Source organism: Callithrix jacchus, chromosome X, assembly GCF_049354715.1.
Source record: "Callithrix jacchus isolate 240 chromosome X, calJac240_pri, whole genome shotgun sequence".
NCBI lineage: Eukaryota > Metazoa > Chordata > Mammalia > Primates > Cebidae > Callithrix > Callithrix jacchus.
In genome coordinates this window covers 39,073,392-39,217,570 of record NC_133524.1, presented here as the reverse complement: position 1 = coordinate 39,217,570, position 144,179 = coordinate 39,073,392, and the positions used below count along the sequence as shown (strand labels likewise).

At 39.6% G+C, this 144,179-nt stretch overlaps 2 protein-coding genes across 11 annotated transcripts in view; one reads left to right on the top strand and one right to left on the bottom strand.

Annotated features, from left to right (window-relative positions):
- OTC (ornithine transcarbamylase) overlaps positions 1–37,624 on the bottom strand; it is a 71,191-nt gene extending 33,567 nt beyond the window's left edge. The window contains exons 1-4 of the mRNA XM_002762780.7: positions 37,454–37,624; positions 24,134–24,272; positions 21,623–21,704; positions 8,499–8,586 (exon numbers count right to left, since the gene is read on the bottom strand). Of these exons, the coding sequence (XP_002762826.1) occupies positions 8,499–8,586; positions 21,623–21,704; positions 24,134–24,272; positions 37,454–37,530 (386 nt within the window). The 5' untranslated portion in view covers positions 37,531–37,624. The remainder of the gene's footprint in view (positions 1–8,498; positions 8,587–21,622; positions 21,705–24,133; positions 24,273–37,453) is intronic.
- Positions 37,625–59,874: 22,250 nt separating this feature from the next.
- RPGR (retinitis pigmentosa GTPase regulator) lies at positions 59,875–132,740 on the top strand. Of its 10 annotated transcripts, none has more exons than XM_078362745.1 (19): positions 59,875–60,018; positions 63,706–63,831; positions 65,290–65,382; positions 67,164–67,226; positions 69,249–69,407; positions 70,750–70,899; positions 74,934–75,089; positions 81,439–81,594; positions 85,434–85,558; positions 87,610–87,789; positions 89,297–89,465; positions 95,404–95,495; positions 96,154–96,219; positions 99,884–100,007; positions 100,989–101,140; positions 111,908–112,090; positions 126,821–126,878; positions 128,480–128,568; positions 132,107–132,740. In XM_078362745.1, exons 1-19 carry the CDS (start codon positions 59,991–59,993, stop codon positions 132,287–132,289), a joined length of 2,352 nt encoding a protein of 783 aa, XP_078218871.1. In that variant the 5' UTR covers positions 59,875–59,990; the 3' UTR covers positions 132,290–132,740. The 10 variants fall into 10 exon arrangements, with proteins under 10 accessions (XP_078218871.1, XP_078218869.1, XP_078218873.1 ...); XM_078362743.1 differs by having other exon boundaries at positions 74,931–75,089; XM_078362747.1 differs by lacking the exon at positions 63,706–63,831.
- Positions 132,741–144,179: the final 11,439 nt, after the last annotated feature.

Genomic DNA, 144,179 nt, shown 5'->3' with positions numbered 1-144,179 from the left:
TGTCCCAAAAGCCAAAGGCAAACAGAGGTTGTAGGCAAACAGAGGTTGTATTCTCATAGGGTCCTGCCATTCATTTTCCCTTTTGTCTCCATCCTGCCTTGTTCAAATCAGACTGCATGCCCTCTAAACTCCAGTTTGTTTCACTGACAACTATTACCAGCTGACTGGGAGATAGAGGAAGGACGTTTTGGTTTTGCATAATTACAACTTTGAGAACCCTGTAATCACTTAAAAATCGATGTTTCCGATTTTATTTTTTTCCAAATTAGGCCAAGGCCCAAGAGGAGACTTAAGCAGACTTAATCTCTATCCCCAATGTAAGTTGGTTATGAGCGAAACTCTCTGAATCTCCCTCTAGGAAACAGAATATGCTAGCCCTCTGGCATCTCTACCCAGATAATGATTTTACTTATATCAGCATAAGAACGATGAGGAAATAAGGTAGATAATACCCTCAGAAAAACCTAGATGGGGTCTTGTCAAATGGGCTGGTGTTGGTAGAAGCCAGAGATGTTGAATAAAAACGCCATATTCAATTTATTAATGAAGGGTCTACAATGGCCAGGTTGTTCTGATTTAAATGTTAGATCCCAAGTTTGGAGACCTTAGAGAAAAATGAATGGGATATAATGGCATTTAGAATAACTTTTTCAAAAAGTTCAGGAGGTCAGTGTAAGCTGTTTAGGAAAACCACAGAGATAGCCAAAATTGAGTCAGTGCTTGTCCTGAGATTGGATTAGATCGTAACTTGATTCAACCAACATGATTTGGATTTCTTCTGTGTGCCTGTCCTTTACAAGCATCATCTCATTTACCCTCGCATAGTGCATTAAGATAAGTATTAGTATCTCCATTTTGCAACTGAGCAACCTAGACTCAGAAGCATGTGGCCCAAACCATAAGGGTTAGTGTGTGGTGGAGCTGTGAATTTAACCAAAGCTGACTCTGCTTTGAAACCCCTGTCTTTGAGGCTACGGCACACTGCCTCTAAGAGAATATATCATTGTTCATGCTTGAGAGACTGGCTTTTGTCACCATTTTCCCAAGAATATAAAATTTTCATACCTTCTGGGTTCTTGGTGTTCTCTGTAACGATTCATGGAAGTATCATATTTCCCATTAGGTACCAATTTATTACTACCTCATGAGGTATATATTTCCCATTAGGTACCAATATTTTAAAATATTTTACCAAAAAAATCATAAAACATTTTTTGGTCTGGACATAATTAGTATAAATACCTAAATAACAGTATTCCAGCTTTTTTTTTTAAACATTCCTTTTAATATGACAATGGTGCACTCATCTTGAGGATTGGGCCTCATCCACAAAGCCCTTTATAACTTTCATTATTTGAAAATAGCAATGATTGGAATGTTGCCATAGGGTCATGCGGATATGTGGTTGTAGTGGGTTGAATGATGTTTACCCAAAATTCATGTCTACATAGAAACTCAGAATGTGACCTTGTTTGGAAGTAGGATATTTGCAGATGTTAGGATGAAGTCATACTGGAGTAGGGCAGGTCCTAAATTCAATGACAGATATTCTTACAAGAAAAGGAGAGGATACAAAGAGATACACAGAGAAGCCCAGAGGAAGGTGGAGGCAGAGTTTGGGGTGATGCCAAGGAATGTCAAGAAGTACTGAGAGCCACCAGAAAGGGAGTTGTGGTCCTGTTGAAACACTGATTTTGGACTTCCAGCCTCCAGAACTGTGGGAAAATACATTTCTATTGTTCTAAGCCACCAAGCTTGTGGTAATTTGTTGCGGCAGCCCTAGGAAACTAATACAGTGGTCTACACTCATTTTCTTTTCTTCTGGTTTTACATTAGCTGAACGCACTTTAGCAATCACTACCATAAGTAAATTACATCGAGGGAAGGAAATTAGAGTAGAGCAATGTTACATTATTTGCTTTTATATGAAGCCTTTCATGCACGTGGTTCCCGAAGCTGTATTACTAAGTACTATATTAGAAGGAAAATGACGGTGAAGCTATTATGCACTTTTCAGTAGTACACTCAGAACATGAGGCATGAAAAGCTGTCATTATGGGAGAGATAGAAAGCCTTGAAACTAAAGTGATAATGCTCCACTTGCTCTTGCTAAATTCCATATCATTTTAAACTTCTAAAGAATCAGTGATCTGAGTCATGCAAAGGTGTCACTTCTGGTGTCACATCTAAAGGGAGAAGCCCAGAGCAAGAAAAAAAACAAGAACATCCAGTTCATAACCCCAGTAGAGTACCAGGTAACTGACAAAATCTGAAAATACCCTCACATCTGAAGTAAACTTAACGAGTATCTATGTGTATGTTTTGTGTTTTCTGATATGTGTTAGGGGGTGAGAAAGAGTCCCTAAGAGAGACTCTTGAATAAAGGGAAGTGAGCAATAGGACTGATTCTATCCAGGGGAAACCTAGACCTCCAGGGCTCCATACTGAAGCAAGAAATCAACTCAAATCTTAAGGCTGTCTTCCCAAGGATATAAGATACACTCCCTTACCAGTTACAGTACATCTAGGTGAAAGAAATTGAGCAAAATTCAGAAGAGAGATGAGAGCCCGGTTGCGTAGAAAAGAGCTAACATAGCAGCCTTGAGGTGGCTGTACTTCAGAGGGCTGTTCAAGGCTGACCCGTGGCTAGCATCTGGGAACTTGGACTTTAGGAGTGTTCCCACCATTCCCAGAACTAATAAGTGTGGGTCCCTGTACCCAAACCTGCTTTCCTTCTGGGAGTCTGAAATTTGGGATCATGCTAGGCAGTGGGCATTTTTGTAACCAGTCCCCAGTAAAAGCCTTGGGAACTGGCTTGCTGGGGAAATTAAGCACATCCTGTGTGACACCACTGGAAGGGGACTTTTGAAAGCTTTTGCCTAGTCTCCCCTAGACTTCACTTCATGCACCTTTTTTCTTGGCTGATTTTGCTTTGTTTCCTTTTGTTGTGATAAATCTTAGCCGTGACTATCACTGTGTGCTGATCCCTGTGAGTCCTTCTAATCAATTGTCAAACCTGGGTGTGGTGTTAGAGACTCCAGCACATCAGCTCCTCCAAAATATCAGTGGACAGCTCCACCTCAGTGCCACCCTTCACTCACCTTCAGATTATACAAACTGCAACTGAGACTGAGCTAAGGAGATTTCAGCCACAATATTCTGTATAGTGAATAGGTTTTATTATCATAACAAGGAAGAAAAGAACAATACATTTTTTTCTCTTCTTAATTGTCAAATCTTCTTTGGGATACTTGTTTATTATGATCTTATTTTTAAAATCTTAACTCTAAATGTAAGACTTGAATTGTGGCAAGAATACTTCAAATAAGATCTAAAAAACTTCTTCACAGCGAAAGAAACAATCAACAGAGTGAAAAGGCAACCTATGGAATTGGAGAAAATATTTGCAAACTTGTATCTCATAAGGGGTTAATGTCCAAAATATAAGGAACTCCTATGATTTAACAGCAAAAAAAATCAAAATTTTAAAAAATGGGCAAAGGACTTGAATAGATATTTCTGCAAAACAGACATACAAGTGGCTAAGAGGTATATGAAAATGTGCTCAATATTACTAATAATTAGGGAAATGCAAATTAAAACCACAGTACAATATCACTTCACACCTGTTAAGATGAATGTCATCAAAATGACAAAAGATAACAAGTGTTGACAAGGATGTGGAAAATTGGAACCCTTGTGCGCCATTGGTGGTGATGTAAAATGGTGCCGCCACTATGAAAAACAGTGTGGAATTTCCTTTTAAAATTAAACATAGAATTATCGTATGATTCAGCCCACTTCTGGGTATTTAGCCAAAGTAATTGAAATCAGAAACTGCAAGAGATATTTGTATTATTGTGTTCCTTGCAGCACTATTCACAATAGCCAATATGTGGAAACAACCTAAATATTCATCAACAGATGAATGGATAAAGAAAATGTGGCATATGTTTACAATGAAATATCATTCAGCCTTACAAAGAAGTAAATCCCGGCATATGCAATATCATAAATGAATGCGGAGAACATTATGCTAAGTGAGATAAGCCAGTCACAGAAGGACAAATACTGCTCGATTCTACCTACATAAGACATTAAAATAGTCAAATACATAAAAGGAGAGAGTAGAATGGTGGTTTCCAGGGGTTAGGGGTCGGGGGCAATAAGCATAGCTGTTCAACAGGTATTTAAGTTATAGAAGATGAATTAATAAGTTCTCTTTTTTTTTTTGACAGAGTCTTGCGCTGTTGCCCAGGCTGGAGTGTAGTGGCACAATCTCAGCTCACTGCAACCTCCACCTCCTGGGCTCAAGTGACTCTCCTGCCTCAGCCTCCTGAGTAGCTGGGATTACAGGCCTGCGGAATTTTGGTTTTTTGTATTTTTAGTAGAAATGGGTTTTTATCATGTTGGCTAGGCTGGTCTCGAACTGCTGACCTCAGGTGATCCGTCTGCCTCGGTCTCTCAAAGTGATGGGATTACAGGCATGAGCCACCATACCTGGCCGTGAATAAGTTCTAAAGATCTGCTGTACAATACATTTTATTTTGAACATGTATTTAGGATTTTTATTCCTTGTTCTGATTTTATCTTTCCTTTCTTTGGTGGGTGAGACTGAGGACCAATCTGTAAGGTGCTTATTTAAAAAAATCAGGTTTAAAATACGTTTCTTTGACGATGTTACAACACTACTGGCTTTCCTTCTGTTCCTGAACACATCCAGCTTGCTGCTGCCTTAGGCTTCTGCATCAGCAGTTCTTTCTGTGACGCTCTTCCCACAGCACTGCATACCTGGCTCTGTCATTTTATTGAGCTCTTAACTGTCACCTCCTCAGAGAGGCCTTCCCTGACTATCCAGTGTAAGGCAGTCCCCACCCCACCAACAAATAAACCTGCTTTAGCTTCAGCATAGCACTTATTTCAACCTGCTCTTCTATTTATGCTTTATTTATTTGTTTAGCAAAAGCCTCCTCGCTCCAGAATGTAATTTCCACTCCAACAAGATTCTTGTTTGACTTGATCAGCATTTTGTTTTATTTGTTTATTTGTTTACTTATTTATTTGAGACGGAGTCCTGCTCTGTCGCCCAGGCTGGAGTGCAGTGGTGCAATCTCGGCTCACTGCAAACTCCGCTTCCCAGGTTCAAGTGATTCTCCTGCCTCAACCTTGCAAATAGCTAAGATTACAGGCATCTGCCACCATGCCCAGATAATTTTTGTATTTTTAGTAGAGACAGGGTTTCGTCATGTTGGCCAGGCTGGTCTCAAACTCCTGACCTCGGGTGAGCCACCCCCATTGGCCTCCCAAAGTGCTGGGATTACAGGCGTGAGCTACCACGCCCAGCCTTGATCAGCATTTTATTCTCAGTGCTAAAACAATGTCTGGAAGCAAAACGAGGCATTCAATAACTATTTCTGAATAAATTAATAATTAAATCATTTGAACAAATAAGTGACACTTTGGAAATTGCATTTAACAGCTTTCAAGAGACTGCCTGATTTTCTTTTTTTTTTTTTCATTTCTTTTGCTGCATTCACTATATTATCCCTCAGGCTCTTCTTTCACCAATGTGCAGGCAGTTTTTATTCTACCAGGCCCCCCAAAGCAGCTGGATGGGCAGATGGAGAAGCAACACCGTCAATCAGTGTCAGGTATGCACCACTCTTGATTTGAAAGGGCCAGCAATGTCATTTAAACATCCTCCAATCCCTTTGCACCTTAAAATGTTAAACTTCTACAAAAAGCAAAGCAGGCGATTGCTAAAGGTTATAAGGTGCATATCAGCAAGGTAGATGTCATTAAGATTCGCTTCCTTGCGTCTCCTATTCAATTGTTTCTGTGGAAGGCAGTGGATTTCTCTTGTCTTCTTCAATTTAGCTTTATTGAATTTCTGACTCCCAGCATATCTTGTTTGTCAGATACTTAGGCAGATTAAGCAGTAATGAGGTACACGGAAGAGAGTCAGATTTCTACAATAGCTACTCTACTCCTTTTTCTGACATCCCCCATCTCCCACCCCAACCTCTTCTGATACTGTACTATCCTTGTTCACTTTGTACCCTGAGGATCTCCTCCTCCCCCACCCTAATTGCACCTGTTCTCATGGCACAGTTTTCTAGAATTCTCCCACATTGAGACCGTGGAGCTAATTTTTACCACTGAGCTTATATTTCTCCAGCTCTCAACTTCACTCAAGGTCTTTATCTCCAATGGCTTGTGAACATTTGCACTTAGAGGTTCAACCTTTAATGTTCAGTACCTAATCTGTCATCTTTTCCGCAAAGCAGAAACTCCTTTAATTTTCCTGCTTCTGACTTTTCTTTTTGTTGATTGTGCTTGGTATACTTTTCAATGTAATAAATCATAACTATGAGTATGACTATATGCTGAGTCCTGTGAGTCCTAGTGAATCATCAAACCTCTGGGTTGTCATGGGGACCTCCTGATATGCAAGTCAATGTTTTCTATAACTTGTTTCACTGCCCCTCTCCTGGGTTGAATAGAAGCAGCATTATGGGGAAGCCAAAACAACATGGCCTTAAAAAATGACAGCTTGATTTAAATCCTGACTTAGTCAGCTTCTGAGCTCCATTAACTTCTCTGAGCCATGCTTTCCTCATCTATAAAACCAGGCCAATAATACTTACTTTGCAAGATTTTTAAAAAGATTTAGAGATAATGCCACAAGATGTCCATCGCAGACACTCTTTAAGGAGTAGCTATTATTTTCAGTGTTTTGGATAAGATAAAATGGTCAAAATAAATTGAATGAACTCCATTTTATGGATCCATGTATTCATGTAGCAATGGAACTATAATAATTATATGGACCCAAAATATCCCAATCGTTTTGGAACTTGTAACAACAACAACAAAAAAAAAAACTGTAAGCAGACTGTTTTGCTCAGGATCTGTGTAGAGCTCCTCTAACTAAGGACTTGCAGTGAGCATTGTGTGGACAGCAAGCATAGAAAAGAGCACGTTTATAACCATCCTCAATTTTCAGCCCATGCTTGGCTATTTGTCTCTTGCTCTTGGGATCCTTCCCACTGCACTGATTTCTGGACCCTGACCTCTTTCTGACTGCCAACCTGCACTGGCCAACTTTTTTGGATGCTCAGCTGTTCCTCCCACTGAACCCTCTTCCAAACAGTACTTTACATATGACCCATTCACCATATTTCACCTGGTCCTATATGGAGGCTTTCCACTGAATTTTTGCTTGGATATGTCTCTGGCTTCATCCCTTGATCAGCTTGTAATATTTGCTTTTGAATAAAGTATATTTCAGTTTTGTGGAAGCAGAAGTATTAGACAAATATAATCCTAGCCAGTGGCAGCTTATTTGGAAGAAAAAAATTACGTTCATTTATTCCTTTTGTTCCTAGAATCCGAAGGCTAGTCACACTTCTTTAATACTTTCATGGTCCCATCTGAAATAACATAACTAAAAGGTTTAAAGATGAGTTATTTGAAATCTCTTCAGCAAGTCAAATGAGGTAAATTCTTTAGTATATGCTAGGGTGGTTGCCATAAAAAGCAGACTGTATCTGCAAGAAATAACTCTATGGCGTATCATTTTCAGGAAAATAATCATTAGTCTTCTCTTTTGCGGGCAAAACTTTTAACAAAGATATTTGCTCTGGATTTTTTAGCCAGACATGATGTAGTGGTAAGAGCACTGCATGAGGAGTCAGGAAGCCTATGCTTCAGTCTCTCATTATAATATAGTGGGTAAGAGCCTTTCCCCATCTCTCCCTTCATCTAGATTGGAGTGAGCTACTAGTACTTCCTAATGAAATATAAGTGGAAGTGTTTGCATTGCATCTCTGCTAAGGTGGCTTTGAAACAAGCACGCCTTCTCCGTGCTCTGTTCTCTTTGAAGATGACAGACTCATTCTCAGCCAGTGTCCCTGAATAACCCACACAAATTAATAACCTGTTCTTCCCTCTTATCAATCAGGAACATCTGCACTATGTTACATATTGACATTTGAGATTTTGTGTTACAGCAGCTAGTCTGTGCCTAATTGTTTCACTTCTTTATGACAATCTGTTTGGGTTGTTATAAGAATTAAACAAGTTAGAAAAATGCCTGGCACATAATAAATGCTCAATAAATGTTATTAATAGTTATTAATATTATTAACTAATCTGATAGTAACTAGTTAGGAGTCACTGAACATCAGTTTCCCTGGACCTTCATTTCCTTTTCAACTTTTAAATCTAAAAGTCATACTTGATGATCTCAAAATTTCCATAAGTTTAAATTTTATAATCAGAAGCTGCTTCAAAAAATTGCCAAGAAAAATAATTTCAACCCATGGTAAGTGGCCATAGGATGAGGGAGAGGCATTTAGAATATCAGGGAAAGAGGGAAAATGGAGAACAGAACAATTAGAGGGAAAACTGTTGTTTAAAGAGAAGCATGTTTTCTTTTTGAAATTTATCCATCAGATTCTGAAATCAGCTTTGGAGAGAAGAAAATATTTACAAACCGAGCCGTGTCTGTGAGACTTTCGTTCACACCCAAATGAATATCTTGTGTGGTAAGAAAACAAGGGTGTCCTCCCAGAAGTGCAAAGCCTACAATAAAAGGAAAAAATCATTTTGAAAAAAGAACTAAAGTAGAAAACAAAATGACAAAGAATTGGCATCATCTCAACTGAAAAGTCAAAATCTTTAAACCTCTCCAACTTCTCTGACAGAGAATTCCCATGCAAAGCAAAATGAGGAATTTAGAGAAGCAGATACAATTTGTGCACAAGTGCATAACTCTCCTACACAAGTGTGCCCATTTCTCTACCCTCTTCTTCAAGACCTGTCAGTAACGAGGCATCATTCCCTCTTTGGGGCTATGCTTGATTTTGATTCTCTAAAATATAGAAGGCTGGCAGCGTGCAGTGGCTCATACTTATAGTCTCAGAATTTTGGGAGGCTGAGGCCAGTGGATCACCTGAGGTCAGAAGTTCGAAACCGCCGGGCGCAGTGGCTCACGCGTGTAATCCCAGCACTTTGGGAGGACGAAGCGGGTGGATCATGAGGTCAATAGATCGAGACCATCCTGGTCAACATGGTGAAACCTCGTCTCTACTAAAAATACAAAAAATTAGCTGGGCATGGTGGCACGTGCCTGTAATCCCAGCTACTCAGGAGGCTGAGGCAGGAGAATTGCCTGAACCCAGGAGGCGGAGGTTGCGGTGAGCTGAGATCGCGCCATTGCACTCCAGCCTGGGTAACAAGAGCAAAACTCCGACTCAAAAAAAAAAAAAAAAAAAAAGAAGTTCGAAACCAGCCACGCCAACAAGGTGAAACCCCGTCTCTACTAAAAATACAAAAATTAGCTGGGTGTGGTGACATGCGCCTGTAATCCCAGCTACTCTGGAGGCTGAGGCACAAGAATTGCTTGAACCTGGGAGGCGGAGGTTGCAGTAAACTACTGCACTCCAACCTGATAGAGCAAGACTCTGTCTCAAAAAAATTAAAAAAATAAAATATATAAAGCTGTCTGGTTGGAAGATAAAGAAAAAACTAGAGTGATCCTTTGACTTTGTTGACTCAGTGACTCGAAACCACTATCTCAAGGCTTACTTTCTTTTATTTTCAAGCCTTTCGTTTTTATTTATTTATTTATTTATTTATTTATTATTTATTTGCTGAGACAGAGTTTTCCTCTGTAGCCCAGGCTGGAGCCCTTTCATCACACATTCTGAGGGAAATTATGGGAGATGGTGACATCCAGTCAGAACTTTACTATCTCATTTGAGACTGATTTAATGCTCAGAATTTCTCCAATACATAATCAAAGGCAAATACACATAATTGCAAGATAGAGATTTGTCCAAGGAATTTTGCAAACATTACTTTTCTCCTCCTTATTACAATGTGCCTGATTTATCTTTTGGGAAATAAGCAACAGTCACAATTTGTTAATCCCATCTGTTTCCCATAAAGAGGGAAGAAATCATTAATTGCACAGTGAATTGGGGAATGAGGAGTTTCAGATCCACAATGAGAAGTTTACTCAACATCTCATGAAACATTCCACTGAAGCCTTGACAAAGTTTAAATATGGACTGATATTAAATGATATTAAGGAATCATTATTTTTGCTCAGTGTGATCATGACAACATGACCATATAGGGCAATATTCTTATTTTTCTAAGATATAAACTGATGTATTTGGGGATAAAATATCATTGTAGCTTTAATTTACTTTAAAATAATTCAAAAACAAAATTAAATAGACTAATTAAAGAAGGCAGCATATTAACAGTTGTTAAACTGATGTAAGTGGTGTTGGTATGCTCATTATGCTAGTCTTTCTACTTTTCTGTTTATTTGAAACTTTTATTATAAAAAGTAGAAATCAAACCCACACAAAGCAATGGTCCTCATTTCTGTTACTGTATATAAAATGACATAATTATAGTCCATCTATTTTATACTCAAAAGTGTTCTCTGAAATACTCCTAGACCAGGCTGAGCGCAGTGGCTTACGCCTGTAATCCCAGCACTTTGGGAGGCCAAGGCGGGTAGATCACAAGGTCAGGAGTACAAGACCAGCTTAGCCAAGATGGTAAAACCCTCTCTCTACTAAAAATACAAAAATTAGCCAGGCATGGTGGCAGGCACCTGTAATCCCAGCTACTCGGGAGGCTGAGGCAGAGGCAGAGAACTGCTTGAACCTGGAAGGCAAAGTTTACAGTGAGCTGAGATTGCGCCACTGCACTCCAGCCTGGGCGACAAAGTGAGACTCCATCACACACAAAGAAGTGCCCAGAACAAGTGATCTTTAACTAGAGACCACCATGTTCTGACCCTAGCAATGACTTCACAGAATATGATCATGTGACAGCACATTTCTTTTTTTTTTTTTTTTTTCGAGACAGAGTTTCGCTGTTGTTACCCAGACTGGAGTGCAATGGCACGATCTGGGCTCACCGCAACCTCCGCCTTCTGGGTTCAAGCAATTCTCCTGCCTCAGCCTCCCGAGTAGCTGGGACTACAGGCGCGCACCACCATGTCCAGCTAATTTTTGTATTTTTAGTAGAGACGGGGTTTCACCTTGTTGACCAGGATGGTCTCGATCTCTTGACCTCGTGATCCACCCACCTCGGCCTCCCAAAGTGCTGGGATTATAGGCGTGAGCCACCGCGCACGGCCGACAGCACATTATTAACATTCTTCCATTGAATCCCTTACTTTGACAAAGTGCATGGCAGATATTATAAGAATTTTATAGAAAAGGGTTCTGAAAGTCAGAGTCTAAAAAATTGTATAAGACTGTTTTTAAGTCCCTACAGCCCTATGTCTTGCCATAGGGAAGCTAGCTATCAAGTCAGCTCAAATTGTGATCTACAGAGACGGAATGACATAGTGGGACTGGGCTTAGTCTTCTTTCTAAGTTGTAGGGATCTTACAACTCAAGGCAAACTGAACTGCCTTCTGCTGGAAAATAAGACAGTTTGCCTAGATTTATAAGATCCCTTGAGGATCTCATGTGCTAGGTGCTAGATAGGATCAAAGAGTATGAAATGCCCAAACAGTCCTACTTGCTATGGGACCTGTAATGAACATTCTGACCCCATTTCTGATGTCTGACTGTCACCTCTCCCTGCCTGCCCCTTCTGCCCTACATCTGGGCAAGCTGATAAGAAAGTTCAGGTGCTCCCTCCTTTGGCCCTAGCAGGAGTTTCAAACTGCACAAGCCCTACCTGGTGCATGGGAATCCTCATCCCAGCCCCATCCCCAAACCACACTAGAACTCCATATCATTCCCCTGCTCTCTGAGGCTACTTTTGGACCTGCTTGGGAGCCAAACCTACTATCCCCAGAAAGCCACATGATGTGAGTAATAAACTTTCACATCTTCCTGGTGCATGTGAGGTATTCTCACTGTCAGTAAACAAACCAAATTTTCGGTGGATGGCACATCTCAGTCTGTGGAGTGACTATACACCACAAGTCCTGGCCTTCACTGTATGATTCTGAAATTTATTCATTCATTCTGAAAATATGTGCCTGGTGCTGTTCTAGGCACTGAAGAAAGCATTGTAAACAAGATGCAAGTCTTTGATTACATGGAACTTACTTTCAAATGGGGAGAGACAGAGTATAAACTGAATGAGTAAATTAAATATATTGTATGATAAGATACTGATAAGTGCTATAAGAAATATAGAGCAGGGAAGGAGAATAGGAAATTTACAGGACAGGAGTTGCAATTTTAAGTAGTATGGTCAAGGAAGCCACACTGATTGTGGGACATTTGAGTAAAGACCTGAGGAAAATGGATGGGTGAGCCATAGAAAACATATGAGACAGTGGGAAGAGCATGTGTAAAGTTCCTGTGTAAAGGTCATGATTGGTAGGTTCAAGAGACAACCAGAGGCCAGGTGCAATGGTTTATGCCTGTAATCCCAGCACTTTGGGAGGCCAAGGTGGGTGGATCACCTGAGGTCAGCAGTTCATGACCAGTCTGGCCAACATGGAGAAACCCCATCTCCACTAAAAATGCAAAAATTAGCCGGGTGTGGTGGCTCACACCTGTAATCTCAGCTACTCAGGAGGATGAGGTACGAGGATCACTTGAACCCGGGAGACAGAAGTTGCAGTGAGCTGAGATTGTGCCACTGCACTCCAGCCTGGGTGACAGAGTGAGACTTCTTCTCAAAAAAAAAAAAAAAAGAGAGAGAGAGACAAGAAGAAGGTAAAGAAGGTAGTGTGGACAGTGTGGAAGTGAGGCTGCAGAAGGAAGGTGGGGAGAAGGCAACAACATTGACTTTCGTCTGGATAAAATGTGGAGCCTTTGAAGGCTTGGAGCAGAGAAGGGAACTGATTTGACTTAGATTTCAATTGGACATCCATAGCAGGGCGAAAGCAGGGAGACAAGTCACGAGACTGTTGCGAAAATCTGGGTGAGAGCTGATAGGCTGAAACAGGGTGGTAGCAACTAACATGGTGAGGAAGTGTTTGGCCTCTTCATATATTTTGAAAGTGTTTCTTTTCAAAAAACCAACTATTCATTTCATTGATCTTTCGTATTTTTTTTTTTAGTCTCTGTTTCATATATTTCTACTCTGACCTTTATTATTTCTTTTCTTCTACAAATTTTGGGTTTGGTTTGCCCTTGCTTTTCCAGTTCCTTAGAATGCATTATTAGGTTGTTTATTTGAAGTGTTTCTATTTTTTTGATGTAAGCATTTATTGTTGTACACGTCCTTCTTAGTACTGCTTTTCTTGTATCTCACAAGTTTTAATATGCTGGGCTTCCATTTTCATTTGCTTCAATAAATGTTTAAATTTTCTTCTTAATTTTGTCATTGACTCAATGGTCATTCAGGAGCATATTTTTTTAATTTCCATGTGTTTATATTTTTTTCAAAATTCTTCTTGTTATTGATTTCTAGTTTTAGTCCATTATGGTCAGAAAATATATTTAATATAATTTCAATATTTTTAAATTTGGGGTACATGTTTTGTAGCCTAACATATGGTTTATCCTTGATAATGCTCCATGTGCTAAGGAAAAGAATGTGTACTCCACCTGTTGGGTGAAATGTTCTGTAAATATCTATTATGTCCACTTGGTCTATAGTGCAGATTAAGTCTAATGTTTCTTTATTGATTTTCAGTCTTGATGATCTGTCCAATGCTGAAGGTAGAGTGTTGATGTCCTCATCTATTATTGTATTGGATTCTATCTCTCTTTTTAGCTCTGATAATACTTGCTTTATATATCTGGGTGCTCTAGCATTGGGTTCATATATATTTATGGTTGTTACATGCTCTTGCTGAATTGGCTCCTTTATCATTGCATATGGCCTTGTCTTTTTTTACAATTTGTGTCTTGAAATTTATTTTACCTGATATAAGTATCTTGCTCTTTTGTAGTTTCCATTTGCATGGAATATCTTTTTCCAACCCTTCATTATCAGTGTATGTGTGTCTTTACAGGTGAAAGCTTCTCAGCATTTCACCTTGCTTCCTACCTCACTGAAAAAAATTACAGCAATAAAAGGAGAACTTCCAGACTCCACTCCATTTCCCCACTAGTCAGCATCTGTTCTCATATACTCTGCTTTCCTTTCTATTAAGCATAGATGAATTTTCCATGCCCCAAAGTAATGCCTTCACTCATGCACTAGAAGCCACTTCCCTTGCCTACTCAAAGACATTGCTCTAGCAATTCCTCATTTTCTCCCTTATGTCACCAACATCTTGAATGTGCTGTTCTCATTTTTTCACTCATTGTTAAAAAACAAATACAGATTTGCTCTTGGTCCTAATTTCCCTGACAAGTATTCCTTTCATTGTTTGCTCTCCTTTGCAGCAAAGCTCCTTGTTCTTTCTCTTTCTAGTGCCTCTCTTCTCATTTCCATCAAATCTATAAGGCTGGCCAGGCGTGGTGGCTTATGCCTGTAATCCTAGCACTTTGAGAGGCCAAAGTGGGTGGATCACCTGAGGTCAGGAGTTCAAGACCAGCCTGGCCATAATGGTGAAACCCCATCTTTAAAAAAAAAAAATCTGTAAGGTTTTGTCCCCTGCCACTGCTGCACCAAAACTCCTCTCACCAAACTTATCAGTGACCTTCATGTTGCTACATCCAGTGGCCACTTCTGAGTCCTCTTTCTTCTTGACTTAGCAGTACTTAACCGAGTTGATCTTCATTTTCTACTTGATTAACTTTCTTCACACAGTGTCCAGGACATCACACCTGTTTGGCTTTGCATCTACCGTGGTAGTTGCTCCTTCTCAGTCACCATTGTTGGTTCCTTCTATTTTTCTTGACTTCTTAATGTTTGTGTGCTCCAGGACCAGCCCTTGGTTCTCTTCTCTCTTCCTTCAATCTATACTTACTCTCTTTATAATTGTATCCAGTCCGGTGGCTTTAAATATCATCTACATGCTGGTAACACGCAAATATCTCTAGTCAAGATTTCACTCCCAAATTCCAGACTCATGTCCAACTGCTTTTTTAACATCTTTGTTTATATGTCTGATAGGCACTTCAAACTCAATATATCTAAGACTGAATTCCCAACCTTCCCCTTTCCATTTGTTCCATCAGCAGCCTTCACATTTGCTCAGGCAGAAATCTTAAAGTCATCCTTGACATCTCTGTCTTACCCAATACATCAGTAATCTTGTCTCTCCCTTCAAAACGTATCTACAATCCGTTCCTATTACCCTCTCCACTGCTGCCACCATGGCCTGAGCTTCTATAAATAATAGCTATCTATTGACAGGTTTCATTACTTCTACCTTGTTTTCACCCTGGGCCCCCCCACAATCTATTCCACAGTCTATGCTCAGTCAGAGGGATCCTTTAAAATGCAATTAGATCATATCCCTCCTTTGTTCAAGATCATCCAATGATTTCCCATTTCACTCAGAATAAAAGCCAATGTCCCAATCAATAATGGTGCACTTGTTTTTCCCTCCATTCCAAGCACATTCTTCTCCTTGCTAAGAGTACTTATCATCTTCAAACATACTGTATTATCCACTTATTTATTATGTCTGTTGTTTATTGTGTGTGTACCCACTGGAATGTAAGCCCCATGAAGGCATGCATTTTCCTCTGTTTTGTCTACTGAGGTACCACCCCCAAGAATCTAGAATAAAACCTAGTAAATAGTAAGTGCTTAATGAATACTCATTGAATGAATAAAGGAGGAATTTTGACTCTGAAGAAAGGACCAATTCTTCTCACTTGTGAATAGCCCCTCATTTTGTTAACAGAAAGAATAGAAATTTCTATTATCTATGAAGCAACATAATGAAGTTTAATAGTGATTATAATCACTAATCACTCTTGAGTACTTAATTTCTTTATAAACAGGCAACATCACCTAGACAAATATAAATACTGCACATTCATCAAAAAATTATTTACTGTGCACCTACTAAGTGCCTAGTACAGGTCTGAGTACCATTGAGGGTTGAGGACTATCGAGGAAGATTTCAAACAAAGTTTCAGACCTCCTGGTAGGTCTGTTCCAAGTCACACTCTTTCTTTGATGAGAAGTCATTTTGCTATAGCAACTCAAGATTAGTCTGTTACCCTTCCACTTCCCTGTTTGTGCTATCCAGAAGATCCTGCCTGGCGTGGTGGCTCACGCCTGTGATCCCAGTACTATGGGAGGCCAAGGTGGGGGGATCATTTGAGATCAGAATTTTGAGACTAGCCTGGCCAACATGGTCAAACCCCACCTATACTAAAAATACAAAACTTAGCTGGGTGTGATGGTGTGCACCTATAATCCCAGCTACTTGGGAGGCTGAGGCAGGAGAATCACTTGAACCCAGGAGATGGAGGCTGCAGTGAGCTGAGATTGCACCATTGCACTCCAGCCTGAATGACAAGAGCGAAACACCGTCTCAAAAAAAAAAAGAAGATCCATACGGTGCCTGGACTTATGAGACAGGGATAGGAAGAAGTGTAACAGAAAGTGTGTAGAGGAGCCAAAGACTTCAGTAGGTTCATGGAAGAAATTAAATGGGGAGGAAATACTGCCTCTGAGAAGAAATTGCCTTTGCAATTCTTGTCACAGAGCAAAAAGAAGCCTGAGATCTCAGCCCAAAAGCACAAGCCAAGAATTTGCCAGTTTACCAGGTCTGTATGGAAATACGTGCTTAAGGGCATCAGAGGTTTTGAGAAGCCACTAGAAGCTGCCATTGCCAAGAAGAGGGCAGAGAGAGGATTTCCACTGTTTATCCAGAGAAGCCTTATCTGTTTCATTTGTTTATGCTTTCATATGAGCTATTTTTGAACAAAAAGTTTCTTCTGTTAATTTCTGTTTGGGAAAATAAATCTTATTTTGCTCTTTCACTTCCCCATATATTCCTGCCTGCTTTGGAAAAGAGAATGTAAATAGAATTCATTCATTGGAAATATGCGGGATCCGAGGACCCTTACTGGTAGAACTAAGGCAATTATTTACCTCTCTGTGTTTGGCTTTTATAACTGCAGAATAGTATCAAAATGTTTATATGGGCATCTTTGTACAGATGACAATTTTGAAACAGCTGTTAAAAGACCAGCTTCTACTTCACCTTGAAAGTGAACTACCAATGTTAAATAATGAAAAGAACCATCTCTTAGAATACCTTTTGCATTTTTATCAGCTACTGCATTTACAGAGATTAATAAATGTATCTGTCTATCGACTCAATTAATTTTCTATAAAAGAATATAATCATTGTTAGACACATAGGAGAATTGTCTTGTTTTCCAGGCAGGCACACACAAAGAGTGGATGAGGCATGAATGATCTACAACTACACACAGCTACACTGATACATCTCACAACATTGAGCAAATGAAGTCAGACACAAAAGAGCATGTGCTGAATGATCCCATTTATATCAAGTTCGAAAACAGGCAAAACGAATCTGTGATGTTAGAAGCCAAGATAATAGTTACCCTTGGGTGGAGGAGGAGTAGTGACTGGAAGGAAATACAAGGTGGTGGGGAGCTTCTGGGTGCTACTACCACTCTTTTTCTCTGTCTGGGTGTTAGTTACAATGGTTTGTTCACTGTAAGAATTCATTGAACACTTAATAATTTGTGCACTTTGTGTGTTATGCTTTAATAAACGTGTTACATAAACAATTACTATGGTAAGAGTTGGATGGAGAATTTGATTCTGTCTCCTGAGATAAGTAGAAATATGAATGTAGCCCTGAAACTCAGGCTTGGAACAGAATCGCCAAGGACTGTCCTATGAGGATCATCTCTGGGGCTGGCATAGATTTGGGGCAGTAACAGTTATAACTGCACCTATTTTAATTCTAAGCACCAAAGTAACAGGTGGTACTTGTTGAAAAAATTGTACCAAAGGAAAATTGTTAAGATGCACAGACACACAATAGGGATGTTTGTCATGATTTTGATTGGGGTTTACTGTTTCTGTAAACAGTTAAGGCGGCTGCTCACTCTGAGTGATTCTCCTATTTTTGAGATTGACAGGATGCCATATGCAATTACTGAGTATAATGACAAATGTTCCATGAGCTATAGGTTTTAATAGTCTTACGTTCCTTGCTTCATGTATTTGTTGTTATTATTTCTGATTTGGGGCAGGTTTCTGAGGAATTCTTTATAGAAAAACCATCATTTAAGAAAATGCTTAATGCCACCTGTAGAAACAATTTTACTAGAATAAAACGTGAAATTACATGCCATATAATTAAATCAATAGATTTAGTTTATTAAATTCGATATTTAAAAATATATATTTAAGGCCAGGCTTGGTGGCTCATGCTTGGAATCCCAGCGCTTTAGGAGGCTGAGGTCAGGAGTTTGAAATCAGCTTGTCCAATATGATGAAACTCTGTTTCTACTAAAAAATACAAAAATTAGCCAGACGTGGTGGTGCACACCTGTAGTCCCAGCTGCTTTGGAGGCTTAGGCAGGAGAATTGCTTGAACCTGGGAAGCGGAAGTTGCAGTGAGCTGAGATTATGCTACTGCACTCCAGCCTGGGTGACAGAGAGACTCCATCTCAAATATATATAGATAGTATAATAGCTTCCAGCTATTATATATGTATAAAATAGATGGAGTCTCAATTATATATATATATATATATAGATATTATATATATATATAATAGCTTCCAGCTGGGCGTGGTAGCTCACACCTGTAATCCCAGCAGTTTGGGAGGCCGAGGTGGTGGGTGGATCACAAAGGAGGTCAGGAGTTTGAGACCAGCCTGGCCAAGATGGTGAAACGCTGTCTCTACTAAAAATACAAAAATTAGCCAGTCATGGTGGCACACCCCTGTAATCCAAGCTACTCAGGAGGCTGAGACAGAGAGTGCAGTGAGCTGAGATCGCACCACTGCACTCTAGCCTGATTAACAGAGCAAGAATCCATCTCAGTGATAATAATAATAGTTTCTAACTCTGGGTCTGCCATTTATTAGCTATGCACCTTTGAGCCATTTGCTGGCCCCATTTCAGCCTGTTTTCCTCAACGGTCTTCTCTCACGGAAGTGTCATGAGGATTAAGTGAGATAACACACATAATTAATGTAGAACACCTGGCACAGGGTCTACATCCAAAACCTTATTAAATTGTCACTCTCGCTTTTATTAATAGATTAACTACCATATTATTGTAAATAGTGAAACCGACCATTTATTCAGAAATATTCTGGTTTCAAACATAACATTTGAACAGGGAAGTCATAGAAATGCCATGCAAACCACCATGGCTTGTGTGTACCTTTGCAACAATCCTGCAAGATCTGCACAGGTACCCCAGAACTTAAAGTACAATAAAAAATAAAAAGAAATGCCACGAACTCAGCAAAAGTCCTTTTTAAAAAACCTAAAATTGAGAAATCTCTATGTGTTAATCAATTATTTTGGTGAGTTCAAAAAAGACCACTTCCCTTAAGTACTAATGGTAAAAACAAGCAAACAAAAAAGATACAAGATAAAATAAAATAATATCTATCCAACTCATGGAAGACTAGTGATAAAAGGGAGCAGAATTTGAGAACTACTGATTGCTTTATTCATTTTGTTCCCTACCATCTGTCAGATACCAACATGATCTCTATAGCAGCCAGCTTTAAAGAGCAAAATGTTCTTATCTGTTTTCTTCCTAGGGCTTTAAAGATTAACACCTTATATATTTTCCCTGTTCCTCCTTCCTTCTCCCTAGGGGGAAGGAGTATGCATTAGTAAGAATAGTGAACTTGAAATGTGAATCTTGGTGCTGTTTGTATTAATTGAGTGAATTTGGCAAGTCGCTTAATACCCCGTAACTTTCTTTTTGATATCTATTTGGTAAGCTTCATTATTGATCATTCCAAGGTAAAAATTACATGTAATAGTTGTTTGCTTCTAAGCCCTAGAAAACTCAGATACTTACAAGGTAGAATAATATATTTGAAGTATCAACCAATGTGTTTTTGTTTGTGGTGTTCCTCCTTGACCCTGTCTGATTACTCATTTGGGCAGACATATTATTGATTCAAGTGAGGTCTGGTAGAGCAGAAATGCAGAGAAAGAAAAGAAGCAATTTGTGGCCTATGAGTTTCAAAGTGTCTGTTTTGAAGTTGCAGAGATGATAGCTTGAGAAAAAAAAATTGATCCTTAGCAGCCTAGAATTCTAGGCACAAAAATGTAGATTTGGTAGAGTCCATGAATAGTCAGAGCCAGTTTTTCCTCCTGCTTTACTTCCTGGCCTCCAGTACTGATAACTGAAAGGGGAAGAAAAGAAAAGAGAGGAGAAGCAACAGAAATTAAAAATGATGGACCTTTGACACTGTACCCTGCTGTGTGTTCCCCAGGCCAACTTCTGAAGGATAGGGAGCATGCTGGAAATCTCCGATGAGTTTGGAGAATCCCAGAACTGAGGACATCCTGATCCTGTCTTGCTTTTATGACAGACCGCTAGGGCGGAGGTTGCGGTGAGCCGAGATTGCGCCATTGCACTCCAGCCTGGGTAATAAGAGCGAAACTCCGTCTCAAAAAAAAAAAAAAGACAGACCTCTGGAAGGCAGTAAATGTTATAGAGCTCCCTGGCATTCAGCATAAGGAAGGAACAATAGAGTATAGGCAGCCTTGTAGTACCTCTGTGCTTAATGTGTCTTGGAGAGCTGCTAAGAGGTTGAGAGAATGAAACCAAGAGATATATTGTTGTAATGGGGTCCTTGCCACACAACCATGAAATACTAGTCTCACAGACACCTTGAAAGGTGAGAAGAGCAGGGTTTATCGGGTGAAAAGAAATAAAAGGGAAACAGGAACTCTCAGCAGAGCAAGAGTCCTGTTAGTAGTCATCCCGGCTCTCAGATTGAATCCCAGGTTCCACCTCAGAACAGGTGAGGCTGGCTCTTTCCTGCTGCAAATGGTGTGAACTTCCCGAGGCTTCACCCCAATGTGCACTCCTCCCAGTGTGCAGGCCAGTTGGAGATGATCCAGTGACCGCTTTATACTTGGTTGTCTCAATATCAAGCCTTTTAATCAGAGTGAAGCAAACCTTGCCGTAAATCGGAGACAGCCAAGATCCAGTGGGAATATAGAAGTCCCAACAGACCCCAGCATGGACATTTGATGATGATGTCCTAATGACCAAGGACCAGATCCCCAAAGCCCTACATGTCTTCACATTCAGATACTCTCCATGATTTAACCATGGCTGTGGGGAAAGGGAGAGGAGACCCAAATGGACAAAATAAACCCTGAAACAACTGAGGATTGCCTAATATTGCAAACATTTAATTACCACCATCTAGCAGAATTGAGCCACACAAGGAAATGCTCTTTACATGCTAGAAAAATAGACATATTTCTTACCCATGTGAGTTCAAGACCTGAAAATGTGTGCCCACCTACATTTCTTTTCTGAACATGAAGAGTTATATGGGACTTCTACTCAGTTCCTTATGGAATTCTTACTGATGAAACTAATATTTCTGCTTATAGCTTTTATGAGAACTGGAAAGCTCATTCACAGGCTTGCACTGCTGCTCCCAGTAAAAATGTTTTCTCTTTATGGTTGCTAGAGGCAGACAAATCCCTGCACTGGGTTACCCCTCCAAGTCTTCACCCTCGATCCCCCTCTTCAACACAAGTGTGAATTTGGCAGAGGACTTACCTGTTTCTGTAGACAATCTTGTTCGAGTACTTCTTTTCTCAAAAATCATGCCTAAGGACTTCCCTTGCAATAAAGGCAAATACTATAAATCAAAGACAAGAAGAGAATTAAAATATATCTTATATATAAATTATGTTTTAAAACCTATTCTTTACATTATTAGAAAATAAGTAATAACTACCCCCAAATAAGTGTTTAAAATATTGTTTAAAAATTGAATTTAGGCTAGGTGCAGTGGCGCATGCCTGTAATCCCAGCATTTTGGGAGCCCAAGGCAGGCAGATCACCTGAGGTCAGGTGTTTGAGACCAGTCTGGCCAACATGGCAAAAACCCGTCTTTACTAAAAATAAAAAATAAAAAATAAATTAGCCAGGCATGGTGGCATGCACCGGTAATCTCAGTTACTAGGGAGGTGGACGCAAGAGAATCGCTTGAACCTCAGAGATTGAGGTTGCAGTTAGCTGAGATTGCGCCACTGCACTCCAGCCTGCGCAACAGAGCAAGATTCCGTCTCAAAGAAACAAAAAAGTGAATTTAAATTTTTTTTTTTTTTTTGAGACAGAGTCTCACTCCTCCATAGCCAGGCACCAGGCTGGAGTGCAGTGGTGCAATCTCGGCTCACTGCAACCTCCACCTCCCAGGTTCAAGCAATTCTGCCTCAGCCTCCCGAGTAGCTGGGACTACAGGCGTGCACCACCATGTCCAGCCAATTTTTGTATTTTTAGTAGAGACGGGGTTTCACCATGTTGGCCAGGATGGTCTCGATCTCTTGACCTCGTGATCCACCTGCCTCGGCCTCCCAAAGTGCTGGGATTACAAGTGGGAGCCACCGAGCCCAACCTAAAATGTTTTTTTATATGCCATTCAAATGGGGGAAGAGAACAGTAATTCCCACAGCTTATTGACATGTAATTAGAAAGTAGTATTAATTGCTCTGAGTTAAACATGTGAATTTTTTCCAAAGTATATTAATATTTTATACTGGAACCATCTTCTTACTTAACTCCGTTGAAATCCCCATTCAATGGCAGATTAGTGCCCTAAAAAGAAAGAAAGGAAAAAAAAGAGAAATCCCCATTCAGTTTTCAATGATCTTGAAGGTGTTTGGTTTGGAGGTGTTTTCTCAGCTAGGAAAATGCTATTCTGTTAAAATATGGGGCACTAAGGCTTCCACCTTGGTCGATGATGAAGCCCTAGTGTTTTAGCTACACATTCATCATGCATCCTCATGGGGATACAAAGACTTGGCTTCTGGAAGTCATTTGAAAACAATCTGGAAAATTTGAATGTGGGGCGGGGCGCTTCCTCCTTCCTCTTCTGTAGATGGGCTTCCCGATAGAATGAGTTCTGGAACAGATTTTTGCCAGCTAACCTCCCTCATCCACAAAGTGTCAAGATCATAGGCCTGGGCCTGGGGAGAACTTTTCTCCTTATTTCAGGTGTTTTATAGGAACATCAGCCCATAGCAGTTGTGGTCACTCCTGTCCTCAGTTTGTTCTTAGGAGCTGAAGAGTTAGCCAACGAGATAAAATCAAGGCCATGTCAAACTTTCTCAACCTGAAACCAACTCTTAAAAAGGCTTTTGAACAAGCTTGGAATACAAAATGCTTTCACAATGAAGCAGTCTAAATGAAGCTACTGTATTAATTGAGAGTGTTTCAAACATAAATTGCTCAAAATGCAGAATAATACTTATAGCTAAGACCCATATCCCATCTATTCTCCTACCTGGATATCATTAATTGTTTCTTTGCTAATCTAAATGCTTTTTAAGACACTGTCGCATCATTATGAATTTTTCAACGTTATCCTAATGATCTTATATTTGATATGCATCCAAAATTAAAATTTTTTGCTAGGAAAAAAAATCATCTTCAATTTTGACTTGATAGAAAATACACAGAGAAAAGAAAAGGGATCTAAAAATAAAATCTTGGCTGGGAGTGGTGGCTCATGCCTGTAATCCCAGCACTTTGGGATTACTCCTATGGTCAGGAGTTCAAGACCAACCTGGCCAACATAGTGAAACCCCATATCCACTAAAAATACAAAAAACAGCCAGGCGTAGTGGTGGGCGCCTGTAATCCCAACTACTCAGGAGGCTGAGGCAAGAGAATCACTTGAACCTGGGAGGCAGAGGTTGCAGTGAGCCGAGATTGCACCCCTGTACTCTAGCCTGGGTAACAGAGCAAGACTCCGTCTCAAAAAATAATAAATAAATAAATAAAAATAAAATCGTGTCAAACAAATGATTTCTTAGGTTTGATCCAGTTAATAGTGAATTTCAGCATTCCACATGAAAAAAATGCAATGACTTGTCATTGAATAACCGATTTTATGCTTTTTTGTATGCCTGTATGCTCCATGATAATCAATTACCTTTACTGTGAGGTTTTTTTTTCTACTGTTTAAGAATTTTAACGTATTTTCTTTTTCCTCTTTCTTTGGGAAGGTTGCCTTTAAAAAGGCTGACTGGTAGTAATGGAATGTGGAAAGAAAATGTTACATACCTCTCCTTTCTGTTTTATCCTAAATTTCAGATCTGCTGATAGCCATAGCATATATTTAATTTCTTCTCCAGTAAAGTTTTTCAGAGTGAGAAGGTCACGGCCCTTCAGCTGTACTTTATTTTGTAGTGGTTGTCCACACCTATAAAAAAGATTAGAAAAGAGAAATATGTATTTCAGAAAAAACCCATGTACTATGGAGACTCATTGTTTTATTGTTGATAAAGCATTCTCTCTCTCTCTCTCTCTTTCTTTCTTTCTTTCTTTTTTTTTTTTTTTTGAGACAGGGTGTCACTCTGTGGCCCAGGCTGGAGTACAGTGGCACAATCTCAGCTCACTGTAGCCTCCGCCTCCCAGGTTAGAGCGATTTTCCTGCCTCAACCACCCAAGTAGCTGAAAACTACAGGCACATGCCACCACGCACAGCTAATTTTTGTATTTTTAGTAGAGATAGAGTTTCTCCATGGTGCCCGGGCTCGTCTTGAACTTCTGAGCTCAAGTGATCCCCTGCCTTGATAAAACATAGCTAATGCTTTATCTTTTTATTCTTGATAAAGCTCAGCGAATCACATGTAACCTCATGTGTCTCTGCAAAGTGTTAATGCATTGAAATTTGATATGGCCATGGTTTATATTTTATACGTCCAGTATTTTGGATGTTCCAGAGGAAAAAAGAATTTGTGAAAACAGATTGAATTCTTATTTCCTTGAAATAGCCACATGAGTGGCTTTGTCACTTACTAGTCATACAACCTAGGGCAATTTACTTACAAATTCTCCGGATCTAAATTTCTCACCCAGAAAATTACTATGGGGCCAGGTGCGGTGGCTCACGCCTATAATCCCAGCACTTTGGGAGGCCAAGGCGGGTGGATCACGAGGTCAAGAGATAGAGACCGTCCTGGTCAACGAGGTGAAACCCCGTCTCTACTAAAAATACAAAAATTAGCTGGGCATGGTGGCGCGTGCCTGTAGTCCCAGCTACTCTGGAGGCTGAGGCAGGAGAATTGCCTGAACCCAGAAGGCAGAGGTTGCGGTGAGCCGAGATCGTGCCATTGCACTCCAGTCTGGTTAACAGCAGCGAAACTCCGTCTCAAAAAAAAAAAAAAAAGAAAGAAAGAAAATTACTAATATCTTATCGAGTTATTGTGAAGATAAAATGATTTAATACATGTAAAGCAGACATTGTCTGGCATATAAGTATTCAATAACAGCTATTATTATTATTAAAATCTTTAGACTGTACAAGCAGCATTTGTAAGGCACAATATAAAATAATTTCATTTTTTCCCCCTACTGTTGTTCAAGTCTGTGGAGACTTGTTCTTTTTATCCCTGGATGAAAATCAATGGACCCCGGCCGGGCGCGGTGGCTCACGCCTATAATCCCAGCACTTTGGGAGGCCGAGGCGGGTGGATCACGAGGTCAAGAGATCGAGACCATCCTGGTCAACAAGGTGAAACCCCGTCTCTACTAAAAATACAAAAATAATTAGCTGGGCATGGTGGTGCACGCCTGTAGTCCCAGCTACTTAGGAGGCTGAGGTAGGACAATTGCTTGAACCCAGAAGGCGGAGGTTGTGGTGATCCGAGATCGTGCCATTGCACCCCAGTCTGGGTAACAACAGCGAAACTCCATCTCAAAAAAAAAAAAAAAATCAGTGGACCCTGTAGCTTTTCTACATGTTTCTTTAAACATGGATCCATAATGTATGTTTTCTTTATTTATATGTGCTATTATACTAATAGATTATGTATATAGCAAAACACAAACAAAAATAAAAATGTTAAAAGTTTAGACTAAGAAGAGCAAAATATTTGACTTTATTATTTATTTATTTATTTATTTTTGAGACGCAGTCTGGCTCTGTCGCCCAGGCTGGAGTGCAGTGGCGTGATCTAGGCTCACTATAACCTCCACTTTCCACATTCAGGACGTTCTCCTGCCTCAGCCTCCTGAGTAGCTGGGATTACAGGCATGTGCCACCACGCCCAGCTATTGTTAGTATTTTTTGTTGAGATGGGGTTTCGCCATGTTGGCCAGGCTGGTCTCAAACTCCTGACCTCAGGTGATCCACCGTTCTAGGTCTCCCAAAGTGCTGGGATTACAGGCGTGAGCCACCATGCCTGGCCAAGAACCAAATATTTTAAAAATAAGTTTGTATATGTACAAAGACATTTTGCTAGCTAAAGAAGTTTCTAGACAGCCCTTCATTTTCTTCCTTATACTGAAACCCTAGTAAAATGCTTATACAACTGTGCCCAAGATCTCCATCGTAGTCAGCAATTTGATAACTTTGGAAGTAAGGCATTTAGGCAGAAAACTTGTATTTACATACAAATTTTGGTTATGTGTTTGCTTCTGATAATATTAATTAGTGATAATATTAAGCAACACTTGGAATACCAAGTACTGATAATGTTAAGAAGTAAACACTAATTGATGTTCATCAAGTTTTCAGGGTCAACTGGAATCTCCTGGGGATTATAAGACAGATTTGCATATGTGGCCTGAAATGAAGACACGGCAGCTTAATCTTTCTCACTTCACAGTTAGGGCATATTTGAAAATATTTTTCTTCTGGAATAAGATCCAAGCAACATAAAATTACAGAAGATAAATCTTCTTGACTCCATGTCTTACAATAACACGTTAATATTCCTTGGCTTAAGACTTCCTCTAATATTATTTTAAAAGGGGAAGAATACTTTGCTGGAAAACCCCACTCCCTCTGTTTCAAGGACTTTGGGAAACAACACTATAGCTGTTGAACTCACATCCATCAGCCACAGGAAAAACCACTCATGAGCTAATTGTGAGGCCTTAATTTTTGCCTTGAGTTCAAGCTCAGACTCCTGGTTATTTTGGAGTGCACAAAAGCTGAGTCTCCAAACTGCTATACTTAAAGGATTCAATATTGTCCCCTATTCTCAGCCTTTGCGGGATTTTGTTGCATCCTCTCACTTCTGAATGCTCACAAGACTACAGGCTTTCTTTAAGAGAATGCCACAGATCTTAAAATTGTGTTGTTCTTGTTGGATCTCCGAGAAATAGAAGTGGAAATGAAAATTTTGCAAGGAACTAAACTTTTTCTCCCCAATTTTCATAAAAGGAAACAGGAAAGAGGAGGACCAACAATACCTTTTGCTATTCCAGAAGCTCCAAATTCCAATTCTTATTACCCCCAGTAGAAGACAGACTGGAGGAAATAACAAGCTTCTGAGGCTTCCTCAGATTTTGTCTTACACACTTAGAAGTTTCTAAGTTGGAAGTGGAATTAAGCTTCTGGTTAGGGTTAGGGTCAACGTTCCGCTCTGGGGGTTGCATTGTGAGATGCTGCTTTTTCTATTTCTCCATTGACAAAAAATTTGAATATGAAGGTAGAAAAAACACATGAACATCCTGCTTGAAACTTTCCTTTTTGTCAAGGCCTTTGATTTTCAAATATATATAGAACAGAAACTGTATTTCACTATTTTTCCCTTGGACTACAAGTGATCATAAAAATCTCTCTTTCCGATTCTAGGCTTTCCACGGCAGCAGCTGATAATGTTGCCCTCACTCTCACTGCCCTTGGATCACATCTCCAATAAATGTTAGCAGATAAGCTTCCCCCACCCCAAAGTTTCCTTGTGCCCCTTTGTGTTTTTGTTTGCTAGTTGGTTTTTCAGTAAGGACCCTTAACATGAGATCTAGTCTCCTAACAAATTTTGAACTGCACAATACCATATTGGTAACTATAGGCGCTATGTTGCACAGCAGATCTCTAGGACTTATTCATCTAGAATAATCAAAAGTTTATATCCATAGAAAACCTCTCCATTTCCCGCACTCCCAGCCTCTGATAACCACTATTGTCTAATGTTTTAAATTAGAATATATGAGTTTGGATATTTTTAATCCTTATATAAGTGAAATCATATAGTATTTGTCCTTCATGGCTTATTTCACTTAGCATAATGTCCTCCAAAACTTTTTTTTTGTTAACACAGGCAGTTTTTAGTTTGCATGGTAGTGTGGGGGACTGTAAATAGCTATTAAATCTGCAACCATGCAAAGTAAGCTTAATATATAGTGGGAAAATCATAATTGTCCTCTGACTTTTAAAAACATCATCAACACATTTAAAAACTTTTATTGTCAGTTATAAATATACAGGAAAGTGAAAAATAGTAAAACCAATGTATTTTTTAGTGCATTGTAATTTTTTTTTTTTTTTTTTGAGACAGAGTTTCGCTGTAATTACCCAGGCTGGAGTGCAATGGCACGATCTCGGCTCACTGCAACCTCTGCCTTCTGGGTTCAAGCAATTTTCCTGCCTCAGCCTCCCAAGTAGCTGGGACTACAGGTGCGCACCACCATGCCCAGCTTATTTTTGTATTTTTAGTAGAGACGGGGTTTCACCTTGTTGACCAGGATGGTCTTGGTGCATTGTAATTTAAAACATTAAGAACACTGAGAATTAGGCCGGGTGTGGTGACTCACGCCTGTAATCCCAGCACTTTGGGAGGCTGAGGCGGGTGGATCACGAGGGCAAGAGATCAAGACCATCCTGGTCAACAAGGTGAAACTCCATCTCTACTATAAATACAAAAATTAGCTGGGCATGGTGGCGCATGCCTGTAGTCCCAGCTACTCGGGAGGCTGAGGCAGGAAAATTGCTTGAACTCAGAAGGTGGAGGTTGCGGTGAGCCGAGATCGTGCCATTGCACTCCAGCCTGGGTAACAAGAGCGAAACTCCGTCTCAAAAAAAAAAACATTGAGAATTATAGTGCTTTATTTCCTTGTAAAAACTCTATCGAAAGTGATTTGTACAGTGCTTACCTTCTCATCAGAGAACTTATAATATAGAGCAAGCATCTTTTCTGTTTTGGTAAAGTGTCATAATTTTTTCGAAGTTTGGATAAACTTTTAACATTTTCCTTTACACTTTCAATGAGGTGTAATATCTCTGAGAGTTCCTTTAATGTGAAGTGTTTTGCTGGTGTTACTTCCCCTGGGACATCTTTATCCTTTTTGTCACAACCACTTTCTGCAGTTATGTCAATGACTTTGTCTTCACTAAGTTCCTCTGGCTGTATATCTATAGCCTTTCAAACAGCAGCAGGGTTACAATTCTATAGTCAGCTGTTTCTTTCAGAACTCAGTTTACATTCAATTCAAATTTAACTTCCACTGCTATCGCATTTTCTTTTTTTTGAAATGGAGTCTCCCTCTGTCGCCCAAGCTGGAGCGCAGTGGCACAATCTTGGCTCACTGCCACCTCTGTCTTCGGGTTCGAACGATTCTCCTGCCTAAGCCTCCAGAGTAGCTTGGGATTACAGGTGTCTGCCACCACACTGGTCTAATTTTTGTAGTTTTTAGTAGAGACAATGTTTTGCCATGTTGACCAGAATGGTCTCGAACTCCTGACCTCAGGTGATCCACCTGCCTCAGCCTCCCAAAGTGCTGGGATTACAGGTGTGAGCCACTGCACCTGGCCATCTCTGCTGTACTTTCATGTGCTGCACTGTCATTATCCATTTTTGTAAAATGTCCATGGGTATATCACTGTGAGAAAAGGAGGCTGCACAGCTATACTCTTTGCTATCTGTATGCTAACTCAATAACGGATGTACCATGACCAATCACCAACAGACTTTGAAAGAAGTGATATATTAGTCACTGATCATGATGTGCTGTGCATGTATTATTTACACGTGGACTGAAGAGTTAGCAATGAAAGTTTCTGCTTTATGAATTACTCACAATTAATACACTATGTTGAATGAAATTTGAACTGCATTCGTAATGGCCTAGTGGTATTAACTAAACTGTGGTAATTGAAATTCGTGTACATTGGGATCTTGTAAAGGAAGGGCCGGCTGAACTCTAAAAGCTTTCCCATCACAGGACTCCTTGATATACCATTCCCTCTGTCCAGAACACTCTCTCCTCAGCTTTCAAAGCTGGCTCCTTCTCATTCTCAGGCTGTAAGCTTAAATATCACCTCCTATGAGATTCCTTCCCTGACTGTACTGTCTAAGTAGTCTTCACTTTACCTTCATTTTGTTCGTAATACTTATAAAAATTTTAATATACATGTATGTGTCTACTTAATGCTTACTTTTACTCTTCTCACTGGATTATATATGATCAGGGGCTTTTCTGTTTTATTCACTAATATATACCCAGTGCTTAGTACAGTGCTTGGAATATAGTAGGCATTCAATAAATATTACATATTACTTTATTTTTTTGAGACAGCATCTTGTTCTGTCACCCAGGCTGGAGTGCAGTGGTGAGATCTCGGCTCACTGCAGTCACCTCCCAGTTTCAAGTGATTCTCCTGGCTCAGCCTCCCGAGTAGCTGGGACCACAGGCACGTGCCACCATGCCAGGCTAATTTTTGTATTTTTTTTTTTTGAGACAGAGTTTCACTGTTGTTACCCAGACGAGTGCAATGGCACAATCTCGGCTCACCGCAACCTCCGCCTCCTGGGTTCAAGCAATTCTCCTGCCTCAGCCTCCCAAGTAGCTGGGACTACAGGCGTGCACCACCATGCCCAGTTAATTTTTGTATTTTTTAGTAGAGACGGGGTTTCACCTAGTTGACTGGGATGGTCTCGATCTCTTGACCTCGTGATCCACCCGTCTTGGCCTCCCAAAGTGCTGGGATTATAGGCATGAGCCACCGCGCCTGGCCTAATTTTTGTATTTTTAGTAGAGACAGGGTTTCACCATGTTGGTCAGGCTGGTCTCGAACTCCTGACCTCAAGTGATCTGCCTGCCTCAGCCTCCCAAATTACTAGGATTACAGGCGTGAGCCACCACACCTGACCTCAATAAATATTTCTTAAGTAAATGAATAAATGATAGTAGGTCTTTAGGGCAGAAGTAAACCAATTTGTGTAAGAAAAAATTCAGGCTGGGTGTGGTGGTTCACACCTATAATCCCAGCACTTTGGGAGGCCAAAGGGAGTGAATCACTTGAGGTTAGGAGTTCTAGACCAACTTGGCCAATGTGGTAAAACCCCATCTCTACTAAAAATACAAAAATTAGCCGGTCATGGTGGTAGATGCCTGTAATCCCACTACTTGGGAGGCTGAGGGAGGAGAACCACTTGAATTTGGGAGGCGGAGGTTGCGGTAAACTGAGATTGTGCCATTGCACTCCAGCCTGGGCCACAGAGGGAGACTCCATCTCAGAAAAGAAATTGCACCACAGCTAATGAGGGGTGTCATGCTGTTTATACCACTGAAAAATCATTAGAGTAGTCACCACCTTTCTCAATTCTATTCAGGAGGTGGGGCAGGAAATGTTAGCTTGGGATAAAGAGTTGTTTTTCATAGATAATCAAGAACTGACCAGGAAAATTTATCACTGAAAGGAAAGCAAACACAATGGTCCCAGTTTAAATTCCTATCCTGTTTACTGTTTCCTCATAGACCTCCCCTTGGCTCCAAATGGAGCTGCCACACCTCTTTCCTAATCTACATAAAAATTAGAAGAGTTCCACAATTTCACCACATTAAAACAGTTCTGACACAGGCCTCTCTTTTTTGTTTCTGGTCTGTATCAAGCATTTTCTTGCTTTTGGGTGATAAAGCCTCGCTTGAATTAGCCAGGTAAGACTGCTGCCCATCAATGGCTATTAAGTTCCCCTAGAGACCTCATTCCTCAACAAGAGACAGCCTGCTCTGGTTCACAAGCACCAGAACCAGGGCCAAATGCATTATCTGAGTCTCCTGTAAAATGCTTGCTTTTCTTGTACCAAAGTGCACAAAAAGTAAATCAGAGTAAATAAGAAATCTCCTTGGTACACCAGACATAAACCACATCATTATTCTTCAGCCTGCACATAAGAGGGAGGATGTAATGTTGTGGGAAACAATGGGAAGCACGTACCAATATTCCATCATAACTGTCACTGGTCTTGTCGGAGCCAGAGCCTTTGAAAAAGGCAAGACTAGTTCTTTACATTCATTTTATTCCTTGAAAAAATAATTACAGAGATTTCTTAACCCCAAATCATTGAATGCTAAGAAGCTAAGCCAAGGTAATAAGAGATCCTTGTATTAACTTTACCCAAATATCTTCCTAGCTAGAAAATGGAAGAGTATTCGCTACTGACAGAATGAAGCCTTTCATTGCTAGTGTCTGCATTTTCCAATTCTGGTGAACTGGGGGATGGGAGAGACTTGGATGTATTCCTGGTATAATTGTATTTTATTGGAAGAGAAAGTGCTTGATTTGAGTAAAATGTGGTCAGTCAGAAACTGATTTTGCCAGAGTAGGAAAAAATTCAGTGTTAAATGATACTCTGATCCCCATGGACAATTTGAGATAAAGACTTTAACTTCTGGAGATGTAAGAGGGGGCCAATGGGCCTATGACTGAGATTTTTATGTTTCTTTAACCTTGCATTAATGCAAGAGCTAAGGCATATTTTCTTGTGTGTGTGTGTGTGTGTGTGTGTGTGTGTGTGCGCGCCTGTCTTTACTGAGATATTCTGGCTGTACCTAAAAAAAAATTATTAAGCAAAGGTAGATTGGCCAACTTGATCAATGCAAAGGAATCAAAGTAATACAAGCAATGAAATGAAAATACCAGTGTCTTTAAATATTTGAATTGTAGTCCTAGTTCAGTTCAGATTTAGGAATAAACAATGGCTTGGGAAAGTTATTTGCCATCTCAAGCCTCAATTCTTCGTCTGAAAATTTAAGAAACTGAACGAAATCAACGGTTCTCTGTGTCTATGTCTTCCCCCACACTCATGAAGTTTGTAAACTGGGGCCACGCGAATTTTCAGTGGCCTAACTTTAATTCTGTCCCCTTCTTTCCTTCTCAAAAAGGCATATTAGAATGCATGCAAGAGAAAGGAGCTTTATTTTCACCAAAAAATAAAAACCTTGCACTGATTCCACTGATGTCAAAAAAACTCACAAATTATTTCCAAATTTACTTACTTTCCTATTAATAATAACAATAATAATGTATTAATAAAAATTTACTTGAAACCCTCCTTACTGTTGCCACATACCCATATGTGATATGAATTACTGATAGAGTCAGGAGACAGCCAGGGTCCCCCCAGTCCCCAGCGAAACCCCATGGTCAAGCCTAAAACAGCCTGTAGGCTGAAAAACAGGATTGCTTGTCCTGGATGAGGCCTGCCCTTTCCCCCAACTCCCCTGACTGATTTTTTCTGAATAATGCTCCTGGGAGGACAGGGTGGGGCTTCTGGGAGGTTCGCAGGTGGGGAGGAGCTGGGCCTCTCCTATTCCTGGCATTCAGTCTGTGAGATGGCGGCCTGTTAACAGGAACCCCTCTGGCTTTGCTGAGTTTTTTACCTTTTTGCCCAATAAATTCCACTCCCCTTCACCCTTCAAAGTGTCTTCGAGCCTAACCTTTCCTGGTCTTGTGACAAGAACATTATTATTGATCACTGAGTGACTAGTGGTTTCTAAGATACCTTAGATCATTAATATTCTAAAATTGTGAAACTTCCCATCTGAAAACTGAAGAATTCAGATGAAGGCTAGATTTCTGCAGACCTACTATTAAAGGTCTGGAAACCTGAAACTGTCAAAAATCAGGTGGCTCACACCTGTAATCCCAGCACTTTTGGAGGCTGAGGCGGGTGGATCACGAGGTCAAGAGATCGAGACCATCCTGGTCAACATGGTGAAACCCCATCTCTACTAAAAATGCAAAAAATTAGCTGGGCATAGTGGTGCGTGCCTGTAATCCCAGCTACTCGGGAGACTGAGGCAGGAGAATTGCCTGAACCCAGAAGGCAGAGGTTGCGGTGAGCCGAGATCGCACTATTGCACTCCAGCCTGGGTAACAAGAGCGAAGCTCTGTCTCAAAAAAAAAAAAAAAAAAAAAAATCAGTGGCTTCTTTTATCTAAGTTAAATTACTAAATATAAACCAGGAAACAAATTCCACTGTTGGCGAAGGAAAACATCATGACCCCATTCAATTTTTGGTGCCATCTCTTTTATGGTTTTCTGAAGTGAAGTGAATTTTTTTTTTTTTGAGACAGATTTTCCCTCTGTCACCCAGGCTGTAGTGCATTGGCGTGATCTCGGCTCACTGCAACATCCGCCTCCCAAGTTCAAGTGATTCTTCTGCCTCAGCCTCCTGAGTAGCTGGGATTACAGATGTGTGCCACCAGGCTCGGCTAATTTTTATTTTTATTTTTATTTTTAGTAGAGATGCGATTTTACCATGTTGGCCAGACCGGTCTTGAACTCCTGACTTCAGGTGATCCATCCACCTCAGCCTCCCAAAGTGCTGGGATTACAAGCGTAAGCCACCGCACTTGGCTGAGGTGATGTTTTTTAAAGGCATTCATATTAAGTTTTGACGTTGTGAATAATCAAAGTGCACTGTTTTCTCTCCTCTATGCGAGAACATGAATGTCTTACAACACGTTGCCTGTATGTCCATGTGTGTATGGATGGGCATGTGTGACAGATGGGGGGGGATCATAATGAGTTATGTGAACCCTTATAGAGGTCTGGAATGAAATACCTGAAAACCAGTCACCTGTGGCTCCAATCCATAACCTCCACAGAATTGGGTGGCTTAGCTCAATATTCTCTGAATAAATTTCTATTTGTGAGATGAAATTGAACTGCGCTTGCAAATTGGTCTTTTCTGATAAAGAAAGAGATTTTTTTTTAGTCTTTTCTTAAAAAGCTCTAAGTGTTTTCCCTAAAAGACAACAAATCATAGGACATTCTCTATTACCCAAACACAGCAAGCCTTTAGAGCTTTGTTAATGACATGGAAAGCCTGTGAATTGGGTGTTTTCAGCAGTCTTGGTTTCTGATTCTATTGATTTTGTTTAAAAAAATTAACTGACTAAAAGTGATTGATCCATGGGCTGTGTGGATGGCTTCAGCCTCACTTAACCTATTATTTTATCATGTCCATGGCAATATGGCTGCTCACTTCAAAACTGTGATTCCTATTTTGTGGCACTATCAAACTCTAACCATATATTTCCTATTACTCTGGAGTAGTAAACTCACACAGTACGTTACTTAACAAGGGCTCTCCACCTTTCCCAAGAAATACGGGAGAAAAAAATAATGTGAATCCCTGTGAAACACTGAAAATCAGAGTAAAAACATAGAACAGGCAGAGTTGACAGGGAGTTTTTCTCTGTTATTGAGGGCTTTGTCAAAGGTTACAGGTCTTATTGGAGATCAGAAATTCTGAATTTATCTAGCCTACAGGTAGTGCAACTAACTAATACAGTAGGAAAGTAAAATACCTATGCCACATGAGAATGCATGTCGAAACCATTTCGACATTATCTCACTTTTCAATAGAGATTCACGCTATTGAGTTTCGAACAACATGGGTGACTTGAGGCTTTCACATTTTCAAATAACACGTTTGGATTTGGGCTGATTTAGGCATACTTTTGCGCCAGCTCCCATTCACTGTAAGAAATAGCTCACCAGGATTTTCAGAAACGTAGTCTGGCTCCTGGATATAGACAGTAGTGTATTAGTAAATACACAAACACACACACACACACACACACACACACGCCCAACTCCTTGGAAGAGGTTTTACTTGCAATATTTAACTTGTAATAAGTATTTTAAAAATCAATTATCACTGTAATTTTCAAAGAACAGTATAAGTTTAAGTTCCAGACTTTGGTTATTCATTCAGTTGGATCTTTTCAACTCAGTGATGATGTCTTGTTAAAAACTATGGAATAAAATTTCATCATATTTTTATCTGATGTAACTCAGTGTAGTGGAATACTAAAATAAATAATGAATATTGGTCTGTCACTTTTAAGGTTTCATATACATGATCTCATTGATTGTCACCAAACTATGACTTCATGTAGCTGGAGTAAAGTATATTTTTATTTTATTTACTAGTGTATCTCCAACTCCTTGATAGAACATGGCACAAGGTAGAAGTTCAATTATTTGTTGAATGAATGATTGAAACACCCTGTAATATAGGCAGAACAAGTATTAACTTTTTTTCCATTTTATAGATGAAACAACATTGCAGAAAAGTTTAGTGACTTGTTCAAGGTCATATAGCCAGCAAGGGTGGTGGTAGGCCTTGAACCTAGTTCTTTCGACTTTTCTCCACGTTGTTATCTAGTCCAACTGGCATGGATTGGTAAACCCCGTAATCATAAGAGAAGTGAAACAATTTCAACTGAATATTTGAGCTATTTAAGAAATAAAAATTACATTTCCTCCCAAAATAAAATAAGAGAAGGCATTATTCCATGGCTCTGAGGTCTCATCTATAGACCTCAGAGCCAGAATGACACCTTAAATGATATTATAAATTAAGCCTATAATACTTAGGTATTAGGCTCTCTTCTTTCAGTTGGATCTTTTCAACTCAGTGACGATGTCTTGTTAAAAAGCCTTATATTCACTAAAGAAGTAGTGCCAATGGTGGAGTCCAGAGAACCTAGAACTGTCATATGGTCCAGAGAAGGGATACCCATGGCCACTGTCACAGGTCCACTTTCTAACAATAGAAGGAAACTTCAGACTAAAAGCTTCTTCCTTAAGAAAGTCGGGGAGGTTGTTTAAGGTTATAAAGAAGCTCTGTGGAAATTCTATCTGATTATTCACAAGAAACTGTTCTAAAAGCCTTCTGATAGTGATGTCTCCACCTGATGGCCTTGCTTACCCAGCTAACTCATATCCCCTGTTCCCTTCCCCTTCTCTTTCCCCTTCCCCGCTGACACACTACATGCCATCTTCAACAACATGTGCAATGGTTGTAAACAGGATGCAAACTTTTATAATGAATTCTTTGGAGACAGCCTGCTTTGCACATGCCAGCAAAAATTTCAGGAATGGTTTTTCAAACTCGTATTTTGTTTACAAATATCATTATCCCCATCGCATATAAGGCTTCTTTGCAGCGGCTTTGTCAGTATTTATTAGCTGCTATTTGGAGTCTGTTTTTTCAAAGGAACCGATTAGTCTCAACACCCTAGAGTGAAATATCATTTTCTAGCAAGCCCAAATACAAGCTGAAGGCCTTGTGTAAGTTACTTCCCCAAATTTCCTTCAGCTACTTGCTTGTTTAGAATGTACACAAAAGGAAGATGTCAAGAACATTTAGTCTGTTATACCTGCCATGGGTGGCTTCCCCTACAGCACACAATGAAATGTGATTACAGAACAACTGAGAAATGAAAGCTCCGCTGAAAGTAGAGGCAACTGTCTCAAATAAGAGTTAAGCAGAGTGTGGCACCACACTCTGCAGAGAGGCCTTACTGCATCACCACAGTTCCTAAATCAAACACAAATCTCTGACCATCACTTACCGAAAATTTCGAACCATGACGTTGTGACCATTTCTAAAAGCTGCGTTGTTTAACAGGATCCTCAGATTAAACAGCATCTTCTTTTAACAGTAAAAAGGATGATTCTATGCTCTTGAAAACTCCACAGCAAGTTAGCCAGCGGAGGCCACCTAAAAACTAAGAAATGTGTTCAGTTGCAGTGAGGGAGCAAAGGTAATATCACCCTTCAGCTTCCTTATCAAAGTCCCCTAGCTAGAGATACCACAGGGCAGAGTACAGGAGCATTTGAATTTTATGCCAAGCTCCACTACTGTGTATTTTTGTAGAAGAAATCCTACTCTTTTAGTGCCCAGCCTCCTCATTTTTCATAATATATTTATACTGTCACATGCATGTACAAAATAAATTTACAAGTACTCATTGAGCATATAATATATGCAAGGCACTGCAGTTCTGGCTGCTGTGAAGGTACATAGAAGTAACTCATTTAGAAAATGCAAATTAGCACTGCATAAACAGCATTAAGTAGTACTATTCTCATTTATTTCATTTTTCTACTTCTAATTGCCAGTCTTTCCACAAAAACAAATAGAAAGTAGTCCTCTGGAAACTATTTGGGGGTGCAAGAAGATAGAGAAGGTATAGTAAAATATCTCAGTCCTAGAGCTCCCCTTGTGCCTTGCACATAAGTCTTCAATAAAGAAAGAGTTGCTGGCTGGGGCTGTGGCTGACACCTATAATCGCAGCACTTTGGGAGGCCGAGGCAGGTGGATCACTTGAGCTAGGAGTTGGAGACAAGCCTGACCAATGTGGCGAAACCCTGTCTCTACCAAAAATACAAAAATTAGCCTAGCCTGGTGGTGTATACCTGTAATCCCAGCTACTCCGGAGGCTGAGGCATGAGAATCGCTTGAACCCAGGAGACGGAAGTTGCAGTGAACCAAGATTGCACCATTGTACTGCAGCCTGGGAGATAGAGACTCAGGAAAGGAAAAAGGAAAGGAAAGGAAAGCAAAAGAAGGGAAGGGAAGGGGAGTAGAGGGGAGGGAAGGGGAAGGGAGGGGAAGGGAGGGGAGGGGAGGGGAGGGGAGGGGAGGGGAAGGAAAGGAGGAAGGAAGTGTTGTATCAGACCTAGCACAGAAAGTCAACACCAGGACAAAAGTATGCCAAATTGCAGGGTTTATTGCCGGCGACCATGGAGGACTCACGTCTCTCCAACCCGTGGCAGAGAAAGAAGAGTGACAAGACCTTTTTATACCTGCAAAACCACTTTGGGAGTGGGAGTGAGGAGCAGAGATGGGATGAAAGGCTGTAAATCACCTCCTAGGCTGAGACGAGGGTGGGGGGCTCCAGACATTCCGAGGGCTAGGGAGAGATTTGCAGAAGTCAAGATAACCATTTGCTTACACATCATCTGGGTAGGAGTTACTTGGCGCCAGAATGGAATTATTCGGGGGTGCTTACTCTGGCCATTACTGGTGATCAAAGGCCAGCAATTTTGGCAGTTACAGATAAGAGAAAGTATGCAGCTTTACCTCTCTTTGCATTTTTCAAGTTAAACTGAGTAGTTTACAGAAGCCATGGCTAGCAGTCATTGTGAGGAGAATGGAAACAGTTTTGTCTTTTTATAAAATGGCATTGTACAGGTTCTAACTCTAGCTGTGATATAGCTATATCACAGAAGGAAGAGAGAAAGAAGAGGGGAGGGGAGGGGAGGGGAGGGGAGGGGAGGGGAGGGGAGGGGAGGGGAGGGGAGGGGAGGGGAGGGGAGGGGAGGGGAGGGGAGGGGAGGGGAGGGGAGGGGAGGGGAGGGGAGGGGAGGGGAGGGGAGGAATAGTTGCCTATTGATTCTAGCAGGAGCCCACAGTAGAAGTGGGAAGTGAGGATACCATATGCTCCTCCTCTTGCAGCTTATTCAGATCACTAAAGGGCTGTCTGCAACCTCACATTTATTCACTTATCCTCAGTTATAAATCATATGATTCAATCTATTCTGTTTCAGAAACCAGGCTACACTGAAGTTTCAGAAAGAGAAGATGACATCACATTTGCAGAGTTCACAGTTCAGTAAAGGTGGTATGATTTGTAAACAAATATCCATAATACAAGCCTATAGGAGAGGTCCAGACTAAATTGTCCACCTTCAGAGAAGAGGGAGAGCTCTAAGGTAGGAAGGGTAGGAGGAAGGAGAGGTGGGGCAGGGGCAGGGCTGCCTCTTCTGGTCAATCTATATGACTTTAGCAAACCCAGGTAAATATTTGCTAGAAATTTGTAGAATACCAAAAAGTGTTATTTAATAACCAACTATGGCTACTTCAGGAGCCGAGATGTTTGTGATGTCATAATACTAGTAGATAAATAAATATTGACACCATTTCCTTCTACTTACAGAGAATGATGTGAGATGAAGTGAGGGGAAAGACTGACATTTCCAAATGTCTGTCAGATCTTCCGTTCTGGAAAGAATATTTGAGGCAGAAGCAACTGCTTGCAAAGTCACAGAGATGAGAAGGGAGAGAGTGAATTTGAAAACATGATAAAGCATCTTTGAAGAGGCAAACAAGGCCACTTGTTGAATAGGTTTCAGAGAGCAAAAGAATTCCATGTAATACAGGAGGGAAGTTGAATGTTTGCATGGAGCTTGAGGGAGAAGAACCCAAACCACATGCTAATATAAAGTCCATAGCTTTACCCCATATCTTCACTGAACTGTGCTAGCCATACACACAACTCATAATGGTAATGATTGGAGAGAAATCAAGAAGTGTCGGCAGTTCCATGCTAGAGAGTACAGTCAGCATTTTCAAGATGCCAAAGCAACTCACAAACCCTCCCAACACTGCAGAGGCAGAAACTCAAAGCCAGAGGGAACTAAGAAAAAGTTAAGATACCAGTAACTGCCAGAGAAATGGGAAAAGGGAGCTGCAACGCAGTGGGATGAAGTTGAAGGCAATTTCACTGAATCTCAAAAGGCAGGACATCTCAATGGACTTGTAATCCTAGCTACTTGGGAGGCTGAGGCATGAGAATCACTTGAACCCAGGAGACAGAGGTTGCAGTGAGTCAAGATTGCACCACTGTTGAGGGGTAGATTTCAACTACCCAGCTTCTGCTGATTGTGTCATATGTGGAGTCTGTTTTACTTTACAGGCTCTGATGTTCATCCTCAGAATTTATCCAAGGGCTCTTATTAACCCCATGATCCCTCTAATTCAATTTTAACTTCCTTGTTTGGGTACTAATCTAGTTATCTTTGTTCACCTAGCCTTCTATCCATCCATTTTTCTCTGCCACCATCAACAATTGTGCAGCCATCATAAGCCAATTCTCTGAGCTGTGTGGGTTCTGAGAGATAGAGTGATAAACAGGAGTGATGAGTTCCTTCCCATATAGAATTCACCATTTGGAATGACTCCAGAGTATGATTTCTGTCTCTGTTCTCCCACCCCAAACATCTTAACCAGGGGAGGGGCTGGTTACCTGCTCCCTTGCTTCGAGCCACAGGAGACCTCCAGCTTGACTTGACCCTCATCCAACTTCTATCATCAGGGGGTGGGGATTAGAAGGGGTTCCTGAAAAGGTGGCACTGATTTTTGATGAATTGCAAGAATCAGAAAATAGTCAAAACTGGAGGGAGCTACAAAGGATATTGTAGCAAAAAAGGGAATCTGTGAGTAGACCCAAAGAAAGGAACTAATAGAGTGTGTAGGATAACAACAAATGATATATAACTGGAAAAATACACTCCATCATTGGCCATTGAAATGAAGCCCCACCACCACCAACCATACAATGAAGACAAAAAACTATGATTGTCTGTGTCCCGTTTATATCCCCTTGGCATTCTGTCTTCCCCTAAGTACCTGCCACTCTTAATGCAAACACCCACTGCTATCTTCTTGAGGATAAACTTCTCATATTCCTCACTCTTCATGCGGGTGGCTTAGTCCATTTTGTGTTGCTGTAACAGAATACCACAGACTGGGATAGTTTGATTTGGCTCACAGTTCTGGAGGCTGGGAAGTCCAAGAGCATGGTTCTGGCATCTGCAGAGGGCCTTTGTGCATTGTCATCCCATGGCAGAAGGTAGAAGGGCAAGAGAGGGTGAGAGGGAGAGACAGAGATGGTTGAAATTGCTTTTGTAACAACCTATTCTCTCGATAACAAAACCCACTCCTGTGATAACCACATTAATCTATTTTTTTTTTTTTGAGACGGAGTTTCGCTGTTGTTACCCAGACTGGAGTGCAATGGCACGATCTCGGCTCACTGCAACCTCCACCTTCTGGGTTCAAGCAATTCTCCTGCCTCAGCCTCCCGAGTAGCTGGAACTACAGGCGTGCACCACCATGCCCAGCTAATTTTTGTATTTTTGTTTTTTTAGTAGAGATGGGGTTTCACCGTGTTGACCAGGATGGTCTCGATCTCTTGACCTCGTGATCCACCCGCCTCGGCCTCCCAAAGTGCTGGGATTATAGGCGTGAGCCACTGCGCCTGGCGATAACCACATTAATCTATTAATGAGGACAGGTTCTAAACATCTCTTCATGTTATAAACATCTCTTAACAGTCCCACCTCTTACTACCATCACAATGCCACTTATATTTCAACACAAGCTTTTCAGGTGATATACAAATTATAGCAGTGGCAGCTATGAGGCATATTTTACATGCTCCCCAAAAGGTTCCCAGTGGAGTTGAACCTCAATTGCCCACAGTAATAACCTGCTCATCAATCTGACCCTGTATTAGCTGCCTTCCCTTCCCTGTCTCATTTCCCTCACTACCCTACCAGTGCTTCCTGGGACCACCTCCTAAATCAACTATTTAGACCCAAATTCCTTCCTTAGTGTCTGTTTCTCTGGAAACTCAACTTTTGCCCAGGTCTGCCTTCTCAACAGTTTTGCAACACAGCTTCTTGTTCTTTCCCCACCCCCGACCTTCTATCTTTGAGTTGGTACCTGGCTTTCTGTGTCAACAACTTGGTCCCCAATACCATATTGCAGCCTCACTCTCAAGTTTAGTCCCAGTTAGCCTGTAAATAGTGGTATGCTGGTAAATGTCTAATAACTAGCTCCTCAAACAAAGAAAATAAGCTCTGAATTGTAGCAGTCTGATTTGTAAGGTATAAGTATTCCCACCACTGTCAATTTCAAGCTACTAATGTGACATCACTGAACACAGAGATGAACAGAGAGGCATAAAAATAGCTCTTGCAGGCTACTGTGAGCTGGCTCCGGAATAGCAGTGTCTACTACTCCCATCCGGAAAGGAGGACTGTCTCAAGGTTTGGAAAGAAATATTAAAGCCAGATTGCTGTGGGCCTTGAAAGCCAGATTATCAAGTTAAGAATTTAAACTGTAGTCAAAGGAAGATTATTAAAGTTTCGGAGCTGGGGCAGACAAGAAGACACATGTCATTATTTGCATTGGGTTTTGAAACTATTAACCTTGGGCCATTGTATGAGAAGTGCAATGTGAATAAAACAGAGACAAAGAGGTTATTGTGTGATAACACACATTAGGGCTGTGGAAATAGAAAACAGGAGCTGGATGCAAGAGAGATTTAGGAATTAGAATTCACCTATCAGGAAAATTTATCAGATGTTGAGGGAAGGGAGATGGAGAAGTTAATGAGATGCTAGGATTTCACGTTTATCCTATTACTGAGAATAAAATTCCAAATAGCCAAATCTTGCTATTGGGGATATAAAGAATGTTAGTTCTCTGACATTTTGAGCCTTTAAGTATCTGTATAAACTTGAAATATTTCTTTGAAATTGCCACTGTGCTTCCCTAGTAAAATCCAAGCACTGAAGAGGGAATCAATGTGATATAAAGGAAAGAATGACGAGAATGATGTTTGAAGATCAAATGTGACCTCTGGCTCAGTCACTATCTTATGGTGAAATTGGCTAAGTCGTTTGGTACCCTCAGAGTTCTCACCTGTCCAACTAAATAAAATGAGTTATTATAGCACTTTGGAAATTTTAACATGCTAACCAAATGTGAGGTATAGTGTCTAAGAGCCTGGGCATAGACAGCTATTACCAAAAAAATACTGCAAATCTGAGATCCATACAGACAAGACATATGGCTATTACTGCAGTGAGAAGCTCTGATTTGTTTCAGAGTGTTGCTAGTTACATAAATAATTTTTATAGCTGGTTGCCTAGAATCTTTAAGATCCTAAGAAGCCACAGCATTTACATGCAGTGCACACTAGGTAAGTCTTCCGAGTTCTGTGGGATTGTTGCTCATGAGCTATTTTCCACTGGATATGGACAAAGAAGCTTGTATCCTTGTCTGAGACCAGTAGCCACTCTGTGACAATGAGGGGAAGTAGCCTTAGAAGGAAGCTGTGGTTGGCTAAGTGGAAGAAGTAAGGAATCTTAGTCATTTAGGACAGCACTGAGCTGCAAAATCAACCAGCCTCATCTCATGAGCCTCCCTACCACTTGGCACTTCATTATGTGAAATAGCAAATGTCCTTATAGATGGACAATTCCTCTGATTTGGGGTTTTCGTACTCGAAATCAAATGTATGCTAACTAATGCATAATTTAGCTTAGGTTTTTGAAGGTTTGTTTCTCATATAACAACATGAAAAAAAAGTTCTAGATGTGGGTTCTACTTCAGAATCTATTTTTTGGTTGAATAACCTTGGGGAAGTCAGTTACCTTAACTGCAAATGGAAATCAATAATCTCTTACAAATTTTCTTATGTTAAATGAATGTACTTGATGTGTTTTGTTATTTAAAAAATGCCACATTAGCATATCATAAACTTAACATTTTTTTAGCCTAAGTGCTTTGAGTTGTAAAACATGTATAGATTTGGGCCGGGCCTGGTGGCTCACGCCTGTAATCTAAGCACTTTGGAGGCCAAGGCGGGTGGATCACCTGAGGTTGGGAGTTCATGACCAGCCTGACCAACATGTTGAAACCCAGTCTTTAAAAAGAAAAAAAAAATTTAAAAACAAAAAAACAAAAAACATGTATAGATTTGTAAAATTAACAACCACCGCAGTCAGAATGCAGAATGGTTCCATCACTCCAGAAAACTCTCTTTGAAATCCCTTTGTAATCACATCCTTTTCTCTTTTAATCCCTGGTATACTGATCTTCTCTTCTCTCCCCTATAGTTTTGCCTTTTCCAGAGTGTGACATAATTGGAACCGTACACTATGTGGTATTTTTGGACTGGCTCCTTAGCATAATGTCTTTGAGATTTACCCATGTTGTTGTGTGTATCACTACTATGTTCCTTTTTATTGTTGAGTAGTATTCCATTGTATCACTATATCATAGTTTATTTATTTATTTATTTATTTATTTATTTTTGAGTCGGAGTTTCGCTCTTGTTACCCAGGCTGGAGTGCAATGGCGCGATCTCGGCTCACCGCAACCTCCACCTCCTGCGTTCAGGCAATTCTCCTGCCTCAGCCTCCTGAGTAGCTGGGATTACAGGCACGCGCCACCATGCCCAGATAATTTTTTGTATTTTTGGTAGAGACGGGGTTTCACCGTATTGACCAGGATGGTCTCGATCTCTTGACCTCGTGATCCACCCGCCTCAGCCTCCCAAAGTGCTGGGATTACCGTGCCCGGCCTATCATAGTTTATTTATCCATTTCCCCATCAAAGGGCAATTGAGTTGTTTCCTGCTTGGGGAGTTTGTAAATAGAGCTACTACAAACATTCGTATATAGGTTTTTGTGTGAAGATGAGTTTTATTTATCTACGGTAACTAGGACTAGAATAGCTGTACATATGGTAGTTATATGTTATGTTTAACTTTTGAAGAAACTGTCATATGGTTTTACAGAGTTAGTATACTATTTTGCAATCTCAACAGTAATGCATGAGAGGTCCATTTGTTCCACAACCTTTCCAGTACTTGGTATTGTAAATATTTTTCATTGTCACCCTAACAGTTACGTAGTACAAATTGTGGTTTTAATTTGCATTTCCCTAAAGTCTAATGATGTTGAGCATCTTTTCATGTCCTTATTTGCTATCCATTTATCTTTCTTGGCAAAATATCTGTTAAATATTTTGCCTACCTTTTTTTTTCTCTTAAAGATTAGAGTCTCACTATGTCACCCATACTAGAATGCAATTGAAACCAACTTTGCAAAATTATGATTGGAACAGTGAAAGCCATCTAACTTAACCGAGTCCATTCTTGCTTCTAACCTTCAAGCTGTCTTTGTTCATTCCTGGGCGTAGGCTGAACTAACGTTGGGAGAAACTTAATTTATAGTTTATGGTTTAAACAAAGTTGGTAACAATCCTTTCCCAAAGCAGACCTTCTTGCCTGGGGACTAGATTGCTTTTGTAGGATTAACATTAGCCACAAGATTAGAAATTATGGTTTAGGATTGGGCATGGTGGCTCACCCCTGTAATCCCAACACTTTAGGAGGCCAAAGTGAGCAGATCACTTAAGGTCAGGAGTTCGAGACCAGCCTGGCCAACATGGTGAAACCTTGTCTCTACTAAAAATACAAAAATTACTCAGGTGTTGTGGCACACACCTGTAATCCTAGCTACTCAAAAGGCTGAGGCAGGAAAATCGCTTGGACCCAGGAGGCGGAGGTTGCAGTGAGCTGAGATTGCACCACTGCATTTCAGCCTGAGTAACAGAGCAAGAGTCCACCTCAAAAAAAAAAAAAAAAAAAAAGAGGAAACGAAAAAAAATTATGGTTTAGGAGTCATGGAGCTGGAGGCTACATATGGATGCCCATTTTCTCTTTTCTTAAGAGTCCTCTATGTCCCAGGTCATATCTAATGTGCTAAAGGACCCCAAAATCTTCATGTGCTAATATTCTAATATTCCCAGAATGCTTGATAAGCTGTAAAGCTCTGCTCTATTGTGGGACTGTATTGTTTTGTGGCTTGGACCTATGTGGAAACTGGCAATAAGAAATAAATTAGAATTATTATAGCAAAGGAAATCACCCTTCAGCTGGCTCCTTTTTTTCTCTCCACATGTATATATGTCACCAAAGGGGCTCCAGATTTACAGAGAATCTGAGAATTACTTTCTTTTTTTATTTTTTTGAGACAGAGTCTCGCTCTGTCACTCAGGCTGGAGTGCAGTGGCACAACCCTGGCTCACTGCAACCTCCACCTCCTGGGTTCAAGTGATCTGAGAGTTACTCTCCAATTAACAAATGGTAATGGTAATGGGAGTTTGTCTAAACATTTTGATTCAGGGGTGTTTTCTTCCTACATCACCACTAGGTATTTGTTTAAACAGGCGGGCCCTAGGGGAAATTGTGAAATCAGTGAAGATTATCTCTGACTCCCTTTCCATCCCTTTTCTTGCCATACCCTTTCAATTGAGGCATTTGGAGAAGGTAGACAGGGTCCCTCATAAGAATAAAATTCTGAACAGAATGTGAAATGCCAATCATCAAATTCAGGTATAATCTCTGTTCTCTCTTGTCATATAGACCACATTTCCCTTGAAATCATTCTTCTGTTAATCATTTACCCTGGAAGTTATTGATTTTAAGCAGAATCCAGAATTTTTTGAGTTTAGATATGGACAAGAATCTCCAGTTTCCATACCTGGTTCTTTTTATTTTGTAATCTGATAAGTTTCTGCATAGAAGACAAGATTAGGAAATGTATAACACATTTTATCAGGTAAGAAAGGGGTAAGTAAACATGGTTAATGACCCAGCCTTGTGTCAGAGGCAGATGAGATGCAAAGGGTGAGGTTCTCTTTCAAGGATGTCCTTTTATCTCTTCAAGTTCCCACCCAGAATCCTAGAGCTATCTCTTCTCCCATAGGCTGATTCCAATTCCTCCCCCTTGGAAGTTCAGAGGTCAAACTGTGTGCATAAAGGAGATTTGTTAGCAGACCGAAAGCTATCAGGCACTGAGCACACAGGGAAATCACAAAGGTTCAAAGATCACCAGTGTCTCAACAGTCATCCCTAATGCTCACTGTGACTAATAGACACTCCCAGGGCCTGAGTGATGGGGACCCCATGGGATCATTTTCATTGCTTTCTACTGATCAGGGCTTGGTCTAGGAGCACTACCCAGTAATAATTTTCATGGCAATATTCTCCCCTTGAGCCCAGGAGACATGTCTTGGATGGCTTCAGAAGTCACTGCTTGGTGAATGCCTTCTCTGCCCATTTCTAGTTCTTGATGAAACCTGAAACCATCTTTGTAGTTAGTGCCTCTCTCCAGACCCTACTTGGGAAGTGCTTTTGACCTGCTCTTGATTGCTTTATTGGGCTACATTTGCTAAGCAGGGGCTCTGCCCTCACCTTAAGCTAATTATTAAACATAGCTGCCTTCTCTCAAGACTGCTCTAGTGGTAACAGCTCTGTGGCCTGTAAAGATGGGGCCTATTTAGGGTCTGGAAAATTGACCATGGGAATCTTGTCTTCAAGATTTAAGAGAAACAAGCCCTTTCCATGGGGTTTTGTTGAATATTTGGAGCCTGGGTCATGGGTGCTACATATTCACAGTTATTGATTTATTCCTTCAGAAGCTTTCAACTGGAGTTCACCATTTCTTCCAGGGAACCAAGAAGTTTGTGGATTTCCGGGTCCCTTTCATTCTTATGCAGTGTATTGCCATTAAGAAGTAAGTGAATCACCTGGCAAGTAGTACTAGCAGCTCCTACTCATGGCTTTGTTGTGAGGATGAAATGTAATAATGGATATAGAGTACTGTAGCACAGTACCCAGCTCAGCGTTCAATGAATGTTAGCTTTTGTTAACTACTACCATCAGCAAATGTGGTGAGAGGCCCCATCCCTGGCTTAGTTCTTGGCTTATTCTAATAACTTTCTTAGAAATAAAAGTGTTTATGTGTCCTTCTTTCTTTCATCCCCTCCCTGGAGCTGTATTAAAAATGAAATTTTGCCAGGCGCGGTGGCTCACGCCTGTAATCCCTGCACTTTGGGAGGCCAAGGCGGGTGGATCACGAGGTCAAGAGATCGAGACCATCCTGGTCAACACAGTGAAACCCCATCTCTACTAAAAATACAAAAAATTAGCTGGGCATGGTGGTGTGTGCCTGTAATCCCAGCTACTCAGGAGGCTGAGGCAGGAGAATTGCCTGAACCCAGGAGGCGGAGGTTGCGGTGAGCTGAGATCGCGCCATTGCACTCCAGCCTGGGTAACAAGAGCATAACTCTATCTCAAAAAAAAAAAAAAAGAAATTTAAGAAAAAAATTAATTTAAATAAAATAAATAATAACAAAGACCAAAAGAACAAAACAAATAAAAAAAATCAGACTCTTGTCTTCTAAACTAATGGGAAATAAAAAAGAAACAAATAGTGTTTCTCAGTGAAGACCTATGATATGTTTTCTTCTTCCTTCTTTTCCCTTCTTGTCTAAATGATGTGAAAACCGGGAACTCTGTTTTCTCTCAGTACTTCAACTGTCTAACATTACAAATTTCTCATCTTTTATTGTCCTTCTGCGACTCTGTTATGCTAACCAACCTATCCCATTTAAGATGGAAATAATATAAATTAATGATTGTTAAATACTTCAAAAATATAAAAGACTATAAATGCCAAGAGTGATTATTGCCTTCCACTGTAATGAAGATGTATAATAAAAATTTATCGGCCGGGCGCGGTGGCTTACGCCTGGAATCCCAGCACTTTGGAAGGCTGAGGCGGGTGGATCCCGAGGTCAAGAGATCAAGACCATCCTGGCCAACATGGTGAAACCCCGTCTCTACTAAAAATACAAAAAATTAGCTGGGCATGGTGGCACATGCCTGTAATACCAGCTACTCAGGAGGCTGAGGCAGGAGAATTGCCTGAACCCAGGAGACGGAGGTTGCGGTGAGCCGAGATCGCGCCATTGCACTCCAGCCTGGGTAACGAGTGAAACTCCGTCTCAAAAATAAATAAATAAAATAAAAATTTATCATAAAATCCCTTCACTACCATGGCCACTACTCTTTTGCCAGTTAAAATTTACAATTACAGTCTGTTTATTCAAAGATACAGAGACAGGGAAGCAACTCAGTCATTTTTTAAAGTAGGTTCCCCCAATCAGTTGAACACAGAATGACTCTGGAGACATCAGTGATACATTTTTCAAAATCCATATGAAAATAACACATCAAGATCACTCCCCACTCCCATACTCTTTTTCCTCCAATGCATATGTTGTTCACATATCCTCTTCTGTATGTATTGGTTAATTTATGTCACTACCAGGAATTTTTTCTTATGTGCCATACATCATGGCAATAGAACACTAGACAGAGAGATTAAATAAATCCAGATAATTTGGGATTAGGAAGGGAGCAAAACAATATGAACAATTTCACAGATAACATAGAGTGAAAAACTACATATAAAAAATACAGTGTGTTTTTCATTTATAGAAAATTCAGAAACTGGCCAGGTGTGGTGGCTCACACCTGTAGTCCTAGCACTTTGGGAGGCCAAGGCGGGCAGATCACTTGAGGTCAGGAGTTCAAAACCAACCTGGCCAACATGGTAAAAACCCGTCTCTACTAAAAATACAAAAAATTAGCGGGGCATGGTGGCAGGCACCTGTAATCCCATACTCAGGAGGCTGAGGCAGGAAAATCACTTGAACCTGGGAGGAAGAGGTTGCAGTGAGCCGAGATCGTACCACTGCACTCCAGCCTGGGTGAAAGAGTGAGACTCCATCTCAAGAAAAAGAAAAAAGGAAAAGACAAAAAAGAAAATTCAGAAACTGACAAAACCAATCTATGGTGATAAGAGAATACAAGAGTGGTTAGATTTATGATGTAATGTTCATTAAGAGGACACAAAGGAAGACTTACTTTTACTTTAAAGAACCATATTATCTGCATATTATACATATTAGAACTTCGATTCTTCTTGTTTGTTTCATAATGTTTTACATATGTTATTATTCTACCACAAAATTAAATACTCTGGGGAGAAATAGGCATTTTTGCCTTCTGCCTTTTTAAAAGGTTTATAATTTCTCTTATTTAAAAAGAAACATGCTTGATCTTGTTTGAAAAAAAAGGAAGAGAGCAAAGTGTGAATGTATTATTTGGTTTAGAAGAAACTATTTGATCAACTTAGAGTGACAGTTATTTGCTAATATTCTCATTACAATTTCAGGTGGAAAAGCATTTTAAATCTGTCAGATGTAACTGCCATACCTGGAAGTCCACTTATTTCTTTGGATCTCGGGAAGTTTGGGGACCTTAGTAGCATTCTAGAAATAATTAAGATATGAGGAGGGATGCAGAAAATTGGGTTTTCATTGGAGGGTCCGAACATATTCTTGACCTAGGATTCAGAATTATTTTCTTTTCTTTTCTTTTCTTTTTTTTTTTGAGACGGAGTTTCGTTCTTGTTACTCAGGCTGGAGTGCAATGGCGCGATTTCGGCTCACCTCAACCTCCGTCTCCTGGGTTCAGGCAATTCTCCTGCCTCAGCCTCCTGAGTAGCTGGGATTACAGGCACGCGCCACCATGCCCAGATAATTTTTTGTGTTTTTAGTAGAGACGGGGTTTCACTGTGTTGACCAGGATGGTCTAGATCTCTTGACCTCGTGATCCACCCGCCTTGGCCTCCCAAAGTGCTGGGATTACAGGCTTGAGCCACTGCGCCCGGCCTCAGGATTATTTTCAACCAAATTCATATAAAAGTGTTTTATAATCTTGAAATTAACACAATTTTCAAGATACTCTGTGCCATCTTCCTCTTTTTCATCCCAACAGTGCCCTTTGATTTGACAAAGTGATGTTGGCACCTGACACTATTCCTTGACTTTATTAAGTGAGTATAATTAAAAGTTATTTGCGTTCAATTATTTGCTTATCTGCTTCTTTGATTGTGCTTTCTCTTTTCATCAATACCAATTTTAGTTTCATTTAATCAAACTGGTGAAATAATTAGATAGATAAGAAATTTAAAGTAAAACTGATGCATCAACCTTGATAAGACCCTAAGGTTTCCTGGAATATCAACTTCCTTTATCACTATTCTCCCTAAGGTTCACCTTGATTTTTATATGCATTTTAACTTTTGTGGGCTGGGATAGAGTGGTTACTGTGGGATCCATTAAAATAAACACAAAATGTTAAATGGTGAGTAAGGTAAAATGCTTTAATATAAAATATTATGGGGGGAATTCCATAAATATGTAGAATCTGACGTATGTAGAAGTTTCATATTCAATAAGAAATTGGATCAAAATGATCATTTAAAACTACCCATTAGTAGGACAAGGGAGAGGAGCAAAAACAAACAAACAAACAAACAAACAAACAAACTGTTGGGTACTAGGCTTAGTACCTAGGTGATGAAATATTCTGTACAACAAACCCCCGTGACATGAGTTTACCTATATAACAAACCTGACTATGTACCTCCAAACCTAAAGTAAACTTTAAAAAAAAGCTACCACTTCGATAAAGGGAACAATCTTGGACTATATACGCATTTGTTAAACTCCTCATGTAAGCCTAGCACCTTCCTTACTAGATTTGTGAGAGGTTTCAGATGATACAACATTAGACATATAGATGGACCAGACTTAGATGGAACCTGAATATCTTAGTTTAACTCTCTCCTTCAGAAGACCAGAAAGGTACAGTGATTTCCTCAAGATTAGGTAAAGGAGGGAGAAAGAGAAAGAAAGAAGTCTTAGAGTGATAAATAGAAAACAACTTCTGGACTTCTGATGAAAGTTCTTTCTACTACTGATTGAGAGAAAAATAAGTTTTCATTGCCTGGCATCTGAACCCACCCCACAACTAGTTCCCATTGTGTGAGTCTTAGTGTAAAGTATTCCTCCCTCTCTAAACCTGCTGCTAAGCCAGGTCATGGGCACATGATCCAGTCTGGAATGATCCCCACCTGGGGCTTTGGATATTGAAGGACTAAAGTAAAAGAGGCAGTGAGATGAGATTTGCCAACCAATAATGCTGGCAGTGTCCCGTGGCTAACAAGGTCTTGCCATGGTGTTTAGGTCCCGTAGTGGTTGTGGACTACAGCAAAGTCAGCAGCAACATCCTAACCCAATTTCCTGCTGCCTCTCCTCCCCAGTTTCTCATCTTTGTCCAAGCATTTCTTTCTAGAGTTTCTGTAAACTTAATGTGTTCTCTAATGGCTTCCTATTGAATCCTTTTTTTTTTTTTTTTTTTTGCACACGGAAAATAACTCTGATAAAGAAACCAGTGTCACAAAATAAACCATAGGCAACCGACTCTCAGGGAAAATTAAAAATCAGGACTGGTTGACTGCCAGTAAACCAAACCTTAGAAACACAGCTGCAAAACAACTTAAACAGTTGCCTATGGTCACCTGGAATGCCTATTGAGAGTATGATTCAAGAATAGTATAAAGGGCATGAGGAGTTCGATGACAGCTGATGAGGTGACTGCTTCTTATAACGAATAGCTTAATGGCGAAAAAGTCATTTGCCTCAGCAGATCTGAGGTGGTCAAAGACAAATTCAGACTTTGGTTTGATCCTGTGTGCTGATGAATTACAATGTCAGTAGTACTCACAGCCCTGACAGTTTCTTCGGTGCATATTGTGGCATTATCTGGGTTAGATTGAAAGCTGGAAAATTGACATGGAAATATATGAGAGGATTTAGAAGACTCCATGAATGCTGAACCCTTAATTCTCATTAAATCTCTTTTGCCAGCTTCAGAAATCTCTCTTGCTTTGTCTGATGAAAAGTTCTTCTTTTGATTGAAGATGCTTTTTGCTTGAGGGAGTTACTTGCAAGAGAAAGCCAGTTCTCTTCAACCTCCTGTCTTTTCTGTCATTTCTCAAGATTGTCAGATTTCAGCATGGCCCTGGGAGGGCAGCAGCAATAACAAAGTCAAAAGCCAGACAAGGCCAAAGAGCTTCCAGATTTTTAGCTTACACTGGAAAAATTCGGGGAATTGTGTATGGGAATAGAGTGTAAGGTCGAGAAATGTGGTTATAGATTGGTCTGGATCGTTGTAGGTTGAGCATCTATACTGAATCCAAACAGCGAATACGATAAATGCTTCCAGGGAGCAAACCTTCAAGCAGTGCCTCTCACTGCATTTTACCTGGAGGGAGAGAAGACCTGAGGCATGGATCTATACCAAATTATGATCAGGGGTTAATGGTCTGGCCAGATATTTAGGGACAGGGAAGGAACAAGGTTAGAGAATGGAGGCAAGGAAATTTGGAGGAAAATATGGATGGATTTCTCAGAGATTGAGAATATTTGATGTCCCTTGTGAATGCACACCAGAAGACAGTGCAGAGGAGTCTCTTATGTGTCTCATCTTTTACTGTTAAAAAGTATTACATTGCATGGCCGTGTGCGGTGGCTCACGCCTATAATCCCAGCACTTTGGGAGGCTGAGGCGGGTGGATCACAAGGTCAAGAGATCGAGACCATCCTGGTCAACAGGGCAAAACCCCGTCTCTACTAAAAATACAAAAATTAGCTGGTCACGGTGGCATGCCTGTAGTCCCAGCTACTCGGGAGGCTGAGGCAGGAGAATTGCTTGAACCCAGGAGGCGGAGGTTGCAGTTAGCGGAGATCGTGCCATTGCACTCCAGCCTGGGTAACAAGAGTGAAACTCTGTCTAAAAAAAAAAAAAAAAAAAAAAAAAATATATATATATATATATATATATATATATATTACATTGCATTTTAAGGATATAATTATAAATGTTTCCTATATAAAGAGCAACTGAGAAAAAACACAACATTGTATTGAGAGACATGCATCTTCAATGAAGTTTACGTATTAACAAACCAAGAGGTTTCTATCAGGAAAACATTGATCAAGGCCTGCTGTTTGGTGGTCCTGTATGTGTGTTTTTGACGGCCCAGCAATTGAACTCACAGCTAGATTTGGTGATCTTAATGCTGCTCTCTTGTACAAAGATTTAACGAAATAAAGGGACTTTCCAAAGATCAGGAAATGGAGGAAGGAAGGAAATGAGGGAGAAAAGATAGAGAACTGGAAATAAAATAAAAACAGATCTCCGTACTCTTGTCTGCTAGTTTCCTGTTGCAGATTAATAAAGATTTAGGAGGTCATTTGTTAGTGGAGACGTATCTTTTTTTTAGAGGAGAGAGAACTACCTTGTTTCTGAGCTGTTTCTTAATATCTAGAAATCTCTAATTATGTGAGTCTTGAAAAAAAGCAGAGGCCCAGTTCCTACCAGGGAGGTCAAAGGCAAGCAATGTTCCTTCTCCCCACCCCTTGGCAAAGAGGGTGCAGCAGGTGAACTAGCGTCAGCCAATTGAATGCTCCCACCCAGGACTTTGCTCTGGAAACTGTGACTGAAAAATAAAGACTCAATATAATTAAAACTATAGTGGAAGCGGTAGCTGGATCCAGCAGTGGCATCCTGGCCAGATAGATTTCTCCTGCTAGGTAGCCTTTCTTGATCTCTCTTTTTTTTTTTTTTTTGAGCTTCATTTCCCACTGATTCTCTGCACCAGCTGACAGCCTCAAGTACTAGATATCTACGTGTGAAAGCTGACTTGAAAGCTCATTTGCAAGGCTGCATCATTGAGCTCTCATATCTAGCTTCTGGTTGGGTTTGGCCAATAAAATCCCAGCAGAAGAATGGAGGGAAGGAGTAGAGTAGTCAGAATATTTATTCTCCCGTTTCTATAAGGACATCTTGGATTGGCTTGCTCCATAATAGAAATTCACTGTTTCTCTAAAGGTGTACGGCTCTACACAATTCTTTTTCCTTCCAGGTTCTCCTAAATTTTTCATTCCTTTCTCTCTTTGGGCCAAGAAATAGTAACAACTCCAATGCTGTTATCCCTGAATCTTTGTGCTATGCCTCGTGGTTTCCCCAACCCCCTTCCACCCTTCAAAATTAGTTCCTTTAAAAATAAATCCTTCTCAAATTATCCTAACAAGAGGGTGTCATCTGTTAGTTGGAAACCTGACTGATATGCCTTCAAGGACATTCCTTTTCTGGTTGACTTTGTGCCAAACAAACCCAACAGACTTAGCACTCTAAAAGGGGGTTAAAGAAGGAAAAAACGCTCTGACTTGGGATCAAAGGTGAAATTTTTAGTGAATGGTGGTAAATGAGACTAAATGTTTTCAAGGGACTCTGTTAGGAAGAAGTCGCCCACAGAAAGGCACAGATAAAAATGGTTCAAAATACACTCAGAGAATTTTCAAGCCTGATTCCCAAACACAAAGGGCAGTGACTAACAGCTGATGTAAAAGGGAGCTTCTGTTCACAGATATACAATTGCTGAACAGTTGGGCCATTCATTTTTAAGTGTCTGACAGTCAGTGAGTCCTCCCTTTCTCCCTCCCTCCCAATTCCTATAGTGCTTTGCACAAAGTAAAATGCACATAGGTTCTTCCAGATGTCTCATCCTCAATTTTCATTTCTGTCAGAGACACAGCTGCGCCATAGTTGCAGTAATGCAGCATGAAAAAGCTATTAATCTGGCTCCATCTAGATGCACTATGTCTAACTGCAGGGCTGCCTGCAGCTTAATTATAGGAGTCAGTAGAAAGTAATGAAACTTTGAAAACAAAGACCATGAAACACAAATAATAGTAATTAAAACTCTGCGAGAAAGTAAGTAATAAATAAAGAGCTTGCCGAAAACCAGGCACTACAGGTTTTGTACACATCATATCATTTAAACCACACAACAATCCCGCAAATTAGGAGGTATCATCCTGATTTACCAGACGAAGAATCAGAGAGGGAGAGTAAGCAGCTTGCCCAGATTACTAAAGTAGTAAGTGATAAAGCCTAAAGTCAAAACCATGCTATCCCAAGCCTGTTTTATAAATTGGGGTGCCTGTTCCCTAGGGCAGCGGTCCCCAACCTTTTTGGCACCAGGGACCAGTTTTGTGGAAGACAATTTTTCCATGCACCAGAGGATGGGGGACATTGGAGGATGGGGAAGGTGTTGTGATGAAGCTGTTCCACCTCAGATCATCAAGCTTTAGAGTCTCATAAGGAATGGGCAACCTAGATCCCTCATTTGCGCAGTCCCCTATACCGTTTGTGCTCCTATGAGTGCCCACTTACCTGCCTTTCCTGGCTTTCAGAGGCTGCCTGCATCCCTCGGCTCATGGCCCTTACCTTTATCTTCACAGCCGCACTGTTGTATCTCTCTAACCACTCCTGCATCTTCACATCTTTCTCTGACCACAGCCAGGAAAGGCTCTTCACTTTTAAGATTTCATAGGATTTAATTGGGCCTACCTGGTTAATCTAGAATAACTTCTCCATCTCAAGGTTCTCACCCCGGCATCTCACAACTACAAAGTCCGTTTTGCCATGTAAATAGATTCACAGATGCTGGAGATGACAGCATGGGCATTTTTAAGGAGCCATTATTCTGCTACCATACATTACATTAGTTAGTACGATGCCTGGATTATAGTATGTGCTTAATATTTTCTGGTTGTTATGGTATTACCAACGTTATTATTCCATCTGATTCAAGTGTATGAGAAGGAAACGCCACATCTTCTGGTGCCAATACTACTTTACCTTATCCATTATCCCTCACTCTCCTGGATCTGCATTCTCTCCCTGTCTATTGTGGAGCCCTTCAGCATTCTCAAGTCTATCCAAGCCTGACAAAGTCCACCATCCGCCTCACCTCTCCAGCCAAATACTGTCTCCCTGCCCCTTGTATTCTGTGTCTACCCCCATCTCTAAAAGTTTTGCCCTCACATCTATCCCTCAGCTTCTCCCACTCTCTAACCACTCCAGTATCATTTCTTCTATCACTCCATCAAACATCTCTTTTCGACACCGATAATGATGGCTGCATTGCTAAATTCAGTAGGCATTTAGTTTTCACCTTATTGAATTTCTCCACATTCTGTGATCCAATTATACCCTCCTTGTTGAAGCACTGTTCCTCCTTGTTTTCAGCTTCTTTTGCTGGGCCATTAAATTCTGGCATTCTTCACCACCCATCCTGGCCTCTTTTGTCTTCTCATGCTGTTACTGGTGGAGGGTGTCCAGGTTCTTGGTGTTTTAAACAAATAATTGGACAAAACACACAAAGCAAGAAAAGAATGAAGCAACAAAAGCAGAGCTTTATTGAAAATGAAAGCACAGGGTGGGAGTGGGCCTGAGCACAAGGACTCAGGAGCCCTTTTATAGAATTGTCTGGGGTTTTATTACCCTCTAGAGGTTTCCTATTGGTTACTTGGTGCCATTCCAAGTAACCATTGGTACATTTCCCATTGGTTACTATGTAAATGAAGTAGTGTCCTGCAATTAGTCTGATTGCTTGCAAAAAGCAACCATTCAGAGGCTGAAGTGACAACGGTTACACCCTATTCAAGCATCTGATTGGTTGTGGAAAGCAACTAATCAGAGGCTGAAGTGAAGTCACAAAGTTACACTCCTATGCAAATGTCTGATTGGTTGCAGAAAGCAACCAATCAGAGATACTTTCAACTTTCCATCTGCCATGCAGAAAAAGTGGGTGGGGTTTGCAAAGGGAGTAGCCTCTGGTTCTTTTGTCACTTAGGTGTGGAAAGTTGGGGTTTTCCTTTTGATTTAGTTCTAGGAAGTCAGCATGAATTGGCCTTAGGTTCCTGTCTCCAGACCCTATTCTCCTGCCTCAATTCTACAGTCAGTTTCCACAGTCACTTTCCAGTGTTGTGAGTATCTCAAGCCCACTTTCCCTATATAGACCCAAGCATTCCTCAAATATGTGCCTTCTTCTGGGGTGTCTGGTCACCAACTGCCTGCTCAGCTCGGTACCTCCCATTTGATGTCTCTGCATGCTCAAGGATGAACTCATTATGCTCTCTTTGCCCCATTTACCTAACTCCAATGTCTCCTGCTCCTTCCTCAGTGTTCTCCATCTCAGTAAATGGTGAACCCCTCCTGCTATTTGCTTATGTTGGAAACCTTGGAGTAGGGCTGCATCAATATCTTTTGGGATGCTTAGCACCAAAATGTGCCTTACTGTATTTTGAAATTTAAAAAAGACTGCATATCATAAATAAAGTAAATCTTTAAAAATTCTCATTTTCCCATAGTAATAATTATGATGCTCTAAAAATGAATATCAAATTCTTTTCAAAATAATTTAGGGCCCCATCTTAGTTGCTCTAAGAGCTATTTGGTAGTCCAGCACTATCTAGAAGTCAACAGTCAGAAACCATTTCCTGTTGATTCTACCATGTAAAATATTTTAAAATCTGCCTGCTCCTCTCTGGCACCAATGAACTGTACTCTGAGCCAGCCTGACCCCATGTCTGAAGTTCTGCAATAGCCTCTGAACCCTTCTCACTGCTCCAGTTTATTCTCTACAAAGCATCCAGACAAGGCAGAATGATTTCAGGGGACAGACGTACGTGATCCTGTCCTGTTGTGTTACTGCTTAAAACTTCTCAGTGGTTTCACATTGTCTTTATGAGAAAATCTCAGATCCATAATAGGCCCAAGACCTTGCCACCTTGCCAGGAACCAGCCTCGCCTCTAGGTGTTCCTGGAAAGAGTCAAGCTCTTATGAACCTTTACACACAATTTACTCTCTGTCCAGCTCTCTCCCCCTCCTGGCTTCTCTTTCTCCAGTTCTTAGATTTAATGTTCTTTCTTCAGATAAACCTTTCTCACCCCCCCACACCAGGTCAATGCTCCTTGTTAAACACTTCCTTAATGCAGCTGTGTCTGATTCTAGAGCCCATGTCCACAACTACCAAATGCACATAAATCTGCTCATCCTGGAAGACGGCTTTTAGCTTCTTTATTTCATGATAGCCAAAAGTTGATGCACGGGAAATCTTGCATCATATAACATCACTGAGCAAATTCTAGAACAATGACGTTGGGCTATTGGTGAACCCCTTTGTGCATGTTCTGTGAGTAGTGGACCATATATATACAGCTCAGCTTTTACTTTCTGTGGACTACAGGCTGGACTAGCTGCACTAGACTCCAGCTCTCTTATTGTATAATCTCCACATCCTTAAACAGGGGTAACATTAATCACCTTGCAGGGTTGTAATTGTACTCATTTATTCAATAAATATGTAATGAGCGTTCAGTATAGGCCAGACCTTGGTTTAGATGCTGGGAATTTGTTTAACAGAGTGCCTAGCTGCTTTAATGTTCCAGCTGGTCATTATTACAAGTAGTATCATAACTGTGCGTCGATGTTTGCTTATGTCACAGAGTATGAAATTTGTGACGTTTGCCGCTCATGGGCAGGGTCCCTTCGGCGCCTGGACCTCCAACGGCCCAAAGGCGCGGACTCCAGGGCATCACTGAGCGGTGTGGCCGCCTCTCTGCTCCAGACCGCCAGAGGGCGCGTGGTCTCTACCGCCCCGCCCGGTGTTCCTGAGCCTGCCCCTTACTAGCCGCCCGGCTTCCGTTCCCCTCCCCCGCGGCGCCTGCCCGGACTTGCATTCCAAAGCCCCGCCCCCGTTGCCCCTAGCGGCTGTTTGTTGACTTCCGGGAACGCGGAAGTCCGGAGTTTCGCCATGAGCAACGGGGCCGTTTCTGCGGCCCGCGTCGGGGCATAGTGGCGGCCTTAACCCGGACCAAGCAGTCCTCGACTGCCTGTACCACTTTTGGCATGAGGGAGCCTGGGGAGCTGATGCCCAGTGAGTCGCCCCCGCGCCGGTGGCGGAAGGCCGGGAGGGAGGTTCCGTGGGCAGGCCGGCGGCCAGGCCCCGCCTCTGGACCAGCCCGGTCGGGACAGGCCTGAGGCTGGGTGGCCCGACTGGGGCGGGATCTCTGATTGCGCTCCCACGAATGACTGAGGTCAGAGGAGTGGCCGGATGGGGGACAACAGGAAAGGGGGTGCCTGTCTGTCTTCTGCTTTTGAAGGCCGGGACACTTTTTACCACCCTGTAAACTCCCCAAAGTGCAGACTCCAGACGTGTGCACTTTGGAGATCCTGAGCACCCAGTTATGTATTGAATGTGGTAAAGAGTGATTGATCAGCGTTGTGGGGTAAAAGGGGATGCTGGAAATGAACTGGACAAAGAGGGAGAATAGGGACCTTTTAGCGAGTGTTTCTTAGACTTTTTTTCCCCCGAGCTCCATAGTTAGAAATACTTTTGTCATTGTGACCCCATAACGCATACATACTTGTAGCAGAAATAGATGTCTCGTGAAGCAGGCCTTGTTTTAAGCACTTAGATTCCACACACAGCTTTTCGATAATGCATTTCTTTAAAAATGCTGATCGTGAACCTCTGAATTGATTTTTCTTACCCACCAATAGGTCATGACCAACATTTTGAAAAACCACTGGGTTTGAGCAGAATCATACCTTTACTGAAATATGTATATTTTCTTCCACGCTCCTGGAAGTTCTCAATTCTCCTGCAGTTCACAATTTAGTGCGACATACAGGAAAGTAAACAAAATGACCATGCAAATTGACAGTAGATGTCACAGGGCCAGAGCAGAGCCACCAAAACTTGACTTGGGGTGAGGGTATCAGGGAAGCAAGGACAAAACAGTTAAAATGTTAAAATAATTTATTCTGGGGAAACCCAGATTCTCTTCTAGATCCTGGTCTCCCAACTCAATTATTAGTTGGAACTGAGGTGCCTCACAGTGGTTCTCAAATGTTGTCCACAGTGGCTAGTCTCTTGCATATTAATATTTATTGTTAACACTTACTTATATTTGCTATGTTTTCTTTTCTGGTACGAATTAGTTTATATGTGATCGTCCTCGTTGGGATTTTCGCAGAAGCTGGATCTGACTTGCTATTTGGTTTATGTGTGTGTTTAAATGGTTATTGGGAACTGGTAGGGTTTTTTAGTCTCTCTTGAAAATGATGCTGTACCACAACAGTTTGTGAATACTACTCAGATCAGGTAATGACTTGAGGTAAGACTGTTAAATCTCAACATCCAGGGGTACTCCTCTTCAGTCTCCTAGGGCCATGGCATTTTGTGATATTGTTTGGCAGATCAAGATAAACCGTCCTTTCTTATGTACTGTTTCTGGAAAGAGAAAAAGACATCTCTATAACTAACTTTAGTGCATGAGTAAGATGAGAATTAGAAACTTCCTGAGTAGCTGTATTGAGAGGATCTTTTAATTTTTTTTTTTTTTTTTTTTTTTTTGAGACGGAGTTTCGCTCTTGTTACCCAGGCTTGAGTGCAATGGCACGATCTCGGCTCACCGCAACCTCCGCCTCCTGGGTTCAGGCAATTCTCCTGCCTCAGCCTCCTGAGTAGCTGGGATGACAGGCACGCGCCACCGTGCCCAGCTAATTTTTTTTTTTTTTTTTTGTATTTTTAGTAGAGACGGGGTTTCACCTTGTTGACCAGGATGGTCTCGATCTCTTGACCTCGTGATCCACCTGCCTCGGCCTCCCAAAGTGCTGGGATTCCAGGCGTGAGCCACCGCACCCAGCCGAATCTTTTAATTTTATTCTGGATCCCTAAACATTCTGAATTCTCCACAGAAATCAGGAAAAGCTGAAGTGCTCCTTTGTTGATGACTTGGGTAACCTGTCTTTTATATTAACTGTGTTGAGAGTTATATTCGACTACCTACCTACTCACCATTATGATGAATCAGTAAATGTAACATTCAACAGTTAATGAATATACATGTGTGTAAGGGGGACCTTTTCTGTGTGAAAAGTAGAACACAGAAGGACTACTTTGGGCTAGGCATATGGGGTAACATTGTTACCCCAATTGATTAGAGAGATGGTAATGGTAACAGCATTGTTACCCCAAATGGTGAACTCTTTCTGTGTTTCAATACAGAAAAGCAGTGAGGTTTTTTTTTTTTTTTTTTTTTTTTTTTGAGACAAAGTCTCACTCTGTTGCCCAGGCTGGAGTGCAACACCCGATCTTGGTTCACTGCAACCTCCACCTCCTGGGATCATGCGATTCTCCTGCCTCAGCCTCCTGAGTAGCTGGGATTACAGGCGCTCACCACCACGGTCGGCTGATTTTTGTATTTTTAGTAGAAATGGGGTTTCACCATGTTGGCCAGGCTGGTCTCAAGCTCCTGACCTCAAATGATCCACCCACCTGGTAAAGTATAGCTTTTTATTGCTTTGTGATGACTTCATCTTACATATTATGCTACCTAGCAGTCTCTCTAATCAAACTGTTACACAGATGTGCTGCTGTGTTTAAATTCTGCAGATCATAGTTCAGAGAAGCCAGTGATCATTTCCAACTCTTATGGTAGAGGAAGAATTTACAGAGGCAGCTGTGAGCTTACACTTTGAGGATGCTAGGCTCTGGGCTAAGTTCTTTGTACATGTCATCTTATTTAATCCTTACAACAACTTTTGAATACCTAATTGCCTTTAAAGCCTATTTTTTTTTCTAGTTGCTTTCCCTTAGTTCAAATGAAAGAGGTAGTGGTGGAGTAATTTATTTCTCTCTGTGCTGTCTCTGATTTTATGGGTATTCATTGGGATTACCAATAGAGAAATTAGGAGTTCACCATTTTGGCCAGGTGTCATGGCTTACGACTGTAATCCTAGCACTTTGGGAGACTGAGGCAGGTATACTGCTTGAGCCCAGGAGTTTGAGACCAGCCTGGGCAACATGGTAAAACCCCGCCTGTGCAAAAAATACAAAATTTAGCTGGACATGGTGGCACATACCTATAAGTCCCAGCTACTCAGGAGGCTGAGGTGGGAGGATTGCTTGGGGCCAGTAGGTGGGGACTGCAGTTAGCCACTGCGCTTCAACCTGGGTGAGAGAGTGAGACCCTGTCTCAACAAAAATAGAAAGAGTTCACCATTTGGGCTAACATTGTTTCCCTTGCATGAGAACACTGGAGGTTTCTTAGAAAAACTGGATCAAAGAAAATCCAAATTGACTGATAGAGACCCTCCCCATGGATATCCTGATGATGCTAATGAGGAAACTCAATACTGTCCTATTTCTGTGTTTGGAGAAAAGCTCTCAGTTTGAGGCCAGACCATGAGATGTTAACCAGAACAAGAACGGCACAAATTATACCATTTCATTCCAGGGAACAGGCATCTACTTGGTGACAGCAGAACTATTATTAGTAATAGAAGACTGCCTTCCTGTGATAGTGTATTTCTTTCTTTATGCATGCATGTGAGTAATACGTGTTCAATTTAGCAGATTTTATAGGTCAAACTAGAATGGAGTCTGAGGAATAAGAGAGACTGAATTAAGGTGGAAGAAGGAAGGCTTAAATCTTGCCAGCATTGGGGCAAAGCTGTCATGAAACAAGGGGTTTGTGTGGATAAATTGCTGAACAGGTATTTTAATAATAGGCAACATACTAAAAGTTATAAAATACAGACCATCTTATATTTGCAGATTCGGGTGCTGTGTTTATATTTGGGAAAAGTAAAATTGCTGAAAATATTCCTGGTAAATTCTGGTTTAAAAATGATGTTGCTGTACATCTTTCATGTGGAGATGAACATAGTGCTGTTGTTACAGGTTAGTATAACTATCCTGAATGAGTACAGTAATACTTAGAAAATTCTAAATATTAGCCGGGCGCAGTGGCTCACGCCTGTAATCCCAGCACTTTGGGAGGCCAAGGCGGGTGGATCACGAGGTCAAGAGATCGAGACCATCCTGGTCAACAAGGTGAAACCCCATCTCTACTAAAAATACAAAAATTAGCTGGGAATGGTGGTGCGCGCCTGTAGTCCCAGCTACTCGGGAGGCTGAGGCAGGAGAATTGCTTGAACCCAGAAGGTGGAGGTTGCGGTGAGCCGAGATCGTGCCATTGCACTCCAGTCTGGGTAACAACAGCGAAACTCCGTCTCAAAAAAAAAAAAAAAATTAAATATTATGTTACAGCTGTGCTGCTGTGTTTTAAACATATTGAAAATGTATCAAGGGTGTTGTTTTTAACTTTGCCAGAGAATTCTTCACAAAATAAGTCATCAAGAGGTATTTTAAATTTTAAGTTTCCTTATTATATTTAACTATGATTTTCTGTATACGCACTTTTCTTGGAATTAATCTATTTAAATACAATTTTCTTAAAAAACTGGCCTGTAATCCCAGCACTCTGGGAGGCCGAGGTAGGCGGATCACAAGGTCAGGAGTTTGAGACCAGCCTGACCAATATGGTGAAACCTGGTCTCTGCTAAAAAAAAAAGTACAAAAATTATGGCTGCATAGTATTCTGTGGAGTTCGTGTCCTTTGTAGGGACATGGATGAACCTGGAAACCATCATTCTCAGCAAACTGACACAGGAACCAGAGAATCAAGCACTGCATGTTCTCCCTCATAGACGAGTGTTGATTAATGAGAACACAGGGACACAGGGAGGGGAGCATCACACACTGAGGTCTGTGGTGGGGGACTAGGGGAGGGACAGTAGCGGGTAGGGAGTTGGGGAAGGATAACATGGGGAGAAATGCCAGATATAGGCGATGGGGATGAAGGCAGCAAATCACATTGCCATGTGTGTACCTATGCAACAATTCTGCATGTTCTTCACATGTACCCCAGAACCTAAAATGCAATTAAAAAATATATACACACACACACACACACACACACACACACAAATTAGCTGGATGTGGTGGCATGTGGCTATAGTCGCAGATACTTGGGAGGCTGAGGCAGGAGAATTGCTGGAACCCGGGAGGTGGTGGTTGCAGTGAGCCAAGATCGTGCCACTGCATTCCAGTCTGGGCAACAGAGTGAGACTCTCTCTCAAAAAAACAAAACAAAACAAAGAAACGGTTATTACATAATTTTAGAAACTCTATTCCACCTAATAGAATCTGGTTATACATAGATGAACAAGGTAACTTGTTTCAACACAGAAAAGCAGTGACATTTTTAAAGTATAGCTTTTTATTGCTTTGTGATGACCTCATCTTACATTATGTGAAAAATGCCTCAATCGATTATTTCTTTTTCCCTCCCACCAGGAAATAATAAACTTTATGTGTTTGGCAGTAACAACTGGGGTCAGTTAGGATTAGGATCAAAGTCAGCCGTCAGCAAGCCAACATGCGTCAAAGGTTTGGGATCTTTTCATCTTTTCACTTTAAATACTTAACAAACTCTGTAAAGTATTTTTATGTTGACCGTGTAGTTTATTGTCATGCATAATAAAGCCTTTAGTTCTTTATTTTCTGACATTTGCTTGAATGTTATTAGCATTTAACTTATCTTTTATATGATATTTGGAACTGCTTTCATATGTTAGGGTCTAAAAATCTGATTGATTTTACCCAGAGCCCACAAAGGAAGTAATAATTTTACAGTATTGCATTTGAACATTCCCCCGGCCCCCCTTTTTTCCTTGTTTGTAAAACTACTTAAATATTCCTATTATTGTGTGTACAGAGAACAAACAGCATCATATGTTAGAATTTTGAGATTGTCTCATTTAGTAGAGTTGTGGACATTATGTTTCTATTTAGTTGCTATTTCTATTAAACATACTTATCCTGCTTTATATAGTGACTAGATGAAGTAAACAGAACATTGAGACTAGGGATTGATTAGTACTAGAGTAAAAGAACAACAGGACAAAATATTTGAAATCAGCAGCGTTCCAGAAATTATTAGATATATAATACCCTTACAAAGCTTTCAGGAGCTTATATGCAAAACCTCTGTTTGGGTATAACCTGTGAATATCAGCTAAACTTGAAAGGGTGATGGAGATTCCTTGAGATGTAGTAAGAGCAGTATTTTTTTTATCTTCTGGCTAAATTTTGATGTCAGCTGAAAATTTCAGTGTAGCTTATATTGATGCTGTTTTTGGGAATTTTTATGGAACTTTTAAAGTATTCCATGTGTTCAAAAAGTATTTATTGAGCACAGTCTAAGCACTTGGGGATATTCACAGAGACCATGACCCTTATTCTCAAGTATCTTATCTAATACACAAGGTAACAGGATTGTCTAGACTATGGGATTCTTGAGACCAGGGATTCTATCTTAGTCATCTTTTTGCAGCCCGTATGTGAAGCACTTAGGAGATGTTCTTTAAATGTTTTTTGAAGATGTAGACGAATGAATGAACAACTTTCATTCATAGGTGTATGCTTGTGAATATTGGTCTTACAGTTTTTCATTGACTGTGATATGTGGTAGAAGGTGAGCTTGATAATGGTGATGGCAGGTTAGGTCATGGATCAGGTTGGTGAGTAGGCAACATAGTACAATACAGTGGGTCTCAGCACATATTAATTACCTGTAGAGTTTTTTTTTTTTTTTTTTTAATTTTTTGAGACAGGGTCTCGCTCTGTCACCCAGGCTGGAATGCAGTGGCGTGATCTCTGCTTACTGCAGCCTCGACCTCCTAAGTTCCTCAGCAACCCCTCCCTGAATAGCTGAAACTACAGGCACGCACCACCACTCTCAGGTAATTTTTGTATTTTTTGTAGAGACAGGGTTTCACCATGTTGCCCAGGCTGGTCTAGAACTCCTGAGCTCAAGCACCCATTTCGGACTCCCAAAGTGCTGGGATTACAGGTGTGAGCCACCACACCCCACCTACATGTGAAGTTTAAAATACATGTATATAGATGTCAGCCCCTACTTTAGACCCATTGACTCAGATTCTCTAGGGATGGGGCTAAGATATCTGTATTGTATTCAGAGCTCCACTGGTTATGATGACACATAACCAGTTCTGAAAACCTCTGGTTTACTAGTTAGGAACATTGACTTTGGAATCAGACAAGCCTGCAGTTAAATCTCAGTTCCATCACTTGGTTACCATTTGTCCTGGAATATTGTTCATTTTCATTGCTACAAAATAATTGTCCCATTTTAAAAATTTTTTTAGCTCTAAAACCTGAAAAAGTGAAGTTAGCTGCCTGTGGAAGGAACCACACCCTGGTGTCAACAGGTATAGTGCTCAACCTCTATGATTTCCTGCCTGACTTTGAGAACTGAGGTCTCATTCCAGTAATGTGGCTTTGTAAAATTGATAGAGATTGTACTTTGGCAATAGTAAAATTAGAGATTTTTAAAAATGTCAGTGGCTAGTACACATTGGCCTTTGCAAATATACATGTAAATGTCAAGTGGCTGAAGAAAAAGCTTCTTGTCTTGGATTATATCATGGGACAGCGTGACCTAACCTGTGTGTCCACCTTAAGGACTGGTTGTTCCTGTTCTTGCTCTTCTCTCTTCCTTACTAAGGGTGAGTAGAAGGCACCCACAAGGCTGTTGATGTGAATGAGCACAATTCCCATCAAAATCCATACCAGCTTTTGTGTATGTATGTGTGTTTGTAGAAATTAACAAAGTGCTTCTAAAATTTATACGGAAAAGCAAATGACATAGAAGAGCCAAAACAATTTTGAAAAATAACACAATTAGGGGACTGGCATTACCTGATTTCAAGACCCACAGTAAAGCTACTGTAATCAAGACAGTGTGGTATTGGCAGAAAGATAGACAAAGATTAATGGAACACAATAGAGTCTACAAGTAGACCCATATGTATATGCCCATTTGATTTTTGGCAGAGATGCCAAGGAAATTAAATAGAGAAAGGGTAGTATCTTCAGCAAATGCTGTTGGAACAATTAGACCTCCAGGACCTGACCACTGAGCAGTACTTCCTACCTCCTTCCCCCTGCCCCCCAGCTTATTCTGTCTTCAGGATGTTCTCACTGCCTCAGCTCCTCTTCACCACTCCATACTTTATTCTTTCTGAAGTGTCTTTTCTCTTTCTCTTAGCCTTTTCAGATTATTTTTTGAGATCCTGTTAACTTACTTCTTCCATGGAACATTTTGTGGCTGTTCAACTTTGTGTTCATTTATTTGTTCGAATTACTTCAGCTTCTCACCAACTCTGGTTTGCTCCATATGTGTTAAATTGTGCACTCCAATTTCATGTGACCTTGTAGTATTTTCCATTTGAAAGCTAGTCTTGTTTCCCCAATTAGGTTTCCTCTTTTCCTAAAACAATGAAATAAAATATAACAATAACTTTAAAATTTTTACTGATTCACGCTGATTTTGCCCCATAATTTAGCAATGCTTTAACTTCATGTATATATTTAAGACATAGATAACTAATTTAATATGTGTGTTAAAAATCTTCATTAATTTACAGCTTACTGGTAATATTTATAATGTAGGCATGATGTACTTTTTATTTAATTAAGAGAGTAACTAACAAACATTTTTACATACTTTAAATGAGCCAAATGCTGTTCTAGGAATTTTATAAATGTCAACTAATTCAATCTTCATAACAACTCTATGAAGTAGGTACTATTATTATCACCATTTTAAGAATGAGGAAAATGAGGCACACAGAGATTATGGCTTACCCACTGTCCCACAGTTTTGGTAAGTGGCAGACCAGAATTTGCAGTCAAGCAGTCTGGCTCTGGAGTCTTGCCTCCTAAACAGAGTGCTATAGTGCCCTCTTATTTAGCTAGAAAGTTAAAATAAATACAACATAGAGTTATCATGTTTCTAATTAGATTCTTGGATTTCCCTCATTTTACTTATTTATACTATTATATCTTAGCTTTACTGGGTACAGAAGTTAAAATTAATGGACATATCTCTTTTAAAATAGTTAGATTTGCATTTTAAACTAGTTTGGAAGTTACTTTCTTTGTTTTTACTCTGAATTAATGAAGTGCTATATTAGCAAGAAATACGTTTCATGCATTCTATTCATTTCAATTGTTAGTTACATTCTAGATTGATTTCTAAAATCTCACAAAAATATGTGGCCTTGCTTGTTGTGTTTTATTTTGACAATGAAATGAAGTTGTCTACCAAATAATAGGATAATGATAGTTTTCAACTTTACTGTTAATAGAGGAAATCACTGCTCTACACTGACCTGTCTTGTAAAAAGAGGGACTCTATAGTCTATTGATGTCTTCTTTTTCATGTGCAGAAGGAGGCAATGTATATGCAACTGGGGGAAATGATGAAGGACAATTGGGGCTTGGTGACACTGAAGAAAGAACCACTTTTCATCGAGTTAGCTTTTTTACATCCCAGCATAAGATTAAACAGCTCTCTGCTGGATCTAATACTTCAGCTGCCCTAACTGGTGAGACTTACTTCCTTTTCAATCTGGGACACATTCCTTTCCTATAGATCAAGATACGCCAGCTCAGTAAACTGAAGACAGCATTGCTCTTTGGTTTTCTTTAATTGACTATCTACGTCCTTTCAGAAAACATTTAAAATATAACTTTAAATCTTGACATATTGCAATTTTTGCTTATTTTGAGTTAGAAGGTACATATACATTTAAAAAGTAATTGGCAAATAAGTCCTAAGCTATGCTGTGTCTCTACTCCTTTAGGTATTCTTAAATATTATTTTCATTGTGTGCTCTGAAAGTTATACTCACAGTTTTAACTGAAGTTGCTATCAGAAACATCCGCAGAAATCTGTTGCAGCGTATGTTAAGATTTGGTTTGTGATGGTCATTGTACCTCTCTGCTCTCTCTACCAAAAGCCCATATGAGACATTTCTTTAAAATTTGGAACCAAGATCAGCTTGATCTCACTGAAGCTGCTGGTTCACTGCTTTGTTTCAAGCAGGAGACTGTGTAACATCCAGTGTTACTCTATCAGGAAAGTCAGCGTTGTATCTGAACCTCAGTTCTTTAGATTTTGTCAAACATTAAGTTAGCAATTTGACATCCTTCTTTCAGTTCTTATTTTCAGTTACTTGTTTTGCAATATTAAACCACTTAAAACACTAAAAAATTAAATTAATTAAAATATATAAATAAATAAGTCTTGATAATTCCTTTCTAAAATATTTTTCCTAGGTTAGCTTTTTCTGACATCAAAATCCTTATTAGAAATTATATGTTACCTATTTTTGAGATGCTGTTTATGCTATTATATCCTCATTCTCTGAGACTAGATTCTGTGTTTTCAGGTTTAAATTATAAGGAAAAAAATATAGTGAAATACATTTATTTTGTTCTTTTTTAAAATATCATTTCCACAGTGCTTTCAAGAGCAAGGTCTTCCAGGCTTTTTTGACCTGCAAATGTCTAATGTGACCTGTGCTGTCTTTCAGTTCAGTTGCAGGTAGACTGCTTAGAAGGAGGAGAACATTTCTGTTTAGACATTAGAATGGGAAAGGGTGATTGTAGGAAAGGGCATTCTGTCTTTGCTAACAAAATAAAAATATGTCCGTGACTAAAGTGATTTACAATCAGCCTATTTAGTGTTCTTTATCATTATAGAAGCATTTCACAATACAAATTGGACTGTTAAGTAGCTAGCTGGTATAAATGTCTTAGTAGTACTTTATTATCAGGATACATAATTTTTATGAATTAAAAATAAATGGTCTTTTGGAAGTATAATAGCTTGAGAGCCTGCCTATCTTTTAAAGCTCTTTTTCCCGCTTGTATTTTTCTTTATAGAGGATGGAAGACTTTTTATGTGGGGTGACAATTCCGAAGGACAAATTGGCTTACCAAATATACTTAATGCCTGTGTCCCTCATCAAGTGACCATTGGGAAACCTGTCTCCTGGATCTCTTGTGGATATTACCATTCAGCTTTTGTAACAAGTAAGACACATTTTGAATTCATCATGTTATGTCCCACTTCTCTGTTATTACTAAATTAATAATGAAATGATGTAACATATTCTCTGGTTCTTTAGAGATAATGCCATGGTTGTCCATATAATGAAATGATTTTGGCCTTTTTTAGGTCACAGTATTTCTCCAGTTGTATAATTAGAGTTCATAATTTCAAACTCTCTCTGACCTGATCACTTTTTAGGTGAATATAGAGAGCTCAGCATGACATATGGTTTCCTTTGGTGGGACTTTCTCAGCATTCCCAACTTGTCCCTTTCCTAGAACCACTGGCAACCTTTTCTATCTTAGTTAAAATATTTGAAATGTTGGACTCTAGCTGTTATAGTCTGTATCTACACTAGTAATGATAGAGGAAGTATGATTATGGCTTTCTATCTAATTATGGGATTTTTTTAACAGTAAAAACACGTAGGAGAAATAGTTTTATGGGCCCTCTTAGATAAATCTTTAAGTATTCATTTTATACATTTACTGTTTATTCCATGTACCACAGATTCAGGGTTAGAAAGTGGTAACTGACCCATTTCAGTGCCCCCCAAAGTTACCAATGAATTGATAGCAGCATGATGTTTTTATACAGGCATGTGATGGCTAATATTCACCTCATGGAAAATGGGGTATCTGTCCTCTCAAACATTTATCCTTTGTTTTACAAACAATCCAATGATACTCTTTTAGGTATTTAAAAATCTACAATTAAATTATTTTGACTGTAACCATCCTGCTGTACTAATACTAGGTATTATTCTTTCTAATTTTTGGACCCATTAACCACCCTGTTTGATTTCATGTAACATAATGACCTCTAGTTCCTTCCATGTCATTGCAAATGACTGAATCTCATTCTTTTTAATGGCTGAATAGTACGCCATTGTGCATTAAGTACTACATTTTTTTTTTTTTTTGAGACAGTCTTGCTCTATTGCCCAGGCTGGAGTGCAGTGGCATGATCTTGGCTCACTGCAACCTGGGCATCCCAGGTTCAAGCGATTCTCCTGTCTCAGCCTCCTGAGCAGCTGGTATTACAGGTGCCCGCCATCTGCCCAGGTGATTTTTTTTATACTTTTAGTAGAGATGGGGTTTCACCAGGTTGGTCAGGTTGGACTTGTACTCCTGACCTCTGGTAATCCACCCACCTTGGCCTTCCAAAGTGCTGGGATTACAGGTGTGAGCTACCATGTCCGGCCCCACATTTTCTTTATCCATTCATCATTTGATGAACACTTAGATTGCTTTCAGTTCTTGGCTTTTGAGAACAGTGCTGCAACAAACATGGGAGTACAGATATATCTTTGATATACTGGTTTCCCTTCTTTTGGATATATGCCCAACAGTGGGATTGCTGGATCATGTGGTAGCTCTGTTTTTAGTTTTTTGAGGAACCTTCAAACAGAACTGTTTATTTCCTAATAAAAATACAGAACTTATTACTAAGATAGTCATGTTTAAGACTTCCTACAGATTTTTAACCTACTAGTATGTTTAAATGCTCACATTCATGTTTTAAATTCATGTTCTCATTTCAAGTTCATATTATAAATTATATGAAATACTCAGTTTTCATATATTATAGGTAAAATCTATGGAGTTTTCAGGTATATCCCTGATTTCTGTGTCTTTTCATTTGATATGTTAATAGTTGGGTCTGAGCATTTGAACCAATGATTCACTGAATTAGGTGTAGTATAGTAGAGGATATAAGCAAATGAGTTGGGGTCATAGTACCTGGGGACAGGGATTGTGGAACAGTCTTCAGAGCCTGGAGAATAGAGACTTGCCAGTGTGCTTAAGATCAGAATTCTAGGGAAGGTAGCTCTCAGACCCGGGTAGATAGTTTAAGGAATCCAGATTTTATAAAAATTAATAGACCTAAGTGAAATAGATAGAAATATGACTGGTTAGGATTCTGGGGACCTAATATGGAAGGTTTCTTGTAACAATCTGAAGAGTTTATACTTGATACATGTGTGTGTTTTTGTTTTAATTTGGAAGTGTCATACTTAGAGCCTTGTTTTTGGAAGATATATCTGATCTTGTGTGGGTATGTTAGACTAGAGGTAGGAAAGACATTTGGAAAACTTGATCCAGGTGAAAATTCATGTTAAGGTATAAGGAGAATCAGGAATCTATAGACAGAAATGGAGAGAGACTCATTAGGACTTAGTAACCAGTTTCCTATGGGAGGCAACAGGCATGGGAAAATGGGGAAGGGTGCTAACTTATTAGGCACCAGTTTTGTGCCAGTGTTTGCTAAATATTTCATAGAAAACTGGTCCATATAACTTCATTTGCTGTGCAGATCAATTCAGAAAATCAATATAGTTGTGTTTACAGTATTTGACCATATTTTAAGAGGTACATACCTTGTTTATTGGCTGCCCCACACCTTCCCTAAGTTCTGTGATTTTCTAGAAGGACTCATAATCTTCAATAGCAAGTTATACTTATGGATAAGATTTATTACAACAAAGGATACAAAGCAAAAATAAAAAGTGGGAAAAAGATAAGCATCTGCAATTGAGTGCAGAAAAGTCAAACATGGGCTTTCTAGTACTTTCTTTTAGGAAACCACAGAGGGCATGTTTTCTTCTTAGCAGTGAACTACAGGGACATGTGTGGAATGTCTCTGCCCAGGGAAGCCCATTCTGGTGCTTCCAGTGGATTTAGAGGGGCTGGTCATGCAGGCACTTCCTGCTAGCAGCTCGCTACAGCAGCGGAAACTCAGGACCCTTGGTAATGAAGCCAGGTGCATGTCATCAATGTTGATATTTGTGCAAGCAGCCTTAGAAACCTTAGCCTAAGAAACCTAGTCTGGCATAATTCATTGCTCTGGTGTAGATAACAAAATCATTAATCACTCACATAAAGAACACTCCAGGGGCCGCCTTCCCAGGGGTTGGGCAAGGATCAATCATGGTTCTCTCAGAGACTTGCAAAGAATAAGCAAGCAGATCTGCTCTGTTGTGTCTTTCCTCATACCAGTGGTGACATGTTGTATGTCATTCTCCATATTGAATCATATACTTACACAAGGGTTTAAAATTCTACTTTATAGAACTCAGTTAATTACATAGAAATGAATAAGAAAGTTCTTGCTTTCAAGAAGTTCACAGTCATAATACAGTGTGATAAATGTAATTAAGCAAATTAATAGTGTTAGTATGGACAGGGCAGTGATTATGTGGCATGAATTCCTTGATAAGAGTCTTTTTGGAGGAAGTGCCATCTGAATGGTGAAATCTGCTATCTTAAGTTTTACTTGGCCGGGAGCGGTGGCTCACACCTATAATCCCAGCACTTTGGAAGGCCTAGGCGGGTGGATCATGAGGTCAAGAGATCGAGACCGTCCTGGTCAACATGGTGAAACCCCGTCTCTACTAAAAATACAAAAATTAGCCGGGCATGGTGGTGCGCGCCTGTAGTCCCAGCTACTTGGGAGGCTGAGGCAGGAGATTTGCTTGAACCTAGGAGGCGGAGGTTGCGGTGAGCCGAGATTGTGCCATTGCACTCCAGTCTGGGTAACAACAGCGAAACTCCGTCTCAAAAAAAAGGATTTACTAAACATATTTACTGCACACTTAAGTGAGTTTTCTAAAACCAGTTTCATATAAAGCAATTATTCATTTATTTATTCTACAAATGTTAAGCTCTTGTTCTAGACACTGCTAGATTTTGGGGATAAAATAGTGAACAAGACAAAATTCATGTTTTTTATGGGAGCTTTAAGTAAGTAAACAACACAAGGTATTCTTCACTGTTTTGTGAAAGCACTAAAATGATTTATTAGTAGTGGTAGTCATGAATTTTTCATGAAAATTATTGGGTTAAAATAATCAAGGGGAAAATCTAGCTTTATTTCCTTATCATACAGTAAAAATATCTCAAGAAAGGTCAAACGTATTAAGTTATCATTGTCAAAACTTTTTATTGAAGGTACGACCAGCTTTTTGTTCATATGTATGTCATTATTAATCACTGTACTTTTCCTTCAATAGCAGATGGTGAGCTGTATATATTTGGGGAATCTGAAAATGGAAAGTTAGGTCTTCCCAATGAGCTCCTGAGCAATCACAGAATACCCCAGCTGGTGCCTGAAATTCCTGAGAAGGTGATCCAAGTAGCTTGTGGTGGAGAGCATAGTGTGGTTCTCACAGGTATGTGCGGAGTCCACTGTTCTGTTTCCTGCTTTCTGTGGTGGCTAATGAAATTTTTTTAATGTTCATTTTTTTATTGTGGTAGGAATACTTACCACGAGAACTACCTTCATGATAGATTTTTAAGTGTATAATACAGTATTTTTTTATATATAGGTACAACCATTGTACAGCAGATCTCTGAAACTTATCTTGAGTAACTGAAACTTCATGCCCACTGGATGGCAACTCCTCTTTCCCGCCTCCCCTGAGCTCCTGGCAACCAGTGTTCTATTCCTAGCCTCTATGAGTTTGACTCTTAGATACCTTGTGTCAGGTAGCCTTGCATCTCTTTCCATTAAGAATCTCACTTTTTGGGCCTGGTACAATGGCTGACACCTGTAATCCTAGCATTTTGGGAGGCCACGGTGGGCAGATCTCTTGAGCCCAGGAGTTCAAGACCAGCCTAAGCAACAGGATGAAACTGCATCTTTACTAAAATTAGCCAAGTGTGGTTTTAGCTATTCAGGAGGCTGAGGTAGAAGTATCACCTGAGCCTGTGGAGGTTGAGGTTGAGGTTGAGGTGAGCAGTGATTGTGCCACTGCGCGGAAGCCTGGGCAATAGAACCAGATCTTGTCTCAAAAAAAAAAAAAAAAAACCCAAAAAGATTCTCACCCTTTATTCCTATACTTAATATACATTTCTGGTTTATGGAATAATTTTTTTAAGTAGAAAAAAAATGAATCTTGCTGAATTTTTTCTGCTAACGTAATATACACTTTCATGACCTTAACTTTTTTTTTTTTTTTTTTTTTTTGGAGACAGAGTTTTGCTCTTGTCATCCAGGCTGAAGTGCAATACCGGATCTTGGCTCACTGCAACCTCTGCCTCCCAAGTTCAAGTGAGTCTCCTGCCTCAGCCTCCTGAGTAGCTGGGATTACAGGCATCCACCCCCACTCCCAGCTGATTTTTGTATTTTTAGTAGAGACAGGTTTTGCCATGTTGTCAAGGCTGGTTCCAAACTCCTGACCTCAGGTGACCCACCTGAATTGGCCTCTGAAAGTACTGAGATTACAGGCATGAGCCACCACTCCTGGCCTGACCTTAACATTTTTAATGACAGCATATGACATTATTTTTAGATCATTTTCAAGGACAATTTTTCTCATGTATATGTATTCCATATTTATCTAAAATTGACATTTTTCCTGAAATGCCTTCTTTTGGAGAAGCTTTTTGTTCATGCTGTTTTCTACATGTCATTGATAATTTTCTTTGTGATATTTACAATGTATAACTTGGAGATTTCTTTAAAGTTGTATGTTCTGTTACAGTAATTCATTAAAAAGTGGTAAAGTTTTAAATTACAGATAGTAAAAGAAAGTTAGGACCTCAATAGTAATGTTACTTTTGGGATCTGAATTTCATATTTGTTTCGACATGTCATTTCTCAGGATTCTAATCACTATATTGAAATATACTCACTATTTGCTAATATGTTTATTAAATTGATGCTTCCAAATTTTTTCAGTATTAGGTGCATTTTAGATGAGTAATGTACATAATACAATTAAATAGTTTATTATTATGATGATATTTTTTGCACAAAAAGAAATTAACAAGTTGTGAAGTCACCTCTTATTAGTAGCCCAAGGTTAGAAATGTTGTAGATAAATTTTGAATAATACCCAATTCTAAGATGATATTCCTGATGTTGCCAGGTAAGTGAATAATATTTTATCTTTATATATTTTTCTCTGGTGTTACTTTTCCTCAATTTCCTGTTCTAGCCCCAGTCCTGCTTAGCTTTAGTTTCTAGAAGGAATCTTTTCTAAGTTAGAAATAATCATCTTTCAAAACTTCTAAATTTGGAAATAATTCTGAGGTTTAAGATTTTTTTTGAATTCCTGCTGAAAAAGTTAATTTCTATATAATTTCAAAAATATTCTAAAAATTAAACTTTGAAATTAATTTTTACATGTCTGAAAATTCATTCTATAGGCAGAAATGCAATGTATTCTTTGTGTGTTACGTATTTTCTCTAGTTTATACAAAGATTATAGAAAGAATTAATTTAGTAGGTCATTCACTGTTATTTTGAAGGATACAAATGTTGATTATATTATAATGTCTTCATTCATTATAAAATATTTTCATATAAAGTGAGCAACAAGATAATCTATGATACTTTTAATGAAAGCTTAATTCTTGGCCAGGCGCGATGGCTCACGCCTATAATCCCAGCACTTTGGAAGGCCGAGGTGGGTGGATCTTGAGGTCAGGAGATCGAGACCATCCTGGTCAACATGGTGAAACCCCATCTCTACTAAATAATACAAAAAATTAGCTGGGCATGGTGGTGCATGCCTGTAATCCCAGCTAGTCAGGAGGCTGAGGCAGGAGAATTGCCTGCACCCAGGAGGCGGAGGTTGTGGTGAGCCAAGATTGTGCCATTGCACTCCAGCCTGGGTACCGAGCGAAACTCCGTCTCAAAAAAAACAAAAAAGAAAACAGATACAAGAAAAAAATGTGTCCTTGTATTTCCTGTCTGATTGTGGCAGCCAACATTGAATGGGGGAATACAGGAGAAAAACTTTGTAATAGAGGGAAAAAATCATGAAGAGATAATTTTTACAGTTCACAAATGACTTTGTAAACAGTGAAGAGCTTGTGTTACAACCCAGAGAATAATCTAAAATTTTGAGTTTAAAAAGTTATGAGAACCAGTAGATGGTTGCCACCTTCTGATTTGCATTTGCCTAAATACGGGCATTGAAAAAAAATGACAGTTTGCACTATCATATCATAAAATAAGGAAAATTTTCAAAATAAAAAGCTCTTAATTGTATAATAAAGGACACCTCCTTAAATTGTATAAATGTATCTGTATGGAAATTTCACTACTTTACCTGTTTTTCACATTTCTCCATGGACCTGTGAGAGCTTTATTATTGAGCCAGCCCTGGTGAGGAACCTGGTTCTGGAACACAGTATAGGCAGAATTTAAAAAATATTTAGTCCTAGCTGATGAAGAAATGGACCTGAAGAGTATATTGATCATCAGTATGATTAAATACTAAACTGGATTGCTAAGAGAGTTATGAAATATTTTGTAAGACCTTAAGGAAAGAATACCTAATCACCTGTTCCAATTTATTTCATTAAAGGAAAGGACATGGAATAGATGATTCTGTGAAGGACCTCCCCAGCTTTGTTTTTCTATATGTCTATAACCCTTTTTTTTTTAAATTTTACTTTAGGTACATACCATATCTGGCATTTCTCCCCATGTTATCCCTCCCCACCCCCTACTGTCTCTCCCCTACCCCCGCAACTGCCCCAGTGTGTGATGTTCCTCTCCCTGAGTCCACATGTTCTTGTTGTTCAACATCCACCTATGAGCGAGAACATGTGGTATTTGGTTTTCTGTTCTTGTGTCACTTTGCTGAGAATGATGATTTCCAGATTCATCCAAGTCCCTACAAAGGACACAAACTCATCGTTTTTTATGGCTGTGTAGTATTCCATGGTGTATACGTAGCACATTTTCTTTGTCCAGTCTGTCATTGATGGGCATTTGGGTTGGTTCCAGGTCTTTGCTATTGTACACAGGGCTACAGTGAACATACATGTGCATGTGTCTTTATAGTAGAACACTTTATATTTCTTTGGGTATATACCTCTTACCTTAAAATCTATTTGAGGATCGTTCATTAAACTACTTTAAAAGAAATTTAGTTCATTTCTGATTAGTTTATTTAAAATACAATATTTGCACATGACCATGAAATACAATGTATTGTATTTAGAAAATACAACTGGTTGTGGTGATGAGGTGATTATAGTTTCTCCTTGAGATCAGGGAAACCATGGACAACTGTGGAAAAAAGTCTGAGGCTGGAACTTGGGACACACTAAGTAAGGCAGAGTGATATTTGTAATTTTGTATGTCATCCACAGCAGTTACCAACAGACAAGAAAGGCCAGTTGTAAAATGGGGTCCACAATGATATCTTGGTCCTGAGGCAAATGAGAATTTATCTTAACTTCTCAGATTATGTTTGGATAAACTTAAGTTTTCTACAGTTTAACAAATTATTAGTTCTGAAATCAAGTATATTCTGTGAAATTATAGTAATGTTGATGTGAAGCTCACTGATCAAATCTTTTCCTAATGTAGTATTATTAACATTAAATTATGTTAGATTTCACAAAGGTGATAGGGCCAACAATTCTATTGGCTATTAAATATAATGTCCTTAAATAAGAGCATCTTAGATCATTTTTATAAAATAGGAACTGCTGTCATCACTAATATCCAAGCACCTGAATGGGAACCTACCAGATTACTGAACAAAATGTTTGTAACATGATTCAGGCTGCCTAAATGGCCTCATTTCACAGGCTAATTAAAATATGACAGTCTAAGAATTGGAGAGTAATTATTGGTCAGCTAGAGATAGATAAATGTTTTAATTTACCCAACATTCTACTGTTAAGCTGAACATTTAGAACTGGAAATAATGCCATGTGATTATTAATGAAACTAAGATGGTTTTTAATATTAAAATAAGGATCATTTTGCCATTGCCTCAATATGGCTTCATATCCTTGATATACAGCATCTTTTCTTTAAGGGGTAATATCTATATGCCTTATTTATGAAGCAGACATTTTTGTTAGAAAAAGATGTAAAACTATATGACAATAGACAGTTATGTTTTCATTTGTAACCTCCATTGTTAGAATAAGATGAGTTGATTAGATATTTTTTAGAGAAGTGTTTTTACAACGGAACGTCCTATTATGTTTTCAAATCTGCCTGAATGTTTTCTCTTTTAATCCTGTCAGCAACTCTATTAGATAGGGATTATGACATCAGAAAATGTATGTAACTCACCTGCTTGCCACAGCTGGAAATAATGAAGGTTTGGGTCTGACCTGAATGCCAAGCTCTTGCCCTTCCTTCTACAGTAGGAGAAACTCACTGTACTAAACTCAATGTACTAAGGAGATAGTGACTAATGGAATCAACAATGCACTTCCTAATGCAGCAGCCAGGAACATGATGCATCTAGAGGACCCTTTCGTCAGGGTCATGTATCCTGTTTTTGTACTTTTCCATTTCTAGAAAACATATGGCCTAATATTTACTGAGTTGTTGGAAGTCCTTTGGAATCACTTCAAAATATCAATATAAAGAAAAGCTTTTCCCTCTTCTCTTATTATAGTTGCATTTCCTAGTAAAGAAGCTTTACTTGTGAATAAATCTGTTTATTCACAGTGTATGTACCATCTGTTTCAATTCTGAAGACAATTCTCTGAAATTAGGTTTTATAAAATAGATTATTAGACTTCTTTATTTTATTTTTAAGATGAAGTCTTGCTCTGTTGCCCAGGCTGGAGTGCAGTGGCTTGATCTCGGCTCACTGCAACCTCCGTGTCCTGGGTTCAAGTGATTCTCCTACCTCAGTCTCCCTAGCAGCTGGGATCATAGGTGTGCGCCACCACGCCCAGCTAATTTTTATATTTTTAGGGGAGACAGGGTTTCACCATGTTGGCCAGGCTCTTCTCCAACTCCTGACCTTAGGCTCTTTTCCAACTCCTGACGTTAGGTGATCCAAAACTACTTTTAAAAGGAAGTTTTTTTGTAGAAGATACTATTCACTGTTTTATCTGAGGTCGTGAATTAGCTTAATGACAGTTGATACTTTCTTTTTTATTCTTTGAGACGGAGTGTCGCTCTGTTACCCAGGTTGGAGTGCAGTTGTGCGATCTTGGCTTACTGCAACTTTTGCCTCCTGGGTTCAAGTTATTCTTGTGCCTCAGCCTCCTGAGTAGCTTGGATTACAGATGCGTGCCACCATGCCCAGCTAATTTTTGTAATTTTAGTAGAGATGGGATTTCACCATGTTGGTGAGGCCGGTCTCGAACTCATGGCCTCAAGCAATCCTCCTGCCTTGGCCTCCCAAAGTGCTGGGATTACAGGTGTGAGCAACTGCAACTGACTGACAGTTGGTACTTTCTGAGCTAACGTTGTAATTATGGGGATGTTTCAGGTAGTTCCCTGACTTACGTGCCTTGTATTATACCTGTTATACCTGTTACTTACTTAACTTTTATGGTTGTATATAAAAGATAAAATTATACCCATGTCATAATTTTTATAATTATGTACCTTTTCATTTTTCTCTTCCTTCTTCATTGAAAGATTTATACTTCAGTGTTAAGTATTCTTATATGTGTTTTTTTTTCCCAGAGGTACTTAACCTTTACTATAAAAGGTTGAATGTCAGAGTTTTTCCAGATGTGATGGTAACAGTGTCTGCTTCCATAATCCTTCTCTTTTATTTGCCCCTTTCCTTTCAGAGGATGCTGTGTATACCTTTGGGCTGGGACAATTTGGTCAGCTGGGCCTTGGCACTCTTCTTTTTGAAACTTCAGAACCCAAAGTTGTTGAGAATATTGGGAATAAAACAATAAGTTATATTTCTTGTGGAGAAAATCACGCAGCTTTGTTAACAGGTATGGATTAGAATTTCTGTTACATATTTATAGAACTGGGCATATTTTATTACAAAATAAATTATATCTGAAATAAATGTATCTAACTTAGTAAAGGAGTTAATGGCTGAGGAAAATGGAAATCCATGTTTAATATTCCAATGTATAAAGTTGTGAGCTCCTTTTTATTATTTTAATTCAATTTCGAATGGAAATGATCCCAAGATTTAGAACCTCACAATAGGCTGATGATGTCAGAAGTAAGACCATAGTGTTATTCTTTGGCAGAAAACAGGAAACTTTTTGAAATTGTTTTGAATCAGTTTGAAGGCTCTTTTTATTTTGGAGACGGAGTCTCACTCTGTCACCCAGGTTGGAGTGCAATGGCACGATCTCGGCTCACCGCAACCTCCTCCGTCCGGGTTCAAGAGATTTTCTTGCCTCAGCCTCCTGAGTAGCTGGGATTACAGGCGCGCACCACCATGCCCAGCTAATTTTCATATTTTTAGTAGAGTCGGGGTTTCAACATCTTGGCCTGGCTGGTCTTGAACTCCTGACCTCATGATTCACCCACCTCGGCCTCCCAAAGTGCTGGGATTACAGGCGTGAGCCACCATGCCCGGCCAGTTTGAAGGCTCTTAACTCTGCTCAGGCCAAAAGGAAAAATCCCACAAGCAAAAACTTATTTTAAAACATTCTTCCTGGTTAGTCAGACAGAGCTGTACTCAGGCCGAGTCAATTCTTAATGTTTTTGTCACCTGGAGGCGTTTTCAGGAAGGACTTCTTTCCTTCTCTTTCCCAAGTGTTAGAAGGGCACCTCAGAGATCAGTAAGTGGATACCTTTTTCCACTCTGTCGTATCTCCTTCATGCAGGAAATGTTCCTTTCAGCCCACTTCTCAACCTCAAAACCGTGTGCTGCTAATGTAGGACTCAGTAAAGATTCTCCCCTAAATGATTCAGTTGCACATATGTAGGTAATTGATAAGTCCACAATTTTAAATGCTTTGTAACAAAAGTGTATATGATTTCACTATTTTTGTCTAAAAATGAAGTGAAGCATTGGAAAGTCAGAAATCATCTAGTATATCTACATAATCCATCTACTAGTATTTCTATTTTTTTTCCTTCTTTCTGAAAAAGCTACTGCTCATCTAATGGTATCTGGTTAGGGAAATTAGGAATCAGCAAATGCAAGATATGCTGTTCCTTCTTCCTCAGAGAACCTTTCAGAGAGGATGACGTGCCCATATCAAGCATCAATGTTCTTGATAATATATCATGAAATAGCATTATATAAAATGTAAAAAGTATTCATTCATCATCCACTAAGAGTTGTTGATATGTATCTCGTAACTATAGGGTCCTAATCTCACTTTCTCTGTCCTTACTGTCATTTTTCATTAACTCTAAGTTCCCACTGATAGTGAATACATACCGTTTTTAATCTGTCATCCAATATGCAATTTGATTATTTAGTTAAATTTTCATAGTACCTTTACTCCTGATCAAAAGAGTTATAGCACAAATAATTGAACATTAACTTTGTTTGCCTTTTTGTTCATCAATTGTCCCTAGAGGACAAGTGGTGTGGATTTTTTTTTCCATCAGGACTAATGAGAAGTATGTAGTGGGTTATCTGTAAGATCTTGCTAGTTCCCATTATAGCCAGTGGCTCAAATTTTTAAAAGCTCTCTGAGATTGGAAGTGCAATCAGGCAGCTTGGATTGGGGGTTTCTTTGTTTCTGTTTTTTTTTTGAGACAGAGTCTCACTCTGTCGCCTGGCTGGAGTGCAGTGGCACAGCCTCGGCTCACTGCAACCTCCATTTCCCGTGTTCAAGCGATTCTTCTGCCTCAGCCTCCCAAGTACATGGGATTACAGGTGCCCGCCACTACTCCCAGCTAATTTTTTTATTTTTAGTAGAGACAGGATTTTGCCATGTTGGTCAGGCTAGTCTCAAACTCTTGACCCCGAGTGATCTACCTGCCTTGACCTCCCAAAGTGCTGAGATTACAGGCGTGAGCCACTGTGCCCGGCTTGGTGTTTATTTTTTTCAGACAAAGGACAATCAAATTAAAAAGGCAAACCTTAAATATTTTGGGTAAAGAAATCAGGTTGAAAAGAAAGGGGAAGGGATAAAGTTGATAAGGAGTATATATAAAGGAAGGACATAAATACTTAATAATAAGAATTATAAGAGTCTCTAGCCTGGTCAACATGGTGAAACCTAATCTCTACTAAAAAAAAAAAAATACAAAAATTAGCTGGGGGTGACAGTGTGTGCCTGTAATCCCAGCTACTTAGGAGGCTGAGACAGGAGAATCACTTGAACCCGGGAGGCAGAGGTTGTAGTGGTTGCAGTGAGCCGAGATCGTGCCATTGCACTCCAGCCTGGGTGACAGAGTAAGACTGTCTCAAAAAAAAAAAAAAAAAGAGTCTAAAAAGTCAAACACTGAATATCACTTACTTATATATTTACAGGGAATCTACCTATTTTTGTAAATTAATTTTTATACTTGCCACCTTGATGAATTATTATTTCTAATGATTTTTCAGTCAATTCTCTTGGATTTACTTAGTATGCAGTAACTGCCATCTTAAACCAGAAGTCCCCAAAGATGATCCAATTGTTTCCCAGCTTAAAACCATTCATTTTCCTTCTTAATGTCCTTAGGATAAAGTTCAAGAATTCTTCATCTCAACTGATAGGACACAATGTGTAGTCCTTTTTTACTTCTTCAGACTCATCTCCCACCACTCTCCTCTTGGTGCTCCAGGTTTATTAGTTGTCTTTCAGCTTCTTGCCCAAGGCACATTTGCTCTTGATTCAGAGTCTTTCTATGTACTGCTGACTGCCTGGAAGATTCTTTGCTCCTTTCTTCCTGCAGCTAAGCCCTACTAATTCTTTAAGTTTCCCTTTGAAAGCCTTCCCTAATCCCCAGACTAGAGGAGAATTCCCCTCCTCTGCACCATATTAACACCCTTTATTTCTGCTGAGCTGACCCTTACCCCATTTGAGATGGAGGGTATGAAGGAGCGGCTTGAAGAAAGGAAGGTTCATAATAGCTGCTATGGCAGTGAGCAAAAGGACTAACTGACGAGAAGTGACAAGATTACTCATCATCATTGTGGGCCTAGCTTCAGAGGGGACCCAGGTATTGGTATAGAAATTGGTTAGCATGGTTGGCTTATGGCATTTACTTCAAAGGTATTCCACAGCCCAGGAGCCAGATTAGTTAAACTAAGCCAGTAGTAGAGATTTTGTGCACCCCCCACCTCCCAAGTTACATGACAACATTTTGAGACATTTTTTAATTGTCATGACTGCAGAGCGGCGTTGTCTTACTGGCCATTTAGTGGGTAGAGGCCAGGGATGCTGCTGAACATACTATTGTGCACAGGAGAGACCCATACAACCATGAATTATCTGGCCCCAAATGTCAGTAGTGCCAAGGCTGAGAAAATCTGATCTATCAGTGACCTCAGGAAAAAGGAAAGTAGTCCGTGTTGGGATGTAGGGGTCAGAATACAAATATCTCCTTCTCCCCTTGGAATATATGATGTGTATCTCAAGCTCTCATGCTTTATTGCTGTCACTTCACACACTGCCTTGTGTTATTGGTCATCATCTTCACAAACCACCAAGGTTAATTGATTTATTCTCAGAATATTTATTGCCTGATGTTACATGCAGGACCACAGAGACCATAGAGAGTATGGAAAGATCAGTAGATCAGAGTAAATTCAATGTAGAATTTGAAGGGGAAAATTATAATTGCAGTATAAGTTAATATATTTATCTGTTTACAAATAGATCCATACAAGTAAAACTTTTATAATTCTCATTTTTTTGCATTTTAGATAATGGCCTTATGTATACTTTTGGAGATGGTCGCCATGGAAAATTAGGACTCGGACTGGAGAATTTTACCAATCAGTTCACTCCCACTTTGTGCTGTAATTTTTTGAAGTTTGTAGTTAAATTGGTAAGGGCATCACATTTCCCTGTTTATATTTTCATATTCCTACATTTGAGTCTTTCAGTATTTCATAGGATATAAATACTTTTATGTTTGTATGAAAGAGTGTCATGGATATATCTAATAAACATAATATTAGTTTCCTAAAAGCCACATCTCAGACATTATGCCACTCAGAAAATGTCTCTCTCCTAATTTTCCTCCTTTATCATCTTCCGCTTTGCTGAAATCTTGACTCTTCTTCGTTCTCATATGTCTGTTGAAAGCTGGGACTGTGCCATGCCTGCAAGCTTTGTATATTGTGTAGCACCTAGCAGAGTACCTTGCTCACAGTGGTCTTTAGTAAATATTTGCTGAATTAAATGTTAGAGACTCTCAAATCCTGCATAACAGGAAGTCTGATAATAGAGTTTTGGCGGGGTGCAGTGCAGTGGCTTACTCCTGTAATCCCAGCACTTTGGGAGGCCAAGGCAGGTGGATCACTTGAGATCAGGAGTTTAAGACCAGTCTAGCCAACATGGTGAAACCCTGTCTCTACTAAAAATACAAAAATTAGCTGGATGTGGTGGCACACAACTGTAATCCCAGCTACTTGGGAGGCTGAGGCATGAGAATTGCTTGAACCTGGGAGGTGGAGGTTGCAGTGAGCTGTGGTCATGCCACTGCACTCCAGCCTGGGCAACAGAGTAACACTCTGTCTCAAAAAAAAAAATAAATAAATAAAGAGTTTTGGAGATGTGGTATTTTGGTTAAATTTTTTTAGGTTGAGGATATATTATTTCAGTGTCACATCACTATCACGCATCATACCTGTATTGTTTCTTAATACAGTTTAGTCTTTTGAAAATTCTGTTTACTTGATGATAGTACTAGAATTTGTCCTCCAAAGACTCAGTGTCTCATAATATGGAACACTTTCATTTATTGATTTGACAATTATTTAATGAAAGCCTACTATGTGTAAGATAGTGTGCTAAATATAAAAAATACGAAGTACTAGCTGGGCAGGGTGGCTCAAGCCTGTAATTCCAGCACTTTGGGAGGCCGAGGTAGGCAGATCACCTGAGTTGATGAGTTCAAGATCAGGCTGGCTAACATGGCGAAACCCCATCTCTACTAAAAATACAAAAATTAGCTGGGCATTGTGGTGGGTGCTTGTAATCCCAGCTACTCAGGAGGCTGAGGCAGGAGAAATGCTTCAATCCAAGATGCGGAGGTTGCAGTGAGCCGAGATTGCGCCATTGCACTCTAGCCTGAGTGTCAAGAGTGAAACTCCATCTCAAAAAAAAAAAAAAAAAAAAGAAATACAAAGTACTGTATATAGTGATGAATGAAATAACCAAGTCCTCATTCATTGAGGACTTATTACAGTTTAATGATAATTTTTAAAAGGATATATATTTATATATATTTAAATTTTAAAGTATTATGAAGGAAAAGTAGAACATTATAAAGTATCTAGAACCTGTGTACAGAAAATATTGCACTATGGGGTTTTTTAAAAGCATTTTCTTGCAAATCATTTCTCAAAATTCTTTGAAAGCTGATTTCATTTTTCATTGTTCCGTCATCATGCATACTTTCATTTATTTTCCTCTAAGAACTTTTAAGCATTAAATTCAGAAAATGTCCATATAAAGAAGGCTTAGAGACATAATTAGCCCCAGAGACTGATTTGTACTTTTTTAAAATAAATTCTTCCAGTAAGTTTTTCACATTTTTAATGTTCCTCCCAGATTAAAATACAACATTTTCTAACTGTAAGGAGAAATGTAATTTACCAATTATTTTTTCTCTGTATTATTTTAAATGTAAAGTAAAATGGTAGATTAAACTTGTTCTCATTTTCAATCACAGTGCTTAATGAATATGTATGGTAATTGTGTACATATTGTGTACACATTCTCATTGTGCACACACGTATGTATAGACAGATTCACCAAGTCAGTCCATCAAGGAAGCCTACCACTAAGTAAATGTCTTACAGATGATAACTTAAAAACCCATTTGTGTTTGAAGCCAGTGTTGATTAGTTTTTCTGTGGATTTATACTGCAGGTTGCTTGTGGTGGATGTCACATGGTAGTTTTTGCTGCTCCTCGACCTGGTGTGGCAGAAGAAATTGAATTCGATGAAATAAATGATACTTGCTTATCTTTTCTGCCCTTTGGCAATTTAACCTCAGGAAATAATGTACTGCAGAGAACTCTATCAGCGCGGATGCGGCGAAGAGAGAGGGTACAATTGTGGCCTATTCTGTATAATAGTATTATCTAACACTGCAAAGAAAACTAAAAGAAAAATATGTTTTCTTTTTAAATCAAAAGGTCTTTTCAGATAAATTTGCTTAGTAAAATTATTAGAGTTGAGTGCTTACAGACTTTTAGAGTTAATTCAGAAAACTTCAGAAAAGCTTAATGCTTTTAAAGACACAAATTAGAAAATTTAAATTATGAAAATCCTTTGCATATAGACAATGGTGCTATAAAATCATCCTTTTATAGTCTATTTCTCACCTCACATTGAATGCTGAATTGTTTTTTCAACTGCATGTGGTTTGACTTGTTATATGCTTTTTTATTGTAATAAAAACACAACAAATACACCCACTTAACAGAGTTTTTAAGTGTGCAATACAGTATTGTTAACTATAGGCATAATGTTACGTTGTTCAGAAATCTGTGGAACTTAATTATCTTATATAATTCTACATTCTTTTATCTTTTAGTTAAACCTCATGAGCAGTGGAAGGTTATACACTATAAACAATGAAATGGGAAAACAAAGGAATAAGGACTTCAGTTAGAGAGAGGAAATATTTTCTCTTAATTAAATTTAGAGATTCTCCCTGTGTTTTAAAATTATTGTTCCAATGACGTATATGTGTGTGTGTGTGTGTGTGTGTGTGTGTGTGTGTGTGTGTGTGTTTGAGACAGACTCTATCGCCCAGGCTGGGGTGCAATGGTGTGATCTTGGCTCACTGCAACCTCCACCTCCAGAGTTCAAGCAATTCTCCTGCCTCAGCCTCCTGAGTAGCTGGGACTATAGGCACACACAGTCACACCTGGCTAATTTTTTTGTATTTTTAGTAGAGATGGGGTTTCACTATGTTGGCCAGGCTGGTCTTGAACTCCCAACCTCTCCTGGTCCACCAGCCTCAGCTTCCCAATGTGTTGGGATTACAAGTGTGAGCCACCAAGCCTGGCCCCAATGACACATATGTCTTTTAAAGTAAATGGTAAATAATTTTTGAAGGTGACATTCCTTTTTTGAAAATTACTAAGGTTTAAAACACATTTTTTCAAGTTTCATAGCAGTTTTATTTATAATAGCCAACATATTTCTTTTGAAGTAAAAAGGTTAAATCTGATGTTTTCTTATAAAAAAGCATATATGGAAAAGTTAAGAAAGAAATACTCCATTAGTGTTTTGTAGTTGTTTATTTACATCTCCTAAGTAATGTTTTATTTCTTAGGGCGGTTAGAGAAAGTGCACACACATTTTTCCCCCCATTATGTGGAAAAAAAAAGGTTACAAATTGACAATTTAGAGCAAGTAAGATACAGAGACAACAGGACAAAATGTTTTTGAGCCTTTGGGGATTATTAAGAAGTAAAATGTTGCGCAGTGTTAGCATACTTTGAAGTCTTTCTCTTAAATATTTTTAGCGACTTTGAGGAAAGTTTATATCAATATTAAATATATAACGTCATTTAATAGTTTGTTTAACCTGCTTATTTTGAAGGAGAGATCTCCAGATTCTATTCCATTGATAAGAACACTACCTCCAGTAGAAGGAACTCTTGACCTTTCTGCTTCTTTTTCCCACAATTCACTCTTTCCATGTTGTTCTGAGAATGACCGTCTAGAGAGAATCTTACCTGAAGAGGACCTCATGCAGCCAGAGGAACCAGGTAACTTTTGCTACTCTGTCTGCTCTCAGGATGAATGTGCCTTTTATTCCTGTTGTTTTTATGTTTATCTTAAGATGTTTTCTCCAGTTATTTAAATTGTTCTTTCCCTGGTTAGAGCCTAAATCTTTCATTTGAACTCAAATCCAGAAGTATCCTTACAAATAGAAAGCACCATCATTGCCCCTAAGAGTGCCATGTAAGCACAGCAGCTTATCGTTATAGAGCAGTGGATAACAGTCATAGTACCTTCCTTAGCTTGATCCTCTTTAAACCCTGAAACCACTCGATGAACTTGGGAGGGAATTATAGTCCTCATTTTACAGATGAGAAAAGCAAGGCTTGAAGAGATCATGTGACTTGGTCAAGGTCACTCAGCTTAAAAACCAAGGGGTCAGAATTTGAATGCAGGTCTTCTGGATCTATTTGAAATTCTATATTTGGGCTGTATAACAGTGGTTTAGAGCATGGGATATGGAGTTAAACTCATCTGGGGTCAAATGCCAGTTTTGACATTTACTAGCTGTGTGACTGACTTTGGGAAAGTTACTTAACATCTCTAAGCCTCAGTTTCCTTGTCTTTGAAATTGATTTAATAATACTGACTTCAGAGAGTGATTGTGAGGATTCAGTGAGATCAGGCATATAAAATATTTAGCACTGAGCCCAACACCTCTAGAAACACCTCAGTAAAGGTTGTTATGATTAATTTAATATCTTTACCTCACTACCTATTAGATACAGATTTCATGTTTTAAATTATAATCCCAGCTCTTTCACTATTCTTTACCTCTTCTAACTAATTTATTTACAAATATTTGTGTTTCTTACTCCAGGACATCTAGAGAGGAAATAATTCTTTCTTAATTAAATTTAGGGATTCTCCTGTGTTTTAAAATTATTGTTCCAATGATGCATATTTTTTAAAGTAAATGGCAAATAATTTTTTTAATTTTTTTTTTGGAGACAGAGTTTCACTCTTGTTACGCAGGCTGGAGTGCAATGGCGTGATCTCAGCTCACTGCAACCTCTGCCTCCTGGGTTCAGGCAATTCTCCTGCCTCAGCCTCCCGAGTAGCTGAGATTACAGGCATGTGCTACCATGCCCAGCTAATTTTTTGTATTTTTAGTAGAGACAGAGTTTCACCATGTTGACCAGGATGGTCTCGATCTCTTGACCTCGTGATCCACCTGCCTCGGCCTCCCAAAGTGCTGGGATTACAGGCGTGAGCCACCGCGCCTGGCAGCAAATAATTTTTGAAGGAGACATTCCTTTTCTGAAAGTTACTGTAAGCTTCAAAACATATATTTGTTTTGAAGGTTCATAGCAGTTTTATTTGTAATAGCCAACATACTTCTCTTTTTGGTAGGGGTAGGACAAGAAGCCAGCACCAGGGGATCAGAGAGTAAGCAGTAGATTTGAAATTAAGAAGATAAACCGGGCATCAGGATTATCTTCTTAAGATAAACCTAACTAAGAATGAGGGACTAGGAACAGATAATTTGTATATCTTTGAGATCAGGAACATAGGCAAAGGGTTGAGGTAATAAAGGATTGGGAACTTAGGTAAGAATGGTGGGCCATGGAAATGGGATATTATATATAACTAGGATCTTGGTAATGAGCTGATTTCTTATACCTGACCCACAACTTTTGTATGTTTTGTTTTGAAATAAGAATCAGTGTTTAATGGAACTCTTCAGACCTGGACATGGAAAAGATAGTAGATTCTGACAAGTAGTTTGTATTGTGTACAAGGGAAAAAAGACATTTATGTTTAGGGAAAATTGTTTCTCAGTCCCAGAGATTTGAATGTGAAAATATGCATAATTTTGTAGCTAGATCAAAAGAAAATGCCATCTCTTATCTTTTTGTGACTGCTAACACTCTCTTTTTTTTTTTAATTTTTAAATTTTAAAATTTTTTATTTTTTTTATTGCATTTTATGTTTTGGGGTACATGTGCAGAACATGCAAGATAGTTGCATAGGTACACACGTGGCAGAGTGATTTGCTGCCTTCCTCCCCTTCACCCACATCTGGCATTTCTCCCCATGCTATCTCTCCCCAGCTCCCCCCCTTCTGCTGTCCCTTCCCTATTCCCCCCAATAGACCCCGGTGTGTAGTGCTACCCTCCCTGTGTCCATGTGTTCTCATTGTTCATCACCCGCCTATGAGTGAGAACATGCAGAAATGTATTTTGAAAGTTGTAACTAACACATACTGTGACTTTTTCTAAATCTTTCACGGATGTCAGTCTTAATAATGGAGGAAAGTAAATCAGGATACGTCTTACTAAGGAGGTGTCATTTAAGCTCAAGGATAAGAAAGAGATGACTACACAAGGAGAATATATGTATTTCAGGCAAAGAAACTAGTATAGGCAAAGGTTTGGAGGCAGTTAAGAAGAAAAACCAACCAGTGGGGCTAGAAAGTGAGGAAAAGAATAAGACAGAATAGTATGGGAGAAAGAGACAGTGAAAAATTATTTATGGTTTTACAGGCCATGAGAGACCTACTTGAGTGTTTTTCTTAAGCGCAATAGAAAGCCATTAAAAGATTTTAAGTAGTAGGCTGATGTGTTTCAATCCTATTTCCACTTTAAGATGATTATGATCACTTCTACCTCCATATAGATTTATACAGAGGCCAGACTAGAAATAGGAAGAATACTTGTGAGCCCTTTGCAAGAGATGATAGTGTATGGACCAAGGTGTTTGTTTGCAGTGGAAATGGAGAAAAGAGAAGAGGGAACATGTGAAATGCATTATAGACATAAAAACCAACCAGACTTGCTAAACTTACTAATGTACTACAAATAGGTGTGAAGTAAAGTGAGGAATCCAAGATGATTCCTAAGCAAGAGGAATGTTGATACGTTTTGAGGAAGAAATTTAAGAACTAATCCTGTGATATCTGTGAGATATCCAAGCAGAAATACCAAGCCGATTGTTGAAAAACAAGCCTAAAGTTTAGAAGAGAGCCCTGGACTAGAAATATAAATTTGGAAGCCATCAACATAGAGATGGGATTTAAAATTGGCTGGGCCTAGTAACTTATGCTTATAGTCCCAGCAGTTTGAGAGCCTGAGGTAGGAGGATTGCTTGAAGCCAGGAGTTTGAGACCAGCCTGGGCAACACAGCAAGACCCACTCTCTATTTAAAATAATATAATAATAAAATCCCTGGAAGTTGGTGAAATCACCTATTAGATAATAGAGTCAGAAGAGAAGAGGGCCCAGAATGTAGCCCTAAGAACAGCTAACATTTGAGGGGTAGAGAAAGAAGAGCCAGCAAAGAAGCCTTCCTCAGCTTTGTCAGCCAGTAAGGCAGGAGGTGGGAAATTAGGATAGCGTAGTGTTGTGAATGCAAAATACTGCTCAAAGGTCAAGGGAAAGTAATTCAAAGAAGTATCCAATGGATTTGGTATAATGGAGTTTACTGGTGACCTCGACAAGAGCAGTTCTAGGGGAAGATCAGGGAAGAAGCCAGAGTGTTAAGAGTTGAGTTATGAATAGGGAATGAGGGAGTGAAGAGGAGATAAGATGAACAGATAATTCCTTTGTATATTTGCTGATGAAGTGGAACAGAGAAATGGACTGGCAGCTAGAGGGGGATGTAGGCTCGGTAGGAAATATTGGTGCACACTTGTATGTTAATGAATGAGCCAGTAGTCCTGGAGAGATAGATAGCACAGAAGAGAGAAAGTATAACCAAAGTTGCAAAGCTCTTGGAAAAGAGGAGGGGCTGACACAGAGAGTGGTCTTTGGTAACAGGAAAAATACATCCTACATTTTAACAGGCAAGTGAGAACTTGGGTACAAATAGAGGTAGTTGTGTGTATTTGTTGGTGAGAAGATCAAGTGGATCAGATATGATGATTCTGTTTTCTCAGTCAAGTCTGACGCAAGGTCATCAGCTTATAAATCTGCTATGTATTTTCCAAACCTATATTCTCTTCCCTCTCCAATCTATCCTGCATAACACTTTCACATTGATCTTCCTCAGATGCAATTCAGTTTCCATTTGCTCCAGTGTATTCGGTGAATTTCTGATATTTATGAAAATAAGTGTTAATTTTCCCATATAATTCCCAACTGTTTTTCTAGGTTTATCTCTCAATAGCTTTTTCCTTACAATCTTTATTTAGATCAGTAGTCTACAGACAATGGCTCATGGGCCAAATCTAGCTGGGTACCTGTTTTTATAAATAAAGTTTTATTGGAACCCAGCCATACCCATTCATTTATGTATTGTCTGTGACTACTTTCTGCTACAATGTCATAGGTTAGTTAGGACAGAGACCGTATGGCCTGGGAAGCCTGAAATGTTTACTGTATGGCCTTTTAGAGAAAAAGTTTGCTGACCCTTAATGTTGATCAGACTGATCTAGTCAGTTTAACTTAGTGGAAAGAACAAGGGCTGTGGAGTCAGACAGACCTGAGATTGACACTGGACACCAACAAGTCACTGATACTTAATTTCTTCATTTATAAAATGAGGATATAATACTTAACCTTCCTTGTTGTCATAGGGTCAGTGTAACATATATAAAAGCTTGTGTTTTGGGCACTTGGTAAGCCTTCAAGACAAGCTTCTTTCCTCTGCTCATGAGACTACCGTTCTGCTGCTTTATTAGGAATGGGCTTCATTGTCTTCCCCTTACACCTCCATCTCTGCCTCTTAGAGTTCTCGTCATCCTTCTGTGTACCTCCTTAGTGAAACTTTTCCTGATTCCCAACATACCGATGTAATTTCTCGTCCCCTATATCCTATGTTTTATATTCCCTTATAGACTATAACTTCATTAAGAAATAGCAATTATAGACAATTAAAAAAAAGAATTTGCAATTACTTAGGTTGCTATTCTGCATATTACCACACATGGAATAAATACCAAATGATTATTTGCTCATTCAATTCAGTGGATTTAAAGGGGAGGGATCAGTGTGGACTGTCATATTTTAGTGAAGACTTCATTAAGGAGCTACTTCCAAATGTATTTATTGGTGATCACTGAGGGCAAAGTGAGAATTCAGAAAAATGCAAAGTACAGCTTATGACATTTAATTATCTACTTTATGATGTAATAACCTTGCAATTTTCTGTGAAAAGTTCTAGGTTATACTAGTTATCTGTTGCTGCATTTTAAAAATGATCCTAAGACTTAGCAGATTAAGACAACAAGCATTTATTATTTCACACAGTTTTTGAGAGTCAGGACTTCAGCAGCCACTTAGCTGGGTGGTTCTGACCCAGGTCCTTTCATAAGGTTGCAGTCACACCATCAGATGGAGCTGCAGTTATCGGAAGGCTTGACTGAGGCTGGAAGATACACTTCCAAGCTCATTCATGTGGCCATTGGCAGGAGGCCTCACTTCCTTGAGATGCTTACAACATGGACTCCTATAGAGCAAGTGATTAGAGAGAAAGAGAGAGAGAGTACACATGTGTGTAGCCAAGGTGGGAAGAAAGTAAGAGCAAGTACAAGTATGCACATCTGTATAACCAAAACAGAAGCTATAATGCTATCACAATTATGTCTGCTTTATTTTACTGGCTGCACATATGGACCAACCTGGTATAATGTGCAAGGGAACTACATAAGAGTGTGAACTCTAGGAGGATGTAGGTCATTGGGGCCCTTCTTAGGACTAACTGTTACAGTGCTTGATACCTGGGTAGTTATTTATCCCAAAGGAATAGTGTTTGCCTGTTCATATGAATGAAACAATTTTAATCTAATTGGTATCAACTTTCACAAAGAAATTTTAAAACCTGTGTTACTGTGAATGAATTCTTTAATTTCCCTGACATGAGGTTAAAGGACTTTTAGTAAAATTGTACCTTCACTTTATATTATAAAATAATTTCTGTTTCTGTCCAGTTGTCTTTCACTTTTCTGTTGAAATCTGGATTTCCTTTTTCTCTTTTACCATTCAGATAATTTTCAAGATGAAATGACCAAAGAAGCAGAGATAGATAATTTTTCAACTATAGGAAGCCTTGGAGAATCTACTGATATCTTAAACATGGTAATGATTTCCTATCTATCTATATAAATGAGTTTGAATTTCAGTTCATCATGTTTGTGAATGTGTGTACGCTTCCTATACTTTTATATGCATGAATGCTACTTTGTTGTTTTTACTTTATTTTGTTATTTTATACTGAGGTATAATTGACATACAGTAAAATTTGTTTTCTTTTTTTGAGATGGAGTTTTGCTCTTATCTCCCAGGCTGGAGTGCAATGGCATGGTCTTGGCTCACCGCAGCCTCTGCCTCCTGGGTTCAAGCAATTCTCCTGCCTTACCTCCCAAGCAGCTAGAATTATAGGCATGTGCCACCACCCTGGGCTAAATTTTTATTTTTATGAGAGGCAGGGTTTCCCCATGTTGGTCAGGCTGGTCTCAAACTCCCAACCTCAGGTGATCCACCCGCCTCAGCCTCCCAAAGTGCTGGGATTATAGGCGTGAGCCACCACACCTGGCCAGTAAAATTTGTTTTGATCCTTACATTAATAGTATGGCAATTGACAGTGGATTCTATTACTATCTGAACTGTTTTCCCTTCATTATATATATATATATATACACACATACACACACACACACACACACACACACAATGTACAAATATATAGTATATATACTGTATTATTTTTATAATATATATTTTTTATTTATTTCAGACACACATGATGAGCCAGAATTCTGATGAAAAGTCATTAAAATTGTCACCAGTTCCAAAACAAAAGGTATAATATGGAGATTTATTTTCATTATTGTTGGTAAGAGCAGTTTAAGTTATTTTTTTTGGATGGTTTTTGGAAAAAAAGAAACGTAAGCATTTACTTACTTTAGAATTTAAAAGACAGAGGAATGCAATGTAGATAACCTCTGTTTTGGCTTGTTCTGATGGTATTTTCTGTAAAGAAACAAGTGAGAAAGCAATTTTATTGCTGAAATTTGCTCTTTGGGATCCCTAACTTAAGTTATAATAGCCATACTTTTCCTTCTGTCAAGCCATAGATTATGATTGCAGTTCTTATGTATAGGAAAAGACTATCATTTATTGACAGAGTGGCTCTCTGACTTTGGTTGAGTATGACTTTGAATGAATTATTATGCTGACTTTATGGAATGGTTTTAATAACTTCTTTAGCTTTAAAATTTTGTGATTTTAGTGAAAATCTTTGATAACCTTTTCCAATATTTGGTTGGGCTTTAATTTATCGGGGAATTGATAGCATAATAAATAATAAGATTAAACATTTGGAAATCAGGCTGTTCATGGGTGGGAAAGAGAGACCTTTAATGAATAACAAATAGCAAAAGAAGGGAATAGGCTGTGGTTTTCACACTGCTAGAGAGATTAAGACCTGTCCTGAAATCTTTTGCTTTACCTGGCTTTAAGGACTGGTGGGATGAATGAATGAGGGATTTGCGGATCAGGAAAATAAATTGGAGAAATGTAATTGAGGGAAGAAGACTATAGAAAATATTTAATTTCTGTTTCTAGTGTCTTTGACATGTTTTCAAGTTTAAAACTCTTAAAATTGAAGTCTCTGAAATGCAAGAGAATCATGCTAAATTGTAAAAATTTAGAGCAAGTCCTCATTTGTTCTATCTATAATACTAAAAGGCATGGTGAATAACAGCATTGCTTTGGATATGGGAGAGCTGTTCGAACACAGTTGTAGAAGCTCAATAAATATTGACTGATTTTTGACCGACTGTGCTTCCAAGCAGACATCTCTCTTGTGCCTTTCATTCCACTTCGCTTAGACTCCAGGCTCTCCCTCTTCAGGGCTGCTTTCTTGTGCTAGGGGAAGAAAGGTATGTGCCTTTAGAAATCAGTTCCAGCAACTGGGCCTAGCTCTCTTAGGGCTCTTAAAAGAATCAGGATTTTTTTTTTTTTTTTTTTTTTTTTGAGATGAAGTTTTGCTCTTGTTACCAGGGCTAGAGTGCAATGGTGCGATCTTGGCTCACCACAACCTCCGCCTCCTGGGTTTAGGCAATTCTCCTGCCTCAGCCTCCTGAGTAGCTGGGATTACAGGCACATACCACCATGCCCAGCTAATTTTTCGTATTTTTTAAAGAGCAAGACCTAGAATAAACAGAAGTGGAAAGCAATTCCTTTTAACCTGATATATATTTTATACTTCCCCCTTTTTTTTTTGAGATGGAGTCTTGCACTGTTGCCCTGGCTGGAGTACAATGGTATGATCTCAGCTCACTGCAGCCTCCACCTCTTATGTTCAAGTGTTCAAGTGATTCTCCTGCCTCAGCCTCCGGAGTAGCTGGGATAATAGCCGCCTGCTACTACACCCAGCAAATTGTATTTTAGCAGAGACAGGGTTTCACTATGTTGGCCAGGCTGGTCTCGAACTCCTGACCTCGTGATCTGCCCACCTCGGCATCCCAAAGTGCTGGGATTACAGGCATGTTTTATACTTTCTATAGTTAAGTTTAGGCCCTACCAGGCCTATTTTAATAAATGAGAAAAGATTTATTATACTGTTTCTTTTTTTTTTTTTGGAGACGGAGTTTTGCTGTTGTTACCCAGACTGGAGTGCAATGGCACAATCTCAGCTTACCGCAACCTCCGCCTCCTGGGTTCAGGCAATTCTCCTGCCTCAGCCTCCCAAGTAGCTGGGACTACAGGCGCGTACCACCATGCCCAGCTAATTTTTGTATTTTTAGTAGAGACGGGGTTTCACCTTGTTGACCAGGATGGTCTCGATCTCTTGACCTCGTGATCCACCCACCTCAGCCTCCCAAAGTGCTGGGGTTATAGGTGTGAGCCATGGCGCCTGGCTTATTATACTGTCTCTATGTATTAGCTTCTTAATTTTTAACTTGTCCTGTTTTAATAATTTCTTTGGCACAGTAGAAACCTCTTCCTAGGCCTAACTCATCACAATTTATAAAATTTGAATTAGTATAAAATTTGAATCCAGAGACCCAAAATCATCAGATATTTGCATCTATTAGCTTATTTGTAGAATTTAGATCAACAATTTGGTTTTGCCTTATTTTTTCCAGCAGGAAATAATTTTATATTGTTAATGCATTTTATTCAAATGTCAGTGTTTGATTTCATAGTTTTTATACAAATCTTACATTTTACACTTAATATTCTTTCCTCTTAGTGTTCTTTCATGTATATAAATTATTATAATTAATATAATGGATACAAGGAAGGTAAAATATTTGAAAACTCATATGAAAATTTTGTTTAGAAAAGAAAAATATATTCATTATTTAGTTTATAGATAAACACATTTCATGTACAGTTTTTTTAGTTTTAGGAGTGGAGTATTCATTTTTTTCAAATTTTACATTTTTATTTATTTTGTGGACTCAAAAGACAAATCAAAATTTTAAAATTAGGCCAGGTGCACTGGCTCACGCTTGTAATCCCAGCACTTTGGTTGGCCAAGATGGGCGGATCACTTGAGATCAGGAGTTTAAGACCAGCCTGGCCGTCATGGTAAAGTCTCATCTCTACTCTATAAAAATTAGTTGGGTGTGATGACACGCACCCATAGTCCCAGCTACTCAGGAGGCTGAGGTGAGAGAATTGCTGGAACCTGGGAGGCAGAGGCTGCAGTGAACTGAGATCATGTCACTGCACTCCCAACTAGGTAACAGAATGAAAGTCTGTTCAAGAAAAAAAAAATTGAAAGGGAAGGTGGGAAAAATATACTAAACTACACTGTGTACAATAAAAGTGTACATTTTTTTCTTTGAGATGGAGTTTTGCTCTTGTTGCCCAGGCTAGAGTGCAGTGACACAATCTCGGCTCACTGCAACCTCTGCCTCCTGGGTTCAAGTAATTCTCCTGCCTCAGCCTCCCAAGTAGCTGGGATTACAGGCATTCGCCACGACACCCAGCTAATTTTTGTATTTTTAGTAGAGACAGGTTTTCACCATGTTGGCCAGGATGATCTTGAACTCCCGACATCAGGTGATCCACTTGCCTTGGCCTCTTAAAGTATTGGAATCATAGACGTGAGCCACTGTGCCAGGCCAAGAAGTATGCGTTTTTAAATAGCATCTTGTAAAATCAATCTGGAAGTGGGTTTTATGTAAGGATTGATTCAGAATGAGGAAAGAGGCAGAGAATAAATATTGATGGTATTGTGAATAATGGCAAAATTAAGACAGGTAGTAAGAGTTGAAAATTAAACACAGATACATGTTACTAAATCAAAATTAGATGTATCATAGACTAGTGAGTGGCACAAATGATCCTTAAGGAAAACAAAACTTCAGAAAAATACCTGGTAAAACTTGCTACTTTTATTCTCCTAAACTTATAAAAATGTAAAATCTTGGCAGTATATAAGGTAGATAAGTTGTCTTTGTCAGCTAGTAGCAGTATAACGTATGATGATTACTTCAAAAAATTTACAGAAACAGCAAACAATTGGGAATCTGATGCAGTGTACGGCTCTTACTGAAAACGATAATAGTGATGAATGTGAAGAGATGTCAGAAATGAAAGAAGGGAAAGCGTGTAAACAACATGTGTCACAAGGTATTTTCATGATGCAACCACCTATGATTAAGGAAGCATTTTCAGATGAGGAAGCAGGTGACGACTCAGGCCAGGTGGGACCTCAGACTGACACTGATGGAGAGGGTTTACAAAAAGAGGTATTTATTTACTTATTTTTTGAGGCGGAGTTTCGCTCTTGTTACCCAGGCTAGAGTGCAGTGGCGCGATCTTGGCTCACTGCAACCTCCGCCTCCTGGGTTCAGGCAATTCTCCTGCCTCAGCCTCCTGAGCAGCTGGAATTACAGGCACGTGCCACCACGCCCAGCTAATTTTTCGTATTTTTAGTAGAGACGGGGTTTCACCATGTTGACCAGGATGGTCTTGATCTCTTGACCTCGTGATCCACCCGCCTCGGCCTCCCAAAGTGCTGGATTTACAGGCGTGAGCCACTGCGCCCAGCCCAAAAGAGGAATTTAGACATGAAAATAAAAGTAGTGTTGATCAGTTTGATGCTAAGGAAATAGAAAAGGAAACTGATGGAGGACACAGTCAGAAGGATTTAGAAGCAGAAGAAATAGTCTCTGAGAAGGAACTAAACTGGCAGAAATAGCAGATATGAAGGATTTAAGAAAAAGGCAAAAGAGCACAAAAAATATCAGTACTTTCTTTGGCAACTTAGCAGATAGAGGTATGAATACTGAGAATGAAGAAAATAAAGATTTTGTTAAGAAAAGGGAAAGTAGCAAGCAAGATGTGATCTGTGACAGTGAAAGAGAATCAGTAGAAAAGCCAGACAGTTACATGCAAGGTGAAGTGAGAGTCAGCAGAGTATAGCTGATAGATTCCAGCAGCCTGAGGCAGTAGAATTTAGTCGTGGAGAGAAAGATGATGATGAAGTGGAAACTGACCAAAACATATGGTATAGTGGGAAATTGATTGACCAAGGAAACGAAAAAGAGACTAAACCCATAATATCCAAATCCATGGCAAAGTATGATTTTAAGTGTGATCACTTGTCAGATATCCCAGAGGAGAAGGAAGGAGCAGAGGATTCAAGAGGCAATGGAATAGAGGAGCAAGAGGTAAAAGCAAATGAGGAAAATGTCAAGGTGCGTGGCAGAAGAAAGGAGGTAACAGAGATCCTCTCAGATGATCTTACAGACAAAGCAGAGGTGAGTGAAGGCAAAGCAAAGTCAGGGGGAGAGGCAGAGGATGGGCCTGAAGGTAGAGGGGATGGAACCTCTGAGGAGGAAAGTTCAGCAACAGAGCACTGGCAAGGTGAGGAGAAGACAGAGAAGGGGGAGAAAGACAAGGGTAGGGGAGAAATAGAGAAGCCAGGAGAGGGAGAGAAGGACCTAACAGACAAGGAGGAATGGGAAAAGAGGGATGGGGAGGAGCAGGAGCAAAAGGAAAGGGAGCAAGGCCATCAGGAGGAAAGAAACCAAGAGATGGAAGAGGGAGAAGGGGAGGAGGAGCATGAAGAAGGAGAAGAAGAAGAGGGAGACAGAGAAGAGGAAGAAGAAGAAGAGGAGGAGGCAGCAGAAGGAAAAGAGGAAGGAGAAGGGGAAGAAGTAGAGGGAGAAGGTGAAAAGGAAGAAGGAGAGGAGGAGGAAGGAGAAAGGGGAAAGGAGGAAAGAGGGGGGAAGGAGGAGAAAGGAAAGGAGGAAGGAGACCAAGGAGAGGGGGAAGAGGAGGAAACAGAGGGGGGAAGGGAGGAAAAAGAGGAGGGAGGGAAAGTAGAGGAGGGGGAAGGAGAGGGGGAACAGGAAGAAGGGGGAGAGGAGGAAGGGGAGGGGGAAGAGGAGGAAGGAGAAGGGGAGGAGGAAGAGGAGGAAAGAGAAGGGGAAGGGGAGGATGAAGGGAAGGAAGGAGAGGAGGAAGGGGAGGAAGGAGAAGGGGAAGGTGAGGAGGAAGGGGAGGAAGAAGGGAAAGGGGAGAATGAAGGGGAGGAAGGAGAAGGGGAAGGTGAGGAGGAAGGGGAGAATGAAGGGGAGGAAGGAGAAGGGGAAAATGAGGAAGGGGAGGAAGGAGAAGGGGAAGGTGAGGAAGGGGAGGAAGGAGAAGGGGAAGGTGAGGAAGGGGAGGAAGGAGAAGGGGAGGAGGAATGGAAGGAAGGAGAAGGGGAGGAGGAAGGGGAGGAAGGAGAAGGGGAGGAAGGAGAAGGGGAGGAGGAAGGGGAGGAAGGAGAAGGAGAAGGTGAGGAAGAAGAAGGGGAAGCAGAGGGGGAAGAGGAGGAAGGGGAGGAAGGAGAAGGGGAAGTGGAGGGGGAGGAGGAGGAAAGAGAAGGAGGGGAAGAAGGAGAAGGGGAAGAAGAGGAAGGAGAGGGGGAGGAAGAAGGAGAGGAGGAAGAAGGGGAGGAAGGAGAGGGGGAAGGAGAGGAAGAGGAAGGAGAAGAGGAAGGGGAAGAAAGGGAAAAGGAGGGGGAACAAGAAGAAAACAGGAGGAACAGAGAAGAGGAGGAGGAAGAGGAGGGGAACTACCAGGAGACAGGTGAAGAAGAGAATGAAAGGCAGGTTGAAGGAGAAGGGTACAAAAAAGTGAGCAAAATAAAAGCATCTGTGAAATATGGCAAACATAAAACATATCAAAAAAAGTCGATAACTAACACACAGGGAAAGGGGAAAGAGCCAAGGTCCAAAACGCCAGTGGAGTCAAAACAACTTTTAGAAAACGGGCCACCAGGTTCCAAAAAGTTCTGGAATAATGTATTACCACATTATTTGGAATTGAAATAACAGATCTTAAATTTGACTGATTATGGCCAGCCAAACAATTTAAATGCCTTGCATATAACAGACACTCATTACATGTTACTAAATTGATTTTATGTCATAATTTGATGTGTAGTAAAAAAAGCAACTGATGTGGTTGTGTTAAGGAGTGAAAGACAATAGGAGGCACTGGTGAATTTTGGCCTCTCAAACTAATATTTTGGTGTATTCCCCCCAAATTATAAAACTATAACTAGAAAATATTAAAAGGTCATATCAGAGTATTAAGATTATATATGTATTAAAGGCAGCTTTAGGAATAGGAACATACTGTAAGAGTGTTTTGTTTGTGTGCACAAATCATTCCATTTTTAAATGGCGCAGATCCTTAAGGGCTATAAAAACTTCTAATTTCTTATAAATATGTTAGCACTTTTTTTAAAGTTTGTGATTACAGTTTACCTACTGGATAGAATAATTTTCTAATAATGGATAGTATTGTAAAACTCAGTTGAGGCATTCGTATTTTAAAGAAGTAGTGTTGTCTTTTACCTTTTTTGTGTTCTTTTTGCAAAAATCTACAAAGTGACAGCTGTGTTCAGAGCTTAGATCCCAATAATGTGATCTCCTTTAGTTACTATCTGGGCGGATGGTAATATATCTAATGGTGATTAATTTAAATGTGTAATCTGGAAATATGTAAAACTTGAAGTACTTTTGGTCCAGGCAGAGCTACTAATTAGGCCTCAGTTTCCTCATCTGTAAAATGGATGAGATGATGTGATAACTGCAGGCCCTTCTAAGTCTTTCATTGTTTTCATTTTGACAGATTTACTCTATCATTATTGTTATTCGTGTAAGAAACTTTTTAGGGAAGAAAAATTACACTTTATAATTAATTTAGTTTTCTACACATTTGTTTTCTTTACTCTTGAAAAGTTATGACAGCTTTAATGTCTCTTGTCTTCTGCAATTTTTACCTTCTAAACTCCTATCATTTCTAAGCTTTAACTGTACTTTATCAGAGCCTTCATTTCTGGTATGTGTTATATGCCCTCAATGTATTCATTGACTGTTCTGTAATTTCAGTTTGTCTGTTGCTTGTCAGAATGTTTCAAGTAAAATAAAAAATTAAATGTATATAGTCAGAAATTCTTTGTGAAACGATAAACTGTCTAGTATTAGCTATTGAATTTTAGAGAGGCTAGATTTCCACTTGAGTAATTTCAATTGTCCCTTAAAATTTTCCATGTACATAATGCAGCTAATTTGTTTGTTGTTTGTTTGTGGCTCTTTTTCTACTGATTTCCTTTCATAATCCCTTTTATATCATGGACATGAGAGATTTCTTATTTTATTAAGAAGGATTTTGATGATAAACTTCCTGTGAGTTTTGTGTAGTTGAATTATTTGCACGTTTGATTCTCTGAGTGAGAAAGAATATAAAGAAAAAGACTAGACTCATATGAAGTGAAGGATTTCCTAGGAGCAATTATAAATTTTACCTTAGCTGCAAGGATCTCTGGCAGCTTCCACTAACCAAATGTACTGATTTGGCATTGCAGTGCTTTACCAAATTCAACTGCGTTCATTAAGGGTTAGTAGAAAAGAATTAATACTATGATAAAAATATATGCGCCAAACATGATTATTTTAAAAGTAGACTTAAAATGATTAAATAAGATGGATGACAGACACAGAGTTCATAAAGAAAGAGACCTCCAGGGAAATGAGAAACTCTTAAACTCAAGTTATTAATATAATAGCTATGGGTATTCATCTTCTACTGAAGAATTAAGCAGTCAGTAATACCGAAACAGTGTTCTAAAATATGCTCATCTCAGTGTTTCTTCACATTTCCATGGCCAAAAACTTTGTATGCTCTTTAGAAGCAGTAGTTTCATGCAAGCATTGTTTTCTAGTGGAGAGCATTGGCCTGCCTAGTCACTTTCCAAGGCTCTTGTTCTGGCCTTATACTTTTGAGCTGTGTGAACTTGGGCTAGTTTCTTAGCTTTGCAGGCCTCAATTTCTTCATCTGGAAAATTATAGAATGAGAATGAATGACCTAAGTGATTCTTTAGGAACAGCAGGTGTTCATTACCAACTAGAGCACTGCCAGACCCAGATTTTCCGCAATTCCTTTTCCTCAATAAAAAATCTTGAGTCCTGTCACCAAAGTGAGCCCACTTTCCAACTAACTAGCAGATATACTAAAGTAAGAAGTTATCCTAAACTACTAAGCACACACTAACTTTCTGTGCCCACTCTTGGACAAACATTTATTTTATCACATGTGGCAGGTCTAGTACCCTCAAAAAGTTTATGGAGAGAGAGGAGTGTATTGCTGGTTACAGATGAGGTGGGGGACAAAAGACCCAGGTCTAGCCAGGCTTTCATCGACAGAAGTGATTTACATGTTTGTAAATTTTATATATTTTAGGAGGGAAAAAAAAGCTTTAGAATGAGACCACTTTGTCCCTCATGTATTAACACTTGGTTACATAGATTAAAATAACTGGTTCCTTCTGTATTGTTCCCATCTGCTGGTTGTTCAGGCTTTTATAGTAGTTTTGTCACTGATCATTATTGAGGGAAGTGTGAGTAGTGTATGTAGAATCCATTGAATTACATTTCCTAACGAGGACTCTGGCTGAAAAAGACTTTTAAGGTAAGCTGCGAAGGAGCACCTACCACAGAAACTGCTGCTGCTGCTGCTGCTGAGCAGCAACACTCCAGGTGAGTGCCACTGAAATGTCTTCTGTGATTTCACTATAGAGAAACTTGCTATACACATTCATAGCAAAATAAATTGTGACTATGGAAGAAGAAAAGGCCAAGCTTTTCTTGTTTCCAGCCTGCAGAACTGAGTAGAAAGAACGCTATTCAGCAAGATTGAGAATAGGGGAGTAGAAGCAGGTTTGGGAGACAGTTTTGTACTGTTGATTTTAGATTGTCTTCAGGAGATGTTCAGGAGGCAGATACATGTATGGATCTGGAGCTCAGGGGAGATTGCTGAGTATCGCCAGTTTATAAATGTAGTTAAAACTAGATTTGACTGAAAGCAAGTGTTCCTAGTGTGAATGGAGGAGAACGGAAGACAATTCAGAGAAACATCAGTAGGTAAGGGAGAGATTGAGAAAGTAAAGTCTGAGAAGGGGGTGTGGGAGCACACTCACTAGGAAAGAGAGATACCACCCAAGCCAAAGGGGTTTCAGGGAGAAAGGAATGGTAGTAGCTGCAGAGAGAACCTCTAGGGGGCAGCCTAGTAGAGGGCCAGGGGCAGAACCCACATTGGCAGGAAAGAATGAGCTGCAGGAAATCTGCTTTGCAGAGGAATAAAATCAGAAGTAAACTGAAAATTAAATATCAGATATAGATTTTTTAAAAATATTTAATTTTTAAGCGTATTTCTCAATTTAAGAAGGGAGATATATATTCCAGAGACTTTGGTACTCTGTGGAAAAGATGACAAATTTTTGTTTGTGATTAATATATACATAAGAATAGGATCCTATTGATGTGAGCTTATGAACCAAAAGAAAAATCTGCAGTGCTTTAAACATCAGTGAGGCACAGAAAAAAAAAAAAATCTGTGAGAACAGCCATTATTATCTTCAAATTATATGGGCAGGTTTGGAAACAAACATTGGCTCCAAAGTCCCATAGAACTGAGTTAAAATCCCAGCCCTTCACTGAATAGCTGTGTGAATCACAGAAAAGTGGTGGTGGTGGTCATTTGACCTTTCTGAGTCTTATTTCCCTCATTTGATAAAGGAAGGGACTTCTGATAATTAAATTAACACATGAAACATGTTATACTCATTCAGCAAACAGTAACCTGTATCACTCTAATTATACTCTGTGATCACACCAAGGTAGGTGCAAAGCTGCACTCACGAATCTTCAGGTTACTGACTGATGTGCATGAGTTTAGTCCTGTGAACCTGACTTTTATTTAAATGTAACATAATAGCAAAATATGAATTGGCTTATAGAAATAGATCTGTGGGAATAAAATAGATTGCAATAATGATAATGCTAAAATATAAGGTGGAATGAAAGTGTTACACACCATAGTTAGTCAGTAAATGCCCCTGAATATTTTAAAATGTATTGAAAAGCTGATCACACTCATGGTTAGCCTAAAATTCAGGTATGTGTTCTGTCACTGAACAACATTTCCCTCTGTGTCCTAACCTTCTTATCAAAATAAATAAAAATAATTAGCACATAAGGTATAGTTGTGGATCATGCATTTGTTTATGGACAGCAAGAAAATAAATTTTCTAAGGAAAAAGAGGGGAAATAGTAAAGAATAAATCTGAAAATGAGAATAAAATTGCCTACCGGCAAGATATTCTATACTCTGAATACAAACTGGAATGTAGTCAGTGGTGAAAATACAGGTTTAGGAATGACATAAGGGAGTGGTGCCTAGAAAGAAGGAAGACTTTAAGAGATTATAAAGTACTATCATCATCGGCCAAGAATTCGGAGATCAAAGCTGGCAGTCCATGGGTGCAGTCTGACCTGCAGACTTACTTTGTTTGGTGCAGTGATTTTTTTAAAAAATCATATTGGTTGCCAGCATTGAAATGTCAGGAGATTTTACATTTATAAAATATTTCTAAGCCAGGCATGGTGGCTCACACCTGTAATCCCAGAACTTTGGGAGGCTGAGGCTGGAGGATTGCTTGAGGCCAAGTGTTCAAGACCAGCCTGGGCAACATGATAAAAACTTGTCTCTACAAAAAATTAAAAGATTAGTTAGGCATAGTGGCTTGTGTCCTGTAGTCAAAACTACTCAAGAGGCTGAGGTGGGAGGGTCACTTGAGCCCTGAAGGTCAAGGCTGTAGTGAGCTGTGATTGTGCCACTGCACTCCAGCTTGGGTGACAGAGCCAGACCCTGTCTCAAAAAATAATAATAGCATTTCCCAGATTTTTGGAAAGCCTGAGTCTGGGAGCATTGTACTCTGGGAACACTGACCTGAAGCTGAGCTGAGGCTGGGCTCCCTTCTCCACAGTTCCCATGGCTCCTTCTTCCCTCACTGGCCTAGATGCTGAGCTTCTGGTTCACAATAACAAATAAGTGGATGTTTTGATTGAATTATTTTCTAGTGATGAGATCTGGGACATTATGGGAAAATAGTCCAAACTTTTTGTTTTTCCAGCAGTCCTCAATGCACACTAGGAATTCTATCTTACTTTTTTTTTTTTTTTTTTTTTGAGACAGAGTTTCGCTCTTGTTACCCAGGCTGGAGTGCAATGGCGCAATCTCGGCTCACTGCAACCTCTGCCTCCTGGGTTCAGGCGATTCTCCTGCCTCAGCCTCCTGAGTACCTGGGATTACAGGCACGCACCACCATGCCCAGCTAATTTTTTGTATTTTTAGTAGAGACGGGGTTTCACCATGTTGACCAGGATGGTCTCGATCTCTTGACCTCGTGATCCACCCACCTCGGCCTCCCAAAGTGCTGGGATTACAGGCATGGGCCACCGCGCCTGGCCTCTATCTTACTTTTTATGGAAGGGCCTTTACAAAATCATTTATACTTATATACAAATATGTAATATTTGTTCATATGTGATTTTTCTCTGTAAATAATCTTTTTAATCTTTGCACAAACCCTCTGAGATAGGTATTACTAATGTTATTTTTCCATTTTACAGGTAGACTATAAAATACATTCATTCACTGGGCGCCATGCTTAGGCCATGTGTGATTAGATTAAGGCTTGGAAAGCAGCACTTAGATTTTAGTATTTAATGCCCTTCCCACCCCCTACTACTGTTTCCATGATTTCCATCGTAGTTAAAACATGAACTTACATGTTAACATCTCCTGTCCTAAAAAAAAAAAAAAGCTTGAAGTTTGATTTTTCCAACTGATATAACTTAAAGTTTTATGCTATATTAACCTATTTGGAAAACATTTTCTACCCTATATGACATCGAGGCATGTCAGAAATTCAGAATTATAGCACAAAATTTTATGCTTTATACTTTTGGTTTGTTTTATTACTTTAAAAAAAGCTATAATACCCACAGACAAAAGTGCCTATCTCATACATGTGTAGCTCAATGTATTTTTCACAAAGTGAACACACCCATCACAAACTGATCAGCATCCAAATCAAGGAAAAACAGTACCAACTCCCCCAGAAGCTCCACTTTAACCCCCTTCAGTCATTTCCCACCCCCTGCCCCACCACTCAACCCCCACCCCAGCAATCTGTCCTCCTTAAAGTGTGCAATGTAATTGTGTCCTTAAGTAAATGGAAACCTCAGTAGGAACCTTTGCTCTCTTAATCTTTTCCTTAAGAAATATGAAAAGCGTTGCCTTGAGCCAGACTAAAGTCTGCACCTGACTGTGCCATGCCTGACCGATGAAACAAAGGGTCCTTTTGTGAGAGGTCAGGCCCATTCACTTCTTTACCGTGGTCCTAACAGTAACAGACACATTGACCATCTCAGACTACCTGTTTACATGATCTTGTATGGTTCTAATGCCAAAAACGTACTCAAACATTACCCTTTTTTTTTTATAAAATGACAGTATTCTGCCAGTCTCTCCCAAATTGTTTCAATTTAAAGGTAAGTGCTTTCTGTGATTTAAAGTAGTTGTCCACATGTGTGTAGAATAATTTTAAATGTGCTTAGTGTGAGTGTTGTGATGTGACTTCTAGTGAAAATTTCATTTTCTAATGGCTTTCTCAAATTTAGAAAATGATGTAGTTCCAACAGTTCTTTATTGTTATAGATTTCTTAATGAGTAAAATCATAGTTTGTTATGAGTGTTTTATTTATTTCTAAAATAAGGTAAAACTCCCAAGTGTCTTTTTATAATAGCATGATATTATCCTGTGGTTACATGAATACCTCCGTTAACAAGCCCAGTTGGAGTTGACCCAGGTGCTAGATTAGCTAAGCTTTCCACATAATTGAGGATTATGCTGGGAACACAGTTCAGTGATCCCTCCGTCTGTGAAAAGAGGGGCATAGTCTGAAATTCTTTGTCTCAGGAGCACTGTTCTTGTTAGTTAACCTTTCATTTACATATATTTACGAATACAGCTATCAGTCCATAAAATCTTTCTTCCCATTCCCTTTCAAAGTGAAGTTCTTTCTGATAATTTTAGCTACCCAATAATGTATATTTGGCTAGGCACGATATACAATATAAGTCACTCAAAGGGGGAAATCAGGCAAGGCACGGTGGCTCACACCTATAATTTCAGCACTTTGGGAGTCCGAGGCGGGTGGATCACCTAAAGTCAGGAGTTTGAGACAAGCCTGGCCAAAAGGAGAAACCCCATCTCTACTAAAAATACAAAAATTAGCTGGGCATGGTGGCAGGCACCTGTAATCCCAGCTACTTGGGAGGCTGAGGCAGGAAAATCACTTGAACCCAGAAGGTGGAGGTTGTAGTGAGCCAAGATTGTGCCACTGCACTCCAGCCTGGGTGACAGAGTGACACCTTGTCTTAAAAATAATTAAGGGGAGGGGGTGGTGGTGGGAATCATGCAGAAAAAAAGAAAGCTTAATAGTAAATGGTAACTACCTGATGGTTAACCCTACCCAGTGTAATCAGTCATCATTTGAAATAGCTGTCTGCCCTGGTACCGTGTTCCCTTCTCCCACATTCCTCTCTTGCACACATTGCGTCATGATCTTGGATTAACCTAAATGTAGTTCTTCCTGAGTAACTTCTGAAACTCTTTTTAAAATCTCAAAGCTTTATTTACTTAGGGCTTCCTGTCCTCAGTGGGAATGCTATTAGGCCACACCTTTGCCATTGGCCAGAGGATGACACTAATATTTATTACTAAGGCATACTGTATAAACATGTCCTCTTCCTAGCCTGGACTCTCGCATTTTGTATTTTTACAGAAGAAAGGTGAGTTAATTTGTAGAGGCATTGTTTTCCAACCACCTACTAAAGCTTCTGTTGAATAACAGGCTTTATCCTTAGTCAAACAGCCACTAGAAAGCTGACCACCAAAAGCGAATTACAGTGTTGAAGGGGATATGGCCTGAGCCAAATATTGCCGAGGTGAACTTTGTACAAATGGTATTTGAGGGAGTACATGGCACTGATTACTGCTTCACATATTGTAGAAGCTATTATAATAAACTTAATTGTAATAAACTATAAATAAAGTTATAACTTTAGTGAAGTGTGTAAATGAAATGTATCGGGTGGGGGAATCTAATGAGAAATCTGATATCTTAATGACAATCAGACTATTTCACCCAAAATAAGAAAGTTTAAAAAAAAAAAAGAGGCCGGGTACAGTGGTTCATGCCTTAATCCCAGCACTTTGGGAGGCTGAGGCAGGCAGATCACAAGGTCAGGAGAACGTCTTGGCCAACATGGTGAAACCGTGTCTCTACTAAAAGCAGCTGGGAGTGGTGGTGCATGCCTCTAGTCCTAGCTACTCTGGAGGCTGAGACAGGAGAATTATTTGAACCCAGAAGGTGCGGAGGCTGCAGTAAGCCAAGATCACGCCACTGCATTCCAGCCTGGGCAACAAGAATGAAAAAGAAATCTCAGTGTAGAATAAAGGCCAAAACTAATATTTTCTGCCTGTACTTAAGCATTCCATGATTTACTATCAATCAATCAAATCCATAGACAGGCTCATTTATAATTTGGATTAGCTGGCCAGTAGCCAGATAGACCAAATTCTGTCTCTGTTTGGTTTTCCTTCTGCTTTTAATAACCATGAGCAAACCATTTACTATGTTCTTTTATCTTTTTTCCTGGAATGTAAATAATTATACTTACCTTCTTCATGACTATCACTGAATTGTACTTCTGAAGTAATTCTAAATCCCTATATTTTGGAAAATGAACATAATATGTAGATATGATTATGTTATAATGCTACGGTAGACAAAGCTTTTTAAGCTTTTCTCAAGGTTAAGCGCACTCTCAGACAATCAAGAAAGCATATTCACCTTTTTTCCATTGTAACCTTGCCATAGGTGCTAGTAAGAATTTTGGAATACTAATCATTGAAATAGGGTGGCATGCATAAAATCCTTGTTAATGTAGTAACTTGGTATTCGGCATGGGCTATGAAGTATTTTATTTCTTCAGCTTCAATATTTGAATTAATATTTCATGTTTTTGTTAGATGACATAAATCATTTACAACAACAGTATCAAATCTTTAGTTTTTTAAAAAGACGATCTTACTTTTTGATGGTCAATTTTTGTCACAGCATCATGAATTTCCTGAAACTATAGAAGCAAAACTAGAAGATGTGGATGAGGAAATTAATGTTGAAAATCTGGAAAGCCAGAAGAAAACTGTGGGAGATGATGAAAGTGTTTCTGCAGGTGACCACAGTAAAGCAGAAGGAGGAGAAAGAGCCAATGATAGCTCAGCTGAAACCATTAAAAAGGTATAATGAAAAAAAAAGGTATGATGATAGGTGCTTAAATCCTGAGATCCTGAGAGAAAACATATGGGTTCCCTGGTTTCTGCAGAGGACAAATACCAGCTGCCTTTGGGATCAGAAATACTTCCATGAATAATCTTCATTCATGTGCCATAGGAGAAAGGCCTTGGCTAATTTGTCAGTCAGGCAAACTTTGTCTCTAGAACACTTTCTTTTTTTTTTTTTCCTTACTGTACTTTAGGTTCTGGGGTACATGTGCAAATCATGCAGGATTGTTGCATAGGTACACACACGGCAAGGTGGTTTGCTGCCTCCATCCCCCTGTCACCTACATCTGGCATTTCTCCCCATGTTACCCTCCCCGACCTCCCCTTCCCCCCACTGTCCCTCCCTTGGCCCCCCTCCAACAGACCCCAGTATGTGATGCTCCCCTCCCCGTGTCCATCTGTTCTCATTGTTCAACACCTGCCTATGAGTGAGAATATGCAGTGTTTGATTTTCTGTTCTTGTGTCAGTTTGCTGAGAACGATGGTTTCCAGATTCATCCTTGTCCCTACAAAGGACACGAACTCATCATTTTTTAAGACTGCATAGTATTCCATGGTGTATATGTGCCACATTTTCCTTGTCCAGTCTATGGTCGATGGGCCTTTGGGTTAGTTCCAGGACTTTGCTATTGTAAACAGTGCCACTATGAACATACATGTGCATGTGTCTTTAATAGAATGATTTATAATCCTTTGGATATAAACCTAGTAATGGGATTGGTGGGTCAAATGGAATTTCTATTTCTAGATCCTTGAGCAAGCTCCACACTGTCTTCCACAATGGTTGAACTAGTTTACACTCCTACCAACAGAGTAAAAGTCTTCCTATTTCTCCACATCCTCTCCAGCATCTGTTGTCTCCAGATTTTTAATGATCGCCATTCTAATTGGTGTGAGGTGGTATCTCAGTATAGTTTTGATTTGCATTTCTCTAATGACCAGTGATGATGAGCATTTTTTTCATATGTTTGTGTTGGCTTCATATATGTCTTCTTTTGAAAAGTGTCTGTTCATATCCTTCTCCCACTTTTGGATGGGTTTTTTTTTTCTTGTAAATCTGTTTTAATTCTTTGTAGATTCTGGATATTATTAGCTCTTTGTCAGATGGGTAGATTGCAAAAACTTTTTCTCATTCTGTTGTTTGCAGGTTCACTCTAATGATTGTTTCTTTTGTTGTACAGAGGCTCTGGACTTCAATTAGGACCCATTTGTCTATTTTGGCTTTTGTCGCCAGTGCTTTTGGTGTTTTAGTCATGAAGTCCTTGCCTATGCCTATATCCTGAATGGTTTCGCCTAGGTTTTCTTCTAGGGTTTTTATGGTGTTAGGTCTTATGTTTAAGTCTTTAATCCATCTGGAGTTAATTTTAGTGTAAGGTGTCAGGAAGGGGTCCAGTTTCTGCTTTCTGCACACTGCTTGCCAGTTTTCCCAACACCATTTATTAAACAGGGAATCTTTCCCCATTGCTTGTTTTTGTCAGGTTTGTCAAAGATCAGATGGTTGTAGATGTGTGGCATTGCCTCCAAGGCCTCTGTTCTGTTACATTGATCTATATCTCTTTTTTGATACCAGTACCATGCTGTTTTGATTACTATAGCTTTGTAGTATAGTTTGAAATCAGGTAGCATGATGCCTCCAGCTTTGTTCTTTTGCTTAGGATTGTCTTGGCTATGTGGACTCTCTTGGTTCCATATGAAGTTTAAGGTGGTTTTTTCCAGTTCTGTGAAGAAAGTCATTAGTAGCTTGATGGGGATAGCGTTGAATCTATAAATTACTTTGGGCAGTGTGGCCATTTTCACGATACTGATTCTTCCTAACCATGAGCATGGAATGTTTCTCTGTGTGTTTGTGACCTCTCTTACTTCCTTGAGCAGTGGTTTGTAGTTCTCCTTGAAGAGGTCCTTTACATCCTTTGTTAGTTGTATTCCTAGGTATTTTATTCTCTTTGTAGCAATTGTGAATGGGAGTTCACTCATGATTTGGCTCTCTGTTAGTCTGTTATTGGTGTATAGAAATGCTTGCGATTTCTGGCCAGGTATGGTGGCTCAAGCCTATAATCCCAGCACTTTGGGAGGCTGGGGAGGGTGGATCACAAGGTCAAGAGATTGAGACCATCCTGGTCAACATGGTGAAACCCTGTCTCTACTAAAAATACAAAAATTAGCTGGGCATGGTGGCGCACGCCTGTAGTCCCAGCTACTCAGGAGGCTGAGGCAGGAGAATTGCTTGAACCCAGGATGTGGAGGTTGCGGTGAGCTGAGATGGCACCATTGTACTCCAGCCTGGGTAACAAGAGCGAAACTCCGTCTCAAAAAAAAAAAAAAAAAAGAAATGCTTGTGATTTCTGCACATTGATTTTGTATCCTGAGACTGCTGAAGTTGCTTATCAGTTTAAGGAGATTTTGGGCTGAGATGATAGAGTCTTCTTAATATACAATCATGTCATCTGCAAATAGAGACAATTTGACTTCTTTTCCTAATTGAATACGCTTTAAGGTTTTTTTTCTTGCCTGATTGCTCTGGCTAGAACTTCCAATACTATTTTGAATAGGAGTGGTGACAGAGGGCATCCTTGTCTAGTGCTGGATTTCAAAAGGAATGCTTTCAGTTTTTGCCCGTTCAGTATGATATTGGCTGTTGGTTTGTCATAAATAGCTTTTATTATTTTGAGATATGTTCCTTCGATACCTAGTTTATTGAGAGTTTTTAGCATAAAAGGCTGTTTGTTAAATTTTGTCGCAGGCCTTCTCTGCCTCTATTGAAGTAATCATGTGGTTTCTGTCTTTGGTTCTGTTTATGTGGTGGATTATGTTTAGAGACTTGTGTATGTTGAACCAGCCTTGCATCCCTGGGATGAAGCCTACTTGATCATGATGGATAAGCTTTTTGATGTGCTGTTGCAGTCGGTTTGCCAGTATTTTATTGAAGATTTTTGCATCTATGTTCATCATGGATATTGGCCTGAGGTTTTCTTTTCTTGCTGAGTCTGTACCGGGTTTTGGTATCAGGATGATTTTGGTTTCATAAAATGATTTGGAAAGGATTCCCTCTTTTTGTATTGTTTGGAATAGTTTCAGAAGGAATGGTATCAGCTCATCTTTGTACGTCTGGTAGAATTCAGATGTGAACCCATCTGGACCTGGACTTTTTTTGGTTGGTAGGCTATTAATTGCTGCCCCAATTTCAGCCCTTGTTACTGGTCTGTTCAAGGTGTCAACTTCTGCCTGGTTTAGGCTTGGAAGGGTGCAAGTGTCCAGGAATTTGTCCATTTCTTCCAGGTTTACTGGTTTATGTGTATAGAGTTGTTTGTAGTAATCTCTGATTGTAATTTGTATTTCCGTGGAGTCAGTGTTGCTATCCCCTTTATTGTTTTTTATTGCATCTATTTGGTTCTTCTCCCTTTTCTTTTTTATTAATCTGGCTAGTGGTCTGTTTTGTTGATCTTTTCAAAAAACCAGCTCCTGGATTTATTGATTTCCTGAAGGGTGTTTGTGTCTCTGTCTCCTTCAGTTCTGCTCTGATCTTAGTTGTTTCTTGTCTTCCGCTAGCTTTTGAGTTTTTTTGATCTTGCTCCTCTAGCTGTTTCAATTTTGATGACAGGGTGTCGAGTTTAGATCTTTCCTTGCTTCTCTGGTGGGTATTTATTGCTATTAATTTCCCTCTAGACACTGCTTAAATGTGTCCCAGAGATTCTGGTACATTGTGTCTAAGTTCTGGTTGGTTTCGAAGAACACCTTTATTTCTGCCTTCATTTCATTGTTTATCCAGTTGACATTCAGGAGCCAGTTGTTCAGTTTCCACAAAGTTGTGTGGTTCTGAGTTAGTTTCTTAATTCTGAGTTCTAATTTGTTTGCACTGTGGTCTGAGAGACTGTTAGGGTTTCTGTTCTTCTGCGTTAGCTGAGGAGTGATTTACTTCCAATTATGTGGTCCGTTTTATTAGAGTAGGTGCCATGCGGTGCTGAGAAGAATGTATATTCTGTGGATTTGGGGTGGAGATTTCTGTACATGTCTATTAGGTCTGCTTGGTCCAGATCTGAGTTCAAGTCTTGGATATCCTTGTTAATTTCTGTCTCATTGATTTAATATTGACAGTGGAGTGTTAAAGTCTCCCACTATTATTGTGTGGGAGTCTAAGTCTCTTTGTAAGTCATTAAGAACTTGCCTTATGTATCTGGGTGCTCCTGTGTTGGGTCCATATATATTTAGGATCGTTAGCTCTTCTTGTTGCATTGATCCTTTTATCATTATGTAATGGCCTTCTTTGTCTCTTTTGATCTTTGTTGGTTTAAAGCCCATTTTATCAGAGAGTAGTATTGAAACTCCTGCTTTTTTTTTTTTTTTTTTTTTTGAGACGGAGTTTCACTCTTGTTACCCAGGCTGGAGTGCAATGGCGCAATCTCGGCTCACCGCAACCTCCGCCTCCTGGGTTCAGGCAATTCTCCTGCCTCAGCCTCCCGAGTAGCTGGGATTACAGGCACGCACCACCATACCCAGCTAATTTTTTGTATTTTTAGTAGAGACAGGGTTTCACCATGTTGACCAGGATGGTCTCGATCGCTTGACCTCGTGATCCACCCGCCTCGGCCTCCCAAAGTGCTGGGATTACAGGCATTAGCCACTGCTCCTGGCCCCGAAACTCCTGCTTTTTTTTTGCTCTCCATTTGCTTGATAAATCTTCCTCCATTCTTTTATTTTTAGCCTATGTGTGTCTTTGCACATGAGATGGGTTTCTTAAATACAGCACACTGATGGGTTTTGACTTTTTTTTTTTTTTTTTTAAATTTTTTATTGGATTATAGGTTTTGGGGTACATGAGCAGAGCATGCAAGACAGTTGCTTAGGTACACACATGGCAGTGTGCTTTGCTTTTCTTCTCCCCTTCACCCACATTTGGCATTTCTCCCCAGGCTATCCCTCCCCACCTCCCCCTCCCACTGGCCCTCCCCTTTCCCCCCCAATAGACCCCAGTGTTTAGTACTCCCCTTTCTATGTCCATGTGTTCTCATTTTTCATCACCCACCTATGAGTGAGAATATGCGGTGTTTCATTTTCTGTTCTTGTGTCAGTTTGCTGAGGTTGATGTTTTCCAGATTCATCCATGTCCCTACAAACGACACAAACTCATCATTTCTGATTGCTGCATAATATTCCATGGTGTATATGTGCCACATTTTTCCAATCCAGTCTATTATCAATGGGGATTTGGGTTGATTCCAGGTCTTCGCTATTGTAAACAGTGCTGCAATGAACATTCGTGTACATGTGTCCTTATAGTAGAACGATTTATAGTCTTTTGGATATATACACAGTAATGGGATTGCTGGGTCAAATGGAATTTCTATTTCTAAGGCCTTGAGGAATCGCCACACTGTCTTCCACAATGGTTGAACTAATTTACACTCCCACCAACAGTGTAAAAGTGTTCCTTTTTCTCCACATCCTCTCCAGCATCTGTTGTCTCCAGACTTTTTAATGATCGCCATTCTAACTGGCGTGAGATGGTATCTCAATGTGGTTTTGATTTGCATCTCTCTGATGATCAGTGACGATGAGCATTTTTTCATATGATTGTTGGCCTCATATATGTCTTCTTTCGTAAAGTATCTGTTCATATCCTTTGCCCACTATTGAATGGGCTTGTTTGTTTTTTTCCTGTAAATCTGTTTGAGTTCTTTGTAAATTCTGGATATCAGCCCTTTGTCAGATGGGTAGACTGCGAAAATTTTTTCCCATTCTGTTGGTTGCCGATCCACTCTAGTGACTGTTTCTTTTGCCGTGCAGAAGCTGTGGAGTTTCATTAGGTCCCATTTGTCTATTTTGGCTTTTGTTGCCAGTGCTTTTGGTGTTTTGTTCATGAAGTCCTTGCCTACTCCTATGTCCTGGATGGTTTTGCCTAGATTTCCTTCTAGGGTTTTTATGGTGCCAGGTCTTATGTTTAAGTCTTTAATCCATCTGGAGTTAATTTTAGTGTAAGGTGTCAGGAAGGGGTCCAGTTTCTGCTTTCTGCACATGGCTAGCCAGTTTTCCCAACACCATTTGTTAAACATGGAATCCTTTCCCCATTGCTTGTTTTTGTCAGGTTTATCAAAGATTGTATAGTTGTTTGTATGTTGTGTTGCCTCCGGTGCCTCTGTTTTGTTCCATTGGTCTATATCTCTGTTTTGGTACCAGTACCATGCTGTTTTGATTACTGTAGCCTTGTAGTATAGTTTGAAATCCGGTAGTGTGATGCCCCCCGCTGTGTTCTTTTTGCTTAGAATTGACTTGGCTATGCGGGCTCTCTTTTGGTTCCATATGAAGTTCATGGTGGTTTTTTCCAGTTCTGTGAAGAAAGTCAATGGTAGCTTGGTGGGGATAGCGTTGATTCTGTAAATTACTTTGGGCAGTATAGCCATTTTCACGATATTAATTCTTCCTAACCATGAACATGGAATGTTTCTCCATCTGTTTGTGTCCTCTCTGATTTCGTTGAGCAGTGGTTTGTAGTTCTCCTTGAAGAGGTCCCTTACGTTCCTTGTGAGTTGTATTCCAAGGTATTTTATTCTTTTTGTAGCAATTGCGAATGGCAGTTCGTTCTTGATTTGGCTTTCTTTAAGTCTGTTATTGGTGTAGACGAATGCTTGTGATTTTTGCACATTGATTTTATATCCTGAGACTTTGCTGAAGTTGCTTATCAGTTTCAGGAGTTTTTGGGCTGAGGCAACGGGGTCTTCTAGGTATACTATCATGTCATCTGCAAATAGAGACAATTTGGCTTCCACCTTTCCTATTTGAATACCCTTTATTTCTTTTTCTTGCCTGATTGCTCTGGCTAGAACTTCCAGTACTATATTGAATAGGAGTGGTGAGAGAGGGCATCCTTGTCTAGTGCCAGATTTCAAAGGGAATGCTTCCAGTTTTTGCCCATTCAGTATGATATTGGCTGTTGGTTTGTCATAAATAGCTTTTATTACTTTGAGATACGTTCCATCGATACCGAGTTTATTGAGGGTTTTTAGCATAAAGGGCTGTTGAATTTTGTCAAATGCCTTCTCTGCGTCAGTTGAGATAATCATGTGGTTTTTGTTTTTGGTTCTGTTTATGTGGTGAATTACGTTGATAGACTTGCGTATGTTGAACCAGCCTTCCATCCCCGGGATGAATCCTACTTGATCATGATGAATAAGTTTTTTGATTTGCTGTTGCAATCGGCTTGCCAATATTTTATTGAAGATTTTTGCATCTATGTTCATCATGGATATTGGCCTGAAGTTTTCTTTTCTCGTTGGGTCTCTGCCGGGTTTTGGTATCAGGATGATGTTGGTCTCATAAAATGATTTGGGAAGGATTCCCTCTTTTTGGATTGTTTGAAATAGTTTTAGAAGGAATGGTACCAGCTCCTCCTTGTGTGTCTGGTAGAATTCGGCTGTGAACCCGTCTGGACCTGGGCTTTTTTTGTGTGGTAGGCTCTTAATTGCTGCCTCAACTTCAGACCTTGTTATTGGTCTATTCATAGTTTCAGCTTCCTCCTGGTTTAGGCTTGGGAGGACACAGGAGTCCAGGAATTTATCCATTTCTTCCAGGTTTACTAGTTTATGTGCATAGAGTTGTTTGTAATATTCTCTGATGATGGTTTGAATTTCTGTGGAATCTGTGGTGATTTCCCCTTTATCATTTTTTACTGCATCTATTTGGTTGTTCTCTCTTTTCATTTTAATCAATCTGGCTAGTGGTCTATTTTGTTGATCTTTTCAAAAAACCAGCTCTTGGATTTATTGATTTTTTGAAGGGTTTTTCGTGTCTCAATCTCCTTCAGCTCAGCTCTGATCTTAGTAATTTCTTGTCTTCTGCTGGGTTTTGAGTTTTTTTGATCTTGCTCCTCTAGCTCTTTCAATTTTGATGATAGGGTGTCAATTTTGGATCTCTCCATTCTCCTCATATGGGCACTTATTGCTATATACTTTCCTCTAGAGACTGCTTTAAATGTGTCCCAGAGGTTCTGGCACGTTGTGTCTTTGTTCTCATTGGTTTCGAAGAACTTCTTTATTTCTGCCTTCTTTTCGTTGTTTACCCAGTCAACATTCAAGAGCCAGTTGTTCAGTTTCCATGAAGCTGTGTGGTTCTGGGTCGGTTTCTGAATTCTGAGTTCTAACTTGATTGCACTATGGTCTGAGAGGCTGTTTGTTATGATTTCAGTTGTTTTGCATTTGTTGAGCAGTGCTTTACTTCCAATTATGTGGTCAATTTTACAGTAGGTGTAATGTGGTGCTGAGAAGAATGTGTATTCTGTGGATTTGGGGTGGAGAGTTCTGTAAATGTCTATCAGGTTTGCTTGCTCCAGGTCTGAGTTCAAGCCCTGGATATCCTTGTTGATTTTCTGTCTGGTTGATCTGTGTAGTATTGACAGTGGAGTGTTAAAGTCTCCCATTATTATTGTGTGGGAGTCTAAGTCCTTTTGTAAGTCATTAAGAACTTGCCTTATGTATCTGGGTGCTCCTGCATTGGGTCCATATATGTTTAGGATCGTTAGCTCTTCTTGTTGTATTGATCCTTTTACCATTCTGTAATGGCCTTCTTTGTCTCTTTTGATCTTTGTTGCTTTAAAGTCTATTTTATCAGAGATGAGAATTGCAACTCCTGCTTTTTTTTGCTTTCCATTAGCTTGGTAAATCTTCCTCCATCCCTTTATTTTGAGCCTTTGTGTATCCTTGCATGTGAGATGGGTTTCCTGGATACAGCACACTGATGGGTTTTGGATTTTTATCCAATTTGCCAGTCTGTGTCTTTTGATTGGTGCATTTAGTCCATTTACATTTAGGGTTAATATTGTTATGTGTGAATTGGATACTGCCATTTTGATGCTACGTGGCTGTTTTGCCTGTTAGTTGTTGTAGATTCTTCATTATGTTGAAGCTCTTTAGCATTCAGTGTGATTTTGGAATGGCTGGTACTGGTTGATCCTTTCTATGTGTAGTGCCTCTTTTAGGAGCTCTTGTAAAGCAGGCCTGGTGGTGACAAAATCTCTGAGTACTTGCTTGTTCGCAAAGGATTTTCTTTTTCCTTCACTTCTGAAGCTCAGTTTGGCTGGATATGAAATTCTGGGTTGAAAGTTCTTTTCTTTAAGGATGTTGAATATTGGCCCCCACTCTCTTCTGGCTTGTAGTGTTTCTGCCGAGAGATCTGCTGTGAGTCTGATGGGCTTCCCTTTGTGGGTGACCCGACCTTTCTCTCTGGCTGCCCTTTGTATTCTCTCCTTTATTTCAACCCTGTTGAATCTGACGATTATGTGCCTTGGGGTTGCTCTTCTTGCGGAATATCTTTGTGGTGTTCTCTGTATTTCCTGCAATTGAGTGTTGGCTTGTCTTGCTAGGTGGGGGAAATTTTCCTGGATGATGTCCTGAAGAGTATTTTCCAGCTGGGATTCATTCTCTTCGTCCCCTTCTGGTACACCTATCAAACGTAGGTTAGGTCTTTTCACATAGTCCCACATTTCTTGGAGACTTTGTTCATTCCTTTTTGCGCTTTTTTCTCTGATCTTGGTTTCTCGTTTTATTTCATTGCGTTGGTCTTTGACTTCAGATATTCTTTCTTCTGCTTGGTCAATTCGGCTATTGAAACTTGTGTTTGCTTCGCGAAGTTCTCGTATTGTGTTTTTCAGCTCCTTTAATTCATTCATATTCCTCTCTAAGTTATCCATTCTTGTTATCATTTCCTCGAATCTTTTTTCAAATCTTTTTTCAAGGTTCTTAGTTTCTTTGCATTGATTTAATACATGATCTTTTAGCTCACAAAAGTTTCTCATTATCCATCTTCTGAAGTCTAATTCCGTCATTTCGTCACAGTCATTCTCCGTCCAGCTTTGTTTCCTTGCTGGTGAGGAGTTTTGGTCCTTTCTAGGAGGCGAGGTGTTCTGGTTTCGGGTGTTTTCCTCCTTTTTGCTCTGGTTTCTTCCCATCTTTGTGAATTTGTCTGCTGGTCGTCTGCGTAGTTGCTGACTTTTCGATTGGGTCTCTGAGTGGACACTCAGAATGTTGATGATGAAGTATTTCTGTTGCTTGGTTTTCCTTCTACCAGTCTAGCCCCTTCGCTGTACGACTGCTGAGGTCCGCTCCAGACCCTGCTTGTCTGGGGTGCACCTCTAGCAGCTGTGGCACAGCGAGGGATGCTACCAGTTTCTTTTTCTGCTATCTTTGTCCCAGGATGATGCCTGCCTAATGTCAGTCTTTTGGATATAGAGGGGTCAGGGAGCTGCTTGAGGAGACAGTTTGTACTTTATAGGGGCTTAATTGCTGAGCTGTGCGCTCTGTTGTTCATTCAGGGCTGTTAGGCTGCTATGTTTGATTCTGCTGCAACAGAGCTCATTAAAAAACCGTTTTTTTTTTTTTTCTCAAATGCTCTGTGTTGAGGGGTTTGGGCTTTATTTTTGGATGTTCGATGAGGTGTCCTGCCCAGCTAGAAGGCAGATTAGCCACTGTTTGGCTGCCAAGGCTCCGCCCTGCTGTTGTGTGATTCGCCCTGTTTCTGCAGGCTCTGCTGTGGTCTCCGCCACGCCCTGCGGCGTAGTCTCTTCATTGTAGCGTGTTGCCTCAGCAACGGCAGGCTGCATCAGCAGTGGGCGTGTATCTCAGTAGGGACGGGTTGCCTCGGCAACGGCTGGCTGCCTCAGCAGTGGGCGTGTATCTCAGTTGGGGCGGGTTGCCTCGGCAACGGCTGGCTGCGTCAGCAGTGGGCGTGAATCTCAGTTGGGGCTGGTTGCCTCGGTAGTGGTGGACGCCCCTCCCCCACAAAGCGTCCCGGACCGTCTGCTCGGGATAGTTTGAAATCGCGGTTTTGTTCGTCCCGGACCGTCTGCTCGGGATAGTTTGAACTCGCGGTTTTGTTCGTCCCACTGGGTATCCCAAACGATTTGTCCCTGCAATCCCCTGGGCTGGGCTACTGTCCAAGTCTTGTTCAGTCTCAAGTCCAGCCCTCTCAAGTCTCAGGTTGCCGGTTCAACAGGGCACCCGGACAAGCGCGCCCTGTGGGGATTGCTGGGTAGGGCCGGCCCCCGGCGCCCCAGCTGCCTGGCGTCCCGTGTCTTTTTATACTTGGGAGTTTCCCCGTTCTGTGGGCAACAAAGATCAGTTTGGAAATGCAGCTCTGACTCACCGTTTGCGGATTCAACGCGAGCTCCAATCCTGGGTTGTTCTCACAGCGCCATCTTGAGTCCTCCCCCCGGGTTTTGACTTTTTATCCAGTTTGCCAGTCTGTGTCTTTTGATTGGGGCATTTAGTCCATTTACATTTAAGGTTAATATTGTTATGTGTGAATTTGATCATCCCATTTTGATGCTAGCTGGATATTTTGCCCATTAGTTGACAAATTTTCTTCATTGTGTTGATGGTCTTTACCATTCGGTACATTTTTGTGGCTGGTACTGGTTGTTTCTTTCCTTGTTTAGTGCTTCTTTCAGGAGCTCTTGTAAGACAGGCCTGGTGGTGATGAAATCTCTTAGCAATTGCTTGTCCATAAAGGATTTTCTTTCTCCTTCGCTTATGAAGCTCAGTTTGGTTGGATATGAAATTCTAGGTTGAAAGTTCTTTTCTTTAAGGATATTTAATATTGGCCCACACTCTCTTCTGTCTTGTAGGGTTTCTGCCGAGAGATCCACTGAGTCTGATGGGCTTTCCTTTGTGGGTAACCCAACCTTTTTCTCTTGCTGCCCTTAGCATTTTTTCCTTCATTTCAACCCTGGTGAATCTGATGATTATGTACCTTGGGGTTGCTCTTGAGGAATATCTTTGTGGTGTTCTCTGTATTTCCTGGACTTGAATGTTGGCCTGCCTTGCTAGGTTGGGGAAGTTCTCCTGGATAATATCCTGAAGAGTATTTTCCAGCTTGGATTCATTCTCTCCATTACATTCAGGTACACCTATCAAATGTAGACTTGGTCTTTTCACATAATCCCATATTTCTTGGAGGCTTTGTTTATTTCTTTTCATTCTTTTTTCTCTATTCTTGCCTTCTTGCTTTATTTCATTGAATTGATCTACAGTCTCTGATATCCTTTCTTCTGCTTGGTCAATTCAGCTATTGAAACTTGTGTATGCTTTGCAGAGTTCTCGTGCTGTGTTTTTCAGCTCCATCAAGTTACTTATATTCTTGTCTAAGCTGTTTATTCTAGTTAGCATCTCATCTAACCTTTTTTCTAGGTTCTTAGTTTCTTTGCATTGGGTTATCACATGTTCTTTTGTTCTGAGAAGTTTGTTATTACCCACCTTCTGAAGCCTGTTTCTGTCAATTCATCAGAATCATTCTCCATCCATCTTTGATCCCTAGCTGGTGAGTTATGATCCCTTGGAGGAGGAGAGGCATTCTGGTTTTTGGTGCTTTCATCCTTTTTGCGCTGGTTTCTTCCCATCTTAGTGGTTTTATCTACCTGTGGTCTTTGTAGTTGGTGACTTTCGGATGGGGTCTCTGAGTCGATGTCCTTTTTTGTTGGTGTTGAAGCTATTTCTTTCTGCTTCTTAGTTTTTCTTCTAACAGTCAGGCCCCTCTGCTGCAGGACTGCTGGAGGTCTACTCCAGACCCCTGTCGCCTGAGGATCACTGGCAGGGGCTGCAGAACAGCAAGGGTTGCCACCAGTTTCTTCTTCTGTTATGCTCATCCCAGAAGGGTACCCGCCAGATGTTGGCCCGAGCTCTCCTTTATTAGATGTCTCTTTGGGTATATGGGGAGTTGCTTGAGGAGACAGTTTGTTCCTTATAGAAGCTCAGGTGTTATGTTGGGAGCTCTGCTATTCTGTGCAGAGCTGCTGGGCAGGTACCTTTAAGTCTGCTGCAGCTGAACTCATGACTGCCTCTTTTCCCAGGTGCTTTGTCCCAGGAAGGTCTGCTTTATTTATAAGTTCCTGTCGTGCTGCTGCCTTTTTTCATAGATGCCCTGCCCCACATGGTGTAGTCTAGTCACAGCCTGCCAGCAGAGGTGTTGCTGAGCTGCTGCAGGCTCTGCCCAGCTGCTGTGTGATCTGCCTCGGTAGTGGCGGACTGCTTCAGTAGTGGGGGACACCCTTCTCCCCACTGAGCTGGACAGTCCTAGGTCTAGCTGCGCTTGCTGTGAGACTCTCAATCCAGAACGTTTCAGATTTCTTGTTTTGTGGGGGTGGTACCTACCGAGCCCGATCGCCTGGTTCCCCATCTCAGCCCCCTCCCTTTCAGTTGAATGTGTGGCTCTGTCTTCCAGGCGTTCCAGGTGCCAGTCGAAATGGCTGCCCAGACTTGTGTGAGTTTCTGTGCACTGACCCAGCAGTGGCTGTAACTGTCGCGCTGAAAACTCATGGCGCTTTACAGCCCAGGAATCTCCTGGTATGTGGGCAGTGACAACTTGTTTGGAAATGTGGTGAGCACTCACCCTCTGCGCTGTTCTAGCTGGGAACTGCACTCTGGAGCTGTTCCTATTTGGCCATCTTGGATCACCCTCTAGCACACTTTCTAGAATGCTGCTTGGTAGCATTCTGCTTCCTACATGAGTGGAAGTAGAGTGGTCTGGGCCAGGATAGTACACTGTTGGGAAATTAACAAGAAGTTCAGCACCTGGTCCTTGAAATGCTGAAAGTGCAGTTAGGAGCCCTGGCACTGGTGGCAGAAATGGGGTGTGTATGTGTATGCACATTTGCTTATGTTTAGATGTGTGAATGAATGAAAGCTGGTCACAGCAGTATTTGAAGTTGTGATCAGTTCTTCAAAGATGCAGTCGAGACAAAAGTATATATAGAAGGAATAGGAGAAGATATCACTAAGGAAGCAAAAATCACCTTGAAAGTGGGGCTAGAGATGTCCAAAACATAATCTCTTCCATTGGCAGTTTTGACTGAGAATGACCTTGCTAGGAGATAGTTGGTAGGTTTGAAATCTTTCATTTGCTAACACTACTCTGGATTAACTTCTGAAGTATGGAATTCTGCAACCCAAACTGCATGACATTGTACTGATTCATTTTTGTTTTCAATTTTTGAACCTCTTATGCAGAACACTGAGTTAGTCATACCTTCTAGTTGATGAAACACTCATCATTGGTCTGTGCAAGGCTCTTCTCATGTAAATGTATTCCCTTTTAGCTCCATTCCCCTTCCCTATTTTCCCAACATAGATAACCAGTGAAACATACTTGTCGTTTTATTTGAATGTGAACTTGTAAAACATGTTTTGTGTACATACATTTTTAATTTACAAATTGATATTTTGCTAAAGGTCATTGTATTCCTTGGTTCTTTCTTTTTCCAAGACTCCTTCCTCTTACTAGGAAAAAGAATATTCTAGCAGTTATTATTTTCTTTCAGAAGGAGAAAATGGTTCTGTTTATAGGGAACGTTGATGAGTTCAGGTCAGGGTGGTCTTTAAGATTCTTTAACATAGAAATCATTCAATACTAATTTGACACTGTAAAATGTTGAGACAAGTCATATGCCGATTAGTGTTCATGAATCTTTGGGGAGAATTCTTGAATCATACAGGTTTTTTAATGACACAATTTTAAGCTAGGAGGACATTTGCAATCAGTGAGCATCTAAGGCTCCTCATTTTACAAGAGCTCAGCAAAGTGAAATAATTGTCACATGTTTATGTCATTAGCTAAAGGAAGACTCTGGAACATGCTTAAAGATTCAGACTAAGTTTTCTAGACCAGCACAAAACTATTTGTTGTTATATTGCTTTATTATTGTTTGTAGAAAGAAAAAGTCAACCTAGAGAAACGGGCCATTTGTGAATACAATGAAAACCCAAAAGGTATGAGCACGTTTGATAACATACATATATACATACATGCATACGTATATATGCCATAATTAGGTAAGTATAAGCTGACATATCTTTTAATAGTTTTTACTGTCACATGATCCTCATAAAAAGCTATGAAATATGTGATACAGGCTTATATATAACCACCACAGCTGTTCTTATATATATATATAACCACCACAGCTTCTTCACATATAAATATTTGCATTATTCATTGCTGCTTACGTGTTAACAATTTTTTTTTTTTGAGACAGTTTTGCCCTTGTTGCCTAGGCTGGAGTGCAATGGTACAATCTTGGCTCATTGTAACCTCTGCCTCCCCAGTTCAAGTGATTCTTCTGCCTCAGCCTCCTGAGTAGCTGGGATTACAGGTATCTGCCACTATGCCTGGCTAATTTTTGTATTTTTAGTAGGGATGGGCTTTCACCACGTTGGCCAAGCTGGTCTCAAACCCCTGACCTCAAGTGATCTGCCCGCCTTCACCTCCCAAAATGCTGGGATTACAGGTGTGAGCCACTGCACCTGGCTGGTGTTAAGGAATTTAAGTAGCCCTTTTACTACCTTTTTTCTCTCTATTTGATCAATATTATTAAATCAAGCTTTTGCCCCAGATTCCTATTTATATTTCTAGTGAGCACTGCCAGACTCCATTGCCTAACCAAGTTGGGACAACTGGGCTGGCCTAAAGCCACACTGGTCACCCAATTATTCCCTCCCAGGGGCCCAGACCTGAGTCTTTGATCTTACTGTAGACACTGAAGAGAAGTTCTTTCCTAAGCCCACCTATTAGTATCAGAAAACAGGTGCTGTGGAATAGGGGAGACTGTGATTGCTCTTGAAATCTACATAATCTAGACCCAGATCATCTGTGTTTCTGCAGTATGACTTCCACATTGTTTCCACACCATCACACTGCAGTATGCATTTTACTGTGTTCTCATAAAAAACTATCTGTAATACTGGATATCAGATCTAAACTTAAGCTGAGGAAAGAATACTTTCCTTCATCCTGTTCCTTTTAACTTCTGCCACAAGAGTAGTATGTTTTAGAATATTTTAGGCTAGTGTTAAAAAAAATGTCACCTCTAAGTCTTCTTAACATATAGCCTAAAGTGCTACAAAGAAATTAAATATAAGCTTTAAGGAGTTGATTATATAAAATTAAAACAATGAATATGCCTTACAAGTATACTTTAAAGATAATAATTCAGATATAGAACATGTGGATTAATTTGAAACACCAAAAAATAGAATGTCTGTTTGAGTACAAAGAATGTAATCATAACTAGGTTAATTTTTAAAGTAATTTGTATTTTACAGAAGTGTTCTGTAACATTTGCTGTTAGCTTTGTAGCAGTATTTGGATATTGGTCATCTAAACAATGACAGTTTTGGTGAGATCATTCTGGGCTTTTCACTTTAACTCAACTTTTCAGGAAATATGCAGTGTAGATACTGTCCACTACTCCAGTGCTGAGCCCTTTTAGTATTGTCCCACAACTCAGGGTTCATAGAGTTTCACTGAGAGCATCAGGTCTTTTCTTTTTCCTATTAGTTAAAAGTAGTATTTCTGAATTATCCAATTGTAGGAAACATGCTTGATCATGCCAAAAGCCGTTCATTAGAAATCCTAGGAAATAAAGGATCAACACCAAGCAAAGACATGAAAAAAATGAAGGTAAGTGAAATGAATTATCCTTTTTAATGCTAAGACCAAAGTATTGAATTGTTCCTTTTACTTTTCATATGGTGATTCACACAATTTAACTCTCTTAATATGAGTTTTTATGGCCCGAAAACCTGAAGAATTTCAGGTGATGCTGCATTTTTTTTTTTTTTGAAACGGGGTTTTGTTCTTGTTACCCAGGCTGCAGTGCAATGGCACGATCTCGGCTCACTGCAGCCTCTGCCTCCTGGGTTCAAGCAATTCTCTTGCCTCAGCCTCCTGAGATGCTGGGACTACAGGCGTGCGCCACCATGCCCAGCTAATTTTTGTATTTTTAGTAGAGACTGGGTTTCACCATGTTGACCAGGATGGTCCTGATCTCTTAACCTTGTGATCCACCCGCCTCAGCCTCCCAAAGTGCTGGGATTATAGGCGTGAGCCACTGCGCCCGGCCTTGCATATTTTTAATATAGCCTTTCTTTTGGTTAGCATTGGAATGATGATCTTTTATTCATCCTTTTACTTTAACTTATGCTTTAGATGTGTCTCTTAAAAATGGCCTATACAGCTGGATTTTGTCTTTGACATTTTTAACATATGTACCTAAAATCTAAAGCTCATCAGTCTTCCTATATTTTTCCCAAATAATGCCAGGATCTTAGAATAATTTTCTTGCCTATCACCCCTTCTTTCTTATTTTAAAAGTTGTAGTACCCAGTGTTTAAAATTTTTTAACATCAGAAATCATACGTTATTTGTATTTTTTATACCACTTTTTTACTCAGATGTCCCTTCTGGAATTCTTATTCTTTCTGTAGAAATCTTTTGGAAGTTCCTATTATAGATGTCTGTTGACAATTAAAACTTCTAGTTTCTGTTCACTCAAAAAGATCTGTATTTTACCATAGTTCTTAAATGATAATATGGCTGGTTGACAGCTATTTTCTCTTAGTATCTGCTCCCATTATTGCTGTCTATAATTTTGCTTTAGTATAATTGCTGATAACTTGGTATATAACCTGCCATTTCTCTGTGGCTGCTTTTTAGATTGTCTTTGATGTGTTTCAGTTTACTATGAGATGCTTAAGTATGGATTTTTTTTTTTTTTTTGAGACGGAGTTTCACTTTCGTTGCCCAGGCTGGAGTACAGTGGTGTGATCTTGGCTCATTGTAACCTCTACCTCCTGGGTTCAAGCAATTCTCCTGCCTCAGCCTCCCAAGTAGCTGGGATTACAGGCATGTGCCACCACACCTGACTAATTTTGTATTTTTAGAAGAGACAGAGTTTCACCATGTTGGTCAGGCTTGTCTCAAACTCCTGAACTCAGGTGATCCACCCGCTCAGGCTTCCCAAAGTGCTGGGATTACAGGCCTGAGCCACTGTGCCCAGCAGGTATGCAGTTTTTAATTTTAACTTACTTGGAATTTATTATGACTCTTGAATCTGAGAATTCATGTCATTCATCATATTTTTAAAAATTCTCTTTCATTATATATTTGAATATTTTCTCTTTCCCCTTTCAAATTCTGATATAAAACTTTTTATTTTATGGTACGTGTCTTTTATTGTCACTTTCATGTTCTCCATGTCTAAGTGATATTCTGGGTAATTTCAGGGCTTTCATTAATTTCATAGTTTCTCTTCAGCTGAGACTACTTACTTGGCTATATAACCCACCTATTGAGTTTTAATTTCAGTGATCACATCTTTCACATTTTAAGTGAAGTTGTATTTTTGTTCTTTTTCAAATCAATCTGGTCTTTTAAGTTCAGTGCCTTGTTTTATGCTTAGTTTTTTTTTATTCTAGAACTTTAAGCATGCTAAGTTTATGTTCTGTATTTAGTAATTCCAGTATCATTCTTAGGAGTCTAAATATATGTGTTGCTTTGGCTGACTTGCTAATGGTGATTTGTTTCCATTTGTGTTTTGAAATTTGTATTGTGAGTTCTTGTTTCACTGGGACGTTTTTTGTGGAAATCCTTGAAGGCCTGAGTTAGAGTAAGTCTATCTATAGAGAGTTTTCATTAGCTTCTGTTAGCTCTGGTGTGACTGAAGGACCACTGTAATTTCCTTTCTCAGTTAAGGGTTGACCACAGTGTTTGCAGATAGACTTATATTAAGGGCGTAGTACTTAGAAAGTCCTCACATTATGTAGGGGCCTCAGTTCCAGTTCCCCTCATTTTGTGAGATCAAATTGTTTCAACTTAAAAGTGTAAGTTATGAGTCAGCAGATGCTATTTTAGTTCTTAATCACCTCTGAGACTTTCTGCTCCTTCTTTCTTGTTTGGTCTACAACGATATTTCCCTTAGTTTTTTGGGAGGTTACCTGTACATTATAAAATTCTATTTTTTATACTTCATCAGCATTTCTTGGTATTTTATAGGGGTAGACTTTTTCAAGTTGTGTATTTCCTCACCATAGCAGGGACAGAAGTTCGTCCATTTCAATCCGTAGATCCTTTTTCTAGACTCTTACTTTTTGGATTACCACTTTTTACCCTAGTTTCTCCATTCTTTAAAGCTAGAGGCAAGCTATTATTATTAGCACCATTTTTTATTTCTGGAAGAGCCAAGTTTTCACCTGGTTTTTGTTTCCTGTTTTTTTGTTTTGGCATCTTGTCAAACCCATTATTTGTGTTATCACTCTTCAAGAGTCCTGTTTTCTTTCTGGCTACATTCTCAAAGGGCCTAAATCAAATGAAACGTTTGTCATCTTTCTTGATCTCTTCTGCATGTGGCCCTATTGGCCACTCCCTTCTTGATGTATTTTTCTCTCTTGACTTCTGAACTGCCCAGTTTTCCCAATTTTGTACCTACAAACCTTGGTCCTTGGTGCTAGCTCCTCTTCTGCTTGCCTCTCACTCTGCTCTTTTTGTCTCTTCTTACATTCTCTTTTCTACCTGCCTGGAATCCCTGGATAATTGGGGCTACTTTCATCTCTCACCTATTATCTATATTCTGTGTATCTGTAGCCCTAGCCTCCCTTGAACAGAAGCTCCATATATTTGACTGCCTACTCAGACCCACACACAGGGCTCACACAGCCATCATTTGGTAGCACTAACTTTTTGCTAGAAGTTCTCGCCTACAGGAATGGGGAGGTACATCATCCTACTTCAGAATATTACAATACAAATTCACTGTAGCTACCATACACTCAGAATGACAGACATGTCCTGAAAATGACCCCTCCTGGATACATTTAAAAATTACAATAGGTAATATTCTAGTTTTTATGTATTTTCCTCTTATAACTTAACAAAGTAAAACATTAAATTTGTTCTTTGAAGGAAAAGATAATATATCACCAAGGTGTTGATTGTGTTGAATATTAGACCCTGAAAGGTCTTGTTTTCGGGTGGAATCCTGACTGCATTTTGGTGAAAGGAAAAATACTAACAGATGCTAAGAATATACCATAGTACATGTAGCACCCCATAAGAGATGATGAAATCATGTTCATGCTTGTTGAAAATGATAAGCCCTAAATACTGTTAAGTGAATATTTCATTTATGGAAATGAATATTTTGTGTGTGGTTTTTTCCTAGCTTTTTCTATTCAAAAGGGTGCCCTTGAACAGGGAGCCGCTCCCAGATATAAAACCCATAGAAGATCAAATCATTTTTAAAAGCAGTAATAAAGATGACGACCAGAACCATGTGAATGAGAATCATCAGAATATTCCATCAGCAAACACAGAGAGAAGATCAAAATCCTGTACAATACTCTAAATATATATTTATGTTTTCACATCACCAAGCACACTGTCATTTATACTTGAAAAACCTTATAACTTATGAAGGAAAGTTTCTGATAGTAGTCTTTTAAAGATATAAGTTAATATGTTTTATTTGATCTCAATCAGTGTGACCAGTTTTGATATTTATTTATGCTAATATTTTTGACATGTCATTTCAAAATATGCGTATCTCAAATTCTCCTTCAAGTGTTGTGGCCTTAAGTGTTCAGTGTTGCAATAAAAAGTATATTTTTATATGTGGAAAATTGAAATAAGATATTTCTTGGTTTTTACTAAACAATTTTACTTCTTTATAATTTTATAAGGCAGTCTTTGTAACCTCATGACACTGTAACAGTTTTCGATGTATTTGCACTTTTCACAAAGCGGAGGTAAAATTGTTTATAATGAACATATTTTAATAAACTGTATCTGGTCAGTTCCATTCTTAAAATTAATGAGTATTAATAAAATTTGGAGGTTCTTGGCATTATCAATTCACAAAATGGGGGCAAAAAGTATAATTTTAAAATACAGAAGTATGCAAAATGTATTTACCCCTGAGTAAAAAAATTTCAGTGCAACTGTGTACATGGTACATCTGTGGAAAACTGAGCACAGAAGTTTCTTTGCTTCACACTCCTTTCTTCAGAGAAGTGACTTGTCATGAAAACGTTGCAGATTATGTGGTATCATCTGGAGTGTTTGACCATGCCACAGATCACCATCATAGGAGAGATGAACATAGCTAAGCTTGCTCATTTCGACTGTCTGTGGCACTGACAGTAGTAACCACGTTTGGTTCAGTCACACAGTGCTCTGCCACAAAGAATAGGAAGGATAAAGCTGCTAAGTCTTGTGTCAGTCCATTTTTGTGTTGCTATAAGGAAATACCTGAGGCTGGGTAATTTATAAAGAAAAGAGGTTTAACTGACTCATGGTTCTGTAGGCTGTACAGGAAGCTTAGTGGCATCTGCTCTGCTTCTGGTGAGGCTTCAGTTAGCTTTTACTCATGGAAGAAAGCAAAGCAGGAGCAGGCATGTCACATGGCAGGTGGAAGAGGAAGCAAGAGAGGAGGTGCCACATTCTTTTAACCAGTCAGATGTCACATGAACTCTAAGTGAGAACTCACTCATTATGGGGGAGGAAAGCACCAAGACATTCATGAGGGATCTGCTCCCATGACCTAAATACCTCCTACCAGGCCCCACCTCCAATGTTGGGGATTACATTTCAAGGTGACATTTAGAGGAAACAAACATCCAAACCATATCAGGTCTACTTTGATAGAAACATTGTTTGTCTATGCTATCAGGTACTACTTACTCAGTAGAGCCGACTGTCTTCATTTTCCCCCTTCTAGCTTGTAAATAAAACATTTTATTCTTCATTCACAGTGACCATTGCCTCATTTGAACAAAAGAAACTTCATCTTTGCATTTCATGCACAGGGGTTGTAAGGATGTTAGTTCAGAATATATGTGATTTTGAAATCTTAATAGTCTGTGTAAATGTTACATTTAGTAGAATTTTTATTTTATTAAAGGTAAATATAATAAAAAGTGGCTATTGCAATGATGGTACGATATTGCAAAAATACTAAAATATAAACTATAGGAATCAAGTGGAAGTAAAGCTCATAGGTGGTAGTAACATACGCCAATAGTGGTAGGTAGAAATCTAAGATGACCCCCAAGGTTCTCACCTGCTCTGAATAATCCCTTCCTCATGAATGTGGGTTGGACCAGTGAATATGATGGCATGTCACATCCTTGCTTAGATTACATTATATGGAAAAGATAAAAGATTTTGCAAATGTAATTAAAATTTCTTGTCAGTTGACTTGAAATTAAGCAAAAAAGAGATAATCCTAAATAGCCATGACCTAATCAGAGAGCCATTTCTAAGAGACTCTAAAATCTGACATGGTAAGAAGCCAGAGAGATTCAAAACAGCAGAGATGCTCACCTGTTGGGCTTGAAGAAGCCAGCTGTCATATTTATGGAGAGGGCCATGTGCCAGGAAATGGTGGACAGCCTTTAGCATCCGAAAGCTTCAGTCCTACAACTGCAAGAAACAATTCTGCTAGCATCCAGTGAGCCTGGAAGAGGAACCTGAACCTCAGATTGGAACACAGCCCTGGCTGGCACCTTGGTTACAGCCTTCCAAGACCCTGAGCAGAGGACCCAGTGGAGCAGTACTCAGACCACTGACCCATAAAAACTGTGAGATAATAAATACACGTAGTATTAGTCCACTAAATTTATGGTAATTTGTTATGCATCAGTAAAAACTCGTAGTACTTGTATTATGGGAGAGAACCTGTCTGTATGGTGGATTTCCTCATCAAAGCCAGCAAGCAAGAGTCAACAGAGTGCTAATTTTAGATTACATGATCATGAAAGTAACATCCATCTTTGCCAAATTCTGCTGGCTAGAAACAAGTCACAAGTCCCACCCACACTCGAAGTGAAGGGATAGCACAAGGGCATGAATACCAGAAGGCAAGGATCATGAAGACCATCTTAGCACCTCCCCACTGTACTGGTCATTTGGCTGGTCATTCAAAAGGAGAAGAGGGCAGCTTAGAGACCAAGGAAATCAAATAGCTTATTTCCAAAGAAAGGATTAAGTCAAAACACTTGGAGGAGGCACATGAGACAAACCTGACCAGGCAGATGAAGTATCCCCGCTTTGTTAGAGGTCTCAAAACAATTTATACTTTGTGGAAAATCATCAACACCAAGAGACAATTTTAATAATAAGGGTAAATACTTTTCTAAAAACCACTGTAAAAACATATCAGCCATCTGCCCTTGGGCTTTGAATACTTGTATTATATTTCTTTTCTAAATTGAGTTCCCTGTCTGGCATTTACATAGAATACTTATCAAGTACCTGCTATATGCCAGATGTTATGCCAGAAACTAAGAAAACAGAAAGTTACATGTAAGTGAAATTAAGAAAATGGGATGTGACTGATTATCAGTAGGAGATATAGCAATTTGAAAGCCTATTTTCTAAGTGAATAGAAAGGAGATTAACAGACACTAAACTTAAAAAACAAAAATACTATATCTGAGAACTCTAAAAACACAGAAGAGATAACTGATAGAATTGAATATAATTATCAATTTATATTAGTTTCAAAAATAAATGGAGCTGCATTTATTTTATTAGTAAATGCAGCTTAACTTATTTATTTATTTATCTATCTCTCTCTCTATTTATTTAAGACAGGGTCACAAATAAACTCTGTCACCCAGGCTGGAGTGCAGTGGTATGATCTTGGCTCACTGCAACCTCTATCTCCCTGGCTCAAGTGATCCTCCCACCTCAGCATCCAAAGTAGCTGGGATTACAGGTACATGCTACCATGAGCAACTAATTTCTGTATTTTTTTGGTAGAGATGGTGTTCGCCATGTTGCCCAGACTAGTCTTGAACTCCTGGACTCAAGCAATCTGCCCGCCTGGACCTCCCAAAGGGCTGGGATTACAGGTGTGAGCCACCACACCTGGCTGCCCTTACTGATAACTTTATAGCTTTACAAAAAATTAAATGATTTCTTCTAATCCTGAAACTACTTGCAATTGTTATCTTTTCTATTCATTCCTTTCTCCTCTCTATAATGATATTACTTTAGATTTTCTTTTTGACCTTAATGGGACCTGAAAAATAGAATCCGTTGACTTGGGTATTAGGGAGTCATTGACATTGTTCAGATATATTATGGATCAAATGTTAGATATTAATTTTTTAAATATCAGCAGTGATAATATTTTTAGGTCTTATAAAAGAGCAGGCAAATCCATATCAAAACATTTAAGATAAAAGAAAATTAAGAAAATGTAATTTTGAAAGGTGCTTTTATATATACTAGTTTCCCAGGGCTGCCTTAACAAAGTACTACAAACTGGGTGGCTTAAAAAGCAGATCTGTGTTGCCTCACAGTTCTGGAGGCCAGAAGTCTGAAGTCACGGTGTTGGCAGAGATGCTCCCCCTGAAGGCACAACGGAAGGGTCTGTCCCAAATCTCTCTCCTAACTTCTGGTAGTCTCAGGCAGTCTATGGCTTGTAGATGTATCACTGGAGTCTTTTGTCTTCATACCATCTTCCTTCTGTGTGTATTTGTGTCCACATTTCCCCTTTTTATAAGGATACCAGTTGTGATGGATTAGAACCCACCCTAATTATTCCTTTTAACTTGATTATCTCTCTAAAGACCCTGTTTCCAAATAAGATTACATTCAGAGTCACTGGGAGTTAGGAATTCAACATATCTTTTTTGGGGGGACAAAATTCAACCCATATCAGTGCTTCAGTTTGACAGTTACACATCATACCAGGAAAACCCTTCAGTTGTTTATAGTGTCTAGTCTCTTAAATCTCAGATTTTAAGCAGGAAATGAGAGTTAAAGAATTGACTAGAAAAGTGATCATTCTACTAAGGTAATTGAAGTTTCCTGTTGCATACAGATGCATACTAAGCCTTCTTTGGAGTGTGGGGAGTCAGGATAATGAGGTAGTTAGCAACTGTATTAAACAGTGAAGTAAGATGTTTCTGTTGGAAGAAGCTACAGTAAAGTTCAGAGACAGCGGACAGACCTGATAAGCAGTCCCTCTAACAATGGTCATAGAGGACTACTTTGGCATAGTGTTACTATACAATACTAATCACCGAAAACATCAGGAAATGTTATCCTAACTCTGAAAATATTCACTAAGACTACAACATGAAAGCTTATCTGGCCATGGCAAGCTGCATTCCCAAATAGTTCCACTTCTATTTTCATCTGGTATGTATGTTATATATATTATAACAGATGAGATGTCTTAAGTAGCAGTGGGCTAGAGAACTGTATCTAAGGAATGTGTAAGTGACAATAAGATACTTTTTTTTTTAACTTAAAAAAGATCTTATTGGCCAGGCACGGTGACTCATACTTGTAATCCCAGCACTTTGGGAGGCCGAGGCGGGTGGATCACCTGAGGTCAGGAGTTCAAGACCAGCCTGACCAACATGGAGAAACCCGTCTCTACTAAAAAATGCATAATTAGCCAGGCATGGTGGCGCATGCCTGTAATACCAGCTACTTGGGAGGCTGAGGCAGACAATTGCTTGTACCCAGGAGGTGGAGGTTCTGGTGAGCCAAGATTTCATCATTGCATTCCAGCCTGGGCAACAAGAGTGAAATTCTGTCTTAAAAAAAAAGAAAAGGAAAAGAAAAAAAAGAAAGATCTTATCTGGTTCAGTGGTAAACATCTTTTCCAAGGTGAACAACTTTTTAATATTCTAGAAAATCTTTTGAGGTTTAGAAGCAGTCTGTCCAAGTAATTTGTTCAGAACTTGTTAAAATAGTAGAATGCTACTTTTAAAGTTTTTACAGAATTTTCCCTGTGGACACAAAGGTTATTACAACAGAAAAGTTTTCTATTGTAATGTTTTTAGCCTATAATTACTTAAAAATCATTAAAATTCTGTGCATATGAACTTTTACTTTATATTTATAGGTAACATATTTTCCAACTTGCAATCAGATTTATATTGACTCCTTAATTACAGTTGTTTAATTTACTGCACATATAGCAATTAAGAATTAGAAAAGTAATATAAAAGCTTAATCCAATTGGAGACAACTTTAAGCAAAAGATGGATGTATAAGTTGATGTCCTCAGTAATTACTAGATATAAGACTTTAGAAATTAAAGATAGAAAATTTAAATATGAAACTTGTTTATTTAAAATTAATCTGTTGTGGTTTTTAAAAACTTTTTATTATGAAATATTTCAAATATACAAAAAAGTATAATAAATACCCATGAAACCATCACATAGATTGTCCACTTATACTTTGCCGTGTTTGCTTTGTAGTTTAGCTAGACATCCTGACATTCCAACCCTAAATATATCAGGATGCATTTCAACAAATGACATTTTGTGCATTTTCCTGTGTAGCTACAATGCTTGTATCTTGCATAACAAATTTAGCAATAATTTTCTAATGTCAACTGCTATCCAATCTTATATTCACATCTTCCTTGCTCTTCTCAAAATGTCTTTTACAAGCTGGTTCATTTAAAAGAAATCAGTCAAGGTCCATGCACTGCATTGGTTTGTTAGTCTTTTAAGTCTCTTTCAATCTAGAAGAGTTCTCTCCCCATATGTTTTTTTTTTTTTCATATCATTGCACAAATGGGAACAGTTGTCTTGTAAAATGTAATCATGCATTTAAAAGCAAGTCTCTAGATTTCTAGTAATTCGCAGTAAATGGTTCAGACCGTCTTACCACTGGGAACAGACAGAAAAGTTGAATGAAAGTGTATATATTAAAACAAATTTGAAAGTATCAGAATGCTATCAGGACAGTAAAGAATTATGAAGCCCGGCTCACCTGAGGTCAGGAGTTTGAGGCCAGCCTGGCCAACATGGTAAAACCCCGTCCCTACTAAAAATACAAAAAAATTAGCCAGGTGTGGTGGTGTGTACCTGTAATCCCAGCTAATCAGGAGGCTGAGGCAGGAGAATTACTTGAACTCAGGAGGTGAAGGTTACAGTGAGCCAAGATTGAGCCACTGCACTCCAGCCTGGGTAACAGACAGAGACTCCATCTTAAAAAAAAAAAAAAGTCAAAATTTGGGAGAGGAATGAAGCCAAAATGCCTGGCACATGGGGCTGCTTTTCACCAAGAGGTATTGGTTGTTTCTAAAATTTCATATTTTCAAGGAATTAATACAAAAGATTGAGGATTTTAGTAGAAAAATGGAAGCTGTGAAAAAATAAGCAATTTTAAATTCTAGAACTAAATACAAGCAGTAAAATTAGGACATCAATGTGTGGAATTACTGATACATTGATGGAAAGAAAGTAAACTGAAATAGTACAGAAGAAAATATGATGCGAGAGAAAAAGCAACATACAAAAGATAGTTGTTGAGACATTTGTAGTAGTATGACAAGGTCAAATATATGTGTAATTAGACTCCCAAAAAGAGAAGAGGGAATGGAACAAAAGCAATAGTTGAAGAAAAATTTCTGAGAACTTTTCACAGCCCAAAGACTCAAGAGGCACTAAAAATTCCAAGCAAGAAATAGATAAAACAACGCCAACTCAATTCATAATAAAATTACTTAACACATGTATTGGAGTGTGACTGCATTGTTGATGTTCATTGACAACTTTTAAGCCTACCCCTTCCTGTTTCCCTCTGCCCTACATCTGGGCAAGCTGATAAGAAACCCCCGGTGCTCCCTCCTTTGGTAGTAGCTGGAAGTTCAAAACATTCAAGCCTCAGTCTGCATGTGGGAACCTTTATCCCAGCCCCACCCCTCAACTACCATAAAAATCCCAAGCCAGTCTGCTTTCTCTATTTTCTCAGGCTATTTTTCAACCAGTTTAGGATGTGTGAATGCCTGCTTTCCCCAGTAAGACTCATTATGCATGTAATAAACATTTTCATACCTTCTGGATGTGTAGGACACCATCATAAGTAAATCTTGTGTTGAGGAGAAGGTCCATGTCAACTCTGTAGGTGACCACAGCACCACCAAACATAAAAATATTGAAAGCTATCAGGAAGAAGGGCATATTGAAAGGAACACTATGAAGACATAACTGACTTCTCGGCAGAAACTGTGAAAGCCAAAAGGTAATGTAATTATTTTTTAATGTAATGAAAGAAAACAGGCCAGGTGTGGGGGCTCATGCCTGTAATCCTAACACTTTGGGAGGCCGAAGCAGGAGGATCACTTGAGCCCAGGAGTTTGAGACAAGCCTGGGTAACATGGGAAAAACCCATCTCTACAAAAAAATACGAAAACTAGCCAGATGTGGTGCTGTGCTTTTGTAGTCCCAGTTACTTTGGAGGCTGAGGTGAGAGGATTGCTTGGGCCTGGGAGATCAAGGCCACAGTGAGCCAAGATCATGCCATGCACTCCAGCCTGACCAAGAGAGTGAGACCCTGTCTTAAAAAAAATAAAAAATAAAAAACCTGCCAAATTATAATTCCAGATCCAGAAATGTATGTAGAGACATTTTAAAACAAAAGGTGATATTTCAAAGGGATACCTGCACCCCCAAGTTTATTGCAGCACTATTTACACTAGCAAAGATATGAAATCAACATAAATATTTAGTAACAGATAGATGGAGTGTGGTGTACATATGCACAAAGTAATATTATTCATCCACCAAAAAGGATAAGATCCTGTTATTTGCAGCAAAATGGATAGAACTGGAGGTCATTATGTTAAGTGAAATAAGCTAGGCACAGAAAGACAAATTTCACATATTCTCACTCATATGTGGGGGCTAAAAATGTTGATTTCATAGAGATAGAAAGTAGAAAGAGGCTGGGACAGGTGCATGGAAAGAGAATGAAGAGAGGTTGGTTAATGGGTACAAACATGTAAGATGTACAAACATGTAGATAGAAGGAACTTCTAATGTTCAATTGTAGAGTAGGGTGACTATATAATTAACAACAATGTATTGGATGTTTCAGTATCATTAGAAGACAGGACTTGAAATGTTTCCAATACATAGAAATGATAAATACTTAAGGTGATAGATGCCTTAAATCTGACTTGATCATTGCACATTCTAAGCATGTAATAAAATACCACATGTATCTCATAAATATGTACAAATATGTATCAATAAAACATTTAAAGACAAAAGGTGATATTTGAAACTTGCGGTCTCACGTTAAAGTAATATTAGATGTTTCAGTTCCTTTAAGGCAGTATTACTCAACCAGGGAGATTTTCCCTCTCCTCACCCCAGTGGACATTTGACAATATCTGGGGACATATTTGGTTGTCACAACTTCGGGTTGGGTGGTGGGGAGGAGAATGCTACTGGCATGTAGTGAGTAGAGGACAGCAACACTATATCCTACAATGCACAGGATAATCTGAAAACAAAATAATTTTCCATTCCAAAGTGTTAATATTACCTGTTAAAGAACCCCTGCCCTTAGGGAGAACGATCCAAGATGGCCAATCGCTAACATCTCAGGATTGCAGCTCTCAGTGGAAGCGCAGAGAGCTAGAGGACGCCACACTTCAGACAAATTCTGGTCGCTCACGGAGCAGAAGATCCCCAGTGGAGGAGTCATGGGTCGCCAGCGTGACTCTTGTGGCTGGCGCAGCGGTTTCGCTGGCACCTCGGTGCGGCAGCTCTCGGAGCGGAGTAAACAGGGCTGGCTTCCCTTCCGACCGAGGTTTGGAGGAGCCACATGGGTCCCCAGCACGACTCCTGAGGCTGGTGCAGCAGCTGTGATGGCACCTCGGCGCAGCAGCTCTCAGTGCAGAGTAAACGAGACTGGTTCCCCTTCTGACCAAGGTTTGGAGCCCGGGAAGGCAGAGTCACCTATTACGGACACAAGAAGGAAGCCAGACAGGAGAATCCTGGGGAGAAAAGCACCATCAGTCTTAACGCTGCTGTTCTGGCCCTGGGAACTAACAACTTGGACGTCCACTTAAGAGACCTAATCTGAAAGTTGGTGATTTCAAAAACGACAGGAGGATAAATTTACAATGATGGGAAGAAACCAGCGTAAAAATGCTGAGAATACTCAAAATCAGAATGCTTCTCCCTCTAAAGATGATCACAGTTCCACATCAACAATGGAACAAGGCTTGATGGAGAACAAGCGCATCCCAATAACAGAATCCCGCTTCAGAGAATGGATAATAAGAAACTTCTGTGAGTTAAAAGAATATGTTGTAGCCCAACGTAAAGAAACTAAGAACTTTGAAAAAAGGTTTGATGAAATCCTATTGAGAATAGACAACTTAGAGAGGAATATAAGTGAATTAATGGAACTGAAGAATACAATACAGGAACTCTGAGAAGTATGCACAGGTTTAAACACTCGAATTGTTCAAGCAGAAGAAAGGATATCACAGGTCAAAGTCCAACTTAATGAAATAAAACAAGAAGACAAGATTAGAGAAAAAAGGTTAAAAAGGAATGAGCAAAGTCTCCAAGAAATGTGGGACTATGTGAAAAGACCAAATTTACGTTTGATAGGTGTACCTGAATGCAACGGAGAGAATGAATCCAAGCTGGAAAATACCCTTCAGGATATTATTCAGGAAAATTTTCCTAAACTAGCAAAGCAGGTCAATATTCAACCTCAGGTAATACAGAGAACACCACAAAGATATTCCTCAAGAAGAGCAACCCCAAGGCACATAATCGTTAGATTCACCAGGGTTGAAACGAAGGAGAAAATACTAAGGGCAGCCAGAGAGAAAGGTCAGGTTACCCACAAAGGCAAGCCTATCAGACTTACAGCAGATCCCTCAGCAGAAACTCTACAAGCCAGAAGAGAGTGGGGGCCAATAGTCAACATCCTCAAAGAACAGAACCTTCAGCCCAGAATTTCATATCCAGCCAAACTAAGCTTCACAACTGAAGGAAAAATAAAATCTTTTATGAACAAGCAAGTACTCAGAGAATTTATTACCAACAGGCCTGCTTTACAAGAGCTTCTAAAAGAAGCATTACACACAGAAAGAAACAACCAGTATTAGCCTTTCTAAAAATATACCAAAAAGTAAAGAGCACCAACATAAAGAAGAATTTACATCAACAAAAGGATAAAACTGCCAGTCAACATCAAATGGCAGTAACCCTAAATTTAAATAGACTAAATCCCCCAATCAAAAGACACAACCAAAACCCAACGGCATGTTACATCCAGACCTGTTTCACATGCAAGGATAGACAAAGACTCAAAACAAAGGGATGGAGAAAGATTTACCAACCAAATGGAGAGCAAAAATAAATAAATAAATAAATAAATAAATAAAAAGCAGGAGTTGCAATTCTCGTATCGGATAAAATAGATTTTAAAGCAACAAAGATATAGTGGTAAAAGGATCAATGCAACAACAAGAGCTAACGATCCTAACACCCAGATACATAGAAATTTAGATTCAATGAAACAGAAAATTAATAAGGATATCAAGGACTTGAACTCAGATCCGGAACAAGTAAACTTAATAAATATTTATAGAGCTCTCCACTTCAAATATACAAAATACACATTCTTGTCAATACCACATCACACCTACTCATAGGTTTAAATAAAACATTGATTGGCCATAATTAATACACTTTTTATTTCAGAATAAAGCAATATTTCCATTCACCCTCCCTCTTTCTCTTCCTCTTTCTTCCTCTCCTTTACTCATTTTTTATTCTTTCCTTCTCTCAAGAAAAAGAAAAAAAAATCAACTTGTAAACCTCTAGATCCAGGTCAGCAATGTCTCTCTCATTGCTTGATTTCCTTCCTTCCCTTCCCTCTCTCCCTCTCTCCCTCCCTCCCCCTTCCTCCCTTCCTTCCTTCATCCCTTCCTTCCTCCCTCCCTTCCTCCTTCTCTCCCTTCCTGCCTTCCTCCCTAAAAAAATAAAAAATAAAAATAAATAAAAAAAAGAACCCCTGCCCTCAAGAAAGGAAAACTTAGGTTCACACAAAATCTTGTATTCAAATATTTTGTAGAAGCTCTATTCATAATTTCCAACACCTGCAAACAACATAAATATCCTTCAATACTAATTGGAAAAGCAAACGATATTAGGTCTATAATGAAATGCTACTCAGCCTTAAAAAGAAATAAATTCTTGATATCTGCAGCAACTTGAATAAATCTCAAAAGCATTATGCAAAGAAGCCAGTCTTGACAGTTTGCCCACCGTATGATTTAATTTCTGTGACAGTCTCAAAAGCACAAAACTGTTAACGATGGATAACAGATCAGTGGTTTCTAGGGTTTAAGGGTGTGACTTCAAATGGATATTATGAAGTAGCGTTTTGAAATGATGGAATGGTTTGTGTCCTAACATTTGTGCTACAGCATGCAACTGTGTGTA

Bases quoted from the DNA above. Each gene is read 5' to 3' on its own strand.
- RPGR (XM_078362739.1), top strand. From the start codon at position 59,991: ATGAGGGAGCCTGGGGAGCTGATGCCCA. The intron at 69,408-70,749 runs GTGAGACTTACT...TTTTCTTTATAG, and splicing joins TACTTCAGCTGCCCTAACTG to AGGATGGAAGACTTTTTATG. The intron at 95,496-96,153 runs GTAATGATTTCC...TATTTATTTCAG, and splicing joins CTACTGATATCTTAAACATG to ACACACATGATGAGCCAGAA.